At 37.3% G+C, this 126,196-nt stretch overlaps 8 protein-coding genes across 13 annotated transcripts in view; 4 read left to right on the top strand and 4 right to left on the bottom strand.

Annotated features, from left to right (window-relative positions):
* LOC139765979 (uncharacterized) overlaps positions 1 to 20 on the bottom strand; it is a 64,576-nt gene extending 64,556 nt beyond the window's left edge. Inside the window, exon 1 of the mRNA XM_071694008.1 lies at positions 1 to 20. This exon is cut by the window's left edge and continues 439 nt beyond it. The gene's annotated coding sequence lies outside the window, so the exon portion shown is untranslated.
* Positions 21 to 9,899: 9,879 nt separating this feature from the next.
* Positions 9,900 to 55,460, top strand: LOC139765976 (activating signal cointegrator 1 complex subunit 2). Its single transcript, XM_071694003.1, has 17 exons — positions 9,900 to 10,253; positions 12,259 to 12,342; positions 14,372 to 14,532; positions 16,195 to 16,372; positions 16,498 to 16,695; positions 17,071 to 17,270; positions 20,168 to 20,347; positions 21,864 to 21,996; positions 23,068 to 23,199; positions 26,286 to 26,428; positions 32,462 to 32,615; positions 34,887 to 35,051; positions 35,648 to 35,829; positions 37,222 to 37,353; positions 40,188 to 40,442; positions 41,078 to 41,250; positions 44,384 to 55,460. The coding sequence occupies exons 1-17, from the start codon at positions 10,167 to 10,169 to the stop codon at positions 44,497 to 44,499; spliced, it is 2,673 nt and encodes an 890-aa protein (XP_071550104.1). The 5' UTR covers positions 9,900 to 10,166; the 3' UTR covers positions 44,500 to 55,460.
* Positions 55,461 to 55,889: 429 nt separating this feature from the next.
* On the bottom strand, positions 55,890 to 66,822 carry LOC139765978 (uncharacterized). 2 transcript variants are annotated; one of them, XM_071694006.1, is made up of 4 exons: positions 66,528 to 66,822; positions 65,827 to 65,997; positions 61,765 to 61,939; positions 55,890 to 59,763 (listed from the first exon to the last, which is right to left on the bottom strand). In XM_071694006.1, the coding sequence occupies exons 1-4, from the start codon at positions 66,675 to 66,677 to the stop codon at positions 59,606 to 59,608; spliced, it is 654 nt and encodes a 217-aa protein (XP_071550107.1). In that variant the 5' UTR covers positions 66,678 to 66,822; the 3' UTR covers positions 55,890 to 59,605. The 2 variants fall into 2 exon arrangements, with proteins under 2 accessions (XP_071550107.1, XP_071550108.1); XM_071694007.1 differs by lacking the exon at positions 55,890 to 59,763 and adding an exon at positions 61,187 to 61,514.
* Positions 66,823 to 67,317: 495 nt separating this feature from the next.
* Positions 67,318 to 79,026, top strand: LOC139765977 (uncharacterized). Its single transcript, XM_071694004.1, has 6 exons — positions 67,318 to 69,747; positions 70,037 to 70,346; positions 70,883 to 71,056; positions 71,645 to 71,849; positions 78,322 to 78,434; positions 78,791 to 79,026. Exons 1-6 carry the CDS (start codon positions 69,633 to 69,635, stop codon positions 78,954 to 78,956), a joined length of 1,083 nt encoding a protein of 360 aa, XP_071550105.1. The 5' UTR covers positions 67,318 to 69,632; the 3' UTR covers positions 78,957 to 79,026.
* On the bottom strand, positions 72,465 to 76,499 carry LOC139765975 (uncharacterized). The gene is made up of 5 exons (XM_071694002.1): positions 76,382 to 76,499; positions 75,634 to 75,734; positions 74,959 to 75,488; positions 74,583 to 74,682; positions 72,465 to 74,127 (listed from the first exon to the last, which is right to left on the bottom strand). Exons 2-4 carry the CDS (start codon positions 75,722 to 75,724, stop codon positions 74,584 to 74,586), a joined length of 720 nt encoding a protein of 239 aa, XP_071550103.1. The 5' UTR covers positions 75,725 to 75,734; positions 76,382 to 76,499; the 3' UTR covers positions 72,465 to 74,127; position 74,583.
* An 831-nt stretch (positions 79,027 to 79,857) lies between the features above and the next one.
* LOC139765972 (uncharacterized) lies at positions 79,858 to 97,391 on the top strand. 5 transcript variants are annotated; one of them, XR_011716766.1, is made up of 7 exons: positions 79,931 to 80,383; positions 81,932 to 82,199; positions 82,785 to 82,955; positions 83,424 to 83,634; positions 85,217 to 85,332; positions 87,277 to 87,552; positions 97,251 to 97,391. XR_011716766.1 is itself a non-coding variant. In XM_071694000.1 (6 exons), exons 1-5 carry the CDS (start codon positions 80,245 to 80,247, stop codon positions 85,343 to 85,345), a joined length of 918 nt encoding a protein of 305 aa, XP_071550101.1. In that variant the 5' UTR covers positions 79,858 to 80,244; the 3' UTR covers positions 85,346 to 85,354; positions 87,277 to 87,415. The 5 variants fall into 5 exon arrangements, 2 of the variants coding, with proteins under 2 accessions (XP_071550101.1, XP_071550100.1); XR_011716764.1 differs by lacking the exon at positions 97,251 to 97,391 and adding an exon at positions 90,810 to 91,919; XR_011716765.1 differs by lacking the exon at positions 97,251 to 97,391 and adding an exon at positions 90,384 to 90,594.
* Positions 88,800 to 94,714, bottom strand: Trmt112 (tRNA methyltransferase subunit 11-2). Its single transcript, XM_071694001.1, has 4 exons — positions 94,517 to 94,714; positions 93,020 to 93,121; positions 90,601 to 90,693; positions 88,800 to 89,932 (listed from the first exon to the last, which is right to left on the bottom strand). Exons 1-4 carry the CDS (start codon positions 94,592 to 94,594, stop codon positions 89,831 to 89,833), a joined length of 375 nt encoding a protein of 124 aa, XP_071550102.1. The 5' UTR covers positions 94,595 to 94,714; the 3' UTR covers positions 88,800 to 89,830.
* Positions 97,392 to 98,183: 792 nt separating the features above from the next.
* Positions 98,184 to 113,870, top strand: Rpn6 (regulatory particle non-ATPase 6). Its single transcript, XM_071693997.1, has 2 exons — positions 98,184 to 98,338; positions 111,853 to 113,870. The coding sequence occupies exons 1-2, from the start codon at positions 98,254 to 98,256 to the stop codon at positions 113,013 to 113,015; spliced, it is 1,248 nt and encodes a 415-aa protein (XP_071550098.1). The 5' UTR covers positions 98,184 to 98,253; the 3' UTR covers positions 113,016 to 113,870.
* Positions 113,871 to 126,196: the final 12,326 nt, after the last annotated feature.

Below are 126,196 nucleotides of genomic sequence, written 5' to 3'. Positions count from 1 at the left end.
AACAATATCCTCACGGCGGCGTCTCATTGCCGACTGCAGTAGAGTTCAGCAAAGCACTGATTATATAGTTTCTGGTAGCGCCGGCGCGAGGGTTGCCACGCGCTCTTGTTGCAGATGTTGCTTGCCTTCATTTCGTGTACCATTTCTGTTACTGGTGCTGTTTCTAGGGCTGGCCTATGTATTTTTTTGTTGTTGTTTCTTTGGCTTGTATTGTTGCCTTGATGTTGATGGCTTGTGCCACTTTTGATGATGTTGGTTTGAGTTGCTCATGTTTGTGCATTACTATGGTTCACTCGCCCTAGTTTCTTCTATTAATACCGTTGGTCTTTGTAGTTTCTGTTATCATTGGCTGTATTACCTTTGTTTCAGTTAGCTTGCGATACGTTGTAGTTGCTAGCTCATCAGGTATAGTGGTACAGTATCAAAAAAAAGAAAGCAAAACATCATCTCATTATATAATACAAGTTGATTATAATCAAGAGAAAGGTGTAGTGAGTTGTGCAGAAGTACTTGAGACGCATCGCAAATATAACTCATTTAAGAGAAACATATTTTCATTATCTATTCAATTTTACGAATGTAAGAGCATCTATCTCATTTCAGATCATTTTACATTGTAGTTCTTTATACACACGCTTTCTGGGTTTAATTCGTGGTTTAGCGACTTTGATAGAAACCAAGAGTATGCGGACAGAACAGTTATTACGTAGAACGTACAGCGTTTATTATCACAGGTGAGATGAATATAACCATTATGTCACACAGACGAGCAAAGTAGGTGGAAATCCTTGTATTACGTGCGGAACATTGAAAAAAGTGTCAAACGGTCGAAGATTTGCATTCTCACATAATGTTGATTATTGTTTCGATTCATTCTCTCTCTCTCTCTCTCTCTCTCTCTCTCTCTCTCTCTCTCTCTCTCTCTCTCTCTCTCTCTCTCTCTCTCTCTCTCTCAGCCAGTTGTGCATGGGGTTTACTGTGCACATAAGTAGGTTTTATGATAGCGAAAAACTGTCAAACTTAGAGGATGATGAAAGACATCTTGTGAACAATAGACAGGAAACGAGAAAAATTTCCATTTAAAACTCGTTTTTTGAAGAAGAAATATCGAGAGCCTGTCCGTTATTCTCTATATGGTAACAAGATTAATCTTCAAGCTTAATCTCTATTGCTCGTTGATTAAAATACAAGAGAAGCTGAGCATATTTAAAGAGTGCCAAGAATTATGTGTATTTTTTTTTTCATGAGGATGGTACATCAATTTGATTGGATTAGATGAAATTTTGCAACGAAAATGTTACACACAATAAGGTCCATGGCTGACAAGGTAAGATTGATTAATTTAAAATTCAAGTTTCTCAACATAAACTACTGACTTTACAACACGCGTTTTCGCAACAAAACGTGAACAGATGTACAATTCAGCTTTCACAAAATTCTATGAACTTACAATCCAAGTTTCACGTATAGAAGTGAACGTACTTAAAAAGTACAATATAGGAACAAAAAAAGGTTACATACTACCTGCCAGTGTTGCATAAACAAAAAGTTTACGGCTCATATCCTCGTTTAACAACCAATGATTTACGGACCTGTATATGACAATTGTATTCAACTTACGGCTTATTTTCTTCAGCTTAAGTCATATCATTGATAAATAAATTAGGTTCATAATTCATACAAACCGAGATTAAGAGATATCTAATGACAATAGTTATATCCATTGCTCTGGTACGAACAAGTTACGATCAAGTTACATCAGACATTCTTCGTAATCCATCTCAATATATCTTGTTCCCTGTAGTGATTTATTTCTCAGAACTTATCAGGTAAATTTTATTCCATTAATGATTGTTCTTCTTTTTTATACAGATCATCCCCACTTCCATTTGTGTCAGTTCTTAAGTCTTGTCATCCAGAAGCCTCGTGGGTTACATAACGAGGCAGTAACAGGCCTGTTTCTCTCCTGTAGAGCCAAGTAGGTGGTTCCACCGAACGATAAGCAAACATTGTCATTTGTACAGGTACAGGAGCAGCACATTTTGCTATTCAGTTTCATCTGAACTGGCACCTGGGAATGTAGCTTATGTTTCGTTGGTACTTGAACAAAAAATAAGGCATTTTATCTATATTTCTTATGTTTAGAAAAGTTACTTAAACCTTCAGCTGAAAATTACTATTGTTTTAAACACGTAGAAATGACACAGAATAGCATAATGAAATAGCCATTCCAAAAAAGCTTCCGTCCGGCCTTGCAGCTGTCAACAGTAAGAATTCATAATATAGACCTTCTCCCACTTGGCCAACAAGTAAACAAGAAAAAGCCTCGTTACTATTTACTGAACAGAAAAAAAGTAATAATCATTTGAGACTGGTCGTCTTTTGGTCCATAATGTCTCTGGACAGAAAGAAATATAGCCAATCAGGACCAATAGTTCAGACGAGGTGGGTAATTTATGAGCGAGGTGCCTTTTCAGTTATTTTCTCATGTAACCAAGATTCAGACACCACCCAGCTATCCATCCAATTATTACCTGTTCCTCCATTCATCATCATCATCATTCTGCTAGCTATCCTTCCAAAATATAAGTCCATCCATGCATTTGTGTGTGTGTATATATATATATATATATATATATATATATATATATATATATATATATATATATATATATGTATGTGTGGAAGTCGAGAACATTATCTCGGAAAGCAAAAATGGGTATGTTTGAAGGAATAGTGGTTCCAACAATGTTGTATGGTTGCGAGGCGTGGGCTATGGATAGAGTTGTGCGCAGGAGGATGGATGTGCTGGAAATGAGATGTTTGAGGACAATGTGTGGTGTGAGGTGGTTTGATCGAGTGAGTAACGTAAGGGTAAGAGAGATGTGTGGAAATAAAAAGAGCGTGGTTGAGAGAGCAGAAGAGGGTGTTTTGAAGTGGTTTGGGCACATGGAGAGGATGAGTGAGGAAAGATTGACCAAGAGGATATATGTGTCGGAGGTGGAGGGAACAAGGAGAAGAGGGAGACCAAATTGGAGGTGGAAAGATGGAGTGAAAAAGATTTTGTGTGATCGGGGCCTGAGCATGCAGGAGGGTGAAAGGAGGGCAAGGAATAGAGTAAATTGGAGCGATGTGGTATACCGGGGTTGACGTGCTGTCAGTGGATTGAATCAAGGCATGTGAAGCGTCTGGGGTAAACCATGGAAAGCTGTGTAGGTATGTATATTTGCGTGTGTGGACGTATGTATATACATGTGTATGGGGGGGGGTTGGGCCATTTCTTTCGTCTGTTTCCTTGCGCTACCTCGCAAACGCGGGAGACAGCGACAAAGTATAATAATAAAAAAAAAAAAAATATATATATATATATATATATATATATATATATATATATATATATATATATATATATATATATATTCTGTGCATTACCTATATGCTTCACACATCTCAAAAAAAGAAAAAAATCTATTAAAACAAAACCTTATCTGTAGCCCAGGAAGCTATGTCAGCACCAAGGACAATACTGTAGTTAAGCTTCTTTGGTCAGCATCAGGTAATGGACGGAGAGGCTAGACATACAGAGTCGAGTGGGGTGGTGATTCCTACAGTTTGTTTATACGAAATAACGTAAAATTGGTAGAATTTGACGAAATCTCTATAAATGCATAACTATCTGGGTAACAGACCAACAGTATTTCTATTTTTCTCAGGTGAAAAGGAAAAGAGAAAGATATTACAAATGTCCAGGTTTACTGTATAGTCTTCGTTGCTTTTATGGATTTGCCTCAATCATAAATCTTTCTGCAATCGTAGTTGCAATCCCATGTCTCCAAAAGAGGGAAGAAAATGCGGAGAATTGAAGACAATGCTTGACGTATTATTTTTTTTTTGGGGGGGGGGGGGAATATTGGCTCACTTTTTATTACTAAATTGGCTGTTCCGGCAATCAATCTCTTCCATGTCACCAACTGGTATAATAGGCTGCGAGGTTGTCTGGAGAAATCTCAGAGCATTGAGGCTTGTCACACGAGTTTGGATTGATGAACTTGTCTGATCCAAAGGCAGCTAGTTAAACTGCAACCTCAAAGCTTAGACTGGATAAAGGAATATATTTTTTCCTCTTCTTCCCGTCACTGGAAATGAATTGGCTACGCTAAGAACTCGTATCGAGGACATAGCTCCTTGACCCAGTCGTATCTTCGGTTGGTAGACTCAAGAAAATCGTCCCACCTTGAGCTGTATACAGTATACAATAAACCTACCCGATAAAAAAGATATGATTTAGTCATTTATACAGTTATTCTAACCCCCTTTAGTCCCTCGAAAGGAAGATAGCGGAATTACCCTTAAACGTTGCTCAAGGTAAGCTAACACAGCTAATATCGCTACAGGAAGCGCAGAATCTTTCTGTAGGATTATCATCTTTATACCATTTCTAGACGATGCACAGCATAACTTGAAAACCAGATTTAACAAACACACTCAACAGGCCGTTATTATACAGTGGCGAAACTTGGGGAAAACAGAAGCATGGAATGACAAGGCGCAAAAGTTTTAGAACTAGATCATACCTAAGTCATACTGTGCAACAGACCGTAGTAGAATGTGATGTTTTGGTTAAGATGTGGAAATCTACACCCTACACTGGCGGGTCACAAGTGTAAGTCCCTGATGTAGAGATGTATGAATACAGCGGCTTACAGGACATAAATCGATTGCCTCAGGTTTTTTTTTTAATCCAGCCTGTAACCAATGCAGCACCAATGAGATCATTGTTTAGTTGTACAAAGAGTCTGTGAAAACCAGGTTACGCTGGACTGTGAGGGAAAGATCGGTTGACAAGATTTGCCTTAATGGCGACGAACAAAGAGATGAAAACTCAGATGATGCGCCTCTAATTCTTGATAATTTTATCCCGAAAATGGGGTTAAGGGTGCGTCTAGACGCTTACAAATGATCTTTTGTTTTCTTCATCTTCCAATTGTACATACAAAGCCAAAACCACTTTTCGTTCGATTATCTTATGAAGACCGTATGATACAATTGTGTAATTTTTTAATTCGTTTCCCGCTTACTGTACATAAGGCCTGCGAAGTGTACTTTTTTTTTCTTGTAAGTGACCGACATGGCCGAATCATGGTACTCTTAGGTGGAAGCGGAAAAAGATTTCAAGAGGAGAATCAAGAAATTAATTAGATCTCCCCGATGTTGCCAAACCTGACTTTAAAATTTTCTTTCATATTATTCGCCATTTCCCGCGTTAGCGAGGTAGCCGTTAAGAACAGAGGACTGGGCCTTTGAGGGAATATCCTCACCTGGCCCCCTTATCTGTTCCTTCTTTTGGAAAATAAAAAAAAAAAAAGAGGGGAGAATTTCCAGCCACCCGCTCCCTCCCCTTTTAGTCGCCTTCAACGACACGCAGGGAATACGTGGGAAGTATTCTTTCTCCCCCCATCCTATGTCATGTATGTATGTACACTTATGTTTCATTGAATTACACTGGTGACCAATGAAACCTTTGTGTCCGTTTTGCAGCATTCGTAAATATACTGACAAATGTTCATAACGATATTTTCTGCCTTCAAAAACATTTTTTTTCTATTTTTCATCAAACAGAACTCCATTAATGCTATCAACCGTATCTTTGTAACAAACGTCATTATATCATATTCATATAAAACTGGTCTTCTAAATCTAATAGAAATATTGCCCAATAACTCAAAACTCTAATAGCATTATAACCAAATAACTCAAAAAGTGCTTAATTCTCTAAACTACAGTATTGCTCAGTGACCACAATAAATAACAGCCACAGTATGTTAAAATTCCAGACTATTTTGTTAATGAAGAAAATAATGTGGTCTTAAACGTCACTCACGCTTTCAGCTTTTCGTAATTACCTTGGCGAGTTCCCAATACGCCCCTGTCCCTTACACCAGAAATGCTGGGTAAATATATGTCCACTTACAACCCTGTGAATTTTGTGAAAATACTCGGCTCCCATATCAAGGATGAGGTGCATTACACCACCTGAACTATCTTTTCGAGGGTGAGCTGCACGATCGCCCGTCAACACCCTAATCAAGACTTGATGTGCAGCGTCACTTTCCTATGTGAGCCGTTTTCTGTGAAGGTTAACACGAGCTTTAGTCTGCAGTCCCTCACTCCACCCCGTGACCATTCGTCGATTGGTATATATATATATATATATATATATATATATATATATATATATATATATATATATATATATATATAATTGCTCGTAATGTTTTTTTTTTTGTTTTTTTTCAAAAGAAGGAACAGAGAAGAGGGCCAGGTGAGCATATTCCCTCAAAGGCCCAGTCCTCTGTTCTTAACGCTACCTCGCTATCGCGGGAAATGGCGAATAGTATGAAAAAAAAAAATAGATGTTAGCAAAAAAACTGAAAAAATAGTAACGCTTCTTTTTCATGTTGGCTCGTGTAACTGCCTTGAGAGGAGGATGAACAGCTGCGGGGACTGTGGACCCATTGCTGCGACCGAGACTCGAACCCATACGGGCTTAACCCCAGGCTTACCTTTTTTTCTGTAATTTGTTAACTCATCAGCGAAACATTATTTTGACATGTTATGAAGTATTACAGAGACAAACTGTCTCCGAGTTAGGTGAAGTACATTCTGGCGAATCTTAGCAACAAAAACCACGTAACACAATGCATTGACAGTTAACTGTAAATCGAATAATCCGTGATATCGTTTTGTTTCTAAATTATTAGAGTTCATAATTATGACGGAAATTATCATGAAACGTACAACTAATAAACTTATCAAATATCGTTTTATATTCGCTTATGCAGCGTAATCTTACACTCTGTATAATTCATTCTAGTATCCTATGTCATTACATTATTTACTGAGTTCCATCGATTGTGGAGTAATCTGGTTTCATACGTTTTATCCAGCAAGCACAAAGCAATATACTTACTCAACCTCCCTGCCCGAGGATATAAACCTGCACACCTCCCTGCTCAAGGTAATAAACCTGCTCACCTCCCTGCTCAAGGTAATAAACCAACTTGTTTCCCTATCCAAGGCAATAAACCTCCTCGCCTCTCCTAGACAACGAACCCTCTCCCTACGGCAACAAGCCTGCCATCTTGACGCGCTGTCCTCAGGTGAGCTAAGATATTTCTTAGAAATTTGTAGTTGACATCCTCAGTAATGATTATCCGTTTTGTAATATGTGATACCTTTAATAATCTATGAAATATAGATATTCCGTGCAGGGATGTAAACATTCATCGAATGAGGGCATGGGGACGTCAAAAGAGAACAGGGGATGATGATTTATCACGGGTAAAAACCTGGTACACAGGAGGCCCAGGGGTAAACATTCAGCACAGGAGACGAGGGAGGAGGAGTAAACATTCAACGCAGATTGGAAGGGGTAAAAAAAAAAAAATGAGGGAAATAGGAAATATTCATCACAAGTGGGCATTGGGGTAAACATTCAGCACAGGTGGGTAGGGGAAATATTCAAGTGGGCATGGGGGGTAAACATTTACCACGGGTGAGTAGGGGGTATATAGTCAACGCAAGGTGGGCAGGGGAAGTAAATTCTCTTAAAAAGAAATACTAGGAACTTGATTGAGTTCGTTAGGTCGTTAGTCTTTGATTTGACTCAGCATCTTATCTGTACTTCGAAACCTTCCCACTTTAGGGCTCAATTAATTATGAATAAACTATGATATGGTAACGTAACGTAATCTCGGTAATAAGACAGTGAAAGTTTCAGTTTTATCAGGAAGGGATGAGATGAGGAAATTTATGCTTAATTAATGACAGGATACTCATTTGCGGTTAAGAATTCAATTACGTATGACGTATAGCCTATCACAGATAAGCCACAAGTTAGTTTAATCAATTTGGATGTGGATATTAATCCCTGCGTTTTATAGGGCACCAGTCGGTAAAAAAAAAGTACGAATTGTGTGATAGGGATATTCCTCTGCATCCACATAAAACCTGACCTGACTTAAAAAACAAACGATTTGGAAGAAAATTCCAGTCGCGATTTATGGAACCATTACCACTTGTACCCTAAGAACAGTGACCCTTGGACCAAAATGTTCCTGTCTCCCTTCCTAAGCATATGTTTGGGGGAGAAAATGTAATGAAAACATGTAAATACTGTATAAATTTCGAGGAAATATTTCTCGTGCTAACATCGATTGAACAATTCGAGCACCTGGTACTATCGTTCTTCATGTATTACAAGAAAATACAACTTATTCTCCATGTATTATAAGACAACTGAATGTCCAGTCCATTGTTATTCGCTGTAAAAATATCACGGGTCTGGACACACACACACACACACACACACACAGTACTAACGGAGAACGCAAACGGTTCTAGACCCAACCAACAACAACCCAAATATTGTAACAGAGCTTCGTTGATATATAGAATTTTTCCCAAATTAGTTTTTCATGTAGATATGCACTCACATCTGTGTGTGGCTTGACCCTAAGGCCGGGAACAGCAAGGAGGCCCGTTAAACCTGTGTAAGGTACAGGACAGTAGGATGCACAGCGAGAAGCTTTCCCTGATGTGTGTAGTTGCCTCCGCATCCACACCTTTTGTGTTTGTACATCAGTTAGATATATTTCTTCAGATTAGGTAGGCCAGTTCACTGCATGGATACCTTTTTCTTCTTCTTCTTCTTTGTGTGTGTGTGTGTGTGTGTGTGTGTGTGTGTATTCTACGTGCCTACCTATTAAGTATATATCTTGTTATATACATCAGTGTCGTATTTTCAGGTGGATATTTTCTGACTCTTTGAGATACACTCGTAAACCGGGGCTGATGAAGGCATAAGCTGACAGGGCAACAAGAGGGGCATTGAAGACGGGCCCACAGAGTAGAAGGGAAATCTTTCTAACTTGATTTTAGTCATTGTCGTCAATCCTGCCAGTAAATGAAAAAATGGTTGCAAGCCATATGTGACACACACACACACACACACACACACACACACACACACACAGTGTAAAACTCCTTCTCCATACATTACAAATGGGTGATTACTGTGAGTAATTATACACACACACCAGAGGACTTACCCTGAAATTAATCTTGCTGAAACAGGTGTAAAGTACTGTTATCGTAAGAGTGTAGGATGAATGGAATAGAATTATTGAGGACGTGGTTATAATGCAGACAGTATACATAAATTTAGGAAGTTGTATGATATTAGAGAATAAACCTCCTACCTATGCAGTACAAGCAGGTATTTATTGGCCTCCGTGGTGTACCGCTGAAAACACTTATAGAACATTTAGGTTCTAGTGCTTTACAGATTTCACAAAATCAGATCAAATCCGCAGTCAGTTATGGCTTTCATGAGCAAAATTTAACTTTCCATTTGAGCGTAACCTCTTATTAACATGTCCTTTACGGACGAATGAAACTATGGATGACCTTTTCTCTTAGATGACAAAAGACCAGTCCAAGAAGACTTTGAATTGGATCATACAGTCAGTATCATAAGGGCGATACTGTGAGTTATGCTCGTTATGTATGTTTGTCTATATATTGTCTTTAGTGACATGTGGGGCTCGGAAGTGTATCTGTCCCTCTCCATGCAGTCTTTACTGTTTTGTGGAACGAAGTATGTGTGTGGGATTTCCTTATTCAGCTGTATTGTTAAAGATTACGCCACGGGATGAAACATTACTTGGTTCACTTTACTGATTAGCTAGTGATATATAACTTGATTATTCATTATAATGACCTTTAAGGCGCAGTTGAGGAACTTTGTACTTAGGCGCCACAGAATTTTGACATACAAGTATTTTTTGTTTTTAATTCCTTTGAAAATGAGGAGTTACATATTCGCTGGCAATGTGGTGAGTCTGCTTGGGTGCTGGAGGTGAGAGTCGCTCCACCTGTGTTGCTGATAGAAGTGTTCGCTGGCCTGACAACACAAGGCAGCTGATTGCTGTCCAGGTTGTTAACGTGATCACCGACAGTTGTGCTCATTAGTAAATATCACAACGAGACTAAGTGTAATTACTTATAACTCATTTGTAAGGTACGAGGTGGGAGTTTTACGATCGTGAAGCCCCCGTTTTTTGAATGTGTAAGCCGTACGAAAAGGAAGAATATTTTGAGCAGAGATGAGCAGTACCGGAGCTATACCCAAAGGGGGTGCTAGACCAAAAATAGGTATCTGGCGCGAAGACCCTAGTTTGGAAAAGTCAAAGGTTAGTAAATGAAATAAATCTTTAAACTAGACTTTTGAGACGGCTTGATCAAGTTACTGTGTACAAGCTGTTACCACGGTTCTCCCGGTGGGAAGGGATTAGAAAGGTAGTGGCAGGTGATATATCTGGAACCAGAATCACGTTTTCAGACGAATTATGTGTGCGAAAGGGATACTAATGAATTCTTTGCACTGTATATTAATATATGATGTAATTTTTTACATGTAGCACCTCCTACTCTCACAGGGTGAAGTCCCCATACAATGAGTAGGGCTTTGAATCAAAGAAATACTGGGGTGAAACCTTTCTATTCCAGGTGTGCAGAATGTAAGGAGCCGATTGGTGCTACAGCGTCCCAGAGAGATTCGCGAATGTTCTCGCATTATGTAAAAGAATATTCGCAAAAGACTCTCCTGCAGACACTTGACACAAAACATCCTATTAGCTCTTTGTTCAGATTCAATAGATCTTTATATAGATGGTATATCGATTTTCAAAGTAATCAAAACTGCATGAAACAAGATCACTTGTGTCTAGGGTCTTATGATTATTAATTTCCCTTGATATTGAGGAGATGCATCATATTATTTGTAAGGCAAACATGACTGGATCTGAGTCTTGCAGATGTGTTGGAAATGTTCTATTATGAAGTGGATCGAATTAGAAACTATACAAATCAAATAAAGCTCTTTAAGATATGAACAAAGTGTGAGATGGATGTTTTGTAGCAGCTGTTTACAGTATAGTCATTTTCAAAGGACCTTGCACATTTGCAAGGCCCAAGCACATGATTTCAGGATGTTGTAGGTGTCCAATTGCCCTTCACAAATTTACTTGCCCCACATGGGGTCTATTTCTAATTCATTTATAGACATCTAAACCCGATGTTTACCTCTAACCTAATGATGCCATCCAGTGGAGCGCACCTTCTCAGTAGCTAGGAAAATAATCCTTTACTCACTAGGTCTCGCCAGTATGCTACTTGTGATATTTAGATAAATTGGTTATCTTTTTGCCTTAATATCTATTGGCATTTTGCTTATTTTTTTTATGTAACATAGTTTCCCTCTCCATCATGACCCTGCTTACTGTCAGGTTATATATTATTCATTGATAAGAGCAATGATGATAGCCTGTAATCCACATTCTTAACTCATTATTTATATGAAACATTAATCCAGCAAAAGTAGAAAGAAGATCATGAAGCTAGAACATGTGCCTCTATTTTATGTAGAATACTGAATTGTATGTCATTACTTTGCTGATTTATCAGTTTTGCAATGCATCAAAACTGGCTTTAGGTATTAAGTGATTCTGTCCTGTATACTATTGTAGTAGCTATTATTTAGAAAATACAAGAGTGGATGCGGATGAATTGGATCAATGTTTTATTTCTCGGTACTAGATAAAGCAATATTGGTGAGGGTCATGAATATCAGAGAAAATGTGGAGTTGATTGATGTATTGATAGGTGAAATGCTGCCAGAAAATTGAGAGAATCAATGAAGGCCTTGTTTAACCTCTCAAGCAGCCAAGATTTATCATAGTTGGTATTCTAGCTGAAATGTATTAGATGCACCCATTATTGAGTATTACATCAAGTGCAGATGAATGTCAGGAAACAGATGACTTTTCAAGTGGCTGTTGTGCCACTTCCTATCTACCCCAGCGACAGTGCTGGGGTAACTGGTAAATTATCAGTTTTGTTATTCATTGAAACCAGAATTTGAGATGGGGTGGTTTTGGGTTTTGACTGGAAACATCAAGAGCAAGTATGTTGCTCTCAAATGGTATGCTTTCATAGATTATTGCATCATATGAATTTGATATCTTGCTGTGCATTTCCTTCTCATTTAAGTTAGCTGTTATATTTTTCTGCTTGGATTATACAGATGCTGAGTGTTAGAAATATGTGTGACACATGAAAGATAAATGCTTAACCTGCGCAGTAGTAGTTTCATTGACATGAAAAATTTCAACATTTTTTTATCTTTTCTTATTTCAGGAAGAGGGTGAAGTAATAGAACCTCTTGAAAGGAAATTTATCATAGTAAACACCCCAGGCATTGATAAGCGAGTGCCTGCATTGGTGAGTGAGAAGTATTTTTTCATTTAATGATCATATTGCAGATTGCTCATATTTTCTAACCAACATTTTGCTTTTACCTGATTCTCTATTTTCATTTGTATCACTTCATTTCCAGCCTTCTAAATGATGGGTCTTTCATCAACCTTAACAAGTCCTGCTTTCTTCTTAAGTCAGAAGTTTTCATGTCCAGAGTAGATTGGAATTCTCAGATGGCACTCTTTGTACCCAGGGACAAAGCTAATGATTCCACAAATGCTGTAATTGCTTCATGGCCCCAGGCTTTGGCGTCTCAATGTTAGCTAGAGTAACTAATGGGAAAATGCAGTTTTGCAGCCCAGTGCACCAACATGGTAAAGATACAGACTAATTCTTTCCTACAGAAAACAGATATCTTCAAAGTAGGGCTTCCCAGGAGCATTTTGGAAGTTTTAGTTTGGTGAAATGACTTGTAGAAGCTCCAAACACCCATGCCTTAGAGGCCTCTAACACCTCTGAAGGTCAAAATGAATGCATTGAATCAGATTAGGCCTCCATTCTATGGAGGGTCATTTCGGTTCCATGGATTGAGGTTCAAAAGCACTTTTATATCAGCAAAAAGAAACCTTTCAGTCCTTTTGTGAAGAATCTGATATTTCAAACATAACTAAATCCTTACATTTAGAGTTCTTTAGACTTTTTCCTTCAAGAGTGCCATTCAAAAACCTTTACCTCTGGGTTTTGATATTAATATAACAAGCCCTGTTTGAAGTCAATTTTCCTTATCTTTCTTCCTGAGAAGATTAGATGAGAGGTTTCAAAAAATACTAAACACCCTTTACAATAGTTTTCCAGACAGTTCAGCTCCTCACTGTCTTCTTTTGAAAACTTTTTTCCAATTAGCCTTGATCCCTGGAAGGAAAGTTAGTGAATTACATAATGTGGCCAGACACAAAAATCTTTAATTTGTTAATGACAATCTCTGATGGGATAAGCTAAACCCAAAGCCAAGATTCTTTTTTTTAAATGAAATGATTAGATTTAGAAATAGCCTGATTGTCATGAACAATGGGAAGACTGTCCATAAAGTATCATACTGTGTCCAGTTAAATCTAAAGACGCTTTGAATTTTACCAGAGATTATTAAGGGGGCTAATTATTTGTGTACCCTAGAAAGATGAAACCCCATTCAGCAAAGATTATCTCTTTGTGTATGTTGGAACACATGTTCTGATGAAGATCATCTTTTCTGTAGCTTTCTTCAGAAACCATTTGCTGAAGGACATCAAGAAAAGGGTCTTTGGCTCTCATCTACATATTTTGTCAAATATTCCTGTAGTTTGGTCTTTATGGATCAACCTTGTGTGGCTGTGGGGATTCTGCTTTCAGAAGAAACAGTCTCTGAGCCACTGTTGACAAAATTATTTTCGCTTGTGTATGTTGTCTTCTTATACAAAAGTTTTTCTCTAAACCCTCCTCTTTCATGTGGATGTGCTTTCAAGCTCATAGGACAGACAGCAAGAAAAGAAGTGTAGGTTTTTGAAACTGAAAAACCGTTTCTTTTTGAGGAAGTGTCCCACAGGCATTTTGTTTCCTAACACTTACTTTTGTTTTTTTCTGTCTCTCTAATCATCTGTGACTGCCTTTGGATTGGTGCCCTTGGTCTCTGAATTCTGAGCTGTTAGTTGGCCTGCAGAGAGTAGGTTAGTGATGCCATCTCTGTAGCAGTCTCTGTTTGGGTAGAGTTGGGCCTGAAACAAGTGAACTGGTGCTAACATGGCTGAATGGATAGCCAGTGGTTGGGAAGACCAGTGATCTCTCACCAGAAACATCAGGGGTGGAAGCTTTTAGCCATGATTTTCATAGATACTATGTCAAGATTTTTGGAAAACCAGTATTTTGATATGAATTCCAAACACAGTATACCCTGTCAATTACTGGACTAGCATATTCTTAACTTTTCCTTGTCATATTTTGCAGCATGCCAGAAAATTTTTCATTTTGTTGTGTATTCAGCTTAATCAAATATTTCCTTCTTTTTTTTTCCAAACAGCACATATGCTGGGCACAGAAAGGTACTTACGTCAAGTATGTTCCACCCCCGTTGCCAGAAGAAGATGGTTCCCATCTTCCTGGTGCTTGTGAGACATGGTTGGAACAGATGGAGTTTTTAGAACAAGATTTGCGAAATCTTCTTAATTTGCCCCATCACAAGTGAGCAATCAATCCTGATGCAGTAATTGAATTTAGACAGTTATAAGACAATGAATCTATATAATGTTTATGTTCTCATTTATCTAATGTCAGAAGATTATAAGTTGTATGATGAGGCACCCTCATTGATCTCCCATACTGTCCTTATTATCATAATATCATAGTATTTAAGGAATATTTATTTTAATATTATTGTTATATGACCCCAGAACCTCTTTTCCTGAAGCTCGTGTAGCTTAAAACCTGCAGTGCAATCAGTAGCAGGGGCTAGATGGGTACTTTTAAAGTGAGAAGTTCTTTATCGAGACTGCTTGCTTTTGATAATTGATGGTGATACAGACTCACAAAAGGTGGCTTGTCACTTGAGGTTTTACCTCAAACAGGCAGAGTTTAGTAACATCATTTGTCTTTTCCTAGCGCTACCTCTCATGTGCGCTGGGGGAATAGTGGTTCCAACAATGTTATATGGTTGTGAGGCATGGGCTATAGATAGGGTTGTTCGGAGGAGGGTGGATGTGTTGGAAATGAGATGTTTGAGGACAATATGTGGTGTAAGGTGGTTTGATCGAGTAAGTAATGAAAGGGTAAGAGAGATGTGTGGTAATAAAAAGAGTGTGGTTGATAGAGCAGAAGAGGGTGTGTTGAAATGGTTTGTTCATTTGGAGAGAATGAGTGAGGAAAAATTGGCAAAGAGGATATATGTGTCAGAGGTGGAGGGAATGAGAAGTGGGAGGCCAAATTGGAGGTGGAAGGATGGAGTGAAAAAGATTTTGAGCGATCAGGGCCTGAACATGCAGGAGGGTGAAAGGCATGCAAGGAATAGAGTGAATTGGAACAGTGTGGTATACTGGGGTCAACGTGCTGTCAGTGGATTGAACCAGGGCATGTGAAGCATCTGGGGTAAACCATGGAAAGTTGTGTGGGGCCTGGATGTGGAAAGGGAGCTGTGGTTTCGGGCATTATTGCGTGGCAGCTAGAGACTGAGTGTGAATGAATGTGGCCTTTGTTGTCTTTTCCTAGTGCTACCTCAACCCTACTGTACCTAATGTCCTTGCTCTTATTCACATTTACTCTCAGCTTTCTTCTTTCACACACTTTACCAAACTCAGTCACCAGCTTCTGCAGTTTCTCACATGAATCAGCCACCAGCGCTGTATCATCAGCGAACAACAACTGACTCACTTCCCAAGCTCTCTCATCCACAACAGACTGCATACTTGCCCCTCTTTCCAAAACTCTTGCATTCACCTCCCTGACAACCCCATCCATAAACAAATTAAACAACCATGGAGACATCACACACCCCTGCCACAAACCGACATTCAAATTTAAGTATACAGTATAATCATTTCTAATTAGATTATCATAAAATTTTACAGTGTGTAGCCATCTTACCTGCCTTTCTTTGCATTTCTGCAGGATTTTTAGAGGCTGCAACTATAGATATACAGTAACTGTTTTATTTAATTTCAGCATGAAAATCAATACTTACTCCAACATAGATATCCTCTTGTTTTCAGAATGGTATGCATAGAAGTATTAGGTAAATATGTGGTTCCTTTGCCTTGGGCCAATGGAGCACTGCATTTGTACTAATGTAATAATAGTTTGCAATCCACTCGCTGATAATGTAGTTCATTATCTTCCTTCAAACCATTGCAGGTTTTGGTCACAAGTGGTGTATGACCCAGCCATCCATGAGTGTTTAGAGTCATACTTAGCCAGTAGCTACAGATGGTATGAAGATGATTTACTTGATTACTTCAGACTAACTGTTGAATCTCTGCATCACCTGGTGTTTTTGATATACGTTCGTATGTCCACTTATAAAGAATCAGAGGTAATTTAACTTGAATGTCTTTTAGGAAACAGGTCATGTAAATAAATAGATTTGAGTGTTTGATGATTTTTTCGGTTATACAGTTTTCTTGAGAGGGGCAAAAATTATTTTTTCTCTCTTTTCAGACATGTCATATAACCCCATCAGTATTTGGTGATCTCATTTATGAAAACTACTTATTTGATATATGCAAGCTACTCGATCTCTGTATACTGTATGGCCCCACCAACAGCCAGCTGCTGGCCAAAATGATCGATAATATCTTCTCACATCAACCTAGATACTACGATGATCTGTCACAAACAGTGTCTTCCATCAGTCTTGTAAGTTAATTTTGTTCACTGATTCTTGTTGTACTTAATTTACTAGTGGCTTGTGGAGACTGTCACTGGGAAATAATGTAAAAGATTAAAGATAGGACAGGACAGTTAGGAAGCATGTATTTAAGAGTGGTGTATTTTTGGAAGACTAGTAGATGTGCTAAGACTAGATTGTGAAGGAATTTCTGCCTGAACCTCCATAGAATTCTTATAGGATATAGATGATGATAGAAAGAAAGTGTGGTCAGCCAAGTATCATCATTGTCGTTCATGATAGTGGAAGCAAGGATTTATTGCTTCAGATATTTCAGACAGCTGAATGTGGATGGGTTCATAAGAATATTTTTTATTGTTACTTTTGTATTCTTCCTTTTCCAGGGCTTGGAAAAAGTAGAAGAGAAGCTGGGTGTGGCTGAGTATATACCAATGGCCCTTGGAGTCCGTAATGAAAGTCTGTCCATGGCAGACCTTCACAATATCATTATATATCTCCTAGACACATTCTCTTCTCTGCAAATGTTTATCGCACTCCATCCACCAGCTGCCAGGCTTTTTTATAATGAGGCCTTTGAAATAAGGTAGGTTTTCATTTTTTCAGTTGAAATTCAGAAAAGATAGTTTTTATTTCATACTATTCGCCATTTTCCGCATTAACGAGGTAGCGTTAGTTTTTATATAAAGCAATAATCCATGAGACTCATTTTATAATGATTGAGCTGATTTTTAGTGTTTGAAACAATATTCAGACTTTGTTGTCAGTATCTGCCTGTAATAGTAGAATGAGTCTTCAGATCATGTGGAGAATGATTTTATGGATACTGACTCTTCTAACACTGAAAGTTGACCAAGATTAGCCAGATGTTTCTGCCGAAAGTGGAGCCAGTGTTGTCAGTACCCACTTGACCTGGATAACACTGCATGTGACTGGTTTGGCTGGTATCTTTACAGACTGAGAGAATGTGTGAGTTGTGAGTTTTATAGCCATGATTATTTTGAACAGACATACATATAGAGAGAAAGCAGTGAAAAATGGTCAAAAGTAGCAGAAATACTATTGTATTACTTCTATTGCTATGAAGTAGGATGGCATTTCATTCACTTTTACATTTCTAGATAAAGAGAATATAGGTATTATATGAATGTGAAATGGTAATTACAAACTGTGGAATATGTCAGTAACCAAAACTCTACTTTTTATATTATCTCATACACATGTAAATAATTTCATGGGTTTATTCATTCAGGATGGTACATAATGTATTGTACAATACATATGGATAAAAACTCACCCTGTAGATATGAAAACAAAATGAGAAAAAATTACTAAGAAACTTATGCTGCCTGCATGGCCATCAGCTGAACGTGAGGTATATGCTCTCTTAGAGCAAGCAGGATGGGTTGATGTAATCACAGATGCCTTAATGATGCATTCTGCATCATCAGCCTACATGAAGATTAATTGCTTCTTACTACATATGTAGGTAATTGGAAGTTTTACTCTGACGGCATCACATAGCATATGAAATTTCCATTCTTGAATTGGCTGTACCTGCCTTGATTTGAACTATCCTGCAGTTGATTTTAGTGGCATGCCACACTGTTACCAAATGCTGCAGTTTGAATTTTTTCCTTACACCGATCAGTTTGTATGGAAATGTCAGAGAGCCTGTACAACATATGCACCTTGGTGATTGGATGTTATGGAAATTTGCAGTATTCTCATTTCTTTGAGAAAATACCTTTAACAAAAAAACATACACATATCTTTACATATGCCAGAGAGTACTGCTGGAGTATCTTGTATGCCTGGTTGCAGAACAGGATAAGCTGAAGGGTGCTGAACTGGTTTAAACACCATTTCACTTTGTAGAGTTATATATCAATTTGTTTGAATATTTATGTTTTATTTAAGCACAATAACAAACTTTTGGATCTCTTTTTATAGAGTATTTGAAAATATCCTTTACACAGTGTACCTTCAATATTGAGACTGCTGCAACAAAGTAGTTATTTTTCAGGGAATATTTTTGGTTCATTCCTTTTCAGTTTGTTTGGAGGTCTTTCCTCGTCACTGTTTGAAAGGCAACCAACTGAAAATTCAAGCTCAGTCTGACAATGGTTATGACCAAAGAAAAAATCTGTTTAATCACGTATGACAGTTTCTCTTACATCAGACAGTTGTTACTGGACTCTGCCTGCAAATGATTACATTTTAAACAAGACGTCACCTTCTTCAAAACTGTACCATTGTCAATGGATAGATCTTTTAATTCAAAAGTAGTCCTTCATTTCACTGTTCTTGCAATGAGTGCAACCTCAGCTGCAGAAGCCCCATACTAGAGTAGCTAATGTCGAATGTTCTCCAGCATTTTAGTTGCAAACAAATCTACACAAATTTGTTTCATACTACAACAGTAGTGCTTAAAACATATGGTTGATTTTGCATATTGGTTAAGCTGATATGTAATTGAAGCTGATGCTGTTTGCTTGTATTAAGAGGATAGATTTTTATATAACGAAATATGAAGGTAGCATTTAGTAAATGGTATAAGGAGGGAAATTGATTGAAAGAAAATTTGATAGATACAAATACAGGTCAGAAAAAGCAAAGTAGAGATATTAGAAAACGAATGTTGAAGAACATTTTGGTTTGTAAGAATACAGAACAGACATTTAATGGAACTGAAGTATTTATTTGGCTAAAGAATATAACCAAATGCAGAAGGTGTAGGTTATTCATTGTTCCCACAATATTTTTCTCAAATGAGACCAACTTTTTTTTTCAATTATCAGGTATATTGGAATGATTAGAAATTTCTTGATTCTTTCAGTTTGCCAGTCTTCAGACTTCAACCTCCTTTGTGAAAGTGTGAAATAAAAGAAAAGATGATAAATTGTTCAAGTTCTTTTTACACATATTTCCTGTTGATAGATTTCATTTCTGTAAGGAAAGATTGTTCTTTAGGTATAGCCCTTCTTTATTTAAAGAACAGTGTTTCATTAGTATATTTGAATTAATTGTCTTACATGATTTACATATTCTTAAATCTTGCATTTGAGATTGGGAACAAATGATATTATACATTGGAAATGAGATATTATACATTGGAAATGTAGCAACAAAGAACATTGGATTGTGCATGTGTACTGGACATACTGGCATATGGCACATTTATTGATGTTCCCAGTTGGATATATCTTTGCAAAACATTTGTGCTGAACACCCTCAAAGCCTTCATTCTGACAACTGGCAAATTTATGTATTGAGAAAATGTCCCTTTTAAGACTTCTTGTGTTAATGCTTCTGTTTGTCAGTGTCTTTGGAATTATTTCTTCATAGTAAGCCAGTGAGTTATTTCAGCTTATTATGAAAGTGATTGTACTCTTGATTATAATTTGCTAAATAATTTACAGACAGATAATACACACCCTAGATATTTTAATGATACAGAACTTTTAATTTTACTCTTTTCAGAATATCAGCTTGCTATGAGAGAGTATTTCCAACACTTATGGAATATTTGAGTGAGCAGTGCCATGACCCAGAGTGGGTTTCTAAGCTCATAGAGAGAATACAGCTTACCAGGTCTTCAGCAGTCTTGACCTTCAGAGCCATCTTAAACCAAAGATGTCTTGCTCCCCTCAGTATGAAAAAGTATGTGTTATGGCACACTGAAGAGGTCCTTTTTGTACTTTATAGATCTAAAGTTGTATCAATATGTCATATGTTTCGAGTTTCATGCACCCTAAAATGTGTGTGACCACCATATCCATGCTGTACTGTTGTCAGTCAGATAACTGTTTCTGCAAAGTTCTGTAGAACAAGAGTTTTTAAGACTATGGTTTGTAAAATTGGTGTGTAGGTGTATATTTTATATGCTTTCTGTCATACCTGTTCACCATTTCTTGGTTTATATATTTCCTTTCTTCATACCTGTTTACCATTTCCCACTATATCAAATTAGTGGCAAGATTATATGACCAAATTTGATGAAAAATTCACTTGACTCTTTCATTTACTCCTACATTTGGAAAGTGAAAACACAGGAGGGGAGTATTTTCTACCTCACGTTCCTGTCCCTCTGTCACATTCTATAACACATACATGTTGCATGCGTAGTATTCTGCCTCCCAAGTCCCCAGAGATCATTTTTCCTGATCACAGTAGGTGCCCCATAGAAGGGATCCTGGGTAGGAAAGTAAATTAATATACTTTATGTATGTTATTATACAACCCCAGTACTCCTTTTATGGGGCATCTTCAGACCCAAGGTTGCATTTCATTTAGGGATGGGAGAATGGTGGACAACTTTTAAGCAATAAGGCCTTCAACTGACTGCACTCCCCTTTGTCCATTGATGATGACAGCCTTACTGAAAAAGAGCTATCACTCACAGTGTACCCACTTGCAAGTGGAGTTGAGTAACACATACATACTTTAAATTTCTTTCATACTTGTTTGACATTATTTGCCTTAGTGAGGCAGTGCTAAGAACATGAACAACAGCCTCATTTGCTCACATCCAGTCTCCTGATGTCATGTATAATGCACCAGAGCCAGAGCCCACCATCCACAGTTAAGCCTCAGAGTCTCTTCCATAGTTTTCCCAGACTGCATCATATGACCAGGTTCATCTCATTGACAGCACTTCATCCACATCATTTTAATTTGTTCTGTCTTGTTAATGCCTCTCACTGTCTTGAATGCTTAGGTATCAAATAAGATAAATTTGCCCTTCTTTTTTGTAACATTTTTGTATATTTCCTAGCAGAAATATGGCACATTAAGAATGTTACTTGAAAGTAAACCAAGCATTCCTGAGAAGGTGAATGTCAGAAGGTTGTATTGATCACAAGTAAATTTCCCAGTGCTTCTGAGGTAGAAATCTAGTGATATTTAGCTTTTGCTTCATTATTAAAGGCATTATGACTTAAAAAAAAAAGACGTACATTATCTTGAAATTCAAGTATTTGATTACACTACATTACTTGAATGTAAATCTGGCATTCTGTACATAGCAATATGATTGGTCCAAGCAATTTATCCATTGTGTTTGTATTTGTTGTATATGGCTGCTATGTAATTGCTGGTAAGTTTTGGTAAGTTACTGTATTTTCATATATTTCATCACATCCATTACTGATAATGTTATGATCATTCTGATTTTCAGTTCATCTCCCACACTTGTAAGTGAATGTGTTGAGAAATTTCTGCAGGTGATGTCCACATGTGTTGAAGAAAGAACATTCATTGCTGACTATTGCTCATCATATCCTTTGAGCAGGGATTTGGAATTTTTTGAGGTGTGTTTTTATTGCTTTCATTATAGTATTTGATTTGCTTTTAGTTATGCCTGTTCTCCATATTAGTAATATATGGTATAATATGTTAGAGTGACATTTGCATTTAAGTCATAGGTCCATATTTGGTGTTATAGAATGATATGTTTTTATCCCAAGAAGGAGGAATACACCAAATTGATGCACTAGAAACATAATTTTCACATCATAAACATTTAGTTAAAAGTATACGTAAATGAAATTTAGTGGAACATCTTACTATGCAGTGCCACTTTATGCCACAGGATGACTTTTGTAAGAAGGGGGCACTTTGATGAGAATAATTTTTTGTTTATCCAACCTATTAGATATAGCTCTGATCCTAGACCATGGTAAAGTTTGCAAGGTGTTTATCACTGCAGTTAGCAAAGACACGATGTGCACTGTCATCCTGAGTTTCATCTAAGCTGAACCTTCTTACCTGGAATGATACCTTTGCGGCATATACCTTTTCTATACTTAACGACAATTTAATTAACAGTAATTTCTCTCACTTTTCCCATGTAGTGAGAGAGTGCCTGGAGCAGATAAAGAACAGCCTCATTTGTTCACATACACTCTTATCTCTCATTTACAGTGCATCATAACCAGAACCCCTTATCTATAGCTAAGCCCCACAGACCTTTCTCTGGTTTCCTATGACCACTTCATTTGCCCTGTTATAAGCATTATGTAATCCTGCTCACTTTTGACATCCTTATGACCTATGAATTAAATGCAAACATGTTCAGGTAGAAGTCCATGCTTTTTTTATAAGTCATTTATATAGATCAAGAAGAGTCGTGATCTCTGAACCAAGTACTGCAGCATTCCAATGATAAACTCCACCCGTTTAGAGAAGGCAGACTGTTCTAACATATATCCTTTGTTCCATTCCACAAAGCAGAATAATTTTTTCTTATATACTAGCTGGCAGACTGCACAGGTCTTAGACCTAGCAAGCATACTTGAAACAGCTAGATAAACCTGCATATTGCTTCAGCTGTTACAGGACTTGTGTGCTTAGAAAAGCTGGAAAAAATACTCTTGTTTCAGCATCATGGTGGAGACATCTCAGGCCTCAGCTTCATCAGGGATGCTGTTAATGTGGTGTTGACTGAGATGGGATTGGCTTCTGACATTATGGATCTTGCACTGGAGGATTCTAAAGAAAGTGAAGAAAAAGAGGTACTGTATCAGACAGAGACAGAGAGAAATTTTTATATATAATTATATGAATTTCGTTCATTATTCTATTCAGTACATATAATGATATTAAGGTAGCAAATAGATTTACAATACATTCATAGTATTTAAGTGTAGCTAATGATTATGCTAATAAGTTTTGTATTATTACTAGATTATTGTTTAGTTATTACTGTTATGTAATCCATCAGTGTTTCAATCAAAACATTGCATGTTTCTGAATTATCACACTAATGTTATATGAGTCCCCTGAAGCTGAAAAGTGTAGAGTTACAGCTAAATGATCTTTGACCTATATGGCTCTTCAGAATTTTGTATCCTTCCCAATTCTGGGTCCTTCAAGGTTAATTGATATTTCAAAATCCTCTGTTGTCACATAAAGTTTTTCAAATGTCATTGCCATTCACTCAATAGCAATATATAGGCAGTAGCCTTAACCACATTCTCCTCAATTTTCTCTTCCTTTTTGGCTAAGAAATAAGTAATGAAGAAAGCTCTTGATGCCACTGTCAAATCCATCCTGAGGAAAACACTGCTAAAAAGACGAAAACTAGCGAACATCCAGAATACAGCGAGCTTGTGTTCAAACAGCTCATTCAGTTTATTTGTGAGCTCTTGACTTTTTCAGTTCGTTCACTCTAAAATGCTCAAATCAAGACACCCATATAGGCATTGCACATTCAAGGCCAAAGACTCATCCATACAACACTGTCAGGACTATTGTGCCATGAGAAATACTATTCTTAGCCATAACAGACACTGACATCTCCTTCCACATGCTTTATCACCATCTCAAATCATGTGACTCACTTAAACCCGTATAGCATGACTGTTGTGCCATGAGAAATACCATTCTTTGCTATAACAGACACTGACATCTCCTTCCTCATGCTTTATCACCATCTCCAGTCATGTGACTCACTTAAACCCTTATGGTTCCATCCATTGCCTTTTCCTATCCCAGATACGTAAAGCACTCAAGCTCCTCCAGTTTCTCCCTATTCAGAGTTGTTTTCAAACCATTGTGTCTCAACCTCCTGCTTCTCCTCACTTATCTTTTGCTGATGTCTAATCTCACTCTTTTCACTCACACTTTTCCAAAAAATTTTACCAGCCTTTGGAACTTCTCTTTAGAGTCTTCTAACAAAGCCATGTCATCTGCAAACAGCACCTGATTAACCTGCAATACACAGGATGGAAGTGAGGTGACATCAAGTCATGACATATTTGATTTGTGTTTTGATGTATTAGTATTTCATTGTGTTATTGTGTATGGTATTAAGGTTTTGATGGTCATTCTTAAGGCAAGTGACATTACAGTGTTATAGGAGGTTGGAACTCTAGTCCAATTGATTAAGAGACTTACTTCTCATGAGGACAGTACACTAGATGGTTTAATCCTCAAATTTAATTTTTTTTTTTTCTTGTGTGACCACTCAAATGTCATGTATGTCAAGGTCAGCTTGTACCCCTGTGTCATTGATATGAGAGATGAAGGCAGATGCCAAAATTTAAGTTCCCAGGCCTTAACTCATGTAACAATGATAAACTAGGGAACAAGTCCATGGGTGTCTTTTTAGAGGTAATCTTTACCATTCTGTATGGGACTGTTCCCTTACACACCCTCAGTTAGGCTTCAGTTGTAGTCATTGTGTAAAACCTTAGTTGTCGATGGCATACTTCTCAACTTATTTTTAAGTCGAGATAATTTCGGAATTGTATGCATTGGTGGGAGAGGGGAAGACATACCCTAAGGATTAAGGCTCCTCTTCTGTCAAATGTACCAATGATACACTTGGAAACTGAGTTGGATGTTGTCTGCCTGCAGGGAGTCCTAGCAGTAGCTCATGAGTTTGTTCTCTTATGGTATCTCAACAAGGCCTTCCTTTCTAGAGTTTTTTTTTTCAGCCCAAGGCAGTGCTGCTTCAAGTAGTAGGAATACTTTGGCGTCCTTTGGAGTGAGAAGGTCTTTGATGAGATTGTTCGCCTAATGATACAGCCTAGTAAAAGAATATTTTTTACTCAGTTGTGCATGTATATCACTTGCATTCATACATTGCGGAAAAGTTTTTCTGATGAATAGGTTTGTTAGTTTATGTTTGAATTTGATTAGAGCTGAGTTCCCATTACTCTTTATTAATAATATTGGGCATTTTCTATTGTTCTTACCCTTTTGTGGATCCCTTCTGTCATGTATGGAGCTTCTGCAGTCCTTAGAAAGTTAACCACATCCATCAGGCAGGTCATAAAGTATAGTGATGTTGTGCATGTCTACTTAGGGAGAGTACAGAGCAATTTAGCAGTAAGTGGTCAGTTTCTCCATTGTGGTATTAGCATAGTGGGCATGAAAAATCTTGACATATGTTTAATCACCTGTTTGTAATGTTTTAGGGAGGGATGGTGTCCAGAGCATTGATAAGAAAGTGAAATTCATACTTGTCTGGAGAATGTGGCTTCAGATGGTTATATGTTTAATGGGGTGGTATTTAAGACTTAGTTGGGAGGGGCAGTTGTTTAGATCTTGTCAGGTCATCTATGTGTACATATGGTGGTGTGGTTGTTGGGGTAAGGGGAAGATTTGTGAGTATACCCCCTTTGGCTTGGGGTATAGCCATTTGGTAGGATAACCCCATAGTAAAAAAGGGAAGAAACAGAGTTGTCATTGAAAGCTTAACAAGACTATCACTTTGTTCTTGAAACTTTTTATTATATTTGCTAACCCCTCACAATTTTTTCCTTTTATTCTTCTAATAAGTAGACAAACAAATAGTCATTCATCAAAAATTGTAGAATGTACTCCAAAATTTAGTATATAATATATAATATATTGAAGTTGCTGTCATTTGTAAAAATAGTTTGATGGAAGGGGGTAGAAGAATAACTTTGGCATGTTGAATTGTGGGGTGCTATCACTGTTTTGAGTTTGTAAACCTCCGTCTTTCTGGATGAGAATTTGCCAAATTAATGTCACATGCCTTGGAAATAGAAAAGAGGAATGAGGGAAGTCATTTATTAGGTGTATTACATGAATGCTAGAGCAATATCTTTATGATTTATTTGAATTTCAGAGTCCACTTGACACTAGTGGAATGAATGGATATGCTCAGGTTGGATCAGCAGTACCAACTGGTGTAGAATTAGCTTCAATGGTGTCCAGTGTTCAAGACCTTCTGCCTGATCTTGGTGGAGGATTCATCCAGGAATGTTTAAAGTAAGTGCTGCTCTTCACATTCTGTTCATTTTTGTATATATATCTGACAATCTATATCTCTTATGCATGTTCCTTTCAGAACTCCCTCAAGGGGGTGGCCACAGCAGTCTCACTTTCCTATGTAGTTTTTTGTGAAATCATGCTTTCCAGATATCTTAACCCTATACCCTCCTCTGCAGGTACTCACAGGAAATCCTTATATTCCCTACTATGTCTTTTCTTTGCAAAGTTTGTCTTACATGTGGTGTATGCTTTTTATATTTCCATACTAAATAGATAGGCTTCTCCCAGAGCAAATTTCACAGGAACAATCTCTGTTTGAACCAGAATTACAGAAATGTTTTGAAACAAATGTATACAGAGAGAATCATAGCAGTCTTCAAAGCTCTTTGATGCTAGTTCCTTTTGGGAACTTTCTCGTGGGGGTGGCCACGGCAAAAGAGTCTTCAAAACTGGGGAACTTCAATGCCATTTCTTTTCCTTTTAGTGCCTCACCCTTAACAGAACACATGCAGACGGCAACACTAGTGCAGTAATTCCAAGGACTTCTACTAGTATTACATAGATACACTAACCAACAACTGCACCACGTAAGCTTATTCTTTTGTAAACAGGACTGATTAATTCAGTATTCTTTTGTCACAGAAAACAGTTAATGTTATTAGATACTTATTTAAAAACACTTTCAAGTTACTTTAAAAGAAAAATCTTATTCTCTTGGATGTGAAGAGTTTCATACAGTGAAACATTGCCCTTGATGTAAAGAGTGGTTTTTGTACCCAATATTTTTTTTTACTTTTTTGTTTCCATCCAGAATATGTCTGTGTTATACTTTATTAAAGAAAATACACGAGAAATAAGCATATTTTTCTCAGTGTTGCCATGGGAGGGTGAATGAATGGGGAAAAACCCATGCAGGCAACTTGGATGCTTTTAATCTTGGTAAATTTAGAATAGTTATGGACTGTTTCCATATGTGATTATACCCTGTATGTGCCTAATCTCATTACACAATGTGATTTTTTCAACATGTGATTTCGAACTGCATGAATGTTTTCTATGTATCTTTTATATGTGTGATTGTTTGCATACTTGTTTTTACATATTTCTTGTTAGTTAACACTGCTTTATCTACAGAACTGTATTTTGCAGAACTTTATTTCTTAAACATTAACCAAATAATTTTAGATGACCCAAAAATAACTGTGTTCATACTTTTTTCTTTTTTTCATGAGATGATATATATATATTTTTTTCTTTTATACTATTCGCCATTTCCCGCATTAGCGAGGTAGCGTTGAGAACAGAGGACTGGGCCCTTGAGGGAATATCCTCACCTGGGCCCCTTCTCTGTTCCCTCTTTTGGGAAAAAAAAAAAAAAAAAACGAGAGGGGAGGATTTCCAGCCCCCCGCTCCCTTCCCTTTTAGTCGCCTTCTACGACACGCAGGGAATACGTGGGAAGTATTCTTTCTCCCCTATCCCCAGGGATAAAAAAATATATACATATATATATATATATATATATCCCTGGGGATAGGGGATTAAGAATACTTCCCACGTATTCCCTGCGTGTCGTAGAAGGCGACTAAAAGGGGAGGGAGCGGGGGGCTGGAAATCCTCCCCTCTCGTTTTTTTTTTTTTTTTTTTTTTTTTTTTTTTTTTTCAAAAGAAGGAACAGAGAATTGGGCCAGGTGATTGTATTCCCTCAAAGGCCCAGTCCTCTGTTCTTAACGCTACCTCGCTAATGCGGGAAATGGCGAATAGTTTGAAAGAAAAATATATATATATATATATATATATATATATATATATATATATATATATATATATATATATATATATATATATATATATATATTTTTGCTTTGTCGCTGTCTCCCGCGTTTGTGAGGTAGCGCAAGGAAACAGACAAAAGAAATGGCCCAACCCACCCCCATACACATGGATATACATACGTCCACACACGCAAATATACATACCTACACAGCTTTCCATGGTTTACCCCAGACGCTTCACATGCCCTGATTCAACCCACTGACAGCACGTCAACCCTGGTATACCACATCGATCCAATTCACTCTATTCCTTGCCCTCCTGTCACCCTCCTGCATGTTCAGGCCCCGATCACGCAAAATCTTTTTCACTCCATCTTTCCACCTCCAATTTGGTCTCCCACTTCTCCTCGTTCCCTCCACCTCCGACACATATATCCTCTTGGTCAATCTTTCCTCACTCATTCTCTCCATGTGCCCAAATCATTTCAAAACATCCTCTTCTGCTCTCTCAACCACGCTCCTTTTATTTCCACACATCTCTCTTACCCTTACATTACTCACTTGATCAAACCACCTCACACCACACATTGTCCTCAAACATCTCATTTTCAGCACATCCACCCTCCTGCGCACAACTCTATCCATAGCCCACGCCTCGCAACCATACAACATTGTTGGAACCACTATTCCTTCAAACATACCCATTTTTGCTTTCCGAGATAATGTTCTCGACTTCCACACATTCTTCAAGGCTCCCAGGATTTTCGCCCCCTCCCCCACCCTATGATTCACTTCCGCTTCCATGGTTCCATCTGCTGCCAAATCCACTCCCAGATATCTAAAACACTTTACTTCCTCCAGTTTTTCTCCATTCAAACTTACCTCCCAACTGACTTGACCCTCAACCCTACTGTACCTAATAACCTTGCTCTTATTCACATGTACTCTTAACTTTCTTCTTTCACACACTTTACCAAACTCAGTCACCAACTTCTGCAGTTTCTCACATGAATCAGCCACCAGTGCTGTATCATCAGCGAACAACAACTGACTCACTTCCCAAGCTCTCTCATCCCCAACAGACTTCATACTTGCCCTTCTTTCCAAAACTCTTGCATTCACCTCCCTAACAACCCCATCCATAAACAAATTAAACAACCATGGACACATCACACACCCCTGCTGCAAACCTACATTCACTGAGAACCAGTCACTTTCCTCTCTTCCTACACATACACATGCCTTACATCCTCGATAAAAACTTTTCACTGCTTCTAACAACTTGCCTCCCACACCATATATTCTTAATACCTTCCACAGAGCATCTCTATCAACTCTATCATATGCCTTCTCCAGATCCATAAATGCTACGTACAAATCCATTTGCTTTTCTAAGTATTTCTCACATACATTCTTCAAAGCAAACACCTGATCCACACATCCTCTACCACTTCTGTTGTGGATGAGAGAGGTTGGGAAGTGAGTCAGTTGTTGTTCGCTGATGATACAGCACTGGTGGCTGATTCATGTGAGAAACTGCAGATGGTGGTGACTGAGTTTGGTAAAGTGTGTGAAAGAAGAAAGTTGAGAATAAATGTGAATAAGAGCAAGGTTATTAGGTACAGGAGGGTTGAGGGTCAAGTCAGTTGGGAGGTAAGTTTGAATGGAGAAAAACTGGAGGAAGTGAAGTGTTTTAGATATCTGGGAGTGGATTTGGCAGCAGATGGAACCATGGAAGTGGAAGTGAATCATAGGGTGGGGGAGGGGGCGAAAATCCTGGGAGCCTTGAAGAATGTGTGGAAGTCGAGAACATTATCTCGGAAAGCAAAAATGGGTATGTTTGAAGGAATAGTGGTTCCAACAATGTTGTATGGTTGCGAGGCATGGGCTATGGATAGAGTTGTGTGCAGGAGGGTGGATGTGCTGGAAATGAGATGTTTGAGGACTGTATGTGGTGTGAGGTGGTTTGATCGAGTAAGTAATAATAGGGAAAGGGAGATGTGTGGTAATAAAAAGAGTGTGGTTGAGAGAGCAGAAGAGGGTGTTTTGAAATGGTTTGGTCACATGGAGAGAATGAGTGCAGAAAGATTGACAGAGAATGAGTGAGGAAAGGTTGACAAAGAGGATATATGTTTCAGAGGTGGAGGGAATGAGGAGAAGTGGGAGACCAAATTGGAGGTGGAAAGATGGAGTGAAAAAGATTTTGAGCGATCGAGGCCTGAACATGCAGGAGGGTAAAAGGCATGCAAGGAATAGAGTGAATTGGAACGATGTGGTATACCGGGGTCAACGTGCTGTCAGTGGATTGAACCAGAGCATGTGAAGCATCTGGGGTAAACCATGGAAAGTTCTGTGAGGCCTGGATGTTGAAAGGGAGCTGTGGTTTCGGTGCATTATTACATGACAGCTAGACAGCTAGAGACTGAGTGTGAACTGGAGCCTTTGTTGTCTTTTCCTAGCTCTACATCACACACATGAGGGGGGAGGGGGTTGTTATTTCATATGTGGTGAGGTGGCGATGGGAATGAATAAAGGCAGACAGTATGAATTATGTACATGTGTATATATGTATATGTCTGTGTGTGTGTATAGATGTATAGGTATGTATATTTGCGTGTATGGACGTGTATGTATATACATGTGTATGTGGGTGGGTTGGGCCATTCTTTTGTGTGTTTCCTTGCGCTACCTCACTAACGCGGGAGACAGCGACAAAGCAAATTAAATATATATATATATTTTTTTTTTTTCAAACTATTCACCATTTCCCGCGTAAGCAAGGTAGCGTTAAGAACAGAGGACTGAGCCTTTGAGGGAATATCCTCACTTGGCCCCCTCCTCTGTTCCTTCATTAGGAAAACCAAAAACGAGAGGGGAGGATTTCCAGCCCCCCACTCCCTTCCCTTTTAGTCGCCTTCTACGACATGCAGGGAATACGTGGGAAGTATTCTTTCTCCACTATCCCCAGGGATATATATATATATATATGTATATATATATATATTTTTTTTTTTCTTTTTTTTCAAACTATTTGCCATTTCCCGCGTTAGTGAGGTAGCGTTAAGAACAGAGGACTGGGCCTTTGGGGGAATATCCTCACCTAGCCCCCTTCTCTGTTCCTTCTTTTGGAAAATTAAAAAAAAAAACGAGAGGGGAGGATTTCCAGCCCCCTGCTCCCTCCCCTTTTAGTCGCCTTCTATGACACGCAGGGAATACGTGGGAAGTATTCTTTCTCCCCTGTATATATATATACAGGTTGGTAATAAAAGTTTGGGGACAATGACTTTATTACTGATTGAAGGTTGTTGATTGGGTGAATGATGTACCCAGGCCAAGCCAAGACTGTTACTGTGTGATAGGTGATTAATGAAGGGTGAGAGGCATTTACCTTACGAGAAAGGTAGGGATTTAAGGGATTTCTAACCCTTGGAGGTCCAAGATATTTCTCTCCATATCCCCTCCCCCCGTACAATCCTTTTTATCTGCTGCTTACAAGTGTTTTTTTTTTCTTTTTTTTTTCTTTATAGACATGACCACTTCACTAGGATCTTGGGTCTCTCTCTCTCTCTCTCTCTCTCTCTCTCTCTCTCTCTCTCTCTCTCTCTCTCTCTCTCTCTCTCTCTGCTTACAAGGGAAGCCTTTTCTTTCTCTTTCTTTTTAGCATTAAGGCTAGACCACCTCACTAGGACCTTGGGTCTGTGCTCTCTCCCTCTCTCTCTCCACCTGCTGATGGTAACTTCAGGAGGAAAGGGTCACCTTTAATGAGGAAGTATTATTATCAGGAGACAGAAGGGAGTACAGTTTTCTTGTAGACCCTTCTGCCTTAAAGAAGTCCATGTGAGCTTGCTGCCATATGGAGTACAACCTCAGAGCTGTAATATGGTCAGTGCTTTTATATGGTGATGCTTACTTGCCACTTTCACCACCAGACTTATTAAATTAGGAATAGACATGGTTCAAAGAGAACAGTTATATAATCTGCTACCATTTGATGGGACTGTGGTTTCACAAGTAGATTGGTATAGTAATTAGGATCTGGACTGCTAGATTCAAGTCCCCTCAGCCTAGGCCAGATAATGACTTGGAAGTTGGACTTTTGGGAAATACATGGCCATAAAACTGTTTTCTTCCCATTTCTTGAGGTCTGTGCTATTTGCCACCTAGACTGGTTATGGGCATGTGTGTCAGCACTTCATGTGCTTTTCAAGTATAGAAAGAATTCTTTAATACTTCAAAATTGATTTTCTTTTTTATCAGGTATTACAACTACTCCACAGAAGAAGTTATTAATGCTTTGTTAGAGGGTAACCTTCCCCCATCTTTGGACACCTTAGATCGCTCAGAACTTGCTCAAATAGAAGAATTAACCACATCACCACAACAACCATGTTCAGCAGAGGATGAAGATCAGGTACTTAATTTTTTGTATTGAATATGTTTTTAATGTTAGACTTATGCTTCACTGTAGCCAGGGGCCACCTCCTGGACACCAGATGTGCTTGGGGAACCTAAAATCTTGTAAAACATTCATCATTGTGTAAACAAACCACATACTGCATTGCTTACTCTTCACTGCACACTGTTCACAAGTAATCCACCATGTGTGATACCATGCCCAAACATAAAGACACCTGTAGAGGGCCCACCCTACAGTCTCTCTCTCTCTCTCTCTCTCTCTCTCTCTCTCTCTCTCTCTCTCTCTCTCTCTCATATATATATATATATATGAGAGGGGAGGATTTTCTGCCCATACTTTTCCCTCCTAGTCACCTGTGAAATGCAGGAGATATATATTTAGATTCTTTTTCTTATATCCCCAGGGATAAGCTTTGTTGGACCTAGATTTGCTAATTATTCATACATGTTCTTCAGTTTCTGAAACCTACAACCAGAGTTCCAGTTGTATTCATAAGTGCTTCATCTAAGCAGTTACCCTGTCAACAAATCTAGAAAAAGACTTGTGGCCTTTTTTTTTCTACACATTGATTTAGCATGTAATTGACATTCTGTTAGATCTTATTTTGAAAAATGAAGATTAATATACTCTCTGGTAGTCTTCAGTCACAGTTTACAGTTGATAAGCATAGTACTACCAGTGTTGGAGCATACAAAGGGCCTCTTTCTCCTCATATGGATTCAAATTACATAGCCCTTTGTAACTTAAATGATTGAGTCCTTTACATATTATTTCCCTGCTTCCCCTTTGCTATTCCAGTTGATTCTCTCAGAGACATAGCAAAATTACTTAAGACCATTATGCTGTTTTTTTTCCATGCATATAAGTTTTAGCTTCCTTTAGTTTGTCCTTACCAGAGAATATTATTTAATTCTGATTTTTCTCAGATTCATCGCTATCTTTACTCATGATAAAGCTGTATGTATCTGTCTTACTAACTGAGAATATGACTGCTGCTAAGGTTGTAAGAACTTAATGGTTAAAAGAGAGTGAATTGCTATGAAGTGTTTGACTTGTCGTGAGAAAATAACACAGACACCATTCACTCAACTGTTATGATACAACGTACTTACTGTAGACAAGAATTTCAGAATTTCTCGTTAAGGCTAAAGCTCATACCAAAAAAACTCTTGTATAAGCTGTAGAGACAATAAGATAAAGATGGGCAAGAACAAACTTTTGAACACCTTATGATGCATTTTATAGCTCTGTAACACTTTATCCGATACAATCACCTGGCATTTATCATCAGGATGATGCTTGTTAACCTGCCAAGAATCCAAGTGTTGCTTGAATGTTTACTAAGTTATGTAGCCCACTCAACCAAATCCATGATATTGTTGGAAACTTACCTTTGAGTGATCCTTTTACTGCTAGAGCTTACCTTAGTTGATTTTCAGGATGAGAAACATTACAAGCCCAGATATAGTGAAGTGGGAATTGAAGTGAATCTTTGCTACAATTGGGCCAATTGAGATCTACTAGGTTAGAATTTATTTTACACTACACTCAGTTGTTAAGAGCAGCTGACATTGCTGACTTATTCACTTGGTAAATTTCACCAACACTGAAACTTCCACTTTCTTTTGTTTACATAGTTTTCCCAGAGGATCATAAACAGGATGAATTTTTTTTACACATGCAGTATACAGAACTTCATGAAGAGTAAGAATAAGCAAAAGCTGATAGCATTCACACAAGCCAAACATATTGGTCTCCCCAGGTTAGATTATAGCAATTGCAATAGTAGGCATAACTTAAGGAGCCTGCATATTGAAATGCATGATATTTAATGTATGTAGCTTTTCATACAGTGTTAAGTGAAATTCTTTATATATTCTTAGACCTGGGCATTCTTGGTACCGGTAGGCTTCTTCAATGCTGAGAAAAGTTACAGTATTAAAATGCAAGAGAAATGTTTTCCTAGTAGTCAAATTGATTTTGAAAAATAAGAGTTATGAGAGAAGACAGGAAAATAGAGGCAAGCAGTGAGTGCAATATACATTCAGCTTGATATACATGAAAGACCTTGTCACCACTAAACTGAAGCCAGCATCATAGGATGTCATTCATAGGAATGGCAGCCAGTATCATTTGATGTTGTATATGGAAACGGTAGCCAACATCATATGATGTTTTGCCATTATTCTTTTGATATCTGTTTATCCAGTTAAGCTATTTCACAATCTTAACCACCTTTATTTGTCATAATTTTTTGTCTTTCAGGCTAAAACTGTCTGTCAGGTGGACTACATGGACCGAGCAAATGTGTATAATGATGATGAGTTTGATGTGTTCAGTAGATCGCATGTAGATAATTCTAGGATTCGAAAAGGCAAGAAACCAATTCACAAAAAAGTATATGAAGCAGATAAGGAAAGCATAGACAAGGTAGGTGTTTGTCTTCCACTCATGTATACTTTGATTTTGTAAATCTCTTATGATAAAATGGAGGAGGGAAAGAGATAGTTTAAAAGAGTTCCTTGAAACAACTTAAAACAAGTAATTGGAGCTGTACTGCACCCATACAAACATTATGAAAATAAGTTTCTTTATGTAGCTTTAAACAAGCTGTACATTCCATGCTTACTTTGTTGTGTTTGGATCTATGGCAGCCTTATCAAATTGATCTATATTCCTAACCAGCTGTATAAGACACCAAGACGATTCAGTATCAAGATCATATGTAGCTTTATCAAGTTGATCATCAAGTTTTCATTTGTTAGCAGCAGTGTTACCAGACCCTGGCTGCTCGAGTTAAAATCACAAGTGGAAAGTCACCTTTGTGAAAAATGAATAAATGGAAAATGTTTTATTCAATTCAGGCAGCCAATTGGCTGAAAACGTACAGTTGAGAAATTACAAAATTGGGATGGTGACAAGGGTATCCAGAGTATTTATATATCACTGACATACATTAAGTCCAAAGAGGAACTTTTGCATTATGAAGTTATGTTATCACTGATTTGTATGTTATGGATTCATAGGTAAAAGAACTTGCAAGACAGTATGATGAAAGAGGAGGAACAAGTATTTATGAAGATGAATTTCGATATGAAGAGGAGAATAGCCATCGTGCTTGGGACTATGAAGATGAGTATGATGACACGTATGATGACAATGAGGCTAGAAATATTGATGATCTTGGAGTTGAAAAGGTCATAAAGAGGTGAGAGTTTCAAAATTACTCCATAAACATCCTATGTTGATTAAAAAGAGTATAAAATGATCTGTCTTTGTGGACTTTGATTTGCCACTGTCCAAATTAACCAATGAGCTAGATCTGTTTCTTACATGGAAACACTCAGGATGCATTACATGAAGGCAAGTTATGTTATAATACTTAGTAACAGAAAAAACTTGTAAATTAGAATAGATATAGTAACACATAAGCAGACAGTATGATGAAAGAGGAGGTACATTTCATTCTGATTTTATGTTCCTTCCTTGTTCATCTGCCTTCTTTTAATTAGATGAATCGACATACAGAAAACAGGCCATAGATGAAAGATTGCTTAAAACTAAACTGGTTTACTTCCTGCTTTGAACATGGTATTTCATCCCCTTGAACTGATACAATAGCTGAAACCTGTTGTTTCACTTATAAGGAAAAGTGGCTGACATTAGTCTGTAATTACTAAACTTTTGTCATTTGGCTATTCACACTGCAGAGTAATTTCCTTTATACTATCCAACTGTTCCATTTCTGTAATTGTTACTTTGACCTCTCCTTTATCTAAACTTCCATAATTTGGCTCCAACACACTGTAAATTAATTCCCAGATTTTTTTCTGTTTGATCTATTTCTGTAACTGCTACAATTTCTTCTGCTTTGTCATCATAACAATTGTGTTCTTCTAGGTCGTTTTCTTTATTGTAATCTCTGTCATATTCTAATCAGATTTATTTATTTCAAGCACTGACTTTTTTTATCATGATTATGAATCAACTCTGCGCACTTACTTCCCTCAAATGCCAACCTTCCTCTGTTAAATATTCAGTTCCTCACCATATGAGTGCTTCCCATGTTTTGGTTCTGGACATCTCCCTGTTGGATAAACATAATCTAATTCAATTCACTTAGTCCAATCCCCAAATTATTGTATTTTTGTTTATCGCATTAAGATTCTTGTTTGTATCATATCCTTTGAAGATATTTTATTATTCAATTTAAACTCTGGACCCTATCAGTGTTTCTTAGCATTATTTTAACTTCCAATCTTTCTGAACTCTTCCACCATCATAAATAACCTTGAAAGGACCCAGTGGTCTGTTGGCATTTGAATTTCTCCATATTGTAGTGTATTCCATAACTTTTCTGTATCATATGCTATCCAGGCAGACTAGTCATTATGTGCAGATTATACAGCTGTTGGTGTTAGCATAATGACAAATGATAGACAAGTCCTCTTTGAATGTCTTTTGTTTCTTTGTTTAAATAATTTTTTCTCATTCAGTGGAATTCAGTAGGCTCCAGTTTTTAGTCAAGCTCAAGCAGTAGTATCCTCTGCTGATTCATCATGTGACAAATAACCTGTTCCTTTGAAAACCCCTTTTTCAGGCGTCCAGGGATTATTGGTGCTGGACGTTTGAATACCCATATAGACTATACACATACTGATGAATCTACAGAAGAAAAGTCTGATGAAGAAGAAGAAATTAAAGAAGAGAAAGAAGATACCTCCCATAAATTGTAAGATCTTTTCCAGTACATATAGTACATATAGTACATAGAGTTGATAGAGATGCTCTGTGGAAGATATTAAGAATATATGGTGTGGGAGGAAAGTTGTTAGAAGCAGTGAAAAGTTTTTATCGAGGATGTAAGGCATGTGTACGTGTAGGAAGAGAGGAAAGTGATTGGTTCTCAGTGAATGTAGGTTTGCGGCAGGGGTGTGTGATGTCTCCATGGTTGTTTAATTTGTTTATGGATGGGGTTGTTAGGGAGGTAAATGCAAGAGTTTTGGAAAGAGGGGCAAGTATGAAGTCTCTTGGGGATGAGAGAGCTTGGGAAGTGAGTCAGTTGTTGTTCGCTGATGATACAGCGCTGGTGGCTGATTCATGTGAGGAACTGCAGAAGCTGGTGACTGAGTTTGGTAAAGTGTGTGGAAGAAGAAAGTTAAGAGTAAATGTGAATAAGAGCAAGGTTATTAGGTACAGTAGGGTTGAGGGTCAAGTCAATTGGGAGGTGAGTTTGAATGGAGAAAAACTGGAGGAAGTGAAGTGTTTTAGATATCTGGGAGTGGATCTGGCAGCGGATGGAACCATGGAAGCGGAAGTGGATCATAGGGTGGGGGAGGGGGCGAAAATTCTGTGGGCCTTGAAGAATGTGTGGAAGTCGAGAACATTATCTCAGAAAGCAAAAATGGGTATGTTTGAAGGAATAGTGGTTCCAACAATGTTGTATGGTTGCGAGGCGTGGGCTATGGATAGAGTTGTGCGCAGGAGGATGGATGTGCTGGAAATGAGATGTTTGAGGACACTGTGTGGTGTGAGGTGGTTTGATCGAGTGAGCAACGTAAGGGTAAGAGAGATGTGTGGAAATAAAAAGAGCGTGGTTGAGAGAGCAGAAGAGGGTGTTTTGAAGTGGTTTGGGCACATGGAGAGAATGAGTGAGGAAAGATTGACCAAGAGGATATATGTGTCGGAGGTGGAGGGAACGAGGAGAAGAGGGAGACCAAATTGGAGGTGGAAAGATGGAGTGAAAAAGATTTTGTGTGATCGGGGCCTGAACATGCAGGAGGGTGAAAGGAGGGCAAGGAATAGAGTGAATTGGATCGATGTGGTATACCGGGGTTGACGTGCTGTCAGTGGATTGAATCAAGGCATGTGAAGCGTCTGGGGTAAACCATGGAAAGCTGTGTAGGTATGTATATTTGCGTGTGTGGACGTATGTATATACATGTGTATGGGGGGGGGTTGGGCCATTTCTTTCGTCTGTTTCCTTGCGCTACCTCGCAAACGCGGGAGACAGCGACAAAGTATAATAAAAAAAAAAATATATATATATCTTTATTACTAGTAAACCAAATCACTTTGCCTTAGAATTTTATATGAAAAGATAATATCTTGGGAGTTGATAGGAACTCCTACCATAACCCTCATTAGTCAACCACTCCCTCTCAACAGAACTCCATCCATGCTAGGTCTCATGTATGTCACATGTGACATTCATTCCCAACACCATGAACATTAACACAAAGACCATGAGCAAACTAAATGCTCTCAGAACACTTGGCACAAATGTGGTGTGAAAAAAGAATCCCTTAGTATTTTAGTATTTTATGCAAACAGTTTTTCCTTTCCAAGCTAGACTGTGCCTTCCATTTATTCACCTTTATTCTCAACTCTTTCCTTTTGCACTCCCAGACTTAGAAACCAGCTTCTGCAATTTCTCTCTCATGTCGCCACCGGCACCATGTCTCCTGCAAATAGTAACTGACTCACCTCCATAGCCTCCTCAACCTTGACAGCCAGACCTGTCACTCTCTCCAGAACCTTTGCATTCACCACCCTTACCACTCCATCTATAAAAGTGTTAACAGCCATGGAAACAATACACTCCCCTGTTTCATACCTACCTCCATATGTAATAACTCACCCACCTCACTTTTCACTCTATCTCAGACACACACATGCACACCTTACTGTATTGGAAAAAACTGCTCAGTGCTTCAAGTGGCTTTTATTATACACTGCAAAGTAACAGTACTCCACAGAACATCGTTGTCATCCCTGTCATATGTTTTCTCCAGGTATATAAATCCCTCTTACGAATTTTCTCTTTCTCAAAATATAATTCACACATTCTTCAAAGCAAACACTTGATCCACACATCCTCTGCCATTCAGAAACCACTTTTTTCTCCCCAGTCTTACACTTTGTCCATGCTACCACCTTCTCGATCACCACTCTCCCACACCACTTAGCAAGTATACTCAACAAACTTATATCTTTATAATTTGAAGATTCAATTTCATACTCCTTTCCTTTATTCACTTTCCTCACAACCCTATCCATTAACAGATAAAACAGCCACAGAAACATCATGCACCCTGCACCCCTGCCAAACACCAACCTTCACTTAGAACCTACACACCCTCCTCTTTGCTTACTTGCACACACACCGTACTCTCATGATAAAAATTCACTGCTTCTTATAGCTTTGCTCGACCTTACCATATGAATTCTCCATATCCATATATGGCTTGTAAGTGTTTCTCACTCACATTCTTCAAAGCAAACACCTGATCCACACTTTTACCACTCCTAAAGTAATATTGTTCCTCTCCAGTCTGATGCTTTCTGCATGTCATCAACCTCTTAATCAACACTCATAATTTTCTGCAGAGTTGGAGTTGATGATGCATGTGCCACCTTCCTTTGATTTATGAAAGTGCATAGGACAGATAGACAGATAGGTATGGTTTACCTTGTGTTCATCTTATGTGTTCACATCTTCATTTTTTTTCTTCATCTCTTTAGTGATATGAGTAGACTTTAAGATGTTTAATTTACTCCATGCAGCCATAAGGGACAAGTTGGTAGGAGGCCCAAGATCCAAGGCAGTACAAGAGGGGTACAAAGGCTGTTTAGTTCCCCTAAGGTAAGTAAACCTAAGCAGAAGACACCTACACCAGAGAGAGAAAACAGTGAAAACACAAAAGGCACCTCTACTGCATCACCCAAACAGAGTTTTCAACCTTTTCATGAAAATCCAGAGGTTCTTAGGCAGCGAGCTGAGCAAAGAAGACAGGACAGGGATGCATACTACAACAGGGGGTGAGTGTGTTCATCATTCATTGTTCTGATAGACACTCGGTTTATTTTCGTATAGTATTTTTATGATATACTGTAATAACATTCTTGATATCCACCATTAACTGTTCTGCTTTTAAACTTGTTGCACTGCCATTAATCCTTATGTAGTTATGTTTTTTCATGCTTATAGTTATTGTGGTATTACAGTTATCTGAACTTTAACCATTCTCATGTCATGTACCCAAATAACAAGAATTTTTCACATGTCTTGAGAATCATCTTAGAAAATTTCCTAACTGCAGAGTTTTGCTTAAATTTATGCATGTATGTGTCCTTAAAGATTTTGAATGTGTAAGTATTTAGGTTATTGGCTCATGCCTTGCTTGTCTTTTTTTACTTTACCATGTATCCCCTCATTTACTTTGATCCAAGCTAAAATTCCTGGCCAACTACAGTATGTAAGTGTGATGTCACTCCACCTTTTTTTTGTGGTCATGTGAAGGTACCATCGCTACCTCACTAATGCGGGAAATGGCGAATAGTTTGGAAAAAAAAAAAAGTGAAGGTATCATACTTCACTGTACTATATAACTTTCTTTTCTTTCCATATACTTTGGTCTGATTATATTTTACTGATTCATTATTTCATCATGAAGGTACAGAGGAAGAGACCAAGTCAGAAGAGAGGATAATTTAAGTAATGGGGTTGATAGTGAGAAACACAATCCAAGGACGAAGGTCTTCCATGCTTCCAATAGGAACAGTGGGAAAGGGTGGCGCCAAGGTCAGAGTGGGGACAACGATAGTAGAGGATACCATGGAGGCAAATGTAAGTTGACACTTGATTGCATTTTTCCAAGCAGTATTATGTTTGTTTAAATCCATCAGTGCTGAACAGTAGAGAGGATCAGTTTGCAAGGACCCTTTTTCTTCATAAAATCTAAAGAAAACAGCTAGGAGAGGTTGGTATACTGTTTACCATCCCCCTCAGACTGTAATACAGATGATGTTTATGTCTAACAGATTTTCCAACATCATGCTAAGATGGTATTTATATAGTTTATGTAATATTTCCTTTGATTCAGAGGATGGTGGAAACTTTTAGAACATACAAAAAGTTTGGTAAAGTGTGTGAAAGAAGAAAGTTAAGAGTAAATGGGAATAAGAGCAAGGTTATTAGGTACAGTAGGGTTGAGGGTCAAGTCAATTGGGAGGTAAGTTTGAATGGAGAAAAACTGGAGGAAGCAAAGTGTTTTAGATATCTGGAAGTGGATCTCGCAGCGGATGGAACCATGGAAGCGGAAGTGAATCTTAGGGTGGGGGAGGGGGCGAAAATCCTGGGAGCCTTGAAGAATGTGTGGAAGTCGAGAACATTATCTCGGAAAGCAAAAATGGGTATGTTTGAAGGAATAGTGGTTCCAACAATGTTGTATGGTTGCGAGGCGTGGGCTATGGATAGAGTTGTGCGCAGGAGGGTGGATGTGCTGGAAATGAGATGTTTGAGGACAATGTGTGGTGTGAGGTGGTTTGATCGAGTAAGTAATGTAAGGGTAAGAGAGATGTATGGAAATAAAAAGAGCGTGGTTGAGAGAGCAGAAGAGGGTGTTTTGAAATGCTTTAGGCACATGGAGAGAATGAGTGAGGAAAGATTGACCAAGAGGATATATGTGTCGGAGGTGGAGGGAACGAGGAGAAATGGGAGACCAAATTGGAGGTGGAAAGATGGAGTGAAAAAGATTTTGAGTGATCGGGGCCTGAACATGCAGGAGGGTGAAAGGCAGGCAAGGAATAGAGTGAATTGGATCGATGTGGTATACCGGGCATGTGAAGCGTCTGGGGTAAACCATGGAAAGTTCTGTGGGGCCTAGATGTGGAAAGGGAGCTGTGGTTTCGGGCATTATTGCATGACAGCTGGAGACTGAGTGTTAACGAATGGGGCCTTTGTTGTCTTTTCCTAGCGCTACCTCGCACACATGAGGGGGGAGGGGGATGGTATTCCATGTGTGGCGAGGTGGCGATGGGAATGAATAAAGGCAGACAGTGTGAATTGTGTGCATGGGTATATATGTATGTGTCTGTGTGTGTATATATATGTGTACATTGAGATGTATAGGTATGTATATTTGCATGTGTGGACATGTGTGTATATACATGTGTATGGGGGTGGGTTGGGCCATTTCTTTCTTCTGTTTCCTTGCGCTACCTCGCAAATGCGGGAGACAGCGACAAAGCAAAATAAATAAATGAATAAATAAAAAAGTTATCTAGGTTGTGCTGATGAGGTAACTTAGAAAATTTCCAAAAGAAAATATCAGGCGTAGGGGCGTAGGTACCTCTGAATGAATGTGTTTTCATATCAGATTGAGAATTTAGTTATTGTTGTTGAACAAGAAGATACAGATGATTATGCAAGATAATTATCAGCATTGTTGATATAGGATGAATGATTTGAAAAGATATCTGATTGGAAATATGGCATATCATTGCAAGATTAATAGCTGTAAAGTTCAAGTGTTGAAATTCAGGACTGTCTGGAATGGATGCATATTTGTCATGTGATAACTGAGAAAAGGAGTTTAAGGATGCCTTATGGAGGAAACTTGAAAATGCAATAGAGAATATAGATTTGTATCTATCTCTCAATCTATGTCTCTGATGTCTGTTCCTTCCTGGAAGTCCCTCATGGGATGGCCACAGCAGTAGAGTCTCCATAACAAGTGAACTGCAGTGCTAATTCTTAGCCTTTAGTGCCTCACCCAAAATAGACCACTGGCAGAGAGAAACTCTGGTGCAGTGTTTGCAGAGGCTCGTACAGAATGTTCCCACTGACTACTTCTCCCTAGTGTTTCCACCTAATGCCCCTGCCTAGTACCTCTGTCTGTTGCTCCTACCAATTTGCCAAAAGGCAGGGCTAGCGCATAATGCTCACCCTAGGAAAATCTAGAGTTACGAAGAATGATGTGTGTGAGTTAAGCATTGTTTAATGTTATGTGACAAGGATAGATTGTATACTTGTGGACAGAAAGCCAGTAGTCCAAATGTGGGTAAGGCAGAAAGAAATACCACATACAAATCCATCTGTTTCTCTAAGTATTTCTCACACATTCTTTCAAGCAAACACCTGATCTGTTCATCCCCTGAAACTTCTGAAACCCCACTGCTCTTCCCCAATCTGGTGCTCTGTACATGCCTTCAACCTCTCAATCAGTACCCTTCCAGTTACCCTTAACATACTTTTTCCTCTGAAGTTTGAGCTCTCCCCTTTATCCCTCTTACCTTTATATAATGGCTCAATACATGCACTCTTCCAACCTTAAAGCATCTCACCATGATCCATACTTACATTGAAAATCCATATCAATCAATCAGTAATCCAGTCACCCCTTTTCTTAATGAATTCAACTACAATATCATCTATTCCAGTCATCTTGTCACATTTCATTGTACATAAGCCTTTTATCACCTCTTTCCTCTTCATCAAACCACTATCCATGACTCTCAACTCTCACTTCACGGACCCACCCTGATCTAAACACCCTACTTCTGTCATCCCATTATCTAACTCATTCAACAGTCTTTCAGAGTACTTACTCCATCATATCTCTGCGTCACCACTTTGCCCCATTCTTCAACGTTCCTATTACTTTTCAGGTTTTTTATTTATTATAAACCTTCCAAAACATCTTCATAATTTTCCTAAGTTTTTTCATATTTTTCCTAAAGTTTTCTGATACTCACTCACCCCAACTCTTATAAGCCCTCTGTCAACCCTTGCACCTTCCTCTTGATCTTGACATTACAAGATGCATAAACCGTTAAAAGGTATAATGTGATTGGATTGTTAAGGTCTACAGGTTGATCATTTTCATGGCATTGTTTAGCTTAAATTGTAGCTATTACTTAAGCTGAATGAAATCTTGAATATTCTTTGCCTCAAATCTAATGCATTTTTTAACTTACAGATAAAGAAGATACTAACCATGGCAAAGCACAAAGCCAGCAGTACCGTCACAAGATGATGCATAAGAATGAACAGAAGCGGCAAGGAGCTCAGGCTAAATTCAATAGAAACAATTAGGAAGTGCATAGTTTTTTGTTTTTTTTCCAAATGATAACCTCTATCTTGAGATTATCTTATTATTCAGTGATTGCCTTTTATTATGACTATTCAGTCATATAGGTGAGTCATGCTCATGCCTTCTTCAGTTGTGCTCTCAGTTTGTCCAGGTGTGTGATTGCCTTTTATCATGACTACTCAGTACTCAGTGATATAGGTGAGTCATGCTCATGCTTACTTCAGTTGTGCTCCTAGTTTGTCCAGGTGTATATGGGTACCAAGTTCTCATTGCTGTTCAATCTGCAGCAAATCTAGGGGTTGGTTTTAGCTATGGTTGCCCATACATTGATACAAGACCGGGTATAAAAGAAAAAATTATATCTATGAATTATGCCTTTTTATGATATGATTTTTGTATATAGTTGTTGGAACTTGAATATTGGGAAAAACATGTTGTCATTATATTGGGAAAAACATGTTGTCATTAACTTTTATCAAGCATCCACTTAGAATGCTGATGTCCATGGTGCTAAAACCTTTCATAAATCATCTTTGTGTCTACTTCTGTTTTAAGGCTGTTACCTTGTATTACATATAAGGTATGTAAAAATTACTGCATGCTGCCTGAGTGAAGTAAATTTACATGGATAAAGAGTAAGACTGAGGGTGAGATAGCAAGACTTCAAGATCTTTGTTGGTGAAAAGGGTTGCAGATTGGAAATTATACAGAAATATGCAAAGGGATATGTATATAGAAAAGGTTTGCTGGAGTGAAGCAGCTGAGTGGCTGAAATAGGCTTATATTCTAAGGGTAGATGTTGATTTATTTGATTTCCTTTCATGGAAAGGAAGACTGGGTATGAGACGATAAGGAAAGAATTTCAACACTTTATCTCACTTTACAGAAATCATGTTGGTAGTGAAGATTTGTTGACAGTATGCCCAGTCCACCTGTTGGGTATGCAATATACACTTTATAGGTGAAATTACATATTTTTATAGATTGTACACCCATCCCTTACTTTATGCAGGGATTATGTTTTGCAAAATCCTCACACAAAGAGAAATTGCATATAGCAAACCATTAAACATACAGAGAAAACTGGGATGTGTGCACCAGCTTCTTGATCAGCACTGACGGATTCTCCCATTATCTTCATGCTGTGTAGCTTCTGATGTCAAATAAACTGATCTAGCCTTCCTGTACTTGCATGAATACATCATAAATCTGCATAGTTTTAGACTTGAACTGAAGGTTACCATGGAACCTTTTCTTCTTTTCATAAAAGCTCATAAATCTTTAGTTTTTGACCTAAACTGAAGGTTACCAAGGCTGCTTTTCTTCTTCATCTCATTATCTGTATATAATGAGAGCATTTTCTCCTTCTTTTGCATGAGTGGATTTCTAACCCTTTTAGTTACTTTGGCAGACAGTGGAGTAGGTGGACCATAGCAATTTGAATTTTTTCTGCTTTCTTCTTTATGTTGTGGATTGTAGATTCACCCAGGTTGTGAGCATGCCCAAGCAATGACAATTCCTCACCAGCATCACGTGAAAAATTTCTAGCTTCATTTCTAAGGCCGGAGAGTTTCTCTTATGTTTTAGCTGCTGGTTCTGGGGTAGGAAAAGATGTTTCTGTATATTGGATGCCATATGAACAAACACAAACTTGGTAGGTTGCAGTAAAATCACTTCCATACACAATGGTGGTAACCGTGAAACTGGCCCAGTGGAGTGAACATGGGATGCTTAACCAAGGATCCATGCTTACTCCCCTTGCCAGTCATCACTGAAGTTTTGTCACAATATCTACTGCGTTGATCTCCTTCACCAGTATCAATGCATCATAAGATTCTAGCTTTGTTTTTAAGATCAGAGAGGTTCTCTTGTGTTTAACTGCTGGTTCTGGGGTAGATGTTGCTGGAAACGAGCACAGCAGGTTGCAGGAAAATCATATTAGCAGGCATACCCAAATCACACAAGTGGCACAGATCCTCTTATATCGGTGGTGACTGGGAACCTGACCCACTAGTTGGAACATGGAGTGCTCCACCCAGGACCCATGCTTATTCCACCTGCCTACCTTCACTGAAGTTTTTGTGTGTTTTCTACTTCCCACACCTGCATAGTAGCAAATTTTTTGCTACTGTGTAGGTTCCTCGCATAATATCAAATTCACACATAGTGATCCAACACAAAGTGGGGACTGGATGTAATTTTAAAAAATTAAGGCTATATATAGAAAGAAAAATATGCATGGTTGTAGGTATGCCGATAAGACATGCAGTGTAAAGATAAAAGAGAACATTTTCATTATGTGCATTGTTATTGATGAATATATGAGTAGAGTGTAAGGGCTAAAATAATTGAATCATGACGTATTTGATTTCACCAGAACAATAATTGTGAAATTAACAGTAGAATAGGGAAAGATGGGATACACGAGCAGTAGACATGAGTGGAGGGAAGGTACATAGGGAGGGATAGGTCATTGATAAGGCATGTACATTAAAGTTTGATTTAACAGTGACTGAGGAAGTCTTTCCAAAATGATTACAGTACATAAGACTCATTGATTAACTGAGCTAGTGTCTTGAATGTTCTGCAAATAGTGAACATTAAACTTAACTCATTCATGGTCACCATAGAAGCTGGAATTTCTATCCGCTGTATTGAGCTATGGTGTAATATGATGTGAATATGAAAGCACTAAAGAAGTAATACAAAAAATTTAGACTGATTGTTGAATGTTTTCGGTGAAATAAAGAGTCAAAGTTGAGTATAACACGATCCATGTAATGGCCATGTGAAGTGTAAATGTTTGCAATGATAAACATTTTAAACCATTGTTGTTCCCACACTGAATTTTGCACAAGTGTTTGTTCATAAATGATTGCTTTATAACACAGTGTACACCAAATTGTAAATGTTATCATAACTTTACTATACTGACATAGTGTAAATGTTTATATTTATCAATTTGTGGCATTGATTTTTGGTCCTTCACTTTTATTTTTTCCATTTTTGGTCCTTCACTTTTATTTTTTCCATGTGCTTTTGTTCATAAGTGATTGCTATATGATGCTGTATACACTAAATGATAATTATTATTATGACTTCACTATCATGAAGCAGTTTTGTTGAAGTAACAATTACTTTCATAGTGAAAATGTTTATATGTAATAATTTGTTTAGCTATTCTTGGTTTTACAGTTTTATGCATGTGTTTGTTCATAAATGATTGTTTTCTAATACTGTGTACACCAAATGATAAACCTTATACCAGCCTCACCAGTACATCAATTTAGACAAATGGTGAGAATGAGTGAGGATAGGTTGACAAAAAGAATATATGTGTCAAGTGGAGAGGACAAACAACGTGATGGGGTAGACCATATTTGGGGTGAAAGGATGTAGTGAAATAGATTTTTAGCCATCATTCCTGAACCTGTATGAGGGTGAAAAACATACTTAGGATATATTGAACTGACCTTGATAGATTCACAGGCCACTTAGGGTCAAGCAAATAGATACGAATCTTGTTTACAAAAGTCAGTCCACAGTCAACCCACTTGTTCATCTTCCCATAGGGATTGGTCAATAGACTGGGTACCTGGCTTAGGCCACAAACATGATTGCACGTGAAAGCCGCAGAGTTAAAATTTTCTTAAGCCGCAATTTGATTTTAAAGTTCCTGGGACTTGATATTAAGTTGAAGGATTTACCGCTTGTTCATCATGGTGGAATATTTATTCTAACTATAATAGATGAGGCATTGAACTGCACATGCAATATTTCAAAGAATTCTCACACGTCTATGCATGGCAATGTGTTATTGTGTCTCTACATATTTTAGCGTGAGCTTGGCATTTGCTTACATCTATTAGGAACATGTCTTGGATGTAAAATCATGAAAATCAGTTGTTGGATATAGAACTAGATATTAAAGCATGAGAACTACGGTATGAATTAGGTAAATGTGTTACTGTGAACTTACAAGAGTTGCCTGTATTCCATGCAAGGATGAACATGAGTTTGGTTGTTAAAGTGGGAGGGTGAACATAGCTTTTGTTTTTTGGTAACATAAGTGGTTGAAAAATGCCTCATTTGCATGATTTGATCAACATTAAAATTTGTACACATTTAATTGTACAAGGTTGGATTTAACTGGTGTTCAGTAGGTGTGAGACCAGCATAAGATTAAAAAAGATATTTAAGCATTCTTTAATGAGGTGGATGGAAATCTGCTTAGGAGAGTGATCAAGGAAATAGCTGTGAAGATTGATGTCATCTATGTATCAGTTTAGTTGCTTTGTTGTTTTTGGAGAGGGACCATTGTCATGTAAAAAAGAAGGCAGTATGAGCAAATAGAGAGCCATTGGGCACTTAAACACTGATGTAGAGATAAAAGTATAATACATTTTCTACTGCACAGATATTACTTTAGAACAGAAATAGAAGATCCAGGTGACTGAAAAAGCAGGAAGGCCTTTTTGTTGGTTTGGCAGAAGGAGGACATTATTAGAGGTTTTAGAGATGTCAAGCTTTGTGAAAAAAGATGTACCAAAGTTACTAAGAGTGAAGGTCTGCAATAGTATTGTTTGGGCAAAACTCTGTATTGTGTTTTTATGTCTTTCAGCAGGATGGAAAGGTTGTTTTGGCAGTTTTCAGGACCTAGAAATGAGGTTTTACTTAATTACACCTGCACAAGGTAAAAGTCTGCACAAAGTAAAAAGTCTTCAGAGGGGATATACTATTGTCTCTGGATGAAAAAACAAGTTCAGTCTTATCAAGGAACTTCAAACTCCGGAGAAGTTTTTTCCTTTTGCTATTACTAATTTCAGCACAGCCTTGAAGCTGCAGGAGCCCTGTGAAAGAGATCATGAGGTATAATTACAGAAATTAAAGTTAACCTGGATATGAATGAGGTAAGAGCAGCTGGTCATCTTTTAGATGCAAAAATGATCACCCAGTTTCAGGATGCACTATATATAAGCAAATTTGTGGGACCTGAAGAACACAGTGGTAGGTGCAGACTAGAAGCTTGAAAGAGATAGGGGCTTATTCTTACGACCCTTCTTTTGAATTGGAGAAGGCAATTTCTTATTTGCAAGGAACCTTTGAAAGTATAGAAGTTGGAAAGCAAACACATTTCAGGCACGATTAAGGAGTTAACATATAGGTAGATTTATTTGGGATAAGCTGAGGAAGCTTCTATTTTTATTATGATAATTTTATATCAGGATATGTGAGAAGTTGTATAGATGGATTAGAGGACAAAATGTAATTGGTTCAGCATACCTTACATATAATTATGTCTGCCTCATATTTATCTGTGGGAGAAGGTGGACCCACCTTTAGTCAGACATGCTACAGCTCTACACAAAATTGAAAAACTTTTGGTCATGATTGGCATTGTGTGAGTCCAGTAAGTGAAGGCTCATTTATATTTGCTGGATATGAAATATTGTTATTGTTATTTCATGTGTGGCGAGGTGGCAGTGGGAATGAATAAAGGCAGACAGTGTGAATTATGTACATGTGTATATATGTATATGTCTGTGTGTGTATATATGTGTATACGTTGAGATGTATAGGTATGTATATTTGCGTGTGTGGACGTGTATGTATATACATGTGTATGTGGGTGGGTTGGGCCATTCTTTCGTCTGTTTCCTTGCGCTACCTTGCAACGCGGGAGACAGCGACAGTGAATATATATAAATAGATATGAAATATTGGTTATTCAAACTATTAAATACTTCATCAATCATGCTGTAGGAGTTTTATTGAGTGTCCAGTTTCTCAGTATCACCTATTATAGAATTTCCCTCATTTTTTCAGTTACAGTTTAGAAAAAGAGACCACTAGCCTTATGAAGCAAGTACTGCAATATTTGAAATACTTGCAGTTTTTTGCAAGAACTACTGAACATGTGTGATATAGAGTTAAGAATTAGGTGTTATAACTATGAATCTATGATTATTTTAATTTTGGAGACCTTTTGACAATTTTAGAGTAAACATTTAGCCTGCAAATGTCAAATATAATGTTCTCAGCAATCTTCTTAATGATTTCCTTGCAGAACCTGGCTTTCATCCTATTCACTTTTTCATGCCTTTTAAGAGCACTGCAGTGATAACATAAGTTGTAAAGGACTGCAATATATTTACCCATATAAATTTGAAAAAAAAATTCATAATTTGTTAGCTGCGGTGACCGTATTTCATGTCTTGAGTTTTAAATTTTTGTGTACAACTGAGTGCATTAAGTGGTTCTGCAGTTAGGGTAGATTGCTAAATCATATGTACTGTGTTGGGAAGTGAAATATGGACTCAATGAGAGTCTACAGTAGTGACAGTGGCCAATAAACAGCACCTGTTTATCGAGATGTTTACTGCGTCAGTGTCTCTGCCTTGATCCACGGTCACCATAGTGAGTTAGTGTTTTTTCATTGTTTCACAGCTTTTAGGTGAATTTGATGTTGCCAGTTGTGTACCTGTGTGATAGGGGTCACCATAGGTCCATTGACATCCTGGTTTGTATATGGCAGAGGGTGATAAGTAACTATCACACATTCCTGCCATTCACCTGAACTAAATTTTTGAGTGTTACCTCATGATGTAGGCATTATTATCATTTATTGTCATTATTTCATGCTTGCCGGGATGTGATTTATATTTTTAAAGTTAATTTTGCCAAAATTCAGCTCTTGATTTTTTCATGTGCTGTAGCTGCGCGGAGGGAAGCACCCCACAACTTTTGCCAAGCACTAAACAGAAAGGGTTAAACTTGACCCGCTGTGTTGAAGATATCATGACAGTAGGCCTATTCTGCAGGAAGTATGCTAAGTCTAGACCATTTAATGCCATAAATACTGTGTCATTATCACTCATATTTGTATATTTGGTTGGTAGACACTTTGCAAAGCAGCTAAGTCAACATTTTTAAGAGGCAATATGGAAGTGGCAGCAGTATCTTTGTGATTCTGTGCAAGTCTGCACCAGGAAATAGGATGTGTTTGGCCTTTAATCATCCTTTAGGGTTGAGACTTTGTACCCCAGTTTTTCAATATTAATTCCCATTAAAAGGGCATGTATAAACTCGATGCACCACTTGTAATTTGGGTTGGAGTCAGAGGTAATTATAGATTTTATGCAAGTGTTGTACACATCAACCCATCTTTGGTCTAGACTTAAAACAGAATGTTATAGACTGGAAAATTAACTGTTATATATTGAAAAGTATGAAAAAAGTAATATGTAATTATCATATTTAATTGAAGTAATTAATTGAAAAGCAAGGAAATATGCCTCTCTTGCTTTCGGTCCAATATTCAGTGTGCATTTCCCAAATGCCCTGATGAATCCATAAATTTCTATTATTGTGGATGAAGATGTACAAGATATGTGTCATGACGTGACAATGGTGTCCAAGTACAGAAAATTTTTCTATTAAGATTAAGGAAGTCATAATGCAAGAAATTCTTTCAGTGCATACATAATATACATATATTTGTATACATTTTTTCATACTTGTTCACTGTTTCCCACATTAGTGATGTAGTGATCGGAACAGACTAAGAAAGTTCACATTTGCTCACATCCATTCTCTTGTGGTTATTTGCAGTGCATCAAAACCACAGCCCCTCCCCACAACCAAGCCCCAAAGGCCTTTCCATGGTTTCCCCTGGCTGCTTCACAAGTCCTGGTTCATTCCACTGACAGCACATCAAACCCATGTATACCACATCATAACAGTTTACTCTATCCTGAGAAAACCTTTCACCCTCCTGCTTGTTCAGGCACCAATCACTCAACATCTTTCCATCTCCAGCTTTGTCTCCCCCATCTCCTTGTCCCCTCCACTTCTGACACATATTCTCTGTTAACCTCTCTCACTCATTCTCTCCATATGTCCAAACCATTTCAACACACCCTCTTCAGCTCTTTAAACCACACTCTTCTTATTACCACAACTCTCACCTACCCTTTTATTACATCACTTCAGCTTCCATGGTTCCATTCACTGCTTTGTCCACTCCCAGGTATCTAAAACTTCACTTCCTTCAGATTTTCTCCATTCATCTCTAAACTTAATGACCTGTCCCTCTACCCTGCTAAACCTAATAATTTTGCTTTTACTCACATTTACTCTCAACTTCCTCCTTTCTCACACTCTTCCAAACTCATCCACCAATATCTGCAGCTTTTCATTCGAATCTGCCACTGGAGCTGTAACAACAGCAAATCACAGACTCATTTGCCAGGCCCCTATCACCCCCTACATACTGCACACTTACCCCTCTCTCCAAGACACTTGCATTTATCTTCCTCACCACTTATCCATAAACAGTTAAACAGCCATGGTGACAACATCCACCCTACAACAATACAACCTTCACGTAGAACCACTCACTCACCTCCCTTCCTACTCATACCTGATAAAATCTTTTCACTGCTTATAGCAGCATTTCTCCCCCACCATATGTTTGTGAACCTTCCACAAGGCATCTTTATTAACCCTATCACGTGCTTTCCCCAAATCCATAAACACCTTATACAATCCTTCTGTTTCTCTAGATACTTCTCACACACCACTGAAACCTAATTGTCCCTCCCCAATCTGCTTTCTCTGTACATGCCATAACACGCTGTCACTACTTTCCCACACATCTTACCAGGTACACTCATCAGAAGTATACCTCTGTTGTTTGAACACTCCTTCTTCCCCTTTGTCTTTACAAAGTGGCGCCCTACTTGCATTCTTCCAGTCCTCAGGAACCTTTCCATGATCCATACATACATTGATAATCCTAACTAACCAGTCAGCAACACAGTCACCCCCTTTCTTAAGAAATTTAACTACATTATCATTCACTCCAATCATCTTGTCGCATTTTTTCTTATGCAAGGCTTTCATTTCTTCCTCTCTCTTTACCAATCCCCTTTCCATGATGATCTCACTTCACATACCACCTTGACCCAAACACCCTACATCTGCCACCCAGTCCTTAAACACATTCAGCATTCCCTCAGAATATTGCATCTCCTCCTTACCTGCTACCATTTCCCCATTTTTCCCCTTCACCGACGTTGCCATTTGTTCTCTAGTTTTTCACACACTGTTAACCTCCTTCCTGAACATCTTATTCTCCCTGAAGTTGACAAATATTTGATCACCCCAGCCCCAGCTCTCATTTCCCTTCTTTTTCAACCCCTGCACCTTCTTGACCTTGCCACTTTCTCGTATACATCTCCCAAGCTTTTGTACTGTTACTCTGTAGGTACTGCCCATATACCTCTGTTTTCTTTTTCATTATCAACTTTACTTCACCATTCCACCAGTCACTACCCTTTATATAAATGAGTTTGGTTTAAATGGTTCTTTCAGTAATTTTTTTTTTCAATTTCTTAACGGTCAAAACCTTGATGGTTCTGGTTATAAAGTGGCTATAAGGATACCTTCCTTAAGCAAGTAAATTTGGACAGTATATTTTTGAATGTGTCAATGAAGTTTGAAATCTTACTTTTTATGGCTATTTACAGCCTGCTGCACCCATAATGATAACCTAATAATAATATAAAGATGAAGTTCCTAGAGTTTACATTTAGTATTAAACACTCAACCCCAGAACTTGCAGACCCCATTTTTGCAAGACAGCTATCAGGGAACTAAACTGTTTCTGTAAGTTCTTGCTTATATTTTCATCTCATTCCATGTCTGGAAGATATTGTTGGAGCTAAATGAGTATTCACAGTATTTCCTCATTCAGATAGCTTGATTTATGTCAAGATGACTGTCCACTGTAAGGCTTTCAGGCATTAACAGCAGTTATGTCAGTTCTAACTTTACATATGGTAGTCATTAGGTTGTGTGCAGTAACACATATGTTACATAGAAAGTTAACAGCTAGTTAAACAGGGTCAGAAAAGCTTAATGATTCCTCCAATTGTCTGATGTTTTCCACAGAGTTAAAAGATTTGTTTTACTACCCGCTGTGCGATCAGTTTTGTGTAAAATGCCATTTTTCATGCATTATATCATGATGTAATTGACAAATATGATACTGAAAATCAGATTTTATTCTGCTTAATTAATTTGCATACTTATTTCAAGTTTATTGTATCATGCAGAAAAACAACATATTTAACTAGTTGACCAACTGATGAATTCCTGAGTTGTATTCAGATTTCTTAAAAATATATCTGAGCGATTCAAAGAAAATTGATATATATATATATATATATATATATATATATATATATATATATATATATATATATATATATATATATATATATATATAGTGGTTGACTCAAAATTGAGTAGCTTCATTTTTTTCTAAGGTACTTGTAACCACTGTATTTGTATAAACTGTGGCAGTGAACAGCATCTGAATAGGTTTACAGTTGGCAGTCAGTCAATACCAGATATTATCTTCGCTGTCTTTTCATCACACTGTATCATACAAGCTGTCTCTCACAGCAGACTTTAGTTGTAAGACAGTATTGCATACTGTGATGTATCATGCTTATGTAGGATCTTTCACAAGATATTATTTTTTAAACTTTGCCTGCTGTATGGCTTTCTTAATGTCTTTGGATATTCATCTTCCTTTATAATCTGAACACTCATGTATATGTGTAGCATTACATGCAGGTGTATATATCTAAACAGCAGTACTGAGAAGATGATGTACATTGTTAACAGTTTCACAGTAACATACTTATAATCATTCTATATATCTGTGATCATTGATGTCAGTTTTGCCATTTACCTTTGCTCTTTTTCTGTAATGCATCTTTCCATTATTTTTGTTTATTGTATGTATTACCTTTATTGATCACCACATGAATTATCAATATACTACCATTAATAGCTTTTGTGATTTCAAAAAGTAAAAACAAGAGAGAACTGTAAAAGGCTATTTTTGTTATGTATTCATAGTTATATTGAAATTTTTTTATATAAAACCAAATTTTTTTTTATTTACCTAATTAAAAATGTAACACGGATATGAAGGGCTGAACAGGTATTCAGGGGGAAAAATATAGCTTGGATAACTGGTTGGTTTGCTTCAGTTTCTTATGAAACAATATGAGAGGCAAATGAGATATCGTCATTTCTGTTTCATATGTTTTCCTCTTTGCCTGCAGTCTTCATGCAAACCTACCTAGCATTGTAACATAATCACACCTCATTGTATCATTTATCAGAGATTGTTTTTTCCTATTTTTTTCACTTATTAATTTCATTTGTACTATCTTATTCACAGCATCAATGATTGTGCTTCCCTTGTTTATATTCATGTGTGCATATGATTGGCAACTTCATCTTATACACGATAGATAAGCATGCTAAATACTTCTGTAAATCTTTCAGGTAGTCATGAGATCATGTACACCCAAAGGTGTACAATTGCTTGCTAAGTGAAATGTTAGGAAGGATTCTTTATTAACTTCCCTGAGGATATATAATGTGAGTCCAGGTTGATCATATAAGGAAAGACAGTGTAAGAGGGAGGTATGATAGTAAGCACAGTTTGATAAAAAGAGAGCTAAATAGGTTGTGCTAAAATATTTTGTTAATAAGTAGAGATGAGCAAAGAACGGGTGATTAAGAGAATATATGGGTCAGAAGTAGAAGAAACAAGGAGAGGGAGACCAAGAATATGGAAGGATAGAAAGAAGGCTTTGGGATTTCAAGGCCTGAACGTGAAGAGGGCAGAGGTATGCACAGGATATAATGAACTGGATCAATATAGTGAAAGGAAGGTAACATGCTATAAGTGGGCTGAACAGGGCATATGAAGCAGTAAAGGAATAATGTGGGGGACTTTGGTGTGGATGGTAGGTGCTAAAAGCTAAAGGTTGGATGTGCAAATGAGGCTGTTTTTTGTTTTTGACACAACTTTGCTGATGCTGGAAAAGCAGTATCTTTAAAAGGATGAATGAGGTAAAAGGCATCACAGGAAAACAAATGCATTGCCTGAAGTGATTCTGCATATGCCTTTGAGTCATTTTTCTTCAGTATGTACTCAATATAACCTTAGCTGCAGGTGTACCAGACTTCACTGCAGTTTCTTTCACTGTGTAAGAGAGGTAATCTTCCATGAGACTGTATCACTGTCAGTGACCAGGTAGCAGTGCATACAATCTCAATGAGGCTCTCTTCACTCCAAAGGTGGCCATTACTTCTCGACTTTGAGTGGAGTGCAGCCTTGAAGCTACGGGAGCCTTATAAAATGAGTTCTGGGGCTTTATGATTTTTTATACTTTTTTTACCATTTCCACTTTGCAAGGAAGTTCCAAGAATAGACAAAAATGGCCTTATTTGTTCACATCTACTCTATATCTGTCTTGTGTAATGCATCGAAACCAGAGCTCCTTATCCATAGCCAAGCCACGGCCATAGACCTTTCTGTGGCTTACCCTGACCAATTCATATGCCCTGGTTCCACCTACTGACATATCTCATCCTGTATACCACATCACTCCATTTATCTCTACCCCATGCATGCCTCACGCCCTGTTTCCCAGATCACTCAAAACATCTTTTGACTCCAACCTTCCATCTTTTCTTCAGTCTCCCCCTTCTCCTTGCTCCTTTCATTTCTGACATATATGTACCTTCTTTGTCAGCCTTTCTTCACTCATCCTGTCCTTATATCCATGTCATTTCAGTGAACCCTTTTTATCTCTCTCTCTCCCTTTTTTTTTTTTTTTTTACAACCACACCTCTCTCTTACCCTATCATTTCTTACTCAGCCTTCCTCACTCCATGTACAGTCCTAAAAAATTTAGTTTCCCCACACATCCACCCTCTTCCATGCTTTTATTTTCTGTGACACATCCATACAATACTGTCATGATTACTCTACCACCAGACATACCCATCTTTACCTTCTATGCATTCCTTAATGCACTTAGGGCCTAGCCATCTCACCCTCACCCACCCTATGACTTACTTCAGCTTCCATGGTTCTAACCACTGCCATGTCCACTCCAAGACTCAGAACTTGATGCTTTTGAAGTTCGGTCTTCACACCTAAAGAAGCACAAAGAGGTAATACAGGAGGTCCAGAAGGCAACAAAGATGGCAAGTTACAAGGAAAGGCTAGAGGCTTTCGATTTGCCCATCTTCAATAAGAGAAGAGTGAAAGGTGACCTTTAAGTTTTTAAGACAGATTGATAATATAGACAGTCAACAGTTCTTCAAGAAATGTAGGGGTAGATCAAGCAGAGGACTTAACACGAAATCAAGCAAGTAACTTTTTAGTATAAGAGTAGTGGGGGAATGGAATACAGTGACTGAGGACATCATTAATGCAGACAGCATGCATAAATTTAAGAATTTGTATGATGGAGAATGTGCAGGAAATGGGGTCCTACAAGAGTAAAACAGTTGATAATTATCCAGCAGGTTGAGTTGTTTATCACTGTAATCAGAACATTACACCCTACTTAAATATGATTAAGATGTCTTATTTTTTATGTATTCATGTTTAGCCTCCAATGTGCACTGAAAATTACTGCAAATGCCTTACTAAAGGGTAAATGGACTAGATTGTATTGATAGCTAAAACATGATGCAAGGGAATGAACACTCATGTAAATTCACCATAAATTGAAAACAAATATATGTATGTTTCATATCAGAGTTAGCGTTAATTTCATTCATAAAAATCATATTTGCAAGTCTTCTGTGAAACTGTTTTGATAGAGGTATTTAACAGTTGCTGCTTGGTAAAATGGCAAATAAAAAAACTCATCTTAATTTTGCTTTTGTAAAGATGACCAACAGACAGCTGAAATAAGTGTTGTAAGTTTTCACTGGTGTAAGATACCAAAATGTTACGGTTCAATGGTGAGAGATTTCTGACATTATATTGAAGTGTTTATTTGGAATGAATAGAAAATGTAGATAGGTTCGAAAGTTTTAATGCTTTTATACAGAACAGCTGACATTACTGCAATATTATCAAAAAAATTATAAGCATGGAAAAAGGAATTTTTAGTATTAAAAACTGTAAGAAAATGCTGAACATGTATGCACATAAAAGCATGGTGGCCCCTTAAAAAAGGATAGTATAAAATATGGTAGGAACGACATAAAAGTTATAATTTTAATAATTTGGTATGATCATTTGTATTGATGGAAAAATGTTGGATGAAATACCTGGGAATGGGTAGTTGCCAAACTGCCTGAACCTTAGGGATTTTTTTTATAAAAGAAGAATGTGTGCTAACAGGCACATGAAGTTTTATCAAGAGTTCCTCATGCATTTCGGTATTTAGTGGGATGATTTTTAAGTTGGTGTGGAATTTAGACTCTGGATAGAATAAGGAAATAAAGAGAGGTGAAGGTACTGTCAAGATAGGTGTTAATGTATTACAAAAAATGATGGAATACTGCTATATGTCAAGAATATGCTAAGGGAGTGGTATAAAACGAAGGATGAGTACATCTGAATGAAGACAGCAAGGGATGTGGAAAATTGAAAATATGGTAGAAGGCAAACCGATGAAGGTTATTTGTATATGCTTAGAATGTATCTGTTTAAGAAACTGCATGTATGCGACAAGTTTTGGGTTCTGTGGCAGAGACTGCATTAGCAACCACACCCTCTAAAAGAATAAAATAAGATTATGCTATAAACTAGATAAACAGGAAAGCTCTTCTTTCAAAAGTATAAAATATAACACCTGAAGACAAGTACTTACATGACATTGCTATTTCTCCTGTAGAAGATCAAGAAACCTGGTATTTTTGATATATGTTAAAATAATGTTTAACAGCTAAGTTGTGATTAAACTCATGATTCTGTCATAAAACTTGAATAACCATTAATTCTTTGGTTATTTCTTGGCGCTACCTCGCTGATGCGGGAAACAGTGATTAAGTACAAAATAATAATACTTATGAGACAGATGTAGACTGTTATGTAAAGGCATTTTCATATAAGTACATGATTATTGTGATTATTTCATTTTGAAAAGTAAAGAAAGTAATTTCCTAAGGTGCAGGTGTCAGGATACACCAACTGATACATTTATGGCTTTACTGTATGTTAACTTGTCAGATTCGGTCACTTTATCTCTCTCCAGGTTTGGTTATATATCATCAAAATACTTCTTTTGTGAGTGTTAATTCTGTCTTCGGTACACCGTAGGACAGAAGGGAAAACTTGGCCTTGATACTACTCTGGATGATGATCGGTGTGTGGGCATGTATTTCTTGTTGTCTAAGAGCTGTATCTACCACCCAAGACTCGGTCCTGTCTGCAAATATAGAGAAATATTGGCACTTTGCGTTTCTGTATGTAACCACTATGATGAAATAGGTACGTTTTTAACCATGAAGTGCAGCAGATAAGGTATGTAGTGGATCACTCTTTTCTTTCTAAGAAGTCTGTAGTTTGATATTTGATCTCGGTAAGGTCAGATTGGGAATGGGAATTCATTTTGCTCTGCTGTTGCTTTGCTGTGTCTTGTAAAGGTAAATGATAAGTGTCGGGTCTCATTTATAAAGCCATGTCTTGATAAACCAAGTGAAGTAAGTTAAGAAATGCAGATGGAATTGTATACCATAAACCACAGCCCAACCAGGCTGAATTTTAAACCAAAATATAAGATGTGATAGTCCTATGGTAAATGAATTTGGACTAAAGGTTTTCTCATATGTGTTCCAGCCATTTTAACCCTTTCATAGGCCAACAGAATATGTCTGTAAGGCTCACATGGCTCCCGTGACCCATAAATATTCATATAAAAAAAAAAAAAAAAAAGTATTTTTTCATTGTCTGCTTTCACTGTAACAACTTTTAAAACTTTTGTAGAATGCTAGATTAAGGCCTTAGCATTAAGTGAACTGCTCCTGTGCATACTTTATTGTTTATTTTATGTACACCAAAATATTAAGTACGGATTATTATTTTTTATATTTATTTCATTTATTATACATAATGGCTGTTTCCTGCGTCAGCGAAGTAGCGCCAGGAAACAGACGAAGAATGGCCCATCCACTCATATACACATGTATACACATAAATGCCCACATACACACATATTCATATATATACATATCAACATATACAAACACATACACAGACATTACATACATACACGTGTACATATTCATATTTGCTTGTCTTCATCCATTCCTCTTGCTACCCCACCCCACAGGGAAACAGACAAAAAAGGCCACATAGCGCCAGGAAGACAGACAAAAAAAAGGCCACATTTGTTCACAGTCTTTAGCTATCATGTGTAATTCACCAAAACCACAGCTCCCTATCCACATCCAGTTCCCACACACCTTTCCATGGTTTACTCCAGACGCTTCACATGCCCTGGTTCAGTCCATTGACAGCTTGTCAATATATATATATATATGTTCATACTACTTGCCATTTCCCGCATTAGCGAGGTAGCGTTAAGAAGAGACGACTGAGCCTTTGAGGGAATATCCTCACTTGGCCCCCTTCTCTGTTTCTTCTTTTGGAAAATTAAAAAAGAGAGGGGAGGATTTCCAGCCCCCCACTCCCTTCCCTTTTAGTCGCCTTCTACGACACGCAGGGAATACGTGGGAAGTATTCTTTCTCCTCTATCCCCAGGGATAACATATATATATATATATATATATATATATATATATATATATATATATATATATATATATATATATGTATATCTGTCTGGATTAGTTAAGGGATTAATGAAAGCAGGATCCATCTTTGTTCCTTAGAATATCAGAAATGAATGCATGTGCATGTATTTCCAAACATTATGATGTAATAAAACCAAAGATAAGGTGGTTAGAATCCTTAAAATCTATTAACCTCTACACAGAATTTAGTGAGCACCACGTGTTCGTGGTAACACAGTGAGTGAGAGGCCATTTTTGGTAAGACTGTATTATCATCAACAGATGGAAAGAAGTAGAGTCTTGGCAAGGACTTTCTCTCCTCAGAAGAGTACATCATTTCCTAGCAGAATTCCTCTTGTACTGCATTCTTGAAATTGCCAAAGCCCTATAAAATGGTTTAGAATTTAATTGATAATAATAAAAAGAGGAGATTCCAGAATGAATTTCTATCATCTCATATAAGGGAACATTTTTTAAATTATTGTCATGTATCCATTTTATTTGGATATCAAATTGGCTCTGTTGTGTGCGAACATGTCTCTCTTTGCAGCCTAGTTCTAACCTTATAAATACTGAGAAATATGTGAATTAATCTAGGAACTTGGATTGACCCATCCTTCGTAGTTGTGTTTTACCTTCATTGATGGCGATATGCTTACAGGTATCCTCCTTCACAGTGAGACATACTCCAAGTGTGCCATCCACAGCTGCTGCCATGACCACTGCCCGTTGTTTTGCCTCCTCTGCTGCTCTTCTTGCTGCTTCCACCCTTCCCTCTGACAGGGATGTCGATGAGTGTCGGTACACTAACTGGTAATTATCATAATCAAAGTAGTACACAATGTTTGTTGTCATTCTTAAGGTGCTATATATATGGACAGAATTAGGGCATGTGAAACATCTGAGGTAAACCATGGTAAGGTCTGTGGGGCCTGGATGTGGAAAAGGGGCTGTGGTTTTGGTGAATTACACATGACAGGTAGTGACTGAGTGTGAAGGAATGTGGCATTTTTTGTCTGTTTTCCTGGCGCTACCTCACTGAAGCAGGAGGTAGCGATACTGTTTCCTGTGGGATGGGGTAGCGCCAGGAATGGATGAAGAGAAGCAAGTGTGATTATGTACATACGTATATATGTGTGCTTGTATATGTATGTATATGTGCATGTATGGGTGTTTATGTATATAATTGGGAGGTAAGTTTGAATGGAGAAAAACTGGAGGGAGTGATGTGTTTTAGGTATCTGGGAGTGGATTTGGCAGCAAATGGAACCATGGAAGCGGAAGTGAGTCACAGGATGGGGGAGGGCAAAAGTTCTGGGAGCGCTGAAAAATGTGTGGAAAGCGAGAAAGTTATCTCGGAAAGCAAAAATGGGTATGTTTGAAGGAATAGTGGTTCCGACAATGTTATATGGTTGCGAGGCGTGGGCTATAGATAGAGTTATGCAGAGGAGGGTGGATGTGTTGGAAATGAGATGCTTGAGGACAATATGTGGTGTGAGGTGGTTTGGTCAAGTAAGTAATGAAAGGGTAAGAGAGATGTGTGGTAATAAAAAGAGTGTGGTTGAGAGAGCAGAAGAGGGAGTTTTGAAATGGTTTGGTCACATGGAGAGAATGAGTGAGGAAAGATTGACAAAGAGGATATATGTGTCAGAGGTGGAGGGAACAAGAAGTGGGAGACCAAATTGGAGGTGGAAAGATGGAGTGGAAAAGATTTTGAGAGATTGGGGCCTGAACATGCAGGATGGTGAAAGGCATGCAAGGAATAGAGTGAATTGGAACGATGTGGTATACTGGGGTCAACATGCTTTCAATGAATTGAACCAGGGCATGTGAAGTTTTGTGGGGCCTGGATGTGGAAAGGGAGCTGTGGTTTCGGTGCATTATACATGACAGCTAGAGACAGTGTGAACGAATGTGGCCTTTGTTGTCATTTCCTAGCACTACCTTGCGCGCATGCGGGGGGGAGGGGTTTTCATTTCATGTGTGGCGGGAGGTGATGGGAATGAATAAAGGCAGCAAGTATGAATTATGTACATGTGTATATATGTCTATGTTTATGTATGTATATATATTCCTGTGAGTCCACAGGGAAAATGAAACACGATAAGCTCCCAAATGCACTTTCGTGTAGTAATCACATCATCAGGGGAGATACAAGAAAGAAATATAACAGTCAGTTGATATACAACAAAGAGACGTAGCTAGGACGCCATTTGGTAAACCAAAGTGCACTTGGGAACTTATCATGTTTCATTTTCCCCGTGGACTTGCAGGAATATACTTGATTACACACAAAATTGTGATCCTTTCCAATATATATATTTTATATTCATTTATTATACTTTGTCACTGTCTCCTGCGTTAGCGAGGTAGCGCAAGGAAACAGACGAAAGAATGGCCCAACCCACCCACATACACATGTATATACATACATGGCCACACACGCCCTTATTCATTCCCGTCGCCACCCTGCCACACATGAAATGACAACCTTCTCCCCCGGCATGTGCACAAGGTAGCACTAGGAAAAGACAACAAAGACCACATTCGTTCACACTCGGTCTCTGGCTGTCATGTATAATGCACCAAAACCACAGCTCCCTTTCCACATCCAGGCCCCACAGAACTTTCCTTGGTTTACCCAAAATGCTTCACATGTCCTGGTTCAATACATTGACAGCACATCGACCCCGGTATACCACATCGTTCCAATTCACTCTATTTCTTGCACGCCTTTCACCCTCCTGCATGTTCAGGCCCCGATCACTCAAAATCTTTTTCACTCCATCTTTCCACCTCCGATATATATATATATATATATATATATATATATATATATATATATATATATATATATATATATATATATATAATCTAACTGTCATATGTATCCAGGAGTGTGAGAGGCATGCATGGAATACAGTGAACTGAATCAATGTGGTGATGTGCTGTTAAACGACTGAAAAGCAGGGCTTTTGAACTAGTCAAGGCAAACCGTAATGTAATTTATGGAGCTTGGCTATGGATGGTATGCTCTGATCTTGAGCATTACACGTGACAGCCAGAGCATAGGTTTGTGCATATGAGGCCATTTTTCCTGTGTTCCTGATGTTACCCCACCAATGCAGCAGAAGCTGTAAAGTATGAAATGTTTTCATACAAGTCTGCCATTTCCTGTGTAGCAGGTTAGCTTCACAAAAGACGTAGAATGTCATTTGATCACATCCATTCTCTCGCTTTCTTGTGTAGTGAACCGATCAGAGCTCTGCTATCCATAGTCAAGCCCAACAAAATTCTCTGTACTTTCCCCTGAGAGCTTCATATTTTCTGATTAAGCTCATTAACAGCACGTCACCTCTAGTATACCATATCGCTCATTTGCTTTCTTCCATGCATGCCTCACACCCTCCTGCATGTTCAGGCCCCAATAACTAAAAATCTTTCAACACATCTTTGGTCTCTTTCTTTGTTCCCTACACTCTTAACACATACTCGCTTAGGCAGCCCCTCCTTACTCCCATATGCCCAAATCATTTGAGTGCATCCTTTTCAGCTCTCAACCATATTCTTACTACTACGCCTCTCTCGAAGCTTGTCACTTTTCATTCTTAACAACACAGATTGTCGTCAAGCGTTTCATTTCTGGTACATTCACCTTCTTCCGTACTCTTTTGCGCACGTTCAGAAATTTGCATTATTTATCCATTCAAAATGATATAGTTCTTGTAAGTTGTTGCAGTAGTATTAATGAGTCTTCATCCGTGTTGCCGTAACCTCGTATCCTACCCATGATTTCAGCGTGGGACTTTATCAACTGCATAAGTCTGCCATCTGCGGAAAAGCTATTTAAAGTATATGGATTTATGACAGGTGCTTCATCCACACAGATCCAACTAAAGCGCGCTATAATAACAGTCACGCACGAGCCGACCTGTGCCAGTAATGGCATCCCGAGAACAGACGCCTAACCTGTGCCGGTAATGGCACCCCAAGAACAGACAATCGACCTATGCCACTAATGGCAATCCGAGAATAGACACCCAACCTCTGCCATTAATGGCACCCTTACTACACATACACACACGACCTCTCCCAGTAGTGGCACTCTAGAACAGTCTTGTTATAGACAGAAGCTCATGTCAAGCTTAATCTTGACGATTCTTGATACATCATACAGTGTTTCACGACAAACTACACATACACACACACGAAAATGAACCCATACACATGCACACAAGGTAAGCTAGTTCTGGCAGAAGAAAGAGGGGGATGATGTCCAGACGAGACGTCGTGCTAGGCTCGAACCTGGCAAATGTGTACACTGTACTCCATTAGAAAAAAAATAAACGACGAAGAAATTTCATACCAAGTGATAATGTCTAATGCAAACATTAAGGCCACTGGCAGGAGAAGCGTTGCGCTTTGCACGCATTAGGAAGAAAATTGTATTTATATATCATGTACTCCACTAGTGAACATTCTAATATTCAAAGGGCAGAAAATATAATAAAATGCTGATGAAAAGAAATTCATATATAACTACTGTATATAGAAAGAGTTCAACGGGGGACACCAGTACGATTCGTCCAGCCAGTTTCCAATTCTCTTCATCCTGACTAGTAATATGTTTTCATCATTAAACTCTTACGTGCCTGTGCATCTGTATCAACCAACCATTTGCTAAAAGAAAACTCCACCTTTTCGACAGTGACGTTGGAGAGCTTCTCCACAACAGTGTTGACAGCGCGTCTGGCAACGTCGGCGGACAACGTGGCCGTCACCATGACAACGAGCACAACCCCTCCGGCCTCCCCTACCCTCACCTCCTCCGCCTCGCTCACCTCCTTCGCCGCTTTGTTGATATTAAGCTGAAATCCATGTAAATAGGCTTAACATATTTCCGAACTACATTGTGTGAACAGTATACTTATATGCAATGTCTTTGTTGTAAGTTTTGCAGTAAATAGACCCATTTTTCTGTAGCACAATGGGAATATATCGGAAAATCGATTCTGAATAGGTAGAATAGTTTTGTACGTACACAATGCAGAGTATCAGCAGTAGAATGAATGTCTCATATATCAATAACTGTCTATGTTTAATTTAAGCATCTTAGGAATATAGTCATACAGCAAACAATGTCAAGAGTGGGAGGAAGCAATTTGTTTCCTGTGGACTTCCCGGGAGAACATCAAGAGGTTGAGATGATACAAGCGCTTGAAAGCAAAATGACAGGAAATCAGGCATCTCTAATCGAGCGGTGAGGATAATTCTATATATTTTCTTTGTAAAATCTTCACCTATTTTGGTAACGCTGCCGAGAATATAATGTATACAAACACATATAACTCAGTGCAGTAAGTATTCGACCAGACCAGTTACCAGGAATGTCACTGACCGTGTGGTAGACATACGGACGGCGCTTCTCTACCGAGGCTCTACACTCATCTAGTGTGGGCTTCTGTGACGAGATGAAGAGGGTTATGGAGGCCAGTTGTGGGCGAACTTCCACCTCCCCAATGCCCACCACCTCCACTATTTCGTTCATGCTCGGACCTCACCACAGGTTGCCAATCCGGTGTGTGTGTGATAAAGCGGTAGACTGACATGCAGTAAGGGGTATGGACAGCATTGTCAGTTATTTCAAGGCTTTTAATTTCGCTGATTCTTGCCTCATATTTTACGTGATACAGTTTTTCAATAAGGAGACATCGTAATGCATGTGGGAATCATTTGTGATATGGTTCTGGTATTTACACAGAAACACATTTATGGAAAGTAGTGCCCTAAGATCGAATGACTTCATTATCCCAAACGAATAGAGTGCAAAGTTGACTTAAATGTCATTCAATATTTATATTTCCGGTGGAGTGTAGAAGTCAGATATTTTATTATTAATATGCCTAGTGTCGAGCTCACAGGTTCGAATCCTAGTTGGGGCAATTGGTCCACAGTCAACCCAATTGTTAATCCACCCTCGGGTTGGTCGATAGAATGAGAACCTGGTCTCAGTTGGCCGTGCTTTCTCAGCTAACAACAACGACAAATAAAGATAATTGTATCGACGATTCAGCAGGAACGGGTAATTGATAAGGAGATAGGTATTGAAATTTTATTGCGATATATATTAAATGAAGTGTGAAGGAATTCTTCACGAGGCAGCTTGTTAGCAAGGTTATAATTTAGACCACAGGCGTTCGTGTTGCCTATTAACAGAAGTGAAGGATCTAGCACAGATACACATGGGGTAAGAATGTGTAAATCTCAGTTTTGCAATAAAGAAAACGATTTCTTTTGCGGAATCAGTATCTTGGATCACTATCAAAATATGAGAACCAAATCAGAAACGTAATCAAAATCAATACCCAATAAGGACATGGACATGAGTCAAAACAACATGAGGGGTCAAAGTATCGAAACAAACTTTCCTGTTGCTAAATAAAGACGCGTGGATTCAACCACCGTGTCTGTCATGGGTCCGGGAAACTGTGGTACAGATGCAGCACCGTGTCTGCTGCAGCTGCACGAGTTTTCCCTGTAATGAGACACGTTAGCAAGAGATATCGTTGTGAAAAGAGTGCTGACGAAGCAGACTCTTTTGCCTATGTGACGGGAGTTTACTACATTTCGATTGTTGGTGTTCTGTATGATAATATTTGTTTTCCGTGTATATTGTCGGATTTTAATGGTTCCCGACTGCTATTGAGTCATCTAACCAGAATTTGAGTTATGCCCAACACATAAATTGTACATAAAAAAGATGATCGAAAGTTGGAAAAAAAATCTTGGTTACTGCTTTTTTTGGCTACGTTAATACGTTTCAAGGTATGTCTGTTGCTTGAGTGATGAAGCTATTTTGTGCTATGGGCATAGGAAGAACAAATCAGGATTAATAACTGTAACAAGTGAACGGCTTCACTGATGGAAAAGAAATACATCTAATGCTGATATATCTTATTATCATAGTTTGTCAGAATTTAAGATATATTTCTTGGGCAGTATGTAACATGTAGTTTGCGTGTATATCCCATTTTGGAATGACAACTGTGAACGCATGGGGGTCTACAGCGAAAGCCGTCTGTGTACACAAGTTTCAGCGTATTTTGAGACCCCCGAACAAATACAATTTCCTCAGTAACTGATGGTTGTTATTGTGTTTCAGTTTATTTATTGACATAAAAGGTTATACAATACAGTTGATTGAAATAAAGAGTAAGTCAAATGATCGAAGAAAAGTGTGCGATGAAGTTATTGAGGCAAGGAGTATTATTTTTTTCTATCAGTCCCATTGTAATTTCGACAGGCAGGAAGTAGTTACGTTCAAGATGCAGAACCCCGGTGGAACTAAGACTGCCGTAAGAATAGACTGAGCTGATGAGTGAAAGTGACTCAAACGATCAGAATTCTGCAGTAATGAGACACTTGAAGCAGTTAAGGGCTGATGATCCATTACAACTCCTGGAACAGTAATGAGGCTGAAGTAACAGACCTGTTGCCACAGTAACGAAGCTTAAGCATCAAATCGACTATAGCAGTAACGCAACTGAAGCAAAAAATGACGACGAATAAGCGGTTGAAGCAACAACTGCAGGAGCAATATCGCAAGTGAAACCATAAACAATTGAACTACTGACAAAGTGACATAGTTAAAAACAATAGAAATAATGGAGCAGTAAAGCAACTGACGTAACAGAGTTACTAGAGTGATTAAGCTACTGGAAGCAGCATAACTGTTCGTACAGTGAGGTAGCCTTAACACCCAAGTTTTCGAAGCATTATAAGTGAAGCAGATAGAAGTGTAGGATTCCTATTACTGCAAGGCGTGTTGGGGGTTTGACGAGTGAATACCTATTAGGCTACGACAATTCTAGGTTCCTCATGCATTACCACTGTTGGAGACGATGCTTCCTTCTCTTCCTTCTTTATTTTCTCTCTCTCTTGTTCATCTCTCACTTCTTCCCTCTGACTCCCTCTATCGCCTCCCTTAAGTCCTGTTCACCCTTAGTAATCCTCACACCCTCACCCATACAGCATCAAGACGATTCCTGTGGGACAAAAGGTAAATTGTATCTTCAGTTGCCCCATATCGCTAGAGCCATAGTTGTTAGTCTTTTGTTGTTCGCTTTGTGGTCTGTCGTATTGAATTTGTTGCTGAAATAATCATGATATTGTAAACTTCATGCAGTGCATTACTTCTAAGAATCTGATCCTCATATACATTTATTTGCGATTTAGAGTTTTCTAAATATCATTACTATATTTCATTTTGAATGCATTCATAGAAAAGTTCCCTTTATGTTCAAAGGCGACTTTTCCTACTGTTTCATTGATTTGCCATTTCCGTTTTCTTGAGTATTCTGCTCGTTTTCTTCATTGCTTTTATTCCTTGCACTTTGCAGGTACTAGCTTTTCATATTTAATATATTTTCCTCTGCTCTTCCTATTTTGTGCTACCTCACCATCCATTTGATGCCCGCGAGGAGTTCTATCCGCTTCTCTGCTAATGTTGATGGCAGCCTCCGTGACGTACATCCGGGCGCCGCCCCCACCAACACCAGAGGAACTGAAGTTTGCCGCTAGCGTCTCCGTCCACGCAGACCGGCGCACTACCTCACCCGGTAAGTACTCTGTATACTACAATATTTCTCGCATCCTCAGGACTCCCACTGAATCTTCCGAGAATCCCTTATGCGTACATAAAACCTCTTAGTATACACTTAATAATCACTACGTATAAGGAAACAGCTGAAGTCGGGAATGAAGCGTCACGTCATGAAATGAAATATTAGAATCATTTTCGAAAGGCGTGCAGAATGTCCGACAAACATTCCTAATATTTTTTTACTTTGATATTATCTGGTTCATTAGTCCAACTTAATCATTTGATCTTTCTGCTTCCGCCCTCAGCGTCGGAAATGGTGAGGGTGGCCGGAAGGTCCGATGAGGAAACAATGTTGACAAAGTTCTACGCCTCGACAGCCGAGCGCCCGGCGCCTCCGAACATCACGTCCCCGGTCGTTAGTACCAGCAACCCCAGCACTAACACTACTACTTATATCGACATCGCCACCGATTCCTCCAACACCACTACTTTCACTACCAGCATTAAGTTGCTGCTGTTTGATTTGGTGAAGATATATTCTACACCCACCTTCAAGTGCATCAAACTCCTCAAACAAGGTGGAAGAACCTGCCAAAGAATACCAGACGGTGACAAGTACGATTAACATATTGTTCATAATCTTGTATCTCATTCTTTTATTTCCTCTGAAGATGCTGTTAAACGGAAGTGCAGTTGGAACTTAATTATTCATATTCCCTCGCGGTTATCAGCATATATATATATATATATATATATATATATATATATATATATATATATATATATATATATATATATGTGGGGATAGGGGAGAAAGAATACTTCCCACGTATTCCCTGCGTGTCGTAGAAGGCGACTAAAAGGGGAGGGAGCGGGGGGCTGGAAATCCTCCCCTCTCAATTTTTTTTTAATTTTCCATAAGAAGGAACAGAGAAGGGGGCCAGGTGAGGATATTCCCTCAATGGCCCAGTCCTCTGTTCTTAACGCTACCTCGCTAACGCGGGAAATGGCGAATAGTTTGGAAAAAAAAAAAAAAAAATATATATATATATATATATATATATATATATATATATATATATATATATATGTGTGTGTGTGTGTGTGTCGGAGATTTGAGTGGTGTATGAAAAAGTTATTTTATATTCCAGGAAGGTGTGTATTGACTCGAACGTGGCACCATCAAGGAATTCGTGTATCGTGTATTCCTTCGGCGTTGGTCACGACTTCAGCTTCGACAAGGCCATGGGACAGTATGGATGTGACGTGTTTTCCTTTGACGATGATGTGTATCATAATATTTATCAACGAAATGTGTTTCCAAGGTACTGAAAACATCTGGCGTAAAGTTGACATAAAGTGGTTTTTATTGCATCAACAAAATATAGACGTAGCAAGGTAAGGGTCCTGAGTGCCATCTGGTCTTTCGGACATCTCAGTTTTTTTAAGTGCTAGGAAGGAAGGCAAACTTAACCTACTTTTAAACTTAAAACTTAGTTTAGCCAAACTGAACCTAACGCAGCCACAGTTATCCTAGTCAAATTTTAAAACCCCTCACGTAAGCCCAGCTTAAGTTCATTTAACCTAACCAACGTAGCTTAGCAAACTCCACCTTATTTAAACCTCCAAAGGAGAGAAGTATATTATAAATGCCGCTGTGGAATCAATGGGGACGCTGAAGCGACCCAGAGACCAGATAGAACTTTGTACCGCACCCTACTGTTACATGCAGTAATCAAGATTAATATCATGCAGCAAAAGTGTTTGCATGGCATTTCGACCTGCGACTGTTATATTCATACTTTTTTCAGCCCATTACTTTCCTTAAAGAGATTTAAATAAGCTTTGGTATTACCATCTGTGTAAGTGTCTTTTACGCAAGGAAATGTAATAAGTATTTATACCTTCCTCAGGGTTGTCTTTATTCAAATCCGGCTGGGCTCAAAGGTTTTGGTTTTGGACGTGGTGGACAAGGTGAAGAACACAACTTTCCAGTACTTGTACCGGCCACTTGACAACATAATGTTCCTCCTGAAACACTACGACGCTAACCTGGATGTGCTTAAGATGGACGTTGAAGGAGACGAGTGGCAGATTTTCCTCGACTCCATCTTTAGGGTAAATTGTGTTCACTAATTTTTGCCAGAACTCAATGTAGTGATCAGCAGTGACACCTACCCTGTCATAGTCTAGGCTAAGTTGCCAACTTGCTATAAGAAATAACACTGTAAGCGAGATGTCACCTTTGACGAGTCTTTATTGGACTGGAAGAGGTAGTCAAAAGACCTTTTCATTCCAAAGGAATTCATTTTCTTTCCTGCGTGAAGCTAGAGGCTAGGTATATATATATATATATATATATATATATATATATATATATATATATATGAGAGAGAGAGAGAGTTTCAGCGTCACTACATCCGCAGCCCAAAAAATCATAAGTTCAGGTGTCAAAGATAATTTTTAAGGCCACGCACCATATACACTACGTATGTGTGGCCTTTGAAGTGATGGTTGGAGACTCATGAAAATCTCTCTTGATTGCTGCATCAAGGTTTCAGATGCTAATTTCGGAAGATGCTTTGTTGGAGGGTTCTCGGGAGCGTGGTAAAGGAAGAAAGGTGAAATGGAAGGCAATAAATAGGTCTCGGGGCGCATCCCAGGCTCCGTTAGGCCAACGACTGATGACGTAAGGACTGGATAAATATTTGGATATATACCACATACATCGTGGGAATTTTATCATTTTTATTAAAATATATAAAATAACAATTGCTGAGCGAATATTTGACATTATCACAAGGTAGTGGTGGCTTGAAAACTTCCATAGGACAGTTAAAGTAAAAGCTAGAGAATTTTATTATGTAAAACACACACGAGAGGATTATATACTAAAAAATATCTTGCTGAACATTGGTCCATTATTTTCGTGTCAGTAAATGTTTATTAAAATTAGCTTGAAAGAGATTTACATTCTTCATTACTTGGTAAGGTTGGATCCTTCGTTGGTGTCTTCCTTTCTGCCTAATTAACAGTTATTGATAATGTTATATGCAGGTTTCTATAAAGAACAGGTTATTGCAGCCAAGTGCAAGCCACATGCCCCTCATCCCCCCCCCCCCTAAACATCAATGTACAATGTAAATCGTTACATTTATCAAGTGGTTATTCACTCAACTATTTTCGTATATTTTGATACATATTGCTAGTTTCATCTCAACGACCTATCTCTATTCACCATTTCCGTGTCACTGGCGCTTAAATGTGGTCGAACCCAAACCCGCGTGTGATGTAGGGTATATAACCAACCTCCACATGCTTGTAAGAGATAGGCTATGATCAATGCCTGCCCGCTTATGGGGGGTAGGTTTTGAAATTTATTGAATACGTTACTATTATGATTTAGGACAAAACGACTCTCACTAGTTATTATAGTCTTCATTATACCCTTTGATTGCCAACTCGCATTCTAAACATCTGATGTAGGTCGTTTATCGAGTCAAATCTCATTATTTAGGATTATCAGTTGTACTGCTCTTAGCTTTAAGACAAACATTGCGACACTGGTCCTAAATGTATCCCCTTTTGTATTTATATATCTTGTTTCTCATTGTTCTTGTTTTCCTAACTTTTCCAAAACCTCTCGGAGACAACCACTTGCTCAGAACCTCCGTAACACAATATCATTTTCTTAGCACCCTTCAGAGCTCTCAATTCCATTCATCTACCTTACACATTAATCTCTTGTTTTTCTTCAAAATATCGAACACAAATAACATTTATATCTATAAAAGTATGAATTGTTTGAAAATAGATTGCGGCACCCTTGATCATTAAGAATTTCAGTAAGATGAGAGACGCGAGATTGACCTGACTAGGGATTAGATATTCAGTGATTATCTTTGGGTCCACAAATGAGTTTGCTTATCACAGCCGTAATAAGGACACAACTGGCTCGGTATTCGACGCTTTCACTGGTGTTTTGTATTATGATTACTAGGTCCATATGTCTACGTCACTTCACCCTGTATTCCATGGCATAATATTTCGAGGTCGAATATTCAAGGTGCAGAAGCGATAACATGGTGAACTTTTTGAGTAATTATTTCCCATGTGGTCAGTCGCACACATGGTTCATATTTCTTGTTAAACTTCATCAAGGTTCCCATACGGGATATTCAAAATACCTCGAGAGTCTCTCGTTGTTGTTCGTTGCTTTAGAGAACTGTTTAATTTGTCGCAGTGTTTTTTTCAGTCTGTTCTGAATCCAACAGCAAACGTCGATTTGATTCACATCTACGGTGCAGTTAGGCGGGAACCCTTTGCGGCACACCAGCTGAATTGCACTAGTTTGGCGAATCTCCGGAGCTGCATCAGCCGCTCGTCATCTCACCGACTGAAAGGGTAAAATACATATGAGTGCTGAAATAAGGCAATGTTGACTGTTTAGAATTGTTGCATATTTTCTGAGAGGCAGCATTCTTCTTCAGCTGTAACCGTTTCACTTTCGTCCTCATATTAGACTAGAAAAACTGATAATCATGCTTAGTATAAGGTGCCTATAACGCACCAAACTGTTTTGTCTTACATACTAATTAGTCCTTCACCTTTCATTGTAACTGTAACCATTACCCAACTCGGTTCATAACTCTCGCCTTTGTTCATTTGTCGTTATTTCATTTAAAGTGGTTAGTCAAGCATTCTTCTCAGTTGCTATTTTTGTTCTTTAATTCTATTCTAGCTCATGTGGTTATTTCAGCACACATTTGTGTACATTTCACAAGCGCATTGGTGTTGCTAGTTCCAGTAACCTTAGGACACTCACCTTAGTCCTAACCTCAGGGCACTCACCTTAGTATAAGTACCTGTTTCGATACATCCTCCAGCCATTCTTCTTGGCCGCCTTCCTGCGCTCTCGATTCCCCAGGAGGTCGATCTTCCTGTGCCCGTTCTAAAGGGATTATAGGGAGGAAAGTTTAGGTACTGTGGCAACACACATGATGCCATTTATATTAACCCTTCTTCCTTCCATTTATATTAACCCTTCTTAACGCTACCTCGCTGAGGCGGGAATCGCGAATAGTATGAAAGAAAAAGATATATATATATATATATATATATATATATATATATATATATATATATATATATATATATATACGCGGCTGATAATTTTGTCATTCGTTATATTGTAAACATTGACAAGAGGAAAGTGGATCATAGTTACCAGGGCATTATCATCCAAGAAGAAGTATTTGGAGCCGTGTGGCACACCCAGTGCCGAGTCAACATCCAGGTGATCAGACCAGCAATCATCTGCAAATGGCGAGTCTTTTGGAACTGCAAGCCCCCAGTAGGCGGGATTAACTACTTCCTTATCGTGAGAGTCTGTGTTGTTGGTTTCTGTGGCACATAAGTCCTCTTCCACAAGGACAAATTCTTCTTTACTTTCTCTGGTGCTTTTCTGTTTCATGGGTGTAAGAGGTGTAGTTATTTCTGTGAAATGCTCGTGAAATGTGATGTCTTCGTCAGGCAGGTCCTGGACAAGCGTAGCGGCTTCAGAAGATAATGTATGAGGCGTAACGTCTTGAGAAGCTATTGCATAGGGCGTAGCTGGAGCTTCTTCAGTAGGTTCCTCCAAATACTGCCCCAAGTCCAACTGACACCAGTCGTCGTCTTCGTTAACCACTACACTCCAGTCTTCCTCTTCGTTCATCAATAGAGTCCAACCCTCTTCGTTCACTTCAACACACTCGCCTGCCCAGGAGTCATGTAAAATTTATTACACATATTTCGAACATGGTTCATACGGAACCTGAATTATTTTTCCAGTGATCTAAGTTTAACTCTCTGTAATCATATCTATGTCGAAGTACCAAAGTCAAATCAAAATATGATTAACCTGTAAAGTTGGCGAAGTCTTCTTCAAGTTCGTTCTTGCCATCGACCATGTCCGTTTCTTTCCCCATACTCGTCAGCACGTTTGTCCCCATAACGTGGCGCCTGTCAGTATTAAGTTTTTATCATTATTTGCTTTAAGGTATTCCTTTCTCTCTCTCATCTTCAGAGCCTAAAAGTAACAAAAGTATTTGTGGCAACTGAATCTTATGCACTCAAGAATTACTTATGTTTGGAAACGGTAGTCAGTTAAGATGTTAATCTGATTTTTCTAGTACGACTCTGCTTTCCATGAAATGTATTTCAGATGTACTTATATATATATATATATATATATATATATATATATATATATATATATATATATATATATATATATATATATATAAACCCCAGGATCATTTTATGAAAAGGGTCCTGGGACTATATCCCAGAACCTATCCCCTCCAGGGCGCTTCGTTCAGTCGCAGGGAGAGAATGGACTGCTTTGAAGCGAGTTTTCTAATGAGCCTGTACTCCGCTTCAACTGATAATGATTACATCTTGTGGCGTAACCTTAAGCAAGAAGAATCCGGCCACGCATCTCTCTCTCAAATAGATAGTATGAGTGAAAACAGACTATAAAAATCAATTACAATCACTTGTCCAATTCCCCACGAGCCTTAAGAACCGATAAATTGTTATTTACAGCAATTATATACGTTTGAGAGAAATGTTGAAAAGCGATAGTATCAACGCAAGTACAGTCTTACCTGAAGTTGCTAGCGGTATCCTTCTACAAGATAAAAAGTGTCCCTTGCCACTGACTAGCTCATTCGACTTGCCCGGTATAAATACACTTGGGATATTCTTACCATATATCGCCTGATTCGTGTCCTTCACTAGAATTCTCTTATCATTTCTTCTTTTACAATCGTGTCAGTATATTTCATCTGTGGTATTTGAAATTTTCTTAAATCACTATAATGTACTTTGTTAAGTGTTCATTTAATGTTCATGGTTCTCTTGAAATATCCAAACATGATGCAAGTGTCCCCCCACGACCAGTGGATGGCAGTCGATCAACGTTGCTACCTTTGGATTTATTTATGGTGACATGACTATCTCTCAATACATGATAACAACTGCATCTTTTATCTCTAGCGTTATACAATATGCATCAGATTACAGTAGAACGATTACAAAGATTTTAATCATTATGCAATCTTATGCAATTAAACGTTTTTTTTTTCATTATTTACGCCTGCACACCATTGTCATATTCGTATAGCATTATTTGTGTGGGATTTCACGACGTGTACATGTAATTTCGCCAGTACTGTACACATTGAAATCATCAAGTCGAAGAATTACATCATACGCAACATTGCGCAATGAATTCCATGCATGTTCACCAAGGTCTTCAATTCATTTTTTTTTATTCTTTTTTTTTCAATGTTAGAGGCAGGTTATATTCAATGTTCGTATGCTCTCCACTTTGCCTTAGCAACTGTGTATATGAATGAGGGTTTTTGATATGAAATCCGCCACTCTCATACTATCTTAACATTAAGCAAGTCCTCTGAGATTTTACCTTGATTGTGATGTTACATACGTAGTGGTCTGTGTCCCACGCGAGGATTCCCCAAACAAATATGGACATTGAAAAGATGATCGCATACAGTGAACATAATAGATCTAACATAACTTAAGGTTATGTTGTAGTAACTGTGTAATCATGCCCATTAATGCTGCTGTAGCTTTTGATATGGATGATGATGTTAATGATGATGACGTGGTGACTACACGCTGATATTCATTACTCATACAATTATGAATGAAGTTTCCCTGATGATGATAATGACAAGTGTTGAGCTTAACAATTCTCGTAAGAGATAGAGGTCTCTTACTTTATATTAGAGTTATTGCTTAATTAAGGCTAAAGGAATTATTTTTGCTTTGTAATTCATAAATTGAATTCAGTGTTTTTTTTCGAAGAATGGAATTATTTAGTGAGCCGTTCAAGGAGTAAAAATGAGTTGTGTTACTCATGATCTTCCCCTGCTGAGTCAAGGCTTCGGGTCTCGCTGTTTGATTAATATGACTATTTTTCGGTCTGTTATTTGCTTAGTCTTTGATTTTCCGTGACTTTATGACATGTTGCAGCAAAGGTGTTATGGTTCAAAAAAAAAAATTTTCTCGCAAAAATCGTACCAACTGGATCACCAATGTTAGACATTACGGAATGTGCAGTGACAGACGACCAATCATGATTTAACGAAGTGACAGATTATCGTATTAACGACTACTGTATGATGAATTTCAGATAATACTACATATCAAGTTTTAATGATATAATACCACAATAATATCGTTTGAACAGTGGGACTGTTATTCATGGATGGCGTTTCATTTCACAAAAATTTGCACCTATGACATTCATGGTTACATCTACTTGAATAGAATCAGCTAATTTTTATCATTCTTATTTAAATATAAATTTGTACTTTCAGACACTTATAACTTGTAGTGTTGACTAATATTTTAAAAGCAGTTCCTCTTCATACATTATCCTCTTTACATATACTTTCCCCTCCCTTTTGACAAAAAAAAATGAATGTCTGTGAACACCCCTGCCGTTTTATACAGTATCATTATACCATATCATACTGCCATTATACAGCGAAATTTAGAAATGTCTTGTGATTGACAGACGGACGTTTTAGAGCGCACGAGGCAGCTGTCCGTTGAAGTGCACATGACTGACTTTTTAAAGCATGACTTACAACCCCTTGAGGCTAGGGTCGCCATCCTCAGGTATTCCAGGTAAGGTTATATTTGCTCATCACTTTTTAAAAATGCCATGTTATGTTTTGGACGTTGGTTGTGATTTATGTAAATCATCTTGAACAAATTTGCTGAGAATATTGAAATATATATATATATACATAGTCTTTAGCCGTATCACATTTTAAACGCATTCTGTAGAGAATATTTATGGGAAATATCGATATATACATATTACTGATTGACAAGCCGTACTTGTATGAAGGCAATTTAACATGTTCATTAGAAAAATGCACGAGATTTTATTTGCGATTTCTTCCAAGCTTTGATCTGGCATACTTGGAACCAACAATGATTTTTTTTTTCGTATAGTTTCTCTCGCATCTTTTGTACAGTTTCTTCAAGGGTTTAAAAAGCCGTGGGTTCGAGCTGGCTTACTACGAGCCCAACTACATCAACCCGACGTTGGCAACGGTGGAAGGGGTGACGTTCTCCGTTCTGGGCGAGCAGCTGTGGGTCAATACACGTCTTCAACCTGGCCAGCCACCCACCAAAGGATAGTCTATTGACCAATACGTTCATTTGCTTTAAGAATGACGCATAGGTAAAACCAGGTGTGACACATGAACTCCTGTATATATATATATATATATATATATATATATATATATATATATATATATATATATATATATATATATATATTTCTTTCTTTCATACTATTCGCCATTTCCCGCATTAGCGAGGTAGCGTTAAGAACAGAGGACTGGGCCTTTAAGGAAATATCCTCACCTGGCCCCCTTCTCTGTTCCTTCTTTTGGAAAATTAAAAAAATGAGAGGGGGAGGATTTCCAGCCCCCCGCTCCCTTCCCTTTTAGTCGCCTTCTACGACACGCAGGGAATACGTAGGAAGTATTCTTTTTCCCCTATCCCCTATATATATATATATATATATATATATATATATATATATATATATATATATATATATATATATTTATAGTGAAACAAAAGACAGCCATACAATGTACTGATTTTATTAAACATATGATTAGTTTTATTGATTACAACGATGCTGTACTTGGGTGAGAAACTTTTATGCTGATGTGAACACCACGGAAGATGAACATAATAGAATGCAAACCTTCATTGTAACAAAAAAAAAAAAAGACACCTTTTTGTATCTTCACACCAATGAAATCCTGCCATGCTGAAGGGAGCTTAGCTTCATGAACGGTAGGTGATGGCCGTGCCTGCATGCCTACTAGTTTTAGCTTCATGCATTATACATGTCGGCCGTGCGTGCATGCCTCGTCTTAATTCCCGAAAAAAAGCGCAGTGATGTTCAAAAGTAAAATAAAATGTATGACTTTTTATTTCACTAGCATTTTCTATTTTCGTCTATGTCATGAGAATATAAAAAACATAACTTACAATTGATAATCTGACTTGTAAACAATGCCAATCACTGAGGTTATATGTGTCCTTACTCCTCTCAAAGCACGTACTCTCAGATTTCCATGTTACTTTATATGTTAGTGAATCTTATCAGATTACATTAGGCATTACTAAATACTGTAGGTGCAGGTAGCATTATATTTTTAGAAACTGACACCCGGAAAAAGCCCCAGAATTTCGTAAGGAAAACTTGAGCCTTTACTCATTCTTGTTTAGATTCCTTCCAACCCGGCAGATTGTGTGTGTGTGTGTGTGTTAAGATTAATCAAATAGTTGTGGCTTGTGAAGATAACAAAGTAGATGTTCGGTGGACACAGTGGTGCAATACTTCTATGTTAGGATACGCTAGTCAGAATCATAATTTCTGGCTTCTTGAACGCTCTGTGTAGTGATGTGTCTTAAATCTTATGTCATAAGCGTTCCACGCCATATATCTTGTGCGTTCGTACTACTATCTCCCATTTTATTGGTATTATGGACGCCTATACAACTCTACCCGCCCAGGCTGTATATGCCCGCGTCACAACATTGTAAGTTTGAAGGTGTATTGCAGTTCTTATTCATTGAACAGATTATGTATTTTTGCACTTGGAAACTATATCAACCGTTATTGACCGATGCATAAAGCAGTATGTATCCTCTTATATTTAGTATGCTCAGTGACTACCGCGCATGGCCAGTTTACAGCACTCGCAACACGACATACCGGGAGCGGTACGTGATCCTGGCTATCGATCTCCACGGTCTAATGGTACTTGAATTAGCTCTAATAAATGATCAGGTCATATGGTCGATAAAGGTTTCATCCTTTTCGAAATTGATAATTCATGATTTATTTCATATCACACTTGAATATTGAATTGTTGACATACTGCATATGAATTGACTTTTTTTTTTTTTTTGCATTAATATCCGAACAGAACTTAATTTTTCCTGATTGCCTTTCCCGCCATAGCGAGAGAGCGCCAGGAACAAACGAAGAATGGTCTTTATTTGTAAACATCCCATTTTTAGGTATTATTTATAATCTATCGAAACCAAAGCATTCAATGAATCGTCAACAGCCAAGCTTTACAGATTACTCCATAGTTTATCTGGACCTAATTCACATAACATTGGAAGTGTCTATTATTTCCATGTGAGGGTACCCAGTCCCATCGCCTTTTTCAACCGAAATGTGATTGCTTAAAATTACTGGAACCCAATTGGTTTGTCAGTCACACACTAATTAATAAAAGTACCTTGACACCAGTTGATAGTACTTGTGGGTGCTCATTGCTTGTTGCAGTAAGATTTTTTATTATTATTATTTATTATTATTATTATTATTATTATTATTTTTTTTTTTTTTTTTTTTTTTTTATACTTTGTCGCTGTCTCCCGCGTTTGCGAGGTATTATTATTATTATTATTATCCGTTTCCCGAGCAACAAGGTAGTACAAGGAACACGATTTTTTCCCCAGCCACTCTCTAATTGTCATGTATTTTTCACTAACAAGACCCACAGACTTCATATGCCCATGAACATCATTACTTTCGTATGAAGCGTGTAATGTTATCTTAAATTCCCTTTAGCTATTTTTTGCCAACACCTTGAAGTCGTAAAGTAATTGCACTTTTGGTAAATCCCTTTCTTCGTCATCGCTCTCATTATAGTAAATAGGTTTCACCGAAATATCTCCCACGACAACGACTGAAGTCGGAACCGAATAAAAGCTAGTATTTGATTATCACTTTTTTTCTTTTTTTTTCCTTTAAGCTATATGACTTGTATCTCTGGAGACAGGAGAAAAAAAAAAAATGCTACCCACGTATTTCCTGCCTGACGTAAAAGGCGAACTACAACAGGCGGGAGGCTGGAAATCGTCCTTTCTGTAGTCAATAAAGAAAGAACAAAAGGAGCCAAGGGGAGATTTTCCCTTAGAGGCTGAGTCGCATCACTTTACGCTATCTGTGGTGAAAAAGACAAGGTAAACAATGAGATTTGCTTATTTTTTCCATATATAACCTCGAAACTTTGCGTTCGGAATCATATTTATGCTGAAATTATAATTCTTTATCTTTTTGTCTTTTTCAGTTACCGGCAATGAGTCCCCAGCAACATCTCGAGTGCATTCTTCCGCCTCAGCGTACGTCAGATTTCCTATGCCGACATCACCGGAAGAGGTGAAGGTCGCATCTCTCTCTCCACTGAAACTGAACACATCCTTGTCTGGCAAGTCCCTCGAGGCGTTGCACGGTCTCTTGGACGACCTGATGACCATCATGACTCAGACGACTCTTAAGTGCCGGAAAATGATTCGCCAAGGAGGGAGATCCTGCAAGAAAATCCCAGACGGTGACAAGTCAGTGGTACAATCGTTATCGGTCAGTAGTTCCCAGTTAGATTAGCCACGTCGCCTGCAGCCTTTCTTAGCCCAAGCCTAGTTATCATAATGGCATCACACGCTAAATATACCTAATGCAACTGTATGTTGCTTATAGAAAAATATAATCAAAGACTATGAACTAGTTAAGTACTACAGACTGACTTATTAGGGGACCAGCAGTATCGTAAATCACTTTTGCAAGCACACATATCTCAGGATTACTTCCTCTCAAATTACCAATGATATTTGTAAACTTAAGATAAACATGAAAGTTGTAAAGTTTTAACAGGATGAGAGGGAACAAGATTATTGTGAGTCCTGTCTGTTGTATCACGAGGTTGAATCCTGTAGACAATATAGAAAAAGTTTATTTCATTCTTAAACAATCTGCAGGCAGTACTTTCAACTCAGGCAAATGGTGGATATATTTACTGACAACATCATATTTTTAGAATCAGTAACATATATTGTTTATTCAAGAAGTGGGGACTGATTAGCTTTTGTTTTTACTGAGTATGTCTAAGGGTAGTGACCAACCTCCTCCCATTCACCATAACCAAGGAAGGTGTGTCTGGACTCGTTCGTAAGCGCGCTCAACAACTGTTACATATACTCCTTCGGTGTCGGCCGTGACCTCAGCTTTGATGCCGAGATGGGCAAGTTCGGCTGTCATGTGTTCGCATTCGATGACGATATATACCATGAGGATCTTGGAAGAAACCCCTACCCAAGGTAAGCCATACCTAGGTGATGGCAGTATGAGTTCCTGGCTTTTGTAATTTTTCGTCACCTGAACGAGTTAGGGGGGCTGGGCTGACGGTGGAGAAAACATTATGTCCTTTTACTGAATATTATAGTAAGGAAATCTCTTAGTTGAAGGATATTAAGATTTCAAGCTACCATGCATGATTTTTTTTTCACATTTGCTGGTTAATAGGAATCCAACATCTTTTCTCTGTCAGCGATTTGCATTCTTAGAATAACTATAACCATAGATTTATATAAATGGATTAGAAGAATTTGTCTCTTCTGTGAAAACGATACCTAGAGGAAGATTGAATGAATCTCGTGATTTCAAAGGACGTCAAGGCAAGGTGGTTTAACAAAACCCACTTTTTTCTTTGGTTATACTTGTAGTGAAATCTTGTATCACACAGGGAGTGACAACCTACCATATTTAATCGATCTTTTTTTTTCCAGGGTTCATTTTATCCATCTTCGCATAGGATCAGACGAGGTCGTGAGACTGGTGAGCGGCATCCACACAGATTTGAACATAACATATCAGTACTTGTACAGGCCTCTGGATAATATCATGTACCTCCTTCATCAGTACCAGGCTAACATAGATCTCCTCAAAATTGATATCGATGGACCGGAATTTGAAGTTTTAGAGCAATCGCTGTTTAAGGTGGGATATCTCAGTTGAACTTCATAGGGTTTCAGTTACTGGCTTTAGCTTTTAAATGTGTTCTCAGTTTTTGAAAGATTCCAAGTTTACGTGAGATCCACCTCTTCATGATGGGGAACATTAGTCATCTGTGTCATTTCTTCTGAATAGTGGAGAAGGAATTCACTGAAGATTTTTCTTCGGATGGACTTTATCCCACATACTTACCTTAGAATGTCAAAACCTGAGTTTAACACTGCACCTTCAAGTGGATCTGATAGCAGAGTCACATTCTTACAATAGTTAGTAGGTATAGAATATGGCATATACCACACACTATGTACATAAGTATGACACATGTGGGACTTGGTATGTACAGGTTTAGTGGCACAACTATAACACTTGCTCTTTCCAGAAATATGGCACAAATTCAATGCCACGACTATAGCAGCCCTCTAGGAAAGTGCAGAGGATATATTTATATATATTTTGTTGAACACTTTTATTTTACCCTGACCAATATTTTAAGGATTAAATGAATGACCTTTCTAAGCTGAGGTTCTTGGAGAAATAAGTTAGTTAGCCAAGTTAATAAGAATTATTCATCAACAGATTCTTTAGGACTATTAAGAATGATAAAGCCACACACTTTTATAATCATTCTAGAATAGTTTTTTCTTGTTAATACCAGCTTGTCAGTATTAAGCAACACTACCAGGTCTCCACCTTAGCACAAAAACATTTGAAGAATTGAAAAAATATTGACGCATTTTTCTCTGGTGAAATGTAAAAATGTTATTAAGGCCAAAAAATGACAGGTAATGAATATGTACATACAGCAAATATGAATATGATGAAAATGTTTTTAGAGAATTCACTAGTTGAATTATAAAAAAATCTTACAAAGTAGTCTATTTTCTTTATAGCTGGAAAACTTTCACAGTGAGAATATGGTACACACAGATGACATCGGGAATGTTCTTTGCCAAGTGTTCCCCAGCAATATCATCATATTGTATCTGCAAGCTGAAGTACATATATTGTACACAGGAAACTCTATTAATATTTGCTCAAGGAGAATGCCTCTTTTGCATAATTAACCTAACATTTATTATAGATTTTCCTATGAATGGTGTTCTTTGTGCTTGTTTGTAAATCAAGTTAACTGTTATTACCAAAGAGGCTTAAAGTAGTGTACGGATACATCAAAGGAAACTGTTACTTTCTTTTACTACATTGATAATGCAAAGCTTTATCTATAACTTGATTCACTTTTTGTTTTTGTTTTAAGTGTTGTCAAACACTAACATCTAGTGTTGTTCCTCAGCCTAATGATTTTCAAAAGCTCATTATTAGTAATTAAATTTTGATTGTACTTATTTCAGCTTCTGTTTTTCTTGTTATCTTATTGTGAAAAGGTTCCTAAATAAATTATTGTTAGAGACAAAATAAAGCTAGAATTTAAATCACGAAATTATGTGCTTTTGCTAATAATGCTGTTTTTGTATTGCAATATCGTCTGTATAAGACGATTATATTTCATTTCTTCACAGACTTTGAGTAATTGTGCTCTATTCAGAACCTACCATTTCTTTTTGGTCAGACAACCATTCTGCAGCACACACGACAGTTGGCCATTGAGGTGCATCTCTCGGAATTCCTGAACCCACACATTGACACCGGCCCAGCGCTTGTTCACACCCTTACCAACTACTTGCGGTATGGGCAATAATACTCACTTGTGAGTCAATTGTTATACATGTTCTCTAAAATATATGGTATAACTAGTTGTAAGAAGTAGTTATCCCGTAACATGATTTGTGATCACTAAATTGTTAGAAATATTCCCAGCTTTTGGTGGTCTATATGATACTGTAGTCAAGTATGAGAGAATATGCTGTATTGTAAGATCTTCGGACAAGCCTGTAGGCACATACCCTTCCCATCCCAGGCGTCTTTGTACAGGAGTGATGATTTTCTCCAAGTAGAATGGCAATGGAAACAGGAACATATTTCTGGAAATATTTTAGTGTTACACTGTCATTCTAGCAATACTTTAAACAGGAATTTTTGCATCAAATGAAGTCAGTTGTGTTCTTGAATCTGAACCCAAATTCTCATTGCTTTTGAAGGGAATCACAATATCTTGAATACTCATATACAGTGCCAAACATTTTGGCTAAATGAATACAGTAAATGACAAAACAGTCCAAGTGTCATTTAATGTGAATTTGGGATTTTCCATTGTAGTACCACGCTACTAAGGCATTGATAGTTATCGAGTATGTCACTACACTCTCGACATGAGCAGATTGGCCTGCAGAGTTCAGAGGTATATGAGATTTGTCATTCAAAAAGATTTAGTTCACTTCATGGTTCAATGATAATTACTATATCATCAATAATTGACTCAAGTAACAATGAAACTCACAGTTCCCACAATACATCAACAATGTCATACTGCATGACCAGTTGAAAATTGTACTGCTTGCATCATTTTGAAGATACTCAGGAAAAAATCAGACTTGCATCCACAACGTTAAATATCATTTAGGTCATCTTAATATAAACCATACATAGATTTACATCTCTAAGTATTTCCATATTGATGTGGATTTCTTAAAACAACATCTTCATGTGATCAGCACCAACTGGTATTACCTTTCATTAGAACCAAAGTCATTCCAAAAGAAAGAGTTATGCTCATGAAAGTCAATTTTTGGCTTTTTAAATCAGTGCCTCTGGATATTGCGTAAAAAACTTCAAGTTTTTTGATTCCATGTTAGCAACAGCTTATAAAAGACTCTGACAAGTATTTTTTTTTTTAATGTTCAAGCAGTTTCCTTTGTTTTCCATTCAGCAGGGATGGCATTCACTTTTCAAAAAGTAGACACTCTTTGTATCATTCCATCACCATTGGCTTTTAGGATTTCTTAACTCATGTAAAGATTCCTACCATTATTGTTCTAAAGGAAAAATCAGTGACAGTATCACTGGGTGATGGGTCACCGGTGAGAATTCACATACGAATAGAGATATTGTTCAACTGGAAAATCAAATGGAAACTAGCAGAATACTTATACAACCTGGTCTCTACAGTCATTGTCTAAGAAGATATCTATTAGTTTTCAAACAAAATAGTCCCAGATTTTTACGTTAGTTGATGAGATGACAGCTGGAGAATGGATGTGAGTGAATGAGGCCTTTTCTTTGTCAGTCGATGATGCTCCCTTGCTATTGCAAGAAATGGCAAAAAAGTGTGAAAAAAATATGAGATTCAGAACTTCAGAGCAGTGACATTGTCACTTTAGGTTATACAGCTTGCCACTTCCCCAGATGTTCCCTTCACATACCTTTTCTTGACATCTCTAGTGTGGGCCCTGATCCATTGACATTACCATAAAGTCATGTATATTTGGAGTCATCATTTGATTCTGAAGGGATTGGAATCCTTAATTTTTTACAGAAACAAAAGTAGTTGTTAAATATGGTTTGCATAATTTTCATCCAGTATATTGGTATCATATTAATTCTCAGTAGAACCTTATCACCTCAAGTAAGAGTTAAAGTGCTCCTTTTCTTACCTTTTGTTAGGCATTATAATTATCTCAGTTTTGCCTAACTGCCAAAGTACCCCAAAGATAGTTTCTTTTATATTGACAGGGTCTTCCAAGGATTGGAGGAGCGTGGTTTGAGGCTGGTACATTATGAGTCTAACTTCCTCAAGCCTGCATTAGTCGAGTTGGAGGGTCGCACATTCTCAGTTTTTGCTGAGCAGGTGTGGGTCAATATTCATTTGAAGGAAGCACCTAAGCAACATTATAAAGTACCAGACGAAAAAGATTTTGAATACCTAGAATCAGTTTAGAACTACTGATTGTGTTATGAAGAGGTGTCTTTTGGAGAATACATTGAGAAAATGTGCACTTTCTTACATAGGTAAGTGGCCTATTTAACTGTATGACATGCTAATTTTCACCTTGATTGCATATGATATTTAGATGTGTAGTGAATTACCATTATATACATATTTATCAGTTTCATCATGCACACAAAATGCTTGGAGATTTACAACATGTGAAGAAGTTGAAATGTATAATAACTGTCATAAGATTAACAAACACTGTTTCCATATACTTTCAGTATACTTTGTACCTTTATGAAAATCTTTTAATCTTCAAGTACTTAAGACAATTCATGTTTTTTAAAGTTGTGAGGCTCTTATGGCTTAATCAGATACATAGATAATGAGTATGCAAGTGTTGAGTGAGCAAGTGCAATCACATTTAGAATCAAGAATTGATATTTGAGTCACTCATTTTGAAACTGGCATTCATGAAACTCTGTAAGAATAATATTGACATTACTCCAAATAGAAAAGCTATCTTCTGTATATGAAAAAACTTTCAGATTGAGTGAAATGAATCTTTCTCCTGCCATTCTTCCTAAATATTCAGGTCCCTCAGTTGAAGTAAAATTCATGTCATTAGACCACTCAAGAATTTAAGTGTATTTTGTGCATTTGAATATGGACTTTGCCTTATGTGCACAATTCCTGATGTGTTGTGCCTCTTACTTTGATGAACTAGACAGCTGTACTGCTTGCATTTTTTTAACGTAGAATACCGTGTTTCTCATCACAAACACTACACAAAAAAGTTCCAAGTCCCTAAATTACTTTTTTTTATGTAGTTGTTTGCAACTATTATAAACATAGTTTACTATTGTCTTTCATATCAATCTGCTGTCTCAAAAAATTTTTGGTGTTCAGTATTACCATTCTATATATCATAATTTCCAGTTTCTGTAACAAGGACTTCAGTGAATGAGGGAGTCTTTCTTTCAGTGAGAATTAATCCATTCTCTGATTTAGAGCCATTGTTTACAACTATCCAGGAGGACAACATATATCCTGTTCTTGATTGCACTTTCTGTGCAATGTTTTTCACTTAGCATTGCTCTTTAAAAGCTTTAGTTTCAGAAAGTACAAACAGTTTTTCTTTACTATATAAACTTTTTTCTTCTTACAAGAAAGAGCTAATTTGATTACCTATACTTACTTGAAACTCCACATGAGCAAACACTGAATATGTATATTGCAAAATAAGATTGTCCTTAAATTGACCTTAAAAATGTGCTGACATTTCAGTTCTAACAAAAAGAATATGGAGGTTGAAAAAATGAAGTATTTTTAATATGCTATAATTCTGAAGGCGCCTTAAATAACACATGTAAACATGTTTCGAAGGCATAAAGACTGTATGTTGTTATTTTTTCTAACTATAAGATCCATCCTCAAAATACGTTAAAACGAAAATGCTGTCAGACCCTACACTAATTAATAAGTCAATAAAGATTTTCATCTCACTTGACTAAATCCGAGAATAATGCAAACACCTGAGATATTACCATCAGAGTAACTGGTGAGAATGAAATAAAGACCATAACCTACTATTACATGCACATTATTAAACAATTTGCAGTAATCATTCATTCATCTCTGGAAAAATGGAAAACTCCACTAACATTCACAAAGAGTATTCAAGTGCCTATAGCCTATCTTTTTAAGTACAGTGTATCACAAAATGGCTAAAATTTACTGCAGATGGCATTATTAAGAGTGGTGAGGATATGGGTTAATATGATGAGATCAAAGGTCTTGCATTGGTCATGGCAGGAGATGGAGCTTAAGATGAAATGTCATAATATAACTTGATTTTAAGAAAAGCACTTGAAATTTCTCTACATTGTTATGAATTCAGTAGCAATAACTCAAATCCACAAATGGAAGTTTTGCAACATTTCTTTATTTTAGTCATCATCCATGCTTCCATCTGTCACTGGTGTTCACAATAACATTCCACACTTGCCTCAGTGTCTGTCTTTGTAAGCAAGGATACAACCCTCAATTTCAGAACATCCAAACTAACAATCATCCAGCTGCCAAAGCTAAATAAATTGGCAAACCTTGAGAAATTCATTACTAACAAAGGAAGTCAGTAAAATAATATACAAAATAATAACTCAGTGTAGTCTGTAGGTCATTGCAAAAGAAGAATGAAATCCACCTGCTTCCACAAAACTTTAACACTGGCTATATCTTCAAAATGGGATACCCCTGCCAAACCTGACACAATTATCTCCTTACGAAAACTAAGAATGCACTTTAAGTGTCCACATACACTGTCACTTCTATTTTTGCTTCACTTAATTTGCATTACACTTCATCTTCATTCAAAAGCATGTTTGGAATTCCATTGCTGATTGGGAATTTTCTTTGGGTTTCTGGGCATTCAAGACAGCCATTGATGACTTCCACCTGAAAAGAGAATATTACTATATAAGTAAGATAAACTTAAAAGCACACCAATTTAATGATATACTAAGTAATGTCAAATAAATTTACATTATGCCACTTTAAGCATGTGCAAAATTGTTAAATGATTACCATACATACACACGAGTGCATGGTAGGACAATTAAAGGAGTAGGTGTGAGAGGAAGACTACCTATGGCATGGAGAAATAGAGTGGAAGAGTACTGGAAGGAGAGAAATGGGGGAAGAATGCAGGTGTATATGAGGGAAACATTAAGGACAGGGAGACATGGAGATTCTTTTGCCATGTTCACCCCCTAGTTGGGTGTTTCCAGTAATGAAAATGGGTTAAAGATATAGACTGATAGATATCATGGCAAATACCTACTAAAAATCAGCAGAGAATTACTGAATGACACCTGTGCATATCTTTTATACTAACACATATTTTTAGCTATGGAGAAAAAATTCTTGTGAACAAGTGGCAGTTTGGCTACGGAGAAAGAAAATTATTAAGTGAACAAGTGGCAGTTAGTAAATGCTGAAGATTTGGGTACAGAGTGAAGAAAAATTCATCTATAGGAATACAGTTCATTGAACTATATAACTGTAAACTGCAATATCTGTGAGAATCATCCCTTTGTAGGAAAAAAAGCTTATTTTAATCATACTTCTAAGAGGATGTGATGAAGTTTCTTCAGCAAGTCATCATCATTTTCATATCCATCAGGTAAAGTTTCTGGCAAGTCTTCTTGGTGACCAACCTAAAATACATGTATAAAAAATTTATAAAGTAGTACTATGTAATGGTATACAAACATTATACAGTATATTATTAACTACTAACAGTTCACTTTATCTGTCTATCTATTGCCTCCAGGAACTCTCATCAAAGCGGGGTGGCCAAGACAAAATTTACTTCCCTACCGCATGATCTGAAAGAGCCTCCTTGAACCCAAACAGCAGTTATACATTATTCATATAACCTCCTGAGATAAAATATGGGTAATATCAAAGGCTTTTCTGAAAAAAGCAATCTGCTTTGCTGTTCTAACTAAATAGAGAAAGGATAATAATAAAGTGAATAGAGTCTGATCAAGAATTGTAGAACCTGAAATGAATTTTTCTTCTATTTGGCTCTGGTTATACTTACAACATAAAAAGGAACATTATGACTTATGTGATTTTGGTAATATTAATTTATCAACTAATAACAGAAGCAAAAACTAAAAGGGTTCACTAATTATACAGAAATACAAATCTTTCGTATCTTTCTTTCCTTATTAAAAGTAAAATGAAAGGGGTTAGTGTGAGAGAAAGACCACCAGTGACATGGAGGAAATAAGAGTGGGAGAGTGCTGGAGGGATAGAAATGGTGGTAGAATGCATGGAATGATATATTTGAGGAGAGTATGTAAGGACAGGGACATGTGAAGACTTTTGCCAAAGGCACCCCCTTGATAGGAATTCCCAGAGGAAATGGGCATCAGAGATACAGACAGGAATAATCAGGTGCTTGCAACATTTCACAACACTCATACACATCAACCAATGCCCAGTGAGTTGTAACAAAATATGAATAACAATATCAACCAGTACTTTTTCGATAAGCACACTAAGTTGATTCCTCAAGTGTAACTAATGCCTCCATTCGCACCTACTGTAGAAACTACCTTATTTCACTGAACTCAATCAAAAACCATTCCTTTGATATCCTCATCTGAAATTTGCCTACACATAATTAACTCTTGTGCTGCAACTATCCATCTCTTCTGCAGTTTTCCTTTCCTCCTCATACCATCCTTATCATGTGCCGTAAGACTTTCACCCATACACCTTTCATGTGATTTCTTCACGTGTCATTTAAGCATAAAAAAGATAAATAAATGGATTTTTTTATGAATTTTCAAAGGCCATGGCATTGTATTTATCATTAGTGTGTCCATGTTTTGGGTGATGAGAGCTTTGTTAATGGTTCATCAAACTGATAGTTGATGCTTCCAGTATGCAAAGAAAAATATACTGATTTTAATTGTTTCCATTTACATGGGATAGGACAGGTTCACACACTCCCAGTACACTCAAACACATCATCTGGACTTTCAATGCAAGTGCTTCTTACTTTTTAGCTTTGCATATTAAGTTGATTTCCCAAGAGAAAATAAAGTCTCAGAAGCCTGATGATGAACTATTTCTCTGGCATCTTTCTCTGAAATATCTATCGCCTTAATGAAATTGTTTTCTGCTTCCATCCATTTCATTTGTTACCTACCTACTCTTACGCCTTCCATCATATACTTTATCTTTTAAAACAGTATATCAGCTAACATGGCCATGTTAGCAGAGAGAGCACGGGCAACTAAGGAATAGAGTGAATTGGAACAATGTGGTATATTGGGGATGACATGCTGTCAATGGACTGAACCAAGGCATGTGAAGCATCCAGGGTAAACCATGGAAAGGTCTGTGAGGCCTGGATGTGGATAGGGAGCTGTGGTTTCATTGCATTACACATGACAGCTAGACTGAGTGTGAACGAATGTGGCCTTTTTTGTCTTTTTTCCTGGCACTACCTCGCTGAAGCAGGGGGTAGCAATGTTGTTTCCTGGGGGATGGGGTAGCGCTGGGTATGGATTGAAAGTAAGCAAGTATGAATATGAAAATGTGTATATATGCATGTGTATGTATATGTACGTGTATGTATATATATGTGTGTATGTAAGTGGATGGGTCGTTTGTTTCCTGGCGCTACCTCAATGCAGAAAGCAGCGATTAAGTATAATAATAATAATAAATTTATATATATTCCCTAGCTGAGCCAGGTACCCATTTTATCAACCAACACATAGGGGTGGATGAATAGCTGGGATGACTGGACCAGTTGCCACAACCAGGACTCAAACCTATGCACTAAACCCTGAGTGTCCCAGAAATGTATCATGGTCAGGAACACTAACTGCTACCACAAGGAGGTTGGAATAAGTACTCTATTATGTAACATTTAAGATAATTCTTTTCAAAATCAGCTTTACAGTACACATGGCAAGATCAGATGAAATGAAAATTTTATTTTCAAGTGACATAACTTACACACTGTGCAGCAAACAGGAGAGCATTCCAGTCTAACTTAGGAACCATCCTGGAAATAAAGTCTCTGTCGAAGTCAATGTCCACATTTCTTACTTCATCTGCCTGTAAAAGAAAAAGTAAATTATTTTCAAAACTGGCACAACATAAATTTTTTCAAAGACAGGCTTTTGTATCTCGAAGTATGTTTTGTAAAATAAAGTTTTACAGCCTAACTTTTGCATGAAACTGCTGCAAATACAAGTTAGAGCACATTATGATTTTCATATATAAATTTAATGTAATAAAGCCAGTTAAAAGGTACGAAAATTTACAGTTTAGTCCCATGGTGTTTTGTTACCCTGGTTTAATGTAATCAAAACATTATAGAAAATACAAATATGGGACATTCTGGAAGTACAGTCATGGGTAAACTTTAGTCCAAGGCTAAGCTTATGAGGTTAAGTAAAATTTCCCATTTTACTTCATTGCAGAAAATCAATTTTTTTAAAGCTTCGTTTGCATTGCCAAATCCATGAAAAGAAAAACAGCTTATGCCAATGTGATTGTTGGCATGAAAACCTTTCATCAACTATATCAGATAAAACAACCTTTAACTGTGCAAAGATTTCGCCAAAATATTCAATTTCAGTTATAATCTAGCCATGCCATTGGTAACACACACTCCTGAGTATTTTAGGGGCAAACCTGAGCAGGCTTTTGCTAGATTTAGATTATTTGACCTCCATCTCTTATCTGTTGAAATTCAGCACCGCTTGTGTTCGGCTCAATCTAGTCTGTGACCGATAAATTTCATGTAGAATAATATTAAACATTACAATAAATCTTGATTGTTGATGAAGTTAATACGCTTTGTCGATTATATTTACAAGTGTTTTACCAACTGATTTTATTTACTGTAACCTCACACTTCCCGAAATAGCATAACCCTCACTACTATTGCGTATATCGCTAGCATTACAAAACTAGATTTGCAGTATTTTCTTTAGGAATACTAAAAAAAAAAAAAAAAAAAAAGGAAAAGTAACAATATACTGTAACTTACCAGTGCCAATATACTGGCATAATAATAACTAGAATCCTGATGCATTCTTCTATTCACAACACTACGCCTTTACTACAAAATATATTCAAGGATGTTCAGATTTCAATGTACCCACCCATAGGGATTTTTCAAAATTACCCAGATATTTATATCTAAATAATTCCCAAGGTTTCGTAGTTCTCTTAGACTTGATTTAGCATTTTAGAAACCTGTGAATATAAAAGTATTGACTGATTCCTTTGATATATAAATCTTTAACGTTTACTATAAATAATTTTCTTCATCTAGTACGAAGTATCTATATATAAGGAAAACAAAAAACTGCATCATAAAATAATTTATTCACTCGAAGCAGTTCAAGAAGACACAAAACAATACAATTTTCATATTTGAGTTATGCCGATGAAAATTAAGGCTACAATAACACACTGTAGCCACAAGGATCCACACCATACCTGGATCTTGAGGGGAAATCCATCCTTTACGTTCTTAATTCCTTTGCTGGTTAGCATATTATGGGTGATGAGTTTCATCCTCCTGATTACCGTCAGAAAAATTTTGATAAATTTCAAGGGCAACGAAAATACAACAAATTTACTTGAACTGGACTCGCTTGTACACGAGAATACAACACGTATTTATCGCCTCGTGGTACATGAATCAGCCTTATGCTAAATATTTTATTATTGGTATTTTGCTTACCAGTATTATTTCAACATTTAATATGAATAAATACAAATCTGATGGAAGAAATTGCAGCAATATGGTGGGTGTTTAATGCATGCATCATCTTCATAAGGGAACTTCTATGTGACACGGTCTGAACTACACAATAGTCATTTATACATGTTGACAAAGTCTTTATTACAATGAGGGACATAGGTAGAATGACTAGCCATTCCTAGGCATTTATGGTACACATGGTATTTACACTCATAACTCTTATATCAAGGGGAAAATATCAGTATCACAGTTAATAAAATAAGCATATGTATATAAATATTCTCATGCTCTATATCTAATATTTATGAGTGATCATGAAGGTTCCTGAAATGCTACTCTGTGTGCTTTATCATTTAGAATCTGGAACTTAAAATGTTTCTTAATGCCACATCGTTTTAACTAATGTATTTCCTGAGACAAAGACACCTATATAAACACTTTTTCGATGAGTAGTAAATGGCTAAACGTTTTTAATGATCTATACCCTGAAATAAAAGGCTATTGATAACTAAACAAAAGGTTGACATAATTTGTTTTCCATTTCATTGAGCATTACAACATTTTTCCCTTTAACTCGTATTTGTGATATTAATCATTCGTACCAGTAGGTAAAAAAGTGGTCTTCAAGGTGTATATATGAGGAAAAGAATGTTATTTGGGAACTCTACCATGTGGCGTCATTTGACAAGATAAGGATTTACAACACTGACTTCCCAGTGTGTCTCCAGCAAGTCTTCTCTTAACAATGGCCCACACAAGTATTTTGTGTGCTTAAATACAGACCAATTTACAGTTCTAGGAGAGGTTACTAAGATTATTTGATAAGTATACATCATAGTACGTCCATACTAGCAGTAACCACTTTAAGCAAGTCCAGTACTGTATATTTAGACGTGAAAATGTGTACATGAATATTATGTAATCTATGCCATAAGAACGTCAGCAATTTTTAGTCACCATCAGCTCAAATTACTACATTCCATACACAAAACTATGGCAATGAATATCCATTTTTTGTCAATGTTAGGAAACAAATATGATTTGTTTCTGTGGTGATATATTAGTGAACTCTGTACATTGGGCATTGCACCATTGACAAGAATCTTTTTTTCTGTTAGCTGAGACACGGGCAACTGAATGCCCTCATCAAAGCAATCCCATTAACACTACACACGCACACATACACACATTATATATATATATATATATATATATATATATATATATATATATATATATATATATATATATATATATATATATATATATATATACCCCTAGCCTTAGCCAGGTACCCATTTTATCGACCAGCCCCAAAGGGAGATGAACGGATGGCTTGAATACATGATTGAACTTCTGTTGATTATACTCTCCCAATCTTACTGTTTTTAGTACTATAACAGACACATGGCCATATTTTGTCGAAATTTAATCTGACAAGCGCCTTTGGGTACAGCTTGGAGAGCCCAAATACACGTGCCAGTGTGTTTAAACTGTGCCTGACAGTCAGTAAGGCACACTTAATTTTTTTTCCCTGAGGTCACAATATCTTAGAACTCTTCATTATTTTTACCTATTGCTATTAAGTTTTCAGAGAGAAAAAAGAAATGATTTAAAAGGAATCTTGCCATTGTCCCTTAACATGTGTGGATGATACCCGTGTGAGGCTTATGTCAGCTCCTGGCCCACATCTGCTCTCCTCCCTGATGTGAGAGGCGGATGTCATCAGAGAGAGAGAAAAAAGGGGAGCTAGTTTCCTTGAAAAGCTATGCGTCATAAGAGCTCCATTTGGGCCTGACACTTCTTAGGATGATGTAAAAGTCAAATTGTTATTTCTGCGATCTGAAATTTGGGTTTCGCTTCGTACAGTTACTTTTATAATCATTAAGATAACTTATTGAAAAGTGTTTCTCTTCACTGATTTCCAAACTGACGCTGTGCCAGATTACCCCAAACATACTGTACAGAACTCTATAAATGGCAACACAGAGGAAGTTAAGGACTTCAGCCCTAAGACGATTCTCAGTAAAGAGCCACATCTATTATCTGTCATCCTTTCCCAAGTTGAAATATATGTGTGTTGAATAGTCACGCACCTTAAATACTATCAATTTGATCTATTACTTATACAAACGAAAACTAGGTTTGGGAAAAATCGCTTCCAATACCCGACCACTCTTGGTATGTGATTTCCGTATTACCCCAATGTTTCAAACATGTCCTCTACGTCTGTATATCTGTCTTTGTGCGTGACTTCACCTGGTTAGGTCGTTGTTGTCACCAGTGCCTACGTCAGGTGGAATCTCGCTCTAAAAATAAGCTTTTTGTCCTCTTCCTTCGTCATGCTCCTGTCTTGTTTCTGTCTGCTGTTTATAGGTCGGCGTTATGATGATATTGGATGATTATCACTTATTCTGAATGTTGTCATCATTACCGTGCATTCATTTTCCTTTTTTTCCGATTTAGGTCTATCGGCTGGTAGGTTCGTGAAGGCCGCCAACGTCAAGAACAAAAAATTGTAATATCTTCAGGTGTTCAAGACCATACACGATCACACAATATATAGCCCTTGAGTATCATTATATATGGTACATATGATATTCTTTTTTGTAGATAATAATATAAACAATAATAATGATATTAATAATGATATTATTATTATTATCATTATTATTATTATTATTATTATTATTATTATTATTATTATAGAAGTTGTAGTAGCAGTTGTTCTTATTATCAATGGTTGTATTATTATTATTATTATTATTATTATTATTATTATTATTATTATTATTATTATTACTATTATCATTATTGTAGTGGTTTCATTTCTTGATATCCTCATTGCGTGATACGAATATCTTACAATAAATCACACTCTTCATGATGTCCAGAGCAGAATAATGTGCCGTATGGAACATCTGTTTTACAATATCCTTTATCTCGTTAGTCTAGTATAATGTATTCCATCATTTGGTGTGCTAAGTTTGATATTAGTCCATTCTATACGACTTGAGGTCTTTTTTCTTGATTGAAATTACATTTGCATTGATGGGCAGATTCAACAAAAATACTTTCATAAGTTTATTTATTACTGATAAATGAGATCAGAATTCGGTATATCTCGACCTTTACCACATATGCTTTTGTTCTTTTTTCATATTGTTCTACCTGTGCTTTGTTGTTCTGTAAATAACTAGGTTATTGCGATGATTCCTTCCATGGCTTGGAACGCATTCACGCAGTCCATATAATAAGTAAAAAAAAAACTGGATTTGAATATCGAAATACATACAAATGGCTTGCAAAAAGTAAAGAAATTTGTAGAGATAAACGGAGTTTATTGTGAAATAAATGATGGTTTTTAGAAGAAAGGAAGTTGATAATGGCGGTGTGACTTGCACGAGTACAGGGGACGCTTGGCGCTGCGCCTCTGTTGGCCAAAGTTACAAACAGTTACGTCAAAGCAATGGCTGCGGCTACCCTGGTTGAAAGGGCTCCGGCGATTTCCCTGTCTAAAATGGAAGTAGATGCCTCTTCCTTGAAGAATTTAGGTAAAAGTGGAAGATCATAATGTTTGTGAAGTTGTTTAGTTCATAATACACAGGTGGTGTGAGGTGATGAGGGAGAGTGAGGTGTGTTTATGTTTTTCCCAGCACTTTGCTGATTCATTCTGGTTCAGACGTTTTCTCGTATTTATTTTTCCCGCTGTGGGAAGTTATTGAGTTTTTCATGTTCTGAAACGATCGAGACGACGGAATATATTGTGTCTGATGAAAATGCAAGAGTATAAGAGGGTTTGGCCAGAGCAGGTGGTGAGAAAGGTAACTTCATGGCCTCACACGGATACAGGTCATACCCATATTTTTAGAACACGATACATGGGTCAGAAAAATAATGTATAAGCGAACATACTGTTGATTATTAGGTCGTAGAGGAGCTATAATTAAGTTTGAGAATCCTATAAATACTGCGATTTACAAAAATGATATTGTAGCAAAATATTTGGATTTTTGAAAATTAGTTCCAAGGCTCTTGAGTACGGCCGACTTTTAGCACCATGATACGTATGTGTATGATGTAGATATATTTATTATTTTTTGTGTTCTGATTGTTTAAACAGGAAAATTGAAGTTATTGTTTGTAGGATGTTGCAGAACGTTCAGATAATATACGAAATACATCGAATTATACAGCAGTTATATATCGCATATTTTAGTACCAGTTTAGGGTCACCAGAGAAATAATGTATGGAATTGGAAGAGATGCATATTAGTGGACTTCTTACAGGCAGTGAAAGTGATTCTGACTGGGAAAGCATGATTTATAGTATAATGTTTTGTGATATATGTAATAAGGGGCAAGGCTGTGTTGATCAAGGATAATTTGTGGTAAGAGCAAGTGGAACCAAACACCCGTAAAAATGAACAGAATCTGAAAAACTCGCCTAACTTTGCTTATCTTAAAGTTCTCATATATTGAATTCTATTGCTGGTAAACGTATAACTGTTATAGTGCCCTATTCATTTAGTTATATACCTGGTCAAGTCTTCAGGAGGCCTTCACAACCAGGGTTGGGCCCAGGCTGTTGGATTGATGTTGGTCGACCAAGTTGTTGGAAGCCACAGGCCTACATATCCCCCACAGATTGGCTGGGCTGGTATGCTTTGTAGGTGTTCTCTTAACCTTTTCTTCCATGCATCCCATCCTGTTTCTGATGATAGAAGGCAAGGTGTTGAAGGAGTTTTCTTTTGGTTCATATCATGCCTTTGTATTTCAGAGGTTGCATTTTACAGTCAGCTGTTAGGAGGTTTGTATGCTGTATTTACTTCTACTCTGTGCAAGTAGTATGGTGGAAGAGGACAACAGTATGTTATAAATTGTAATACGTTTAGGTGAGGTTTTACTATTTGTTGATTTCTAGTAGCGCTTTACTTTTGTCTCACAATATCCATGATCATCATGGCTGTACCCACTCATGTATGTATTTTTAATCATGCTTTCTTGGCTTAAATCACCTCCAAGTATAGAGAGTTTATGTATTTTTTTCAAATTCATAGGCCATTTCTATTGTGCCCCTAAACTGATACTTTACCTTCAGATGTATTCAGTTGATAGATACTTCAATATATTTACAACTTTTATGTGAAGTTGTAATATACCAAGTTTCTGATGTTTGGGTGGATACAAGGGTTTTGTGTTACCTTATATATTTGGGTATTGAGTGTTACTGTACATCAATATATATATATATATATATATATATATATATATATATATATATATATATATATATATATATATCAAACTTATCCCTAGGGATAGGGGAGAAAGAATTCTTCCCACGTATTCCCTGCATGTTGTCGAAGGCGACTAAAAGGGGAGGGAGGGAGCGTGGTGCTGGAAATCCTCCCTTCTCAATTTTAATATTCCAGGAGGAACAGAGAAGGGGGCCAAGTGAAGATTTCTCTCAAAGGCTCAGTCCTCTGTTCTTAATGCTACCTTGCTAATGCGGGAAATGGCGAATAGTATAAAAAAAATATGTATTTCAAACTAGATACACCATACATACATAATATGTAATTTTGCGATTGAAGTTTTAATACATAATATGAGCCTTAAAATAAATGGAGAATATGTTTCAGGGTTATGTGAATTTGGGTATTTCATATTTTGAAACACCCAGATATATTCCATACTTAAATTTCATTGTACAAATACATTAATTTGCTATGCTTAACTGGTTTTCTTTGATTGGTTATGATGAATAATATTGAATATCAGAAACAATCTACTGGTACTTCACAGATTCAGCATCTGTGAACCTTATGAAAAGTAATGGGAAGAGCATTAAGAAAATGTCAGTACAATTTAAAACATTTTCATAATTTACTGTATCCAGTTCACTAGCTTAATCAGATTTATTTTTTTAATTGAATACACTTTTTAGATTAACAAAGGTCTTGCCTGTTAGAAAAGTTTTGATCTCAGAAGTGTTTATTTGTTGTAGACCTCATCATATGGCTGAAATTGGGCAAAAGTCAGATGAGGGGAAGTGTGAACACAAGGGCAGTCGATTGGAATATCTTGAAGATACTGGGGATTGTAAGGAGGGTTAAATGGATGGGATAATGAAGTGGTCTAGGAACAAAAGTAGCACCAAGGCTGGAGATGTCTCCCTGGTTCTGGTCGCACTTGAGGATTTTCAGAACAAAAGTATATTGTGATTTTGTTAGCATCTTTTTTTGTTACGACATTGCATAGGATTTAATCCTTGAATGTTTTATCTTCTCATATGCTATAATCTCAGAGACTTAAGTTCTCATAACTAAATTATTATTTTCTCAAAATTGTTCCCACAATTGACTGTTTGTTATTGCAATCTTTGTTAAGTATAATATTTCGGTATTATTGATTGTGAAATATGAGACATTCCACATGGTCTCATGACAAAGTAGAATACACATGCTACAGTTCATAGCACTCGGACTGCTTGTTCTACCTACCATTTATTGCTGATGAGAATGAAAGTAATTGAAATAGAATAAAGATGCTGCGTTGATATTGATTCTACTGATTATTTATTTGTTCTGTAATACTGAACCAACATTATATTTCATTATAAATGTTATGGTTAAGTATCTTTTTTATATATAATTAAGGATTTGCATTGAGGCATGTGTAACAGTCATTTGGTTATTTAATGCAAACTCTTGTCACTTAAAGAAGACAGAGGTCTCATGATTTTGTGCATAGAATGCAATGACTTCATCTTGCATGATCAAAATGAGTAGATTTGCTTTGAAGTATTTGACATCAGAAACTTATAAAGACTAGACAAATGTATGTCAAGAGAAAATGCCTGTACCAGGGACCTGCAGCTCCCTTGGAGGTTATGGTATTTCAATGGAAGTTCAACATTTCAAGGGATGATGTGCAAGCCTGATATTTTCATAAACCCTGTTGAACATGATGTTAACTTCATTTCTGCTGTAGAAGACATTTTAAGAAAAAATCAGCAAGATCATAAATGAAATGTACCTGTAATTCAAAAAGGTGTACATGTTAGGTATTTTAGAAATGGTCATTTTGGTCATTGATTGGCTTGGCCAGAACTTCTTTGAACAAAATAAGAAAATACTGTATGTAAGACACTCGGGTAGATCTAGTGATGTTGGCAAGACTCTTGTGTATTTTAGAGATATGCAGTTACCTTATTATACACTTTAGAACCTGACAGGAAGGAATGCATATCCTCCTGAAAGTCAGGAAAGACATACTTTAAGAATTGTATGTTAACATGGTCATATTTGAGGAGCTAAACCAAGCTGGCTATTTATTATTCTCAAAACGCTCATACAGCATTCCACTTTTTCTTAAATTCTAGTAAAGAGTTTATTTGAATCAGCCATTGTGTTGTATATCAGTATAGTATCAAACTTCCATCAGATTTTTTGTATGCAATTGAAGAATGCAAGGTGATTAAAAAAAAAGAGTATGAATTTGTTGACAAATAACAAAACATCGATACTTGATAGACACACAAACATAATTGTTTCTTGGTAATCTTATTTGTGTATGAAGAGCTACCATACAGTGGTCACGAGTTTGCTGATTATATGCACACCAAATTATCTTTTTCAAGATAAAACTGCAACATTGCATCACAACCCCAGAAAGGATTCTTTTTTCTTGCAGATCAAAACTCAGTCAGCTGACTTTATGCAATGTTTATATGAATATTTGAGTGTATAAAAAAGAAATGTTCAGTTAATCAAACCACTTGAAATGACTGTTATCCCAAAAGTTCACAATACTTTGAATATTCAATCAGCTAAATACATTTAATGTATACTTAGTGTAAGTTTTGGTGTGTTGTAGCACAAAATACTCAGGTATGAATGAAATCTTCAAAATAATATGTTTTGCTTCAGAATTTTGAAATGTATTGGAAATTCAGTTGCCAGTAACTATGTAAATAGATTTGATGTATTTTGTATTTGGTATATACAGTATTTAGATGATTTTTAACTTATTGATTTATATGGGGTATAGGTCATTGGGTATGTACAGTATACAAGTACTGCAGATAAATTTCCTTGTATTGTCATAGAGAAAGGAAAACTGTTTTGCCATTAAATGATAAAATTTTCTAACCAAATAATGCTGTACAGTGCTTATTCTAGCTATTCAGTGTTTGTTTGATGTGCTGTTTATTTTGAGTGTTTTTTTTTTTAATGAATCAGTTTGCATGACATGGCTTGTTCTACTGTAATTTGTTCGTATTATTTTTAATTAGTTTGTGAGAGCATGGTATTATCTAAGAATATCACGTCACTTTGTGTGGGTAATGATTTATTGTCTCTTGCTGTTGGATATGAAAAATGTACTGAATGGTTTAGTGTCAACAGTAGCTCCACTGAGGAATTGGTTACCTTTTTAACAAAACTTATGCTGTTTATTGGCTGTTGCATCAGCCTGTTGAGTTATTTTGAGGGATAGTAAGGTGCCAGGCTCAGCAGGTGTCTTGGAAAGCGTGACATGAAACTTTATGCATAAATTTTTGCGAAGAGGAGCTGTCTGTTGTGCATAAATAGTGTTCATGCAGTGGAATCAAGGGGTCAGTGCTTTCTGATTGGAGGGGATTCCATGATGGATTATTTGGAATGGTGATATTGTGATAATATGTGTAATTAAAAGACCTTTTTTGACTTGACGGATGATAAGCTCTGGCTCTTTATAAAGTTTGGAGATGTACGACATAGGGAACATGATGCCAAATTTACTCGTGGGGGAAGATGGCCCCTGTAGACTGCTGAAGTCAACTCCAAAGGTAATGTGAACATTTATTGAAGAAAAACAGTGGAAAGATTCCTTGTGATGAAATTTAGTACATGTGATTCTGATTTTATGATTTTGTTACCAAAGCAGTTATGTAGATATGTGTAAATTTTGCTCTGCACAATGACTTCCTGAACTGCTTTATATTTTTGATAAATGGAAATCTGTTGATATCGTTTGAGTACATAATTATGATTGAAAGAAAACATTTAATTTTGTAAATATGTAATAGGGACAATTAGTGATTGATTGATTGCTGAAAAATTTTTTAGAAAAACTTGTAGACCTATTTCACATAGATAGAATTTTAATCTTATAAACATAGATCCCTGGGTATGGGGGAGAAAAAATACTACCCTCTTATTTCCTGCTTGTAGAAGGTGACTAAGAGTGGTGGAAATGGGGGACTGGAAACCCCCCTTTTTTTGTATTTAAGTTTCCAACTTGGAAATGAAGGTGCCATGCGGATTTCTCATCTTCATAGAAGGTTCTGACCAAAGTAAAACTTAAGTTCATTGGGAAGGTTGAAGAATGGGTTGGGACCTTGTATGGTTCCAAACACAGTCTCTAATGTATCTTTTCAGACAAAAGAGTCTAAATAACTTAACTGGTGAACTCTAGTGCTGCTTCTTAGCTTTTTATGGTCACACATATTCTCAAGTTGGGCCCACTGGGTTGAAATAAAGCATGGTCTTCCACGCAAAAACGTGCTTCTTAATTTTTCACTTTCCAATGGTGGTTCATGTGAAACCTGTTGTGATACATATCATATTGACAGACAAAATGCTTCCATTGAATCCAGTCCCCTATCCTTTGACCATCATCATCTAGAACATCCCTAGCTCGAATTCTCTTACTACATCTGTCCGTCTCTTCTGTATTCTACTTCTCTTCTTTGTACCTTTTGCTGCTCCATTGTATATCTTCTTGATAAGCCTGCTATCAGCCATGCATTCTGCTTGATCATATCATCCTTAAAGATTTTCATCCATGTGTCTTTGTATTGACTTTTTCACATTGCATAATCTTCTCAGCTTCACTTTCCTTTTTTTTTATCCTAAAGTTAATGGTGCTGTGCAAGTTATCCACCTTACTGCTTTTATTTTTAATCTGTATTAACCTCTCTATACATCTTCATTTCACAGCCATATAGTTGCATAAGGTTAAGTACTCTCCTTTGTTCAAGGTTTTTGCTTTCACTCAACACTTCAATTTTTCCATTCACCAGAGCTTTAATTACATCCTTTCAAAAATTTGCTTCCAAAGAATTAAATTCATTTGCAATTTCCTGTTCTTTGTCATCCAATCTGATTTTCAGTCTGATGTTCCTTCCCTTCAAAAAACTAGCATATTTTATTCTTACACATTTTTAGCACCCTCCTCATACAGCCTATATATAATGTTAACTGGCTTTCCATTCTATCCAACTTTTCCTCTGATTTAGCTGATAATACAGCATCATTTGTATACAACAATTGTGGCAGCTTTCTGTTTCTCCATGGTTACATATCACGCTACAGTCATCCCACCTCACTTTCATTTCACTCAGTGCCCCACCCATAGAAACATTAAGTAACAATAGTGACATAACACAACCTTGACCCACTGCCAAATCTACTTGAAACCACTCACTATTAACACTGCTTACTCACACATATGTACTAATTCCATTACAAAAGGTAGACAGATGAACAGACTTCTCCCTTCTCTTTAATTATTTTTAGCCCTGTCTGTTGAAAATCTTAATGAGACCAGATGTATAACATGCTTCAAAACTTACAAACCCCTCAATATTTGCTTATGTATGGTGATGCACGTTTGAAGTCCCTATGTATTGGTTTGCTATGATAAACTTTAAGGCCAAAGCTTAGTGTTTATGAATACAGTGTTTTCCCCAATAAACAGAAATTATAACTTCATAGGTTTAATAGGTGGGTGTGTTGATTGGGGGGGGGTCGCTTAAAAAATGAAGCCTGAGATGTTAATTTGCACATTTAAAGTATTTTAAAGTATGTTAATTGCTGCTTGAAATTATACCGTTGATGCTTTTTCATACTGAAAAATGTGGTTGGGAATGGCAAGTTCTTGAAGCTAATTGGTACACACAGCTGCTACTGACTGGGGAGAACACTGGATGTATACATGTAATAATTTTGAAAGTGTTCTATTTATGCAGCTTCTTGCAAAAATTGAGTCATAAGGTATTTAGTGTTTAAGCATTGCATTGATGAAGGCTTCATGAGAAATACAGTAATAAGACAGTTGCCACCCATCATTTAAAGACATTTTTCATGTGTTTTCTAATGTATAGGTCAGCCATGGTATAACGTGCTATGATATAATGCGTAAATGGATGCAGTGCGATGCCTCCATGAACCCATAATTGCTAGTTTTTCAAAGCGCTTCACTGTATTGACTATTTAAGAATTTTCATGCTTATTTTCATGACATTGACAAAAATTAACTATTCATGCATGCATGATTGAAAAGGGATCAAACCACATTATGTACATAACATCCGACATGTATATTAATGAGGCTCTAATCAAGGCAAAAGTATTGACATTCTTTGATGGAACGGTCACCAGTTTGCAAAGAAATAAACACCAAATGATTATGTCAAGCAAGAAGTGCCTAATCAGTCATATTTTTCACACCTTTCTGCCACAATGGAGTGTCACAGTACTGCACAATGTATGCCAGGTGAGTTGCTTTTGTTTATCAATTAAACAGATCACGTGATCATCTCGTACACAGGATTGCTCGATTATTCTGTTTCTGGAATTCCTTTCTGTCAGTTGTGTTAACATACACCTACACAGTCATTTTAGGAATTTTGTTGTTAACATTGAGCCAAAATTCGCAAAAATGCAAAACATTCACCATTATGTTAAGTATGATCTTGCTTTAATGCAATCACTGTTGTATATCCTGGTCAGGACCTGTGGACCCGGATGATCACGTTATACCAGGCTTGACCTTGTTATAGATAGATGAAAAGGAACACAATACCGCTCATATGTAATTACTTGCATAAGTTAAGTTATTGTCACTTGAAACGTTTCAAGCTTTGATTATACAGTATATGATGACTTTAGTTTTACCTTGCTGTACTAAAATATATGGAGTTATTTATATTGGAATTAAACTCCAATCTCATGCAGCTTCAGCATGGTTGTAGATGAATTACTAAACTGGATTGATATTTGTTTTATGATTTGCGGAAGTCCTGTGAAGCATTAAATAACGTGAAATTTTTGTGAATTTTTACATGCCCTTAAAGCAGAACTTGCAAAATTCTATATTGTTTTCAAAAGTGCAGAATTAATTTCAGATCCTGACATTTATTTTTAGAATCAGTTTATTTCTTGAAATTATCATGTTATTGGACATAGCTAGTCCTTAGATTCAGCTTTACAGGTTTTATGGAAAATCATTTTGTTTTATAATAAGTTAAAGATATGTAACTGAGCTATAAGATGTGTATTTGACGCATTGCATGGGGATGGGGGTACAGGTATTAGTTTTGAATAATCAATACATATGGCCTGGTTCATTCTATTGACTACTTATCACATTCATCCAGTTAATTTTATCTCATGCATGCCTCTCACCCTCTTGAATGGTTAACCTTACATTCTGTAAACCTTACTTCCTTCCATCCTTTCAGCTCCTCTTTATTTTCCCTCTCTCACTTCCATCCTCCACCTCTGACTTGTAATGGTAGATCATATTTGTCTTTTTATTTGCTCCTTTGCCATTGTATGAACCATTTCAGCACATCCTAGTCAGCTCTCTTATTTAGCCAGCATTTACTTCCACACCTTTTACACTGTCAGCTTACATCACACCATGTATTGTCCTCACATATGCCCTTTTTCTTTCTTTTTTTATTTCTTAGCCAAAGACACGCATACAATATAGTTGGATCTCCTATTTAATACCTTTAACCAAACCCATCTTTGCCTTAACAGACACTGACCTTTCCTTCTACAAACTAATTAATGCACCCAGGACTTCAGCCTCCTCTCCCATCCTATAACCCACTTCAGCTCCCATGGTTCCATCCACTGCCACATCGACTTCTAGGTACCTAAAGCACTCTTACTTCCTCCAGGTCTTCCCCATTTAAACTAACCCTTAAACTGTCTGATCATCCCTGTGCTGTACATCATTACCTAACTTTTGTTCACATATACTCTCAACTTACATACATTCCTTAACTCTGTCGCCACCTGTAGTCTTTCTCTAGATTCTGCCAATTGAGCTATAACCACTTGGCAGTTAATCCCCCATAACCCCACCCGAAGCATATCATAGATCTGCTTCCCATTCCAAGACTCTTACATTCCCCTCTTTTACCATCCTATCCATGAACATATTAAACAACTTTGTCGACATCAGACATCCTTGATTCAGAACCACCTTCGCTGGAAACCACTCACCCTCCGCCATTCTTACTCACTCAAATACCTTACTCTTATGATATAACTCCTCATGCATTTAGAAACTTTCCATTTACCACAAATAGTAGAAGCATCCCCAATCAGAAGCCTTCTCCAGGTAAATAAGTGCGACATACAGTAGTGTATTGGGCTAAGCTGTGAATGGTAGGGTATGATTTCAGTACGTTATAAGTGACACCTAGAGAGTGGATGTGTGCAAATGAGACCATTAGTTTCTTATGCTACCTCACTGAGGCAATAGCATATATGTATATATGCTGGACCTTCTAATCATGGAAGCAATTGTATACTGCAAGCTTCTATGCTGGCAGTCTTATTTCTGGCAAGAAATATCTATGTTGGAAATTATCTGTTAATTTCATATTTTAGATGATTTGTGAAGTACTTTTTAAGTAAACTTTATTAAGATATTTTTTGTTGAAGTTGAATTGATTTTATTTTGTACTGGAAATCCTCCCTTCATGTATTACTTTTAGAAAGAAGGAACTGATGGGGGAGTCAGGCGAGGAATTTTTCCTCTAAGGCTCGGGCATCTGTTCATGATGCTGGTACCTCACCTATGTAAGAAATGGCAGACATGTACTGTACGTATGAAAGATATATGATTAGTAGACTATTTTTAGTATTGCAGATCATTTTTACCCTTTAGATGAACTTAGGCTCACTCATTTGTTAATTTTCATTAAATATTGTGAATAGCATCATTAGATTTATACATTGTTACTGTTGTAATGTATCTTAATTATTTTTTCCATTGAATTTATTGCATTGGTATTATTTGAGATTTCTGTTCATAGTTCTGATGAAGTATGTTTTGAAACAGCCAAAAAACAAGATGTTCCAGATTTCACCTTATGCAACAAGTCTATGTCAGATGTATATATATCTTAAGTAAGTGAATATAGGTGTTACTGGACTCCACCTGCTTTAGGTTAAACCAGGTGAAAAGTCAGAGATGCTTTCGGCAAATGAGTTGACATGTCCCTGCCAGTGGAAGTAGTACAACTTTGGGCTGTAGGAGCCTTTGGAAAGATGTCCTGGGTAACACCTGGGCTCTGTTTATAAAGAGGTCCATAATACTCTTTCCCAATTTTTTTCTTCAAAATTACTGTTCTAAATTTCTGATTCTGCTACACTCATTCTTTGCTCTTTTAAACCTTGTATGAGCTGGCTGGCTCGAGTGTTGCCTGTATCTTTGCCACTGCACATCTGAAAAGTTCTGTTTTCTGACATCTTTGATTAAACCTCTCTCTCTCTCTCTCTCTCTCTCTCTCTCTCTCTCTCTCTCTCTCTCTCTCTCTCTCTCTCTCTCTCTCTCTCTCTCTCTCTCTCTCTCTCTCACAACCCCTTCTCTGTTTTTAAAGTGTATGTTGCCTGTATCTCTGTCACGGAACATTTCAAAACTCCCTTGCTTTTTGACATCTTTGATTAAACTGTTCATTCCCCTCTCTCTCTCTTACCCCTCCCTCTGTATTTGAGGCATGAGGTACATCTGTCCCCACACCTTCCCTGTAAATTTCACAGAACCTTTCACCACAGTATTTTGGTTCCTGAAGTGTGTGTGTTTTCTAGGCAGCAGGGAGAGTGACATTTGCCGCAGATGTAGCTGCAGCCCTAGCAACAGAGACTGTAGAAAAGTGGAATTTGCATCATTCATATGTTTTACTTATGGTATACCTAAGGACAAAGTACTAGTAAATTAGTAAAAACCAAAACAACATTATCATCCGCAGGAGTTGTCGTAATTGCTTTACTTTCTAAAATTGTAGAGCTGGACAGTGGAAGAAACAGCTGATTTCACTCTTTACTCTTAAAGAAAAATTTTCCTCTTATTCTTTGTTGACATTATTGGGTTGTACATAGTTGCTGCAGCTAGTAAGCAATTGACACCACTGTTTATTATTGAACAAAAACATATTTTTCAGATTAATGTTATTTGATTTTGTGTAATTTGATTGTGAATCCTTAAGTTTTGATTGCCATTTTCATGTGACAAAATCTTTCAGATGAATAAATTATGGATGATGAATTTAGACTTTGCTATCACTGTTTGTCATTGGGTACACTTTGACTTCTATTTGCTGATTTTGCTTCTTTTACTGCATGTGTGTTATAAATGTTCAAGTATTATTTTTGGGCTGTTAATGTATTTTGCTCTGAAATATTCAGTATATGAATCTTTATGAAAAGTTATGTAATTATAATCTTTTTGTAATTGATTATAAGCACAGTACATGCATGCCACACAATATAGGAGACACACTTCCCAGGCTGACTAGGGTGTGCTGAAATAGTTTCATCATATGGAAAGGAGAATTGAAAGACTTTCTAAGTGGGTCTATACTTCAAAACAGGAGGAAGTAAGGGGAAACCTAGAAAAGCAGATGGAATAATAGAGTGCAGGAGGCTTTGTAGTTTCAGGGCCTGAACATTCAAAAGGGCGAAAGGCTTGCACATAATGAAATGAATTGGATGAATCTGGTATAGGGGGATGTTCTCTTAATAGTCTGAACCAGGGCATATGAAGTGGTCATTCATGGATTCTATGTTGATTACAACAGTCCATGAAGATAGTTATGAAGGTGAAATCGTAATTCAGTTGGAATTCAGATAATTTTATTTAACATGTAATTTTTCTATACATGCAACACTGCATGTTTCCTGGAGATGCTCTGCCTCATCAGGTGCAAACAGTTCATAAAGTTTTTTTTAAATCTCAACACCTAAAAAATTCCATCTCTCCTCTGCCAGTGTGTAGTCGAGTATGGCAGAGGAGAGATGGAATTATTGTGGCGGTGTAAGGATTTAAAAGCTTAATGAACTGTTTGCCCCAGATGAGGCAGATTGTTTTTGTGAAACATGTAGTGTTGCATGTATACAAAAATCACATGTTGAATAAAATGATTTGAACCACTGAATTGCGATGCTGTTTCCTGTGGGGCGGGGTAGTGCCAGGAATAGATGAAGGCAAGCAAGTATATGTACATGTTTATATGTATGTATATGTTGATATGTATATGTACATATATGGACTGATGTGTGTGTGTGGGCCATTCTTTGACTGTTTCTTGGCGCTACCTCTGACGCAGGAAACAGTAATTAAGATTGAGTGAAAAAGATTTTGAGTGATCGGGGCCTGAACATGAAGGAGGGGCCTGAACATGAAGGAGGGTGAAAGGCGTGCAAGGAATAGAGTGAACTGGAACGATGTGGTATACCGGGGTCGATGTGCTGTCACTGGATTGAACCAGGGCATGAAGCATCTGGGGTAAACCATGGAAAGTTCTGTGGGGCCTGGATGTGGAAAGGGAGCTGTGGGTTCGGTGCATTATACATGACAGCTAGAGACAGAGTGAACGAATGTGGCCTTTGTTGTCTTTTCCTAGCGCTACCTCGCTAGTAATATATTTCCCCTGGGGATAGGTGAGAAGGAATATTGTCCAGGTATTCCCTGCATGTCACAGAAGGTGTCTAACGGGCAGGAGTGGGTGGCTGGAAATCCTCCCTTCCTGTACTACTTTTCAGGATAAGGAATGGAGCAAGAAGCTAAGTGAGGAATTCTCCCTCTAAGGCTACCTATCTCATGCGGGAAATGGTGAGCATGTATGAATATGTATTTATTTATGTATCCAGGCATGTTTCATTGAATATGACTGCTAATTTATCATTTATTAGTTTCCTTCTGATGTTCTCAACTTGTCTGATGATTCTCATATTCCTAAGACATTATATCATTGCTAATAGGAATATTTTATTTACAGACCCAGAGGAGGAGGATGATGTTGCTACCAGGGAGGCAGGGATCCTTTCACTTGCTGAGCAGTATAAGAAAGCAGGCCAGGCTCATCAGCTAGCACAACTCATCAAGGACACTCGACCTTTTCTTTCACAGATTTCCAAAGCCAAAGCTGCAAAGCTTGTTCGGACAATGGTAGACATGTTTTTAGACATGGAAGCAACAACAGGTTTGGAAGTAGAAGTTTGCAGGGACAACATCGAATGGTCAAAAATTGAACGACGTACTTTTCTTCGTCAGTCATTAGAAGCCAGATTAGTTGCTCTTTATTATGACACAAAACAGTACTTAGAAGCCCTTTCCCTAGGTTCACAATTGCTGAAGGAGTTGAAAAAATTGGATGACAAAAATTTGTTGGTAGAAGTACAGCTGTGGGAGAGTAAAACATATCATGCCTTGGGTAACTTACCTAAAGCCCGTGCTGCCTTAACGTCTGCACGTACAACAGCGAATGCTATTTACTGTCCACCTAAGCTTCAAGCTGCCCTTGATCTCCAGTCTGGCATTCTCCATGCTGCTGAAGAAAAGGATTTTAAGACTGCTTTTTCATATTTCTATGAAGCATTTGAAGGATATGATAGTATTGACAGCCCAAAAGCACTTACTGCACTGAAGTATATGTTACTGTCAAAAATAATGCTACAGTGTCCTGAGGACGTTCACAATATTGTAAGTGGAAAGTTAGCATTGCGTCACAGTGGAAGTCATGTTGAAGCAATGAAAGGCATTGCAGCTGCCAGTAGTAAGCGTTCACTTGCTGACTTCAAATCTACAGTTAATAAGTACAAAGAAGAACTAGAAGGTGACATGATAGTGAAAGCTCATCTAAACACCCTATATGATAATATGCTTGAGCAAAATTTGTGCAGAATCATTGAACCATATAGTAAGGTACAGGTGTCCTATGTTAGTGAAACCATAGGTCTTCAGCAGGATGCTGTTGAGCGTAAACTCTCTCAAATGATCTTAGACTCTAAATTGACTGGTATTCTTGATCAGGGTGCTGGGGTATTGATTGTTTGGGATCCCGTTAACAAGGACAAAACATATGAGTATGCTCTTGATACCATTAAGGCAATGGAAAAAGTTGTAGATGTTTTGTACCAGAAGGCCAAGAAAATAACGTAAAAATTAGCGGATTTAGCTTGCACACTTCGCGTTAATTGATTATGGGCTGGTTTATTATTTCTGGTACAATGATCATACATTGTAACTGTGTATTGTACGTCGTCCATACTGTACATTGCAGGAATGTTAAAACTGTCCAGACCTCACAAACCTAATTGTCAGTTTCTTCTTTTGAAGCAAAACTGGGAATGTGACGACTGGTTATGTTCATTTGTGCTACCTGGACCTCACTGTTTTTGTATATATAAACTATAATGAAAGTGGGGGAGTAGCAGATTATGATTTCTCACTAATGTGAGGATAGTCTGTTAATTGTACTGCTGTTTTATTCTATAAATACATTATAACATGGGAATAAAAGAAAGTTAAGTTATTGAATACTACTTTTGTGAAATAGCTCATTTTTGTATGTTGTTTTTGTATTAGATAAGGAGCACTAGCAATACACATTACTCTTATATGTAATTTCTTTATTTTCTTCATTTTGCCAAAATATATTTCAAATTATGAATCTTTCATGTCTCATTCTTTTTTACCTAAGGATGAAATATTCTCTTTGTCAGTAAACATTGTACAGTACTAAACAGATTTATCTCTGTGCTTGTAATCCATTAACAGGCATATACTTGTAAGTAGCATCAAAATCTAAGTGCTGTGTAATTGTGCCCTAGAGAGACTATTACATTACTAATCCATAAAGCAGAGATATTCTTTGCTTTATGTTGTGCAGTATCAGTAATGATCATAACTAGGGATAAGGATAGCAACTACAGGGGACTATTTTCTTGTCCTTTATAATCAGCTTATCACCAAGATTTAACTTTGAGATATTTTATAAAATAAAATATATCTTAACTTGAATTTTATTTCACCTGTTTTAAGCACTACATTTGTATTTATAGCTTTTTAATGCCATTATTGTTGTTGACACCTGCAGTATTGACCCTGTTGCTTGTTTTCTCCAAGTAGTATTATACTGTCTTCTGTATGTATGCTTCTTGGTAACTTTTTCCTTACCATTCTCAGTTGATATATTTCTCCTTTTTATGACATTCTATCAAGGTCATGCAATGAGCAGCCCATCTTGTCTTTATCTTCTAATAATGATAATAATGGTCACACTGATTATAACCCAAACTAGAGAAGAAATTAATTCCTGCTTGTAAACTATGTGATGCATTATTATGTTTTTTAGAGTGTATGTTTAATTTTTTATTAGAGACTATGGCTTTTGTAAAAATATCCTAGTCATGGCCATCTCATATTAAAAAAATGGAGTAAGATCTTAAACAAGTATTCAATACTAATAAAGGCTTCAATATTCTTGATGTAATGACCTACTAAATAGAATTGACTGATACTACTGTGAATGAGGGGAAGAACTTTTCATTGGGATTGTTGACATATGTAGTGATTTACCAATGAGAGTAGTTGAAAGTAGTAGCCTAAGATGCATATTAGCTTCGACTCAATAGATATTTCGCTTCAAATCCATGACTGACATTCTTTGCACCCCAGCTATAAGATTATTGGGCTTCCTCTCTGAAAAATCTGTCTTTCTATTCCTACCATGTTAATCCAAGAATTTCTGTTCCCTTCCACTATCACAGATTATGTTAAGACAGTGGTCTGTTGCTATTTGAAATGAGTTGATACAGAAGAAATTAATAGCACTCCATAGATGTTTTAGACCTGACTCTTAAATATGGAAATGCCACAAGAACAGGGAAAAGCAAAAGAAGGGAGTTCCAAAGCTTTGCCATTTGAAGAAAGGTGTATCATAACGTTAACTCCTCATGTGGCTGGTCTCTACAAATTATGGGATGTCCTAACCAGTAGGGTGCCATAGGATTGAGTCTTAGTGGCTTCGATATGTGCAGAGAGCTTATAAGAGTAACTAAATAAGTACCTGTTGAACCTGAGGAAGACTAAGATACATGTTGGTTGGTTGAAGACTGGTGATAGCAGGAAAGTTAGTATGGGGGTGGATTTTGAATCCACAGAGGCTCAAAGATGTAATGGACAAGTTGCCCTGTCAACCACAATATAATGACAAAGTTATGCTTTAGAAAACCAAGAATAAGGAAATTTGAAAATCAAAGAAATATGCTTCGCCCTCTCAAGTGTTTTGGAGTTATTAAAGGATGCAACAAATGTTTTGGAGTTATTAAAGGATGCAACAAAGAAATTTGTTACACCCTATCAAGTGCTATTGTGTTATTAGAGGATGCAACAAAACATTCATGTAAGTCCTTGGAAAACCATACCAGAGGGGAGACATAAAGATTACCAGTAGACCTTGCTCTGCAAAAGCTATGCTGGTAATATGAAACTTAAGGAATGAGAGTCTACATATTTAGGGAAGTGAAAGAAGAGTTTCAAGTGCTATGAAGGTAGCAGAGGTGAAAGTGATGGGATGTTAGTAGGCTTAAGGCTGTCATATGGGCACTTTTTCCGATGACTTTGTTCCAAGAACTTTTTTCTGAAGACTTTTTATCAGCTGAAATAGCTAACTGTCAAATGAACTGGATCTCTTCGCTGTCAATTTGCTGCTTTGAAAGCACAAAATAATCTATGGCTCCGAACTTTGATATGGTGTATGAGGTAGTTGTTATACTTAGCATTTTATGCTTAATCAAGCAATAGAAAGGTAGAATACATATGTAAATGGATGCAGGAAACTAGATAGGAGAAATTGGCTTGCAAAGTTATCAATGAAGCACCATTTGTGCTCTTATGTGAACAGAATATAAGCAATTATAATCCATAATCATTCAAATAATATATAAGCAATCTATAGGAAATTTTGATATAAAAGTATGTATTTCATGGATGTCAGTACTACTGAAGTATATTGAAATATTGTAATATATAAAAAATATGATTGCTTTCATTTGAAATGATCATATAGGCCACAAAAATATGTCTGAACACCCTTCAGTATGCCCCTGAAGGGTGTTGATTGAGATTAAAACATCTTTGCTCCCACCTTGATGCAGTTTTAACTGCATCAGGTTGGCAGCGGTCAAGTTTTAATCTCGTTGGGCCAGTTGTAGATTATTAGAAACATTGGCAATGTTGTAAAGTTTTAATCTTGGTTTGCCAGTTGGAGATTATTTGAAAGTTGAGGTCTGGGTTGGGGGGCAATACTTTTTTGGGAGAGTGTGCATAGGATGTTTATAAACTGGATTTTGTAGTGAAAAAATATGATTGTACTAAGATGTGATGGGAATGAATAAAGGCAGACAGTATGAATTATGTACATGTGTATATATGTATATGTCTGTGTGTGTATATATATGTGTGTACGTTGAGATGTAAAGGCATGTATATTTGCGTGTGTGGACGTGTATGTGTGTACATGTGTATGTGGGTGGGTTGGGCCATTCTTTCGTCTGTTTCCTTGCGCTACCTTGCTAACGCGGGAGACAGCGACAAAGCTAAATAAAAAAAAAATACTAAGATGCACACATATGAATATTGTTTGTGGTAAAACAATGTCAGCAGAGGAGTAATGAAGGTTTTTAGGTACAAATACTCAGTTTTGCAATTTAGATTTATGAAGAATGTTAAGTTACATTACCAGTCAACGCGGTTAATGTTTGTATAATTTGTCAAGATAGCACAATGATTTTCAAGATGGTTTCACTTTAAAAGAGTGCTTTCAAGGGGTCAACTAATTGAAAAACAAGACAAATACAAGTGGATTGCTTTTATGTGCTACCAGAGTTACTTAAAAACTGTAAAGAATATTTCTGTTGTCAAAAATAATGAAAAGTACTCAGCGTAGGAACTGGGATCAAAATTATGCTGGTAATTGAATGGGTAGGTTTGCACACTACGTAAGGTATCACTGTATGAAATGAGTACATTTGTAGAATATAAATCTACCCTTACCCAAAGCAGTTAGCATATGCATGTAATTGTAATCAATTAAATGTACTGTATGGGGAAGGAGTTCACTATTCATGGACCCCCATCTCTTGAATTTTCTCTGCTACTGTACAACTTTTTAAACTGGTGTATGGTGTACATATTCACAATCACAAAATAATTCATTGCATTCCTCTTCCATTTTTTACCTTACAAATTTCTTTTATGCTTTGGCCTCTGGTGGTTCAGTCCCAGCATCTTTCAAAAAACTATTCACTAAGTTACCATGCATTTTTGAAAACTTAGGTTATGATTAGGTCACCCCTCACCCTTCTCTCTTCCCTGGTTGGCAAATGTAAGTCCTCTAGCCGTTCCTAAAGAATACAGATTCAAACGGTAACAGATGAGACGGTTTGTGATAGTGAAAGTTATAAGAAACTCGGATTACATTCTACTAGTTTGGTAGAGGTAGAAATGCATACATGATCATGAGAAAACTAGCAAACTGTTCATTTGTCTATGGAGGCACTAATAATTTCAATCATGGACTTAAAGTGGAATATCAATCGGTTCTATTTTTAAACTTACGTACCTTACTACTTTCAACAACTCTAACTGGTAAATCATTACATGTAGTGATATTCCTGTTTAGGAAGAAATATATCGCGTCACTCAAAACATTTGTGTCCGGGACTATGAGTGAAATAAGATGAATCAAACTTTAAGTAGCTTGTTGGATCAGAAATACCAAAGCCTTTGATAATTTTGAATATTTGTGTTAGAGGTCATTCGTAACGAACCTCTGTACGAGGTTCGTTACGCATGACCTTTCCCTGAAATCGTGTTGTTTCTCACTTCTGTAATTTCTTCTCTGCTGAATGTCATTGATTTCTTCTTTTTTTTTTTTTTTAATCCTTTTCAATACCTGACAGATCTCACCCTTTAGGGAGACCGGTCTGTAGTTAAGTCCCTCTGTACGATGTTTTGTCTCGTCCACAACCATAACACTTCATCTTTTTCCAGCAACATCTTGAACAGTATTTCGTTCAGTTTGTCAATTGTATCCACACATTTTCAGCACACATGGAAAAATTTCAACAGAACCATGAGTCTTGTATGGTTCAAGAATTTAGACGCTTAAGTATTCTTTATATGTCTTCCCTACGTACCTCATCGCTGTTTAATACCTCTTCTCAAATCCACCTCACTGGTGTTGGAGGGAACAAAATGGATTTGCATGTTCTTTGAGTAATGCGATTTAATGAGCTCTATGGTGCTATTGTTATTTCAGAACTGCTTAAGGGAACGTTCATATTCGTTCGAGACGTTACGGAACGTGCTTCGCTTATCGGTTCTTTTATGTCATTTGTTTACAACCATGTCAACAACTTGCATGTCTGCCTGATTCTTAAAAGTGTTTGACGATTTCAGGATTTACTTGGAGCCCATGCAAGCATTCAGTGGACTTTCCTGATTCTCAGGAAATCAAGTTACATTCAAGAAAACAAATAGTGTTTAAGGGTGATGTAGACAGATTGCGTTGTCAATGGAGTATTATCATCTGGAGTTCACTGCGTACAACAGTGAGCTCTAAGCGAACTTTGAATAACCTGTGACAGAACGAGAAGCAAGAAGTACCAGTAACGAACAGTGACTCGCGTGTGTTGTTGATAATTTTTTAGAAAAATAACTTTTGATGATTAACTGACTCTTAAGGGCCGTGAGCGTGTATCATCCTGGAATTCTCTTGAATTAGGCTGTCAAGATTTTCTGTTTGATCGTTATAACTTGACGTATGATAGCATTAATGACCCTGACAATAGACATGCCTAAAGCCAAAATAAATAATCATCCTATGGACTCACGATTTGATACATCGTTGAGCAGCACTTGGATCGCCTCTACAGCTTCGAGATCAGCTGCCATGTAAGTATAACCTTGCATTTTTTTTTTTTTTTAATTTAGAAGATAAGAATTGGATATAGTCGTAGAGGAGACGAGTTCTTGTTTTGGGATTAAACAGTAAATTGTGAACCGGTGTAAACGTACACTCTTGCTGCTTTAAAGATAATGGTATGTTATGAACATTAGTGTGAAACGTGATATCCTTAGTATAAGGAATAAAAGTACAACGGCTAATTTTTGGCAGAAAAAATTGGGTGAATTATTTGTGAAAGGTAGAGTAGTGAATATGCGTAAGGACTACACACATGTAAAATTAGGATTAACCAACTATAGATGACCTGTTGCAGACGGGAAAAAGTACTTTTGTTCCATCGCCATCTCATTGCAGTCGTTGGGTATTATCTATGTATACTCCAATACGTAAAGGGTATTCAACACTCGTGGGACCCCATGTCTTGAAATATGTATGTACATACAGATGTGTTCTTGTTTCTACGAAGGGCGGCGAGAGAACTGTCAAATATTCACATTGGCAGTAGCTTTCGTGAAAAGTCACTTCCATACCTACAATTTTCCATATGATTATTGTTTGATAATATGATAACAATCTTTTAATGTGGCTTGTGACAGTTTGATGTTTTATTCAGCAAGATGACTGCTGTAGACTGGCTTGAGTAGGTGAGGTAAAACTTTTATTAGGTAAGGTTGAGTTAGACAAGATCAGTTGAACATAATTCTCAGTAGGGATCAAGATTTGTAAGATTTTCTCTTGAGATTGATACATCAGCAGCTTCATGGGCGAGTACAGAAATAATTACAAGGGAAGGTACAGAACAAAATATGTATAATAAGAACCAGCCTTTACAGTGTAAGTTAACAAGGCTTAGTGTTATATTTGCCTAGTAGCATACACAACTTTTCAGTTTGGGTAAGAATTTCGAAAAATGTTTAATTGATTTCCATTCAAGTAACTGTGACTATGAATCTTTTTTTTTTTTTTGTTGCAATGTAAGGGGGCTGCCCCTTTTTGTCCCAGCCTGCGTGGATGATTGGTTGGGTCTAATGAAATTGAATATAGATTTTTAATATTTTGCCACACACACACACACACACACACACACACACACACACATATATATATATATATATATATATATATATATATATATATATATATATATATATATAGCGTTGATGGGACGACCTTGATTAGGGCCCCAGCTGCCCGTGCCGTGTCAGCTTACATAAAAGAAAAATGTATGGATTTAAACATTTCGTAGAGAGAGAGAGAGAGAGAGAGACGAAGCACGTTTCACCAACAAAAAGTCTTGATTGCAGCTCGTTAGTTACGAACGTGCCATCCACATTTCTCAAGCATCTATTTATTTCACACATAGTCATTGGACATAGAAATTAGGGACTTGCAAACAAAAAGTCGTCGGACTTAACTGTGCGGGATTAAGCTGTTCATCAATAAATATTTAGGTACGGGTCATGCGCTTATGGGTGGCTCCGCATCCATAAGAAAGAAATTATAACGTATTTCAGTACAGTTGTTGAAGAGTGAAATATTTAAATAAGTTCAGTAAAGTATGCAGTGTTGAAAGCGGACTCATGATGTAAACCGAATGTTTGTCACAGTTAATTCAAGAGAAAGGTTAATTACTGATGCTTATTTCATAATCAGGAGTACAAGAAATTATTTAACATGCAAGAAAGGTTAATTACTGATGCTTATTTCATAATCAAGAGTACAAGAAATTATTTAACATGCACGCATTTCTTATTTTCATATTAAAATTTGAAAAAATGGATAAAAGTATACCAGTCATAAAGTTTTTTAGATCGAAATTATTGTAAAGAACATTTTTTTCTGTAAGGTTCTAAGAATTTTACAGATTCTTAATCTTCCACTGCCTCACAGACCCACACCAAACAGATGTGATGTCGTGTAGTAGTTAGATCAGAATGACATCATGTTAGGATTTGTGTTCACACTTATGTAACCCGTCTGGCGGTTCGGATTACCTTCCCTCTTACCTGTTCGTCTTTGGCGGGCAGCCCCGCCTTGATCCATGAGCCAACAGTTCGTTCCAGTTCGATAAATTTGTTCCTTCTTTTTTTCGGGGCAGAGTATCGCTACAGTGTTTTTCCTTCCCGCCTCGCGTAAACATACACCAGAATGTTCAAGAAAACATCCACTGTGTCGAATTGTGGGACTGAAGCACGTGTTGTTGCCATTTGGGTTGAAATCGTTACCACTGTGGCTGGATCTATTAAAGCTTCGATCCGTGCGGTCAGAAAAGGTAACCTCGAAGTTGGCAGAATGTAAGGGCATCCTGTGGAGACTTTGGCGTCGTGCGTATTGGAAATTGGTGGCTATTTGATGCTGTTGCAAACGTCTTCTCGAGTTGTCAGCAGCGCTGTGATGATATGGACAATATTTTAAGAAAGATTTAGCCTAGTGGATATACATGTCCCGAGTGGCTGGTGTGTGTGGATTGGGCAGATTGCTGCTGTACAGTGACAAACGTTTTATACCAAAGATTTTGGTTTAACAGAAAGATGCAATATTGCTCTCCGTTTTAATGATATATAGTCATATGTGTTGTACATTTGTACCATTGGTGGATAGAACAGAAAAGTTGCAAATTATTAAGCAAAAAGATAAATGAATAAAAAATAGTGGCAAAGTTATGATTAGAACAGAAGTATTTAGAGTGTTGTTGAGAAGAACATACAAGAACTCGTATCCTTTTCATTGTGTCAATTGAACGATAAATACTCGCCGTGCACAATACATATATGAAAAGAAATTTCAGAAATGTGCGATCCATTCATAATTTTTAGTGACCTACATTTCGATAGAACATTTGTGAGGTAAGCTCTTTCCTTCTGATGCTTCTTAAGCGAGTTTTGAGATTTAAAGCTTGATAAAACAGGTTTATCTTCATGGTCTGACGACGTACTCATGGTTTTTTTTTGTTTTGTTTTTCCTTGACATTTCTCATTAAGATTTGAATCGTTCTCAGTTCTTGCATTGTAGGTTCGATTCTTGACCATGACGACGCTTTATAAATTTCAGTGTTTGTCATGACATCGGTTCAGTAACCTGGAACCCTGGCCACGACTGTTGCTATTAAATCCGCGTTTCGGCCATTAAACCGTAAATTATCCAAAGCTTCGCTCTGGCACGGGTTGACCGCCGTTTAAATAGAATTCTATCAGTGATTCTTTCTTCGTAGTAGATTAAAAATACCAGTTAGCTGGTTTTCTCGAAATGAGGATTAATGTATGACCGCCTCCATGCGCGTCGTCCGCAGTAACGCATGTAGTCAGACGGTCACGGAGCGTTGATGCTAACGAATGGGTTGATATGCGCAGTATAGCAGTGGCTGACCGGCCCCCAAACGCATTGGGTCCTTGAAAATATAAGAGGGGCACACCCACCCACACACACACACACACACACGCACAACACACACAATGTACTTCGTCTGGTGCAACAGATCCACCTCAGGAGGACTGGAAAGGAAACAGTTGTGTTAGCATATTTATTGGAATCGAATTCATGTACATAGATGAGGGAATATTCAAAAGACTTTTCACAGTGAATGTTAAGCCAAATATAGAATATTCTTCTCTGGGTTTGGTCACCATACTTAGAAAAGATGACTTACAAAGAATTAACGGAGAATGTCCAGAAGAGGGTATCAAAAAGATAGTACCAGTATTAACAGATGAATAACAGTGATTGTTGGTTGGACATAAATTTGCCAACTATAGAAGAGAGAAGTGTAAGCGGTAATTATGGCCTTCGTGTTTCGTGACAAGTTTGATGACGTCAGCAGCGAACTTCTTTGAAAGATACGAGGAAACATCCATAACATGAAATATATATATAAAAGATATGAACACTTTTTTAAATGCAGTATTACAATAGAGGATAAATGAAATAACCTAAGTGATGAAACAGTATTGGCAGTATATAGTTTAAGAAGTTATATGGCCGATTGATTTCAAGATCTGGGGTAAGAACACACACACACACACACACACACAAGGGAGATAGAGAAAGGGACTAACAAGAAATCCACTTCCCAGAACAATGTGCTTGAGAATATTTGTCGTAATGTTTTGTTTCACAAGGACAAGTTTTATGACATACATGTTCATAGCGAGCTGATTTGGCTATGGGGTGACTCCCGTGTCCAGGATTCGAACCTGGGTGGCCTCGTGTGTGAATTTATAGTCAATAACGCTAACTCCTGTACTGCGAAAGATCTCGAAAAGAAATGTACATTAAAAACATTGCTGATGTTTTAGTTTTTTCATAGAGTAAATGGCTTTGCAATGATGGCGAATTCTGATCGACTTTTGCCGTATATTATCGAAATATTTGATCTTATCCTCTCTGGTTGATTATACCTTCAAAATAGGATACTCGATCACACAGTAAGATTTTTCCATTAACTTGCGGTGATGACACAGCACTGTAACTCGTACCCACCACAAGCCATTGTCTATGACTTGTTGCAGTATTTTTCAATCACTTGTGGTGTGAGCCAACAGCAGACCACACTGCAAACCTCGTCCACCTCTTTTTTTATGTCGTCAGTGCACACCACTGAAAGACTTCGGTAATCCAGGTTATGTTTGCTGATAAACACACGGTATTTGCATCTACAGACGTTAAGTCACGTCTGTAGAAAAGTGTTCAGTTTGGACGTAAGCCTGATAGTGGAAATATATCATTACTTGAGCTTATGTCTCTACGTGAGAGTGTAATTAATGTACACTGATAACCACATTGTAATTTATTGACTAAGACTTATAGTTTTGACCATTGTGGAGAATTAGATGCTGCGGATATTTCCAATTGTCAACTGAATGGTTTTGATTACGTCATAGAGTAAGAGACGTAAGGATGATGGGAAATAATAATGTTAGGGGCTGGTGACTACCCGTGAGGTTGGTCAGACTAGTGTGTGTAACTACTTGAGAGCCTTGACTGTTCACGGCACTCGGTGATCGTGCTATGGGGGCCAAGTCGACGTACTCATGGGATCAAGTCAACATATTGAAAGGGTTAACTCGACGCAGTAAAGCGGTTCATTCAACGTACTGAAGGGATTATATATATATATATATATATATATATATATATATATATATATATATATATATATATATATATATATATGTAAATAATGTGTGTGTGTGTGTTTTGGAAAGGATATGTTTAAGTGGGTGGGTGGGTGGGGTCATTCCTTTGCGCTACCTCGCTAACGCGGGAGATGGCGGTTAAGTATGATAAATTATATATATATATATATATATATATATATATATATATATATATATATATATATATATATGTGTGTGTGTGTGTGTATTATGATTTGTTCGTATAGTTATCGAAAATACCTTGATTAAATATATATTTATAAACTTGCGGAGCCTTTAATTCAGTCGTTTACTTTCCTTTGGGACTGGTGTTACGCTTGGCTGGTTTTTCTTGTTTTTCTCTTTCCTTCTGCCTGTCTTGCGCATCGCAACGGCCACAAGAGTTTGGTCAACTGGTCATGAAAGCTGGGCTGGGGCTCTAAGGACTTTGATAATCTTCCTGTATGTCATGCTGTGAGGGTATACAATTTTCCGAACTGTGAGCAGCAATTAGAACCAAGCGACGAGCGGAACTGTAATTTTCTTGACGTAAACAACAGTGAGGAATGGGACGTAACCTTTTACAATTTTGGAGGCAAGTTTTTGTTTCCTCTTAAGATATTTATATTCATTTAGTTTCTCATATTTTCCGAAGAATCTGATATGCCAATACATTTACTGTACTGTGATTTACATAAGTGTTGTAAGTCATCATCAAAAGTATACACAGTGAGAGCGTGTATACTGTTAGAATTGGCTGGAACACTTGCACGGCCTTAATGACTCTGGCAATTGATAGGCCTAAGCCAAAACAATCACCCAAACAACTAACACTTGTTTCGTTGTTACAGTTTGATATTGACGGTCTTTTGATAATGATGCTGGCAGTTGATGGGCCTAAAGTTCAATTAGCCAGCCTATCATCCAACCATTTCATAGATACTGAGGCATTTAAAACACGTCAATGAAAAGTGAATCATGAATTAACCCTTCAGTCTTACCCAGGAAGTTCCACCCTCAACGAGGTAGATATTTCCCCCTTCACCATCCTCACCGAGAAAATTTTTTCTTAACATTCTCACCGAGGTAGAGTTTTTTTTCCTTATCCTCCTCAATGAGGTAGAGTTTTTTTCCTTTCCTTCCTCACCGGTGTAGTTTCTCTCTCTCTCTCTCTCTCTCTCTCTCTCTCTCTCTCTCTCTCTCTCTCTCTCTCTCTCTCTCTCTCCTCACCAGTGTAGGAGTTTCTTCAAGACAGAATGTCTTCACTTTCACCTCACGGAGATGGAATTTATTTCTCATTTATTCGGTCCACACCAAGGTCGCGTTTCTTTCTCACTCTCTCCTCGCCAAAGTAAAGATTTTTAGGACAATCCCCACACCAGGGTAGAGTCCTCCCTTCACTCACTCCACGCCAGGTTAGAGTCTCCCTACCCCTCTCCACTAGGGTAGAGTTTCCCTACGCTCTCCTCATCACGGTAAAATTTCTCCATTATTACCTTGAAAGAATCTCCCAGTTTTCTTAGAGGGAGAGTTTCACTTTTAACGACCTCCGCAAAGTATAGTTTCTTCCGCGATCTCTCTACCAAGGGAGAGTTTCTCCCTCATCCTCCTCAAAAAGGTAAGAGTTTCGTCCCAGTTTCTTCACGAGGGTAGAGTTTCCTCATTAAGAACTGTTTATGAAGGGCTGTGGCTGGATAAGTAGGGAATCGTATAAGTATTAAACTGTTACGTAGACAGGCATCGAAGCATCTTTATTGTAATATTATTGAAGATACTAAACTCTGGCACGCTGCCTGATGTCATAGGCTAATATATATATATATATATATATATATATATATATATATATATATATATATATATATATATATGATTTGATTGTTTCGAATGTATTTTAAAAGTTGCAAGCTCAATATATGATGCAAAGCATTATCCATCATACAAGCGAGAAAAGAAGAAAACCAGGATTCGAGGTCAGCGTTATTTCTAGTTTTGAACGTAAACATTTGTGTTACGATTACTTTAAGTATGCAAAGCAAAACTCTTCGTCTGTTATTTCTGTGTTTAGTCAACATCAGACAAAGTGTCCTACAGTAATAGACTTGCTGACCGGTGCATTGAGGGGTTGTGCCCCATGACTTCATTTTCTGTATACGTTGTTTTGAATGTCTTATCTGGGTATTGAAAGCATTTGGAATATGAAAGCAAACACTTGGCACAGTCTTTATCTGATTTTC

Source organism: Panulirus ornatus, chromosome 56 (assembly GCF_036320965.1).
Source record: "Panulirus ornatus isolate Po-2019 chromosome 56, ASM3632096v1, whole genome shotgun sequence".
In the NCBI taxonomy this organism is placed as follows: domain Eukaryota; kingdom Metazoa; phylum Arthropoda; class Malacostraca; order Decapoda; family Palinuridae; genus Panulirus; species Panulirus ornatus.
This window is presented reverse-complemented; position numbering and strand designations above follow the sequence as displayed.

What these genes read in the sequence shown, in the direction of transcription:
- LOC139765977 (XM_071694004.1), top strand. Translation starts at nt 69,633, where the DNA reads ATGTTGATGGCAGCCTCCGTGACGTACATCCGGGCGCCGCCCCCACCA. An exon ending in AGAATACCAGACGGTGACAA is followed by an intron (nt 70,347 to 70,882) that starts GTACGATTAACA and finishes TTTATATTCCAG; the next exon opens with GAAGGTGTGTATTGACTCGA. An exon ending in GCCATCCTCAGGTATTCCAG is followed by an intron (nt 78,435 to 78,790) that starts GTAAGGTTATAT and finishes TCTTTTGTACAG; the next exon opens with TTTCTTCAAGGGTTTAAAAA.
- LOC139765976 (XM_071694003.1), top strand. Translation starts at nt 10,167, where the DNA reads ATGAGCAGTACCGGAGCTATACCCAAAGGGGGTGCTAGACCAAAAATA. An exon ending in AAGAAAGTGAAGAAAAAGAG is followed by an intron (nt 23,200 to 26,285) that starts GTACTGTATCAG and finishes TTTGAATTTCAG; the next exon opens with AGTCCACTTGACACTAGTGG. An exon ending in GATGCATACTACAACAGGGG is followed by an intron (nt 40,443 to 41,077) that starts GTGAGTGTGTTC and finishes TTCATCATGAAG; the next exon opens with GTACAGAGGAAGAGACCAAG.
- LOC139765972 (XM_071693999.1), top strand. Translation starts at nt 80,245, where the DNA reads ATGTGTCTTAAATCTTATGTCATAAGCGTTCCACGCCATATATCTTGT. An exon ending in AAAATCCCAGACGGTGACAA is followed by an intron (nt 82,200 to 82,784) that starts GTCAGTGGTACA and finishes ACCATAACCAAG; the next exon opens with GAAGGTGTGTCTGGACTCGT. An exon ending in ACCCTTACCAACTACTTGCG is followed by an intron (nt 85,333 to 87,276) that starts GTATGGGCAATA and finishes TTATATTGACAG; the next exon opens with GGTCTTCCAAGGATTGGAGG.
- Trmt112 (XM_071694001.1), bottom strand. Translation starts at nt 94,594, where the DNA reads ATGAAACTCATCACCCATAATATGCTAACCAGCAAAGGAATTAAGAAC. An exon ending in GATTTCCCCTCAAGATCCAG is followed by an intron (nt 93,122 to 94,516) that starts GTATGGTGTGGA and finishes TTTCTTTTACAG; the next exon opens with GCAGATGAAGTAAGAAATGT. An exon ending in TTCATCACATCCTCTTAGAA is followed by an intron (nt 89,933 to 90,600) that starts GTATGATTAAAA and finishes TTCTCTTTTCAG; the next exon opens with GTGGAAGTCATCAATGGCTG.
- Rpn6 (XM_071693997.1), top strand. Translation starts at nt 98,254, where the DNA reads ATGGCTGCGGCTACCCTGGTTGAAAGGGCTCCGGCGATTTCCCTGTCT. An exon ending in CTCTTCCTTGAAGAATTTAG is followed by an intron (nt 98,339 to 111,852) that starts GTAAAAGTGGAA and finishes TTTTATTTACAG; the next exon opens with ACCCAGAGGAGGAGGATGAT.
- LOC139765975 (XM_071694002.1), bottom strand. Translation starts at nt 75,724, where the DNA reads ATGGGGACAAACGTGCTGACGAGTATGGGGAAAGAAACGGACATGGTC. An exon ending in AGACTTCGCCAACTTTACAG is followed by an intron (nt 75,489 to 75,633) that starts GTTAATCATATT and finishes ACTCCTGGGCAG; the next exon opens with GCGAGTGTGTTGAAGTGAAC. An exon ending in TCTTGGATGATAATGCCCTG is followed by an intron (nt 74,683 to 74,958) that starts GTAACTATGATC and finishes TAATCCCTTTAG; the next exon opens with AACGGGCACAGGAAGATCGA.
- LOC139765978 (XM_071694006.1), bottom strand. Translation starts at nt 66,677, where the DNA reads ATGAACGAAATAGTGGAGGTGGTGGGCATTGGGGAGGTGGAAGTTCGC. An exon ending in CCAACGTCACTGTCGAAAAG is followed by an intron (nt 61,940 to 65,826) that starts GTGGAGTTTTCT and finishes GATAATTACCAG; the next exon opens with TTAGTGTACCGACACTCATC. An exon ending in GCATATCGCCATCAATGAAG is followed by an intron (nt 59,764 to 61,764) that starts GTAAAACACAAC and finishes CTATATTTGCAG; the next exon opens with ACAGGACCGAGTCTTGGGTG.